The sequence below is a fragment of the Centropristis striata genome, chromosome 18 (assembly GCF_030273125.1).
Source record: "Centropristis striata isolate RG_2023a ecotype Rhode Island chromosome 18, C.striata_1.0, whole genome shotgun sequence".
NCBI lineage: Eukaryota > Metazoa > Chordata > Actinopteri > Perciformes > Serranidae > Centropristis > Centropristis striata.
Genome location: NC_081534.1, coordinates 20603627 through 20747805, shown reverse-complemented (window position 1 = coordinate 20747805; position 144179 = coordinate 20603627). Strand labels below are relative to the sequence as shown.

The 144179-nt window shown below is 38.8% G+C and overlaps 1 protein-coding gene and 1 long non-coding RNA gene across 3 annotated transcripts; both read right to left on the bottom strand.

The window, feature by feature from the left end:
• Window positions 1–29969: 29969 nt before the first annotated feature.
• epha7 (eph receptor A7) lies at window positions 29970–118431 on the bottom strand. 2 transcript variants are annotated; one of them, XM_059355748.1, is made up of 17 exons: window positions 118247–118431; window positions 116646–116710; window positions 115544–116213; window positions 96909–97064; window positions 87766–88101; window positions 54567–54691; window positions 52874–53042; window positions 49041–49185; window positions 47327–47382; window positions 44799–44924; window positions 44163–44348; window positions 43752–43813; window positions 43320–43529; window positions 41604–41753; window positions 37205–37398; window positions 36419–36574; window positions 29970–34595 (listed from the first exon to the last, which is right to left on the bottom strand). In XM_059355748.1, the coding sequence occupies exons 1-17, from the start codon at window positions 118338–118340 to the stop codon at window positions 34481–34483; spliced, it is 3015 nt and encodes a 1004-aa protein (XP_059211731.1). In that variant the 5' UTR covers window positions 118341–118431; the 3' UTR covers window positions 29970–34480. The 2 variants fall into 2 exon arrangements, with proteins under 2 accessions (XP_059211731.1, XP_059211732.1); XM_059355749.1 differs by having other exon boundaries at window positions 49077–49185.
• A 7766-nt stretch (window positions 118432–126197) lies between these two features.
• Window positions 126198–131270, bottom strand: LOC131991191 (uncharacterized). Its single transcript, XR_009396108.1, has 3 exons — window positions 130834–131270; window positions 126794–128913; window positions 126198–126694 (listed from the first exon to the last, which is right to left on the bottom strand). It is a non-coding gene; the product is annotated as an uncharacterized LOC131991191 (long non-coding RNA).
• Between the last annotated feature and the right edge of the window lie 12909 nt (window positions 131271–144179).

Genomic DNA, 144179 nt, shown 5'->3' with positions numbered 1-144179 from the left:
CAATAAATCAAGCGAGAAGTTTTCTCATTTTGCATTGAAATTAACGGAGAGAAATCCTTCTGCAGCCAAACTTAGCACCCCCTACTGGAATTTTTTTTAGAATGCAGCTTAAGGCACTTCCTGGTTTGCCTCCCTGCTCAGACCCGAAGGTTGCCGTCTGGAGGGTACCTACAAGACGATTCTACAAACTTAAAGGTAGGCCTCTGTTAGGTCAGTCTGCATTGCCTGCCATGGAACTAGATTTATATTGACACAGTCTCTGACATACTGCAGGGTCTAATGATAGTATATTCTGTATTCATATTTTAGATTTTTAATTACACAGTCTGAAATAGCCCTTTTATTCTATCCACATCTTAACTGTTGTCAAAAACAGTATAGTGTAGTTTTTTATGTAAATGAGAAAATTGCAGTGGTTATGTTAAACAAATCAGGAGCAGCAAGGAGAAATGACCTGGGTGAATGTGTAGAGGATCAAGAGGATCTTCCACACGGCTGAGTTTTTGTGTGGTGACAGCTCAAGTGAGTGGACTGACCTGCTACAAGACAGCAGCGTCAGCGGAAATGACATGAATACAATTGATCTTGGCTCCGCTATTGGAGCGACCTTGTATATAAAGTCTGACAAAGGGTCAACAGCTTTTTCCAGAAAGGGGCGTTTTGCTCTAAGCTCCTGACATAAAAAAAAAGGAAATGCCACTTTAGATTGGAGATGACACAGCTATCACTGCAGGCATTTCCTCTGAGAAGGAAGCTCTTCATGCAAGTCCCACATTCCCCTGTGCTACCATTAAGCAATTAAGGCAGGTGGAACATATGGGTGCTGCAGACTAACGTAATCACTTATGCAGATGTAAAAATAAATTTGTGAGGATTAATTGCAGCACAAACACGTGCTGTGAGAGATGTTGAGATTATCTCTTGTACAGATTAGATTAAAACAATTTTACATCTAGCATGCTGGCCTCAGAATTTACATGTTCAGTGTCCCTTTAAACTTTCTGGCTATATTTATTTTGGATTATAGTTCAGCAGTGTGGTGAGTAGTGAATGTTGGTATTATGGCTTTTTGTATTATGTTTGATATATATATATCAATATATATATATATCAAACATAATACAAAAAGCCATAATATATATACATTACCATAAACAAATGGTACGTCAAGTTGGAATCATGGCTAATGTTAGCATAGCTTTTAACAGCACAGGTTCTCCCAATTGTAACCATCACTAATGGTTGATAGCCAACAGTATGCTGACCTTTTCCAACAGGGTAAGAATCATCTTGTAATAGCATTGCTGAAAAATACAGTATGCCGTTCTGCAAACAGCACATGAGTTGACAGCGCATCTCCTATATAACCTTAACTTGGTTGTCAATCAACTGCTTCAGTCCTTTATGTGCATCAACACAGGATGCATTCAGGCACAGTACTGAGTGTAGGCCTTGGTTGCTCTTCTGTGTGCCATTACACTGCCAGTGTAGACACCTGTATTGATTAAAATAGAACTGTATCAATTCCATCTCATGTGTGTAAAACGGGCAACTATAAACACCACTCAAAAACCTGTGCAGGCTGCACACATCATTAAATTGTACTGTGACAAAAATAAATTCCATATGGAAATTGACATTATCTCAGTATTTAAGATGTTGCAAAGGTGACATGTATTAAATAGAAGATAAAATCTGACTGAGGAGTGAACCCTGAGGCACTCCCCAGCACAGAATGTAAGTGGCTGATCTAAAAAAAATTGTCGGACACACCCCATTCACAGATTAAAAGAATGCAATCAAACCAAGTTATTTAACACTTAAACCATTCTAAATCCGTGCAGCTCCGACCCAGCCTAAAATTAGGATGGTAACTTCAGATGTTATTGTTAAATGTACGATTAAGGTAGACTTAAATTTCCCAGTCAATACATGAGAAAGATAATTAATTAATTAATTCATTTATAATTCTTAACCACTTAACTTGGGTCACAGGGTGCTGGAGCCAATCCCAGCTGACATTGGGTGAGAGAAAAATATGTTTGAGATATTTTATACTTGAATATTTTGTTGATTGTCTCCCATCAGCCCTCAACCGCAAAGCCACATTGGAAATAATATTTGGATTCTTTGGTTTCCTTCTATCAATCATACAAATTACCCCTCACCTTGCAATATTTATGATAATGCAACCAGTGACAAAACATTAATTGCATCCATCCCTCACCTCTTCTGATGGTCTGACACAAAGATCAGAAGGAAAGCAGTTTACTCTCACTACTGCTCACACTCAGTCCATTATCTTTTATACTTTATATGATTAATGCTACACTTATGGGGCATTATTTCTGTTTCATCCCCTTTATTCATGGCTATTCCAGTAATCCCCTGGTAACTGAGGACCGAAGTCATCTCAATCACTTATATACATTAATCTTGATAAGATTCAGATAAGAAAGAAGACCAACAAGTGACTAGCAATGATTGATTATTCACTGATACCACAGCATGGATCAATGGACTAACAGCAGGAGCATGACAATGTTATATATATATAGTGCATGGGCATGGTGTGCGCCTACTTTAGGAGCTGTACATACTAATATATATTTTATGTAACTTTTGTATTTTTACTATGCATTTATTGACCGCAATGAATTAATTAAATACATCACTAATACATTTAGAAATATAAAGATTATGTCACACAGTTTGTCTCTGACCTGTCATGCGTGTTGTTCTTGTCTCCGCCATGGTTTGCTGTGCTGCATGGGGATGCTCGTATTGCTCGGAGTCTGAATGTACGGTTTTCCCACTGACACGGACAGGAGAAAAAATGATTGGGTCAAGTGAGCAGAAGCAATCTTACCATTATTAAAGATTACAACAACAACAAAATGTGTGAGGTAATCTTATTCTTAAACTGCATTTACTTTTTCACAAAGAACACGCCATTTGTAGGCTTAATGTTTAGTTTATTAAATATAAGGCTCAGGAAAAGGTATGCAAACCCCAAGTTGAGACTTGCAGTGTAAGGGGGCTTTCTCATTTCAGGAAACTTTAAACTACACTGGATCCCTCCGGTTCCTGTGCTTAAAGAGTGATTAAGGGAGAAAAATACAAAAAAAAGCGTGAGACACACTTATATGTACACTTTGGGAAATGAGATGTGATTTTTGTTATCGGAACCTGTGACATCATGGAAAACCCCAACAGCTCCAAAATGTGTGACTTGAACTGACATTCCTTGTGCATTTGTAAAAGGGCGGGTGTTCCTCAGTGCCCACACAGCGACATGGATAAACCTCCTGAACCTCAGCCTGAGGGAGAATCACCGTGGCCATACTTAAATACAAATGCAAATAAATGACACTGACTAGCTCCACTGACAAAGCCCATTTTTGTACTTGTGAGCAATGCAAACTGAGAGTGAATTCACTCTCTACTGCAAAGACGTAGAACACAAATCTGAAAATACCTGTAAAAAACAAAGGTCCAAAAAGCTTTGAGGTATATGTTCACTGTATGAACTTCTTTTTCTAAGTAGCTTTAGTTGACCAAACTAGTTTCTCCCTAGGGTAGCTTTACTGCAGTTCAGCGTCTTCTAGTACCACGTCACGTAAATCGTGAAAACCGTTGACGATTGTGGCTTTGACACAGTAGAGTCATGTAATCTGTGGGAAGTGAGTTTCATTAGGTTTAAATGCGCTCCATACTAATTACAATAACAATAATTTAACACCCTCATAGAGTCTCACAACTGCTCTGGAGTTTGCTCTGTGGTCCGGCAGTCTCACGTCAAGTTCACTTTTATTTTTTGAATAAGCAATATATTTGTGCATTTGTAGCATTGATACATGAGGGTACTGCTTCAAGTTTTGAGGATTACATTTTAAAAAAAGATAACTTAAGAGAAAAAAAGAGTTTCATTTAAGTAGAGAGAGAGAGAGAGAGAGAGAGAGAGAGAGAGAGAATGATTAACTCACTCAGTAACTCTCAAGTGATCATAATTACAGGACATGTAGGATGAGTCAGTCAGACAGAATAATTTATCTACCTATTGGACATGTATATTTTATTCTGAAAAAAAAACTAAATTATTTGTAACTATTAACACTCAAAACAACAAATAGTGACCAATCACATACATGGTGATAGTTATGTTAAGGAGTGACTTTATACTGCATGATGACACATATGTGTAACAAAATCAACAGTGAAGTTAAAATAACATTGACTGGAGCACTAAGTCTCCTGTCAAAGTCCTGCATTGCCCACCATATATGGGCAATCGCTGCCTTTCTGCTCCGTGTCCTCACTTCCTGCTTTCAAACCCATTATAATGACTATGGCCACTAGAGGGCGCAGCCTTAAAACAAACTAAAATATGGGTCATAATAAGCCGCTAGCAAATACCTATAGTCTGATCTGGGAATATCAGCTTAGTCCTTTTCAGACTTATAAAGAAAAAAATATATATAAACATGTATACATATATAACATTTTCTGATCTCAATGAGCATAGTCTGTGGTGTAAAGCGCTCTGAGTGGTCGCAAAGTGACTAGAAAAGCGAAATATAAGTGCAGGTCCATTTACCATTACTTTGCATTTGCCTAAACACTTGGAACAGCAGTGTTGAAGAGAGAGCAGAAGAAACTTGCTGAAAGACAGCCTTTGTCCAGGAATTCCATGCCTTAAAATCGCTCCACATATACTGTATATTCCAAGTATAAAACTTCTATAAATTATTGCCTGTCTTGTAGTAATGTTTACTTTACTCTTAATATACAGTAAAGAGAACAAAACTTCTGCTTCCTAAGTCAACTCACTAAACATTGACATTACAGCGTTTTCATCTTCTGGCTTTTAATTTTATCAAAAATCACAGCTGAGTGATCTGATCGAACTCTGCAGAATCTGAAAAAGTTAGTGTTATTCTTTGTATCCTTTTTGTGTTGGGAAGCATCTCTGTGCTGGCTGCTGCGTGTTCTTTATTCAGTGTCCTTGCAGATGTGCACTGCAGCTGACAGCTGCGTCAGTGGTTGAAATAGAATGAGCAATTGCAGGCAAACATTTCTTGTTAACAATTACAGTTGAATTGTGATCTGAAGGTTAATTTGGTAATCAGTGAATCTGCAGTAATGGTAGCTGCAATAAATTCTGACAACGGCAGACATTTATCATTGAATCAAAATACAAGGATGTTTCCCAGCTGAAAGTTGAAAGGATATAAAAGTGAAACAATGATCATGCTACATAAAAGAAAACTGTAAACCCTATTACAAAAACGTTGGGAAGCTGTTTTAAATGTAAATATAATATTTGTGTGAACATTTGCTAAATATTTTTTTTTCAAATATCACATTGAAAACTGTACAAAGGCAATATAGTTGATGTTGAAAATGATGAATGTTAATGTTTATTACAATATACATCCATTTGGAATTTGAAAATGCATGCATGTTGAGCATTGTTCCTTTGTGTGTTGAGAAACTTTATTGATCTGGTTTATTTGCCTCCAAAGTTTTTCAAAAAGTTGTGAACCTTGTCCAATCCCTGCCAGTTAACAACTGAGGCTTTCAAGGATGATCTGTACATACCCAATGCAGTTTTTTGCAGAAATGCTCAGCCAAATAACTTCACATGAGATAGCGTGCATCCTTGGGCCTTGCTGTCCCTGCTGTGACATAAGGGGTGTTTCCATTACCGCCCAATACCCGGAATGAGGCGGGTCTCACACGCCGAAACGCCCCTAATATGAGCCTTCCTGAGCAGTCTTTTGACGGGACTTTTTTTTGGTCCTGTGGAAGACAGGGCAGTTTTTCAAAAGCCTTGTTGCTGATTGGATAGAAAGCGAAGCAGGATGTGATGTAGTACTCGACATCACAACAACACATGCCATTTGTAAAAGCCGGCGAAGAAGTGTTGCCAACTAAGCGACTTTGCTGCTATATTTAGCATATATTTAACTTTTCAGGCCCCCGCAGCGACTATTTTTCAAAAAAGCGACTAGCGACAAATCTAGCGATTTTTCCATGTGTTATTGGAGACTTTTGGAGACTTGTTCTTACTCTTCTTAAGGAGCTGCGGGGACTGGCGGCTCATTAAGATGAGTAAGAACGAGTCGAAGCGGCAGTCCTCCTGCAGCAGTCTCTCCCAGCTTGTTGTTAACGACGGTTAACTAACGTAATGTTAATGTAAAAGCTTGACAGACTAATGTTACTTACTTAATCCCATCTTCACCCTATGTTAATTATGTAAACTATCCAACATGAATATAATGGATACTGTGGTGATATGTGCCACATGCCAGCACAAATGCTTTACTTAACCTGCACCTTTGCCACTTAATCCAAATCAAAGCAGAGATGCCTGTTTATTTGGCCTTAAAACTCACAATGACCCTTAAGCACCATGTACCACACTATATGTGCACACATACTCTGAAACCTAGTTTACATTCAATATACCACATCAAGGTCATTAGGGGACATGTAGGCTATACATCATAGCTGGTGGCAGTGAGCACTTATTCAAAGGGGGAGCAAAGCAGTCAAGTGCAGTCTGCTTTTCCAGTATGAGCCTCCTTAGCTGCTTTTTTACTATATTAGCTCACCTCAGAACAACTATTCGATTATCAACAACTGACTTTTTCAGACCAGTTCTGGCTATCTGAAGGACGTGACAAAGTGAACACTTCTGCCAAAGTGTGTGATCCGAATTCTGAGAGTTGAGAGCACATTTTTTCTGCAGTCTTTTCCATTAGACCCATGGGGTGAACACCAGGCTAGGATCAATACAGCCCCCATTAGGGACCCCTATTGGGTCTGGCTTTTGAGCATCGACCCACCCACCCTGGTCGGTGAAGAGACCCTACAGGCCCTGCTGGCTTCAGCTGCACTTGTCCATCGAGCTGCAGCGGCTAAAGGTGCATCACGCGCATTACTAACCTCTCACGCATTGTAGCTGAGCACAGTTATTATGGGAGTCATTACTGGATACTGTGCGAGGCGCGTTTATCAGCTGTGTTTATCAAAATCAAGCTTCCTGTGAGAGGACAGCCAAGCAGCTGTTTACTAGTAGGACCAGAATATTACACATTCAGTGTAAGAGTTGCAATGAATTGTGGCTGATTTTAGAGGCTTTTGAATGTTATCTGCAAATGTGTTTGTGCAAAATAAAGCAGGGAAGGGACAGATGTTAACAATTGCTGTTCGTTTTATGAAAATCTGCAGATCTGCACAGTCTAATCATTCCTAAAGGAATGGCATATCACGCACGTTATATATCAGTTTGTAAGTAATCTCCTGGCAGCGCTTCCACTACAGCGACTGCATAAATACTCATCTATTATTTTGTTTAGCCTGTCTCCACTCACCAAAGCCTTTGGGATCCTCCATCTATTCATTCGCCATGAATAATGTGGCACATCTCATGTCAGATGGAAAGATAATAGTGTCACAATACTGGCCCCACATATCCCGCTCAGCACAATTTACAATAGGCCATTCTGTGATTTCCCCACCACTTCATGCCTCACATTGCTGCCCAGTGAGAGAGTGATTTGCAGAGAAGAACGTTCTGACCTTACACAGGAATACACCCACTCAAATCACACTTGTTGACCTCTGACTGGTGGGATGCTAGTGATCAGTCCTGATTGGACTGGTTTGTTCTAACTCCGGCTCTGCTGACAAGATGCTGGATACAGTTGTTTCTCACACATTGTACTGCACATTGCCTGTGAACTTTGCTCTTTATAAACCAGTTATTCAAATTGTTATGCAATGTGTTGTGTTATCTTTGAAATACAGTTTTTATCATGTTTTTTTTCTTTTAAATGTAGATTTCAATTGTAAAGACTTAACCCAATGGGTTATAATGCCAGTTAAATGTAAACTTAAAGGTATACATGAAATTTAAATAATTTTATTTTACTGGATTTTGGATCACAGAATTGACCCTAAATGTCTGAAACAAACCCAAGCTTGATAGGATTAATGTTACTTTACCTCTATGACTTTATGTTAACTCAAGCCTGGCAGAGGGATTCTGTTTCCAGGTTTGTACGAAATAGTCTGGGATTTAGCTTGCAGTCCCGAATCCCAACACACCAAATTGTCCACATTTTTACGTTCACTCATTCGAAATTGCTGATCATATCAGTAAAATGATATGACTGCAGCGTGGTAATTTTACCAACAGACTAACAGGTATGTGCTTCAGTTTTTCCAGTGAGTGAAAATCTAGTCTTAATTTAACTGTATATAAATCCAGGAATCTGTGCATTTGTGTTATTGTATGATATATAAAGTGTATGTTAGTCAAATTTCTCGACAACCATTCATCAGATCGACGCCACACTTGCGGGAAGAGCAATGCTTATGTTGAGCTCATATTGTGGTTAAAAGAGTTGTAATAGTTTTGCTTTTGCTGTACAACAAAATCAAAACGCACCAGAAATAAGTAAAAACAACACAAACCCACAGAAAACAAATACTGCCCGTTTGACCATAGTAACGTTAGTTTATGTTACGTCCCCTTTTAAAAACAGGGATGATAGCACAACAACCAAAGACAAGTCAGTGTAGAAGTGTAAATGGAAGTAATTATTTGCAGTGGATAATTAACAGCTGATTAGCAGTTCCATTAGGCTCAACTTGATGTTGGGATTTTGGCACATGTGGACTTGAGTTCATTTGTGGATTTGAACTGACGTGAATGAAAATGCAGCAGCATTTCTCATTAGCCTCTCAAAATGGCATCTGGGGTCCCCTTTTGTTCTCTGGCAAGGAAACAGCCAGAAACTCTACTCCTCATGATGCAGGTGTTTATGACCATTACCGTTGTTTGACAACATCATTGAACACAGAAAGTTCCGCAAGCCGATTGGAGTTTGGAGTTCCACTTCCTCTCTCTTCTTCACCAGCCTCTCAAGGGGACAACTGCCTCTTTTACTCCCTACTCTTCGCTGTTGGACCTTGAAGGGGACACAAGCATGGATCCTCCAGAGACCAGAACCTCCTCTTTTTTTCTCCTCCTGCATCTCAGGGTTGAGGCCTCTTGCAGAGATCCCCCTTCAGAGATAAGCAACCCTGCAGCCACACGGCCTACTCTCCTCCAGACTGCTCTGTGCCTCAAGATTTGGATTAGCCAACATAAGGTCCACTGACCACTACAGAAGTCCTCTCCACTGCTTCAAACAAACAGGAGCAAGCAAAAATACTTTACTGTAAGACAGCTTGCAATCAAACCAGCAAAGAACTGCTTGATTCCCATCAGAAGCAAACCTGAGCCTTTGTCAGTGCCTTTCGTCATAATCCTTCCCATTTATGTACCGGTATGTACTGAGATAAGGTGGAAGAAGCAAAGACTAAGCACAAGTTTTGACCTGTAACCAGTGATTTGGTTTATGTGTGTTTTTAAGTATTATTGTTGTGGTTATTGAAGCCACACCACTTGACGTTGAATGTTAATCTTGCTTTACATAGACATGAAGTCGTACATGCAGACTAAGTCTACCAACGTACTTGATTTGCTTTGGCACACTTATTCACATGCAATATACTTGCAGGGACATTTTCCCCACACCGTCTTTATGGTTTTACGACTTTCTCTGAAGCCATGCACTGCTCAGCCACCTTCACACACACACACACACACACACACACACACACACACACACACGCACACACACACACACGCTTGTCTTCTCGTTTTCACCTCTGCACTTAAGCCAGTCAGTTTGCCTGTGTTGTTTGCCAGATCTTAGTTTGTGCTCCTGCCTCTTAAGTACCTATCTCTTATTGGATAATTGACCTGTGCCTGTTACCGGTTCTGGATCTTGCCTGATGTCTCTGTACTTTGCCTGGAACATTGTTTGTACTCCTGTCTCTGCGCATGGCTCTTATCTCATTTGTGACACCAGCACCTTGAACAACTGCACTTGAGTGACATGATGACTTGGAGGATAGAGGTAAAATTCCCTTGATTAATGGACTGGGAGCCTCCTGTGTCTCTCAGCATCTTAACTGGCTGCTGATCTTTAGGATGTCCAATAAACATAAACAAAGCCCTCTGTAATGAAGGGTTTGAAACAGGTATCAGGTCCACCATCTTGCAGTGACACTCTTAATCAGACCCATTCCTTTTGACTGCTGTAAACTAGGCAGAGACTGCTGTCCACATTCCAGAGAAAGACAATCACCAATAATGTGACCTTTTTTTGTGACAGTAGAAGCATTTACGATCCCTTCGTGGAGGCAACAGAGTCCCTTAGCCTTCTCAAAAGGAGGGTGGCCAGCATCATGTCTCACAGGGCATGATGCCAAAACTCTGTCTTGGTGGGAGGTAGACACAAACACATTTTATGGGTTAGAGCAAATTTGTCGACCAAGACAGCCACTCTAGACAGTGAAGTCACCTCTTGTTAATTTAAGAACATCAACATCTTCTCTGGTAAAGCACTCTTGAAATATTCCAGTAACATCAACTGACGAAGGGATTCAAAACTTTCCTTGACCTCATCAGCAGCACACCATTTGTCAAAGAGAACCCGTGTTCTCGTGCATGCAAACTCAACGAAGGTTTGACCACCGAACTTTTTGTGGTTCCTGAATTTTTGCCTGTAAGCTTCTGGCACAAGCTCATAGGCATGCAAAATTGATTCTTTAAGCACATCATATTTCAAGCTGTCTTCCAAGCAAAGGAACGACACACCTTTCGAATGCATTGAAATAGGAGTCAATCTCTATTCTCTATCTCTGTGCGACTGAGCAACTTTCATAGTAAATAATGGAGTCCCACCTCCTTACATGGGAGAAAAACAGCCCCGCTCTTCGGCAGGGCCAAAAAAGTCTGGTCAACCACTCAGGACAGCTCATATACAAATTAGGGGCGTTTTGGCGAGTGAGACCCGCCTCATTCCGACTGTAATGGAAACACCCCTAATATGTTTTTACAGACGCTGACACTTCCTTACACTCGGCCAGTAAACATAAACAGTCCAAGCTCTCTGGACATGAAGTTCTCTGAAGCTTTGCCCTCCTGTGGCCTCAGAAATATCAGCAGTGTCTTCTCTTGATGATTTGTCTTGTGTTTCATTCTCACAGTTTATCAGGACCTTTTCTTTTGCTTTTACTTCATAACAAATGTGTCTTAAAATATACAAGTACACACACACATTTGATTTGTTACTATAATGGGAGTAAATGTCAACTGTTAACTGGAGAACATCTCTTATCAGCTCATTCAGTTGAGCAGCCTCTCTGTCATCATGCATCATGTCTGCTACACATTAAAGCTAAGCAGACCCTCTGTCTATCAGCATGCAGCGCCCATCCATATTATTCAATAACTTAGCGATTACTTGACTTCTGAGTTGTTAACATATTTAGATATTAATATTGAGTATATCCGGAAATTGTTTCTGTCTTTTCCAGGCAGCTTAGCTTGTACAATGGAGACCTAACAGTGCTGTTGCAGATGAAGAGGGTTTATTTATTTATTTATTTTTAACAAAATTCATTCAATCCACTTTAAGTCTGAATCAAACCAAACACAGTACTTGTGATTAGAGTGAATATCAACACATAAACTATTCAGTTTTTTCCAAATGTCACTGCATTATTGCCACCCAAGTGAATCTGTTGAACTTTTCCAAAAATCACTCCGTGGTATTACAAAAGTCATTCAGTTTGATTATCCTCTGCAAGCTGCTTGAGGTAGGTGCTGAAGGCGGATATACTGTGTATACATATCACTTAGAATAGTAATGATCATGCTGTATCAAAAATGATCATCACTATTTAAAACAGGAATTACACTAATCAAATGCTCATCATATACTTTTGTGTTTGCTGCTACAGTAGAAGTATAATAACTTTATTTCATAATTCCATGCTGTTTAACTAGTACCTGCATGGCTGGGTTAACCTATTCAGGGCAAAATGACCTGTCAGACCCATCTTTACCATACATTTCTCCCACACTGTGTGCAGTTTCTCTAAAATGGGATTCTACTTGGGCCCAGATTTGCTGTGTGGCAAATTGATTAACTTAGCAACATATTAGCATAAAACTGTAGTAATTAGGTTTTAAAACTAAACTGTGACAGAGCCTCTTGTGGACACAGCATCAAGTGGGTAAATCAAATGTATCCCATTGTATGGCTTGTTTATATTGTGCTTTAGTACTGTATATTCCAAAACATTTTTCAATAGAATTAGAACAAACCAGAGGATACTATAAAGGCCTGCGGCCGCCAATCAGGGGCGCAGTAGACAATCACAAAGGTGGGAAATTCACACAAAGGGAGGAAGTCAGGGTCTGAAAACGAGAAGTAGAAGGTAAATACAAAATAAAACGGGAAGTGCACGTCAAATCTAGACATGAGTGACTTTGACTTAACGTAAAGTGCTCATGACAACAAAGGACTAAACATGAAACCAAACTAAGGCATGACAAAACATGAAACACCGAACATGAACATGAACAAAATTAACATACTTGATGACACACAACACAATTTACATACAACAGTAAATAAAACACAATTTTAAAGTCTAGAACACAACTCAATACAGTATATGACATGTATTTGCAAAGATAATAAAAAAGGAATAAAATACTGAAATAATTAAAACTATAATGCCAATAACACAAACAAGATGTTATGCATGCAATTATAGCATGAATGAAAAAAAAACATTTAACTGACTTACATAGTGGTTCTGGTCATGATTTTTTAATCTATAAACTGTCATAAAATTTCCATGCCATGCATTAGTTTATGTGGTGGATTTTTTTAACGAGCCTCTCCTGAACTGGAAACAGAGCTGAGCTACTCTCAGCAAGCAGCAAGCTAATGGCAGCAGCACCATCACTCATTCTGCTCCACTGTGTCTTTGAAGAAACCATTGTATCTGCCAAATCCATCAACCTTTCCCACAGAGGCATTTGCCAGCCTGTGAAACTGATCATCTACCTTGGGGATTGCAGACCATAGCGGGGAGAGCCATATTTTACTGCCTCCTTAAATACTTACTGCAGGAAGGTGCCACAGGCCCGGCCATAAAAAGGACCCCATGAATCCAAGGCAGCCAGGCCACTCTCAATCAGCCCAAAGCATCCTGAGACACTCTGAATACAGACATTTGATAAATCGGACTGTAGTTGCAACACTTCATCAAGATGAAATTTAGTTTCAGGAAGAACATCAAAGTAGGGGATGCAGTGTTCTCCAAGGTAAAGTAGTCAGATTTGCATTAGAAAAACATTATTTTTTGATTTGCCAGGAACAAAGGATTGTCATCAACTTGTGGCTTACTTATGCTGTTCATTATGAATTACAATATCTACTTAAGCCCTTTGATGCACAACATATGGGTCAGAAATGACCCATATTTATTTCCCATGTTATTTCAGGCTGAGTGATTCTTTGCTCTATCATTTGAAATCAATTTATTTTATGATTGAATATTACAAGTATTCTTTAAATATATATTTTTTAAAATCACAACAGATCATTATTTCCATTTTTCCTTGCATACTTTTTGAAGAAACACATGGGTCAGAATTACATTAGCAGTGAGTGGGTCCAAAATATCGCACATGTAATATTTGCAACATGTTTATGTATCATTATGTCACACATACAGTGCATCCAGAAATGATTCACAGCTCTTCACTTTTTCCACATGTTTTTATATTACAGCCTTAGTCCAAAATTAATTAAATTAATGTATTACATAAAATTGTACACACAATACCCCATAATGACAATGTGAAAAAGTCTGTTTGCAATATTTGCAAATGTATTAAAAAAAAAAAAAAAAAAATCTCTCCAGTGATCCAGTGATGTCAGTCGGGGGGTTCAAGTCTGGGCTCTGACTGGGCCACTTTTAACAGAGCTGTCCCGTAGGCGCTCCTTTGTTATCTTGGCTATGTGCTTTGGGTCGTTGTCCTGTTGGAAGATGAACTTTCGCCCCAGTCTGAGGTCCAGAGCACTTTGGAGCAGGTTTTCATGAAGGATGTATTTGTACATTGCTGCATTCATCTTTCCCTCAATCCCGACTAGTCTCCCAGTTCCTGTTGCTGAAAAAATCCCCAACAGCATGATGCTGCCACCACCATGCTTCACTGTAGGGAAGGTGTTGGCCAGGTGATGAGCAGTGCCTGGTTTCCTCCAGTCATGACGCTTGGCATTCAGGCCAAGGAGTTCAATCTTCATTATAAGTTTGGCTGGGTAGCCAGCTCTACGAAGAGCCCTGGTAGTTCCAAACTTCTTCCATTTACAGATGATGGAGGCCACTGTGGTCATTGGGACCTTCAATGCTGCAGAGATTTTTCTTTACCCTTCCCCAGATCTGTGCCTCGATACAATCCTGTTTCTGAAGTCTACAGACAATTCCTTGGACTTCATGGCTTGGTTTGTGCTCTGACATGCACTGTCATCTGTGGGACCTTATATAGGCAGGTGTGTGCCATTCCAAATCATGTCCAACCAACTGAATTGACCAGAGATGAACTCCAATCAAGTTGTAGAAACATCTCAAGGATGATCAGTGGAAACAGGATGCACCAGGCAAAGGTTGTGAATAGTTTTGTACATGTGATTTTTTATTTATTTTATAAATAAATTTCCCCAAAACTTTTTCACATTGTCAATATGGAGTATTGTGTGTAGAATTTTGAGGAAAAAATGAATAGAATCCATTTTGGAATAAGACTGTAACATAACAAAATGAGGAAAAAGTAATACTCTGTAACTACAATAGTGAATGTAGGTGTAGTTTCTTCCCAAAATACTGAGAGTGTTTCTATGTCTCTGAAGAAAAATGCAGCAAGCCGGTGTGATCAATCAAAGCCTTTAGTTAGTTTGTGCAGCACAGAGAGAAGTCCTTCAGCGTTCTCTCCCGACAAAAAAACCTCTTACACTTAAATACAGAAATTCAATCTCACATGAGCAAAGGGCCGGGGGAAAGTTACAGGTGAAGTCGCAACTTAATGTAATTAACATAGAGGACATTACAGGACAGTGACAGAAAATAAAAGAAACAGAATAAAGTAGATTGGGAACACAGCCAGTCAGATACTATCATGCAAATACACATTATAACCCCCTGCAGTTGGGTTTTCTGCTCATGTGTCTCTAAGACAGGATTTTATTACTGTGCTGTAAATGTTTAATGCTTTAAAATATCAAGAATATAATAATAATTTTCCACATTAACTAACTACACTATAATTAGCTAACTAAAATTGAATATGTCAGCAGCTAGCAGTAACAGGAATAACTTGTACCTCTCTGAGAAGTAATGTGCTCACTCTCAAGGTAATTTAAACCTATGTACAGCTATCTTTCACATTCATCATGAAATATTTTCTTAGGGTAACATTAGAATGATTTTAAAACAAAAACAACATGTATCATATGTGCAAAGGGAGCTGTGCTGACCTGTGAAATGTCTGGCAGGTGAATAGTTGTCAGATGTAAATATGTTCCTACTTGCAAACAAACAAATTTCACAGGTTCCTACCAAATGCTATAATGTGGGTCATTTCTGACCCATGTGTGAAAACTTGATGTAGAAATATTCTATGATTATGAAAAACTAAATTTATTTCAAAGATCATCATATAAATCATAGAAACACTCTGCCATACATGAAATGATGTTGAAAATGGATTACAAGGGAAGTGATACAAAAAGAGGTTAAGATTAAAAAGCAAAGGTATAGAACATAAAAACTCATTTGGGTCACTTTTGACCCATGTTGGGCATCAAAGAGTTAGGCAAGTTGTTTTGATGTAACCATGTCTACATGCCTAAATGCGTTGAGTTGCTGCCATGTGATCAGCTGATTAGATACTTTTCTAAACATGTGAGTGTATATTTGTCCATCCAACCATTATCCTTAACTGCTTATCCGAACTGGGGTCACTGGAGCTGATCCCAGCTGATATTGAGAGAGAGGCAGGGTAGTACCACTACCACAGCAAACCACTACACCACCGTGTAGCCCGTGTATATTTGTGATACGTGAAAAACATTCATAATCTGAGAGAAAATATGTTTCCATAGAAACATAATTGAGAATGCAGGTATGCACTTTTTAGGAGACGGGACTTGATTGAGCACAACTAAGGGCTGCTTCACAGAAACCAGTGGATCTTTATTTATAATCTATGATCCAATGATCCAATATTGATTCAACAATATGAAGGTATGATTTGTATCACAGTGGTGATCTTCAATCTCCTCTCAGAAGATTGTATGTGATGATGTTACACCACTGCTTATTATTGACCAATTTTTTTTAGAGCCAGAGTTGCTGCTCAGATGCCCTTGTAACTTTCACTCAGGGTTCTTAATTACTTCCACCATAATTGTTTATTCTGATTTGTAGATCAAGAGCGGCTTTAGAGGAATGTGAATACTTTGTGCTGAAAATATAATGTTTACCCTGCTAATGATAAAACCAGAGAGAAGATTAAGCCGAGAGACGATGTTTGATTTTCAGACTATTTTGTTGACATCTGACACGTAGCGTCTGAATAGCTTTTTACTCAGGATTACACACAACATTAAAGGCAAAATCAATACAAAGCTTTCTTGAATCAGAAATCACCTAATCAGGCTCCATACTGCACAGTGACATTAAACAGTCCTGATAGTGGGTGTCTGTGGCAGTGGGAGACATTGATATTTTAGATTTAAAGGCCCCTATTTTGTGTTAACTTGCAATAATTGTTCTTTTTTTAACTTGATTAGTCTTCTTTATTATCCCTTTCAACAACAAAAGATTACAATAAGCCACACACGTTCCCACGCATGGCACATCCACAAAATGTCATAACTGTACGCTCTCTAGTAACAGGTAGATGACTGACTACCGTAAATTCTAGAATAAAGGCGCCAACAGATTTAACTTAACTTTGATTCATAGAGTGAAATTGATGGATAAGTTGTATAAGTTGTATCTTAGCACTGTACTTGGACTGAAATCAATCAGTAAGTACAAGATTAGAATTAACCAAGTTTGCAATCCAGTTGCCAAAATAAATGTTGGCATTGGATGTTTCTGCAGACCACAAATACGTTGAATATGTACTTTTTTAAAACATTAAAAAAACAAAAACAGGATGCATTTAACCCTCTGGGGTCTATGATCACACTGGTGTTTGGCTTTTTTCAAAGCGCGTAACAAGATATGACCGTTTTAATTTGATAGTACAAAAATACTTATTCAAGTGTAAAAGTAGGATGGGATGGGGCAGGCGTGGCATTCTGTAAAAATAGGGGGGGAAAGGGGTCTAATCATCTAACACTGTTCCTATAATTAAACATGTTTTATGGTAATTTTTTATGTATTTTATGTTTTTTATTATATTTTAATTTTACCTTTATATTCATATTTGTAACCTATGTTTTACATTTTCCAGGTCTTTAACAGTCCATTGAGCATATTTGTGTTTTTATTGTCATAAATAGTATAATTTTATTTCAGATTTCATGATTTTTTAAATGTATTTTTGGGCTCTATGTGTGAACAAAGTGGGTTGAAGTGAAAAAATAATTTTCAGATCATATTGAAGTTGTGCTTTAATATGATCATGAGTATAGTAAATATTATGTGGTATATAAAGGGCAAATAGGCTCAGACCCCAGAGGGTTAAATATAATGTCTTAAATTGTTTCCCCTATTTTTGTAAATCAAATCCCACCCGCCCACAACTCCCACATACTGCCATAAAATTAAAAAAATAAAAATAAAATAATGGTGATAATAAAATAAATACACAGTCATAATAATAAGATTAATAATATAAAATGGAATAAATAACTCAGTAGAGGAAAAAATGAAATTTATAAATAATACAAAAACTGAATAATAATAATAATAATAATAAGAATTAAATAAAATACAAAATAAAAGGGGGTCATTCCGCACTCTGGTACATGCCTTTAGTTATGCATGGTCAAAACACACAACATACATCAGGGCCCTATTGTCTTATGGGATGGTGTTGTCAATGTCAGCTGGGATCGGCTCCAGCCCCCCGAGACCCGAGTGCGGATATTCGGTTAAGGAATGAATTAATATTTAGGGTCAAATTATTTTGAATGGAGGATGTGTGAAGTTTGTCTGTTTCACTTCTTATGTGTGTCAGCAGCTTTCTTCGCCATTTGTCTAACAACTATTTTTAATTGAGACGTTTTATTTTCCTATTATACATCAACTCTGTGAACTTCAAGTCATGACATTTTGTACAAAATATATCCAATTATTTATTTATTCAATATTTTTAGCTAATTTTTCCTGCATTGAGGCAAACCTGTAACAAATGGGAATTGACTTCAATATCAGTATTGATGAGTTTGATAGCAAAAAGGAAAGGGCAATGCGTCACTGTGCGGAAGTTGGTGTCTTGTGTGGTGCCGTGGAGTAAATGTAGTACTCATCACAGTATTTATGCTGCTGTGTTGTTTAAATGTTTTGTAATTGTAGACATTACATGAGATTCTGTCCTGCAAGTTGGACTTGAACCAGCAATGTGTTATATGCATATTTTATACATACATACATGTCAATGATCAGTGCCTTACAGACACATGTGTAGGTTCAGTGTGCTGCAGGCGGTATGTTTTCTTCATAGTGGAAACAAAAACCTAAAGAACTGTATTTACAACTTGGTCTGATTAGCACCAGCACTTTGGAGTGAGAAATTTTCAACAATATCCACAACATAATGAGAATGGATTGATGCTCTCTTCCTGGAGGGAAGTCAATGACTAAACTTTTGATGAAGCACCGACTCCTTTATAGGATACAGGGCCCCTTTCCCCAGAAATCACATCTATTTTTCTTCAAGACAAGAGCAACAGATTAGGCATGAAAAGTCTACTTTGTTGCATCTGTAAATACCACATTATATTTCCCCAAAGGACACACCTGAACTGCAAAGCCTTTGTTTTCCAAATGGGTCATGATCTGTTTTCCCTTTGGAGTCCAACAGGTAACCCATTAGTCAGGCTGCACGTTCCTCCAAATCAATTTACACAGTTTAAAACCATTCATCTCCATATCCCCGTTTGACTTCTATATTAGATGCAAAATGTCAGATACTGTAATAATGGTGAAGCAGGCTCAGGATTATTGCAGAATCGCCAAATACAAATGATTTCTTTCCCTGTTATCTTCCTCTGGCAGTCTGCCAGATTCCACAGTTTTTCTGCACTACATCAGTGTATTGGAGATATGTAGATGAAGACATTTTGTACTCTGATAAAGATTCAATATGTGATCCATTACAGGGTGGCAAAAGCTACCAATTGTATTATAAACAAGTATATTATTTATCTTCAATAAACTTAATTTTTAGTTCTTAATCGAAGGATTATACCTGCAATGGTCTATCTATGTCATAGCTAATGTGCACCTTTTCAAGTGCAATTCATTGGTCAGCTTGTGATGTATGCTCTGATGTATCTGATGCCGAAAGACAAACCTAATAGTGAATTCAACATGAACCAAGTTTGGTAAAAACATATCTGTGAGTTGTTAAAATGCATATTGGATAATTTTGGAAATCTACTGAAGAATGATACAATTTTTAGGGGCAGCATCAGGGGTGTCAAACTCAAATACACAATGGGCCAAAATGTAAAACTTGAATAAAAAAAAAAAAAGCTCAACGTGGAGACCTTGTACACAAAACAATTACAGCGCATCACTGGTTCAATTTTAAATGACAGTTCCCATCCATTGCACACAGAGTTTCAGCTCCACCCCTCTGGGCGTAGGTTTACAATCCCTAGGTTTAGAACAACAGACACAAGAACAGTTTTGTCCCTGCTGTGCTTTGCACAGGTGTTTATTTATTGTTGCTTTTATGTATGTATTTACTATTTCTCTGTATACATTTTAACCTTTATCTACGTTTTTATAGCCTAAACAAGTTTCATTTTATTTTGCTGTTTTATTTTGTTTATTTTTCTGTCTTCTTTTTTTTTTGCTATTTGTATTTTAGTTCACATCAATATCTAAATCTATCTAGTCTGGACCTGTAAGAACTTTTAATAATTTTTTATTTTAATTTTTTAAAAATTTTATTTAACTTGCCATTTCTTAACTCCCACTGTCTTAAGTTGAATGATGTGTGATATGTGCCTCTTTTGTGTGTGTGTATGAGGACTCTATACTGCAAACAAAATCTACCTCTGGGTACAAATAAAGTAAATAACATAGATAAAAAGATTAAAAAAAAAACATGATAATGATAATGAATTTCATTTTTTTTTATTGTTTTTTATTTATTTTTTTATTGTTTTTTATTTTTTTATTTTTTTTATTTTTTTTTTAATTTTATTTTTTAATATATATATATTTTTAATAATTACTTTTTTTATTTTAATTTTATTTTTTAATTTTTATTTTTTTTCCTGCCCTTCTGCGCATGCGCGGCCCCGATGCGTTACTGCGCATGTGCGGCCTTGGTGCGTTACTGCGCATGTGCGGCCTTGTTGCACTTCTGCGCATGTGCGAAAGCCACGCATGCGCAGTAGCGCAACGGCTCCGCACATGCGCAGTGGCGTACCGGGGCCGCACATGCCCAGTGGCGTACCAAAGCCGCACATGCGCAGTAGCGCACCGGGGCCGCACATGCGCACAAACGCACCAGGGCCGCGCATGCGCAGAAGGGCAGGAAATTTTTTTTTTTTTTAAATTTAAAATAAAAAATAATTATTAAAAAATACATATATATTGAAAGAAAAAAATTAAAATAAAAAAATAATTATTAAAAAATACATATATATTAAAAGAAAAAAATTAAAATAAAAAAATAATTATTAAAAAATACATATATATTGAAAAAAAAAATTTAAAATAAAATAAAAATGTAATTAAAAAAAAAATGTAATATAAAAAGTAAAGAAGTAAAAAGGACAGTGGTGGAAGAAGTATTCAGATCATTTACTTCAGTAAAAAGTACTAATACCACACTGTGAAATGACTCCACTCTGCTCATTTTAACTACCTAATAAACTTTTAAGTGGTTTCATTTATAAAAATGGGTAATAATTTTAAATGTATCATGTTTTTCATTTTAAATCTTGACCTGAAAAGTAATTAAAGCTGTCAGCTAAATGTAGATGAGTAAAAAGTACAATATTTGCTTCAAAATGTAGTGGAGTAGAAGTATAAAGTTACATAAAATGTACATAAAAGTACCTCAAAATTGTACTTTAAGTCCAGTACTTGAGTAAATGTACATAGTTACTTTCCACCATTGCTACCTACCACTTCTAACTTATACATATCAGTTAAGAGTCCTCCTTCAGACACTGTATGAGGATTAAAGGGATAGTTTGTGCATTATTATATAAAACTTGTGTGAGAATAATTTGAATATTCTACGTTGTTTAAAATGAAATGATTACTGTGTCTCTCTTTTTGTATTTGTTGTTTGTCTCCACGATCATCAAAGGTCACTATGCATGCGTAATTCACTAAACCTTGATAATATCTATCTCTATGCATTTATATTAATCAGGCGATATGATTTTGATACAATGATTATGTTTGTGTGTTAATGTTGATTTAGAAACTGTGATTACTTTAATTACATATATTCCATTTGCTTAAACTGATTAAGATTCTATAATCACAAATAATATTATCGTCTGTTTTATATTTTTTAGACTTTAAAATAACAAGTAGACATTGAAGAATCCTTTGGCTCCTGTTATATCTCTGTAGAACAAAACAAGGCAGAATGTTTGTCATAACAAGTTTGTTAGCAGGTCAGGGCACGGCCTTGTTCCAGGCAGCAAGATTGTTGCCCGGTGGCTTGACGTGTCCCTGTATTGATTAAGACTGGCGAATCAGCGGATGAAGAAGGCGGCACTTCCTGGAAGAAATCTACCTTCATTATATAATAAACATTGTTAGTTTTGGAACTGGGTTTTTTTTTCCAGGGGAAGAGACCTGGTTCAGACTTCATGACCTGTAACTAGTCTGTGTGTATCAGGGACAGTTAAAAAGCGAACCCAGAGCTCTGTAACTTCACATTTCTTGACGTATTGTAAGAAACTTTTGTTAAACTGAGAACTTGCACGTCTCCTGCTCATCATTCCCCATCAACGACTGTGCAGAAATAATTGGTGAGGATTTTTTGTTGTTGGAATCAGATTATTCAATTTTCAGGGTTTCCTCATGCAATTTTTCTAACACTTGGTACAATTATTGTCAATGTCCTCCTGAGGATAACCCTTTAAGGTTTTATTGATCGGGCCTAGGTGGCACTGTGGTGGCAGTCTAATTTCATATTTGGTACCGTGACCACACTATAACACTAAAGGCAATGAAATTCATAGGGGTGGTATAGACTGGCCCCTGTAACGCACACACCCCGACGGCAACCTCTCATTGAAAAATAAAAACTCAGTCAACCAAACCTTTTAATATATACCAAACATGTTTTGCTTTAACATTAGATATGGAACCAGCAACGCTTATAAACATACAATATATAACTAAATAATTTAGACATGCAAAATCAAATTTCAAATAAACACATCAATGTAATTAATTTATTAAATAAAAATTAAATAAAAATCGTATGCCTCTTTTCTATTTGCATCCTTCTGATTTAAATATCAAAATAAAGTTTCTCAACAGGTTAATACATTTAGAAATAAAATAACAATAATAAATCTAGTATTAGCGGTAAATGCGCTGTATAATACCGGCGGGTGAGCTTTTATAGTACAATAATATAATAATTTGGTATTGCCTCACGGGCCAAATAAAATTACACTGCGGGCCAAATTTGACACCCCTGATCTACCATACTTTACTCCCAAATATATGAGGATGATCCTAAAAGGATATACTATTGTATATGCTCTAATTTTGAACATCAAAACAATGGATGAAATGATAAGTGGAATAGTCAGTCAGTAATTATAATTATTTGTAATGGCTGGAAAATGTATTAATTGTAAAGTTCTCTCTCTTGGCAGTTTCCCTATTCCGTTTGATAAATTCACATCTGTATAAATGTTGTACTTCTGGGTTTTCCCCTCATTAAATACAAATCCAAATGCTGTGAAACTGACATTGAGGTAGCATGACTCTTAATGTAGAAACCAGGCGGCAACCTTCGGGTCTGAGCAGGGAGGCAAACCAGGAAGTGCAAGGAAGCTGCATTCTACCAAAAATTCCAGCAGGGGGTGCTAAGTGTGGCTGCAAAAAAAATTCTGTCCATTCATTTTAATGCAAAATGTGAAAACTTCTCCCTTGATTTATTACCTCAGAATTTTTTTTAGGACAACACTATGGTCTCAATCGCTAGTAAAAAATCTTCTTCAAGACAATTTGATGTTAATAGTTCAAATAATGGCCCCATTTAGAAGAAAATAGAAGATAAAGAATTGTATGATTTGGGGCGTGGCTACCTTTGATTGACAGATGGCTTACAAGGCGAGCCGTCATCAGGAGAGAAGCAGAACAATGTGTATCCACGGCAACATGTCAATAAAGGTATATATAATGTTATATAGATTTTAAAAAAGACGTTTACTGGTTTGGTATCATAACTTTGACCTTTTCACTGTGTTTTCACTTAATGACAGTTTTTTAACGTTTTGTTCAGTAAAAATGTCTTGTTCAGCGTTTTGTTGGACTAACAGACACTCCAAGGAGTCGGTGTTCATTTTTCTTAGGTAAGTAAAGTACATTTTGTTTTGTTTTTTGCTAGCCAAAATGAACATTCCAGTTAATGCAGTTAAAACATGAATTAGCAGCAGCTTCTCTCAGTCAGGTTGAGGTGTAGAGAGGTGTGTAGTCAGTGTCGTCAGATCCCTTTCGCTCCTCCACAGTCCAAATATGGTCTGCTCCCCGTATCAGAAACAAGATGGCGACGCAAGATGGCAACGAGTCTAACGATGAACTCGATGCTTCCAACGGGCAGTCCACAAACCAATGTCACGGTGACTACGTCCATTATTTATATACAGTCTGTGGTAGATACACTGCATGTAATAACATGCTCAACCTGAAGCAATAAGATAAGTGCCAACACTTTGAAGAAGTACAGTAAAGAGAAGACATGCTGATTTCAGTATCAAATTCTAACACTGTGACAGCAGTGGAGCTGGAGAGAGAAAAATAATACTAAACCCTCTTTGTATCGTACTCACTCAGAATAAAACTGAAATATTTATGATTAACAGAGCTTTGTGTCTCTTTCTCACTACAGAATGCCAAGATGTGCAGGTGTTCATACCTCAGAAATACCATTTAACGCCCATGACCTTGGATGAATAATAGCTGTTTGTCTTGTTTGTTATAATGGGTTTGAACAAGATTTCTTAAAATGCCTTTAACACAATTTAGTCATCCATCTCATTTGGAATAAATTACTATGTGAATGTGGTAAAGAAAATAACCTATCTCCCAGGGGAACATTGAGTGTGTTTCCATCCAGCTATTTTATGTCTTTCTTAAAATTATGCATAAGAAAGAGTGTTTATTGGTTAAAAGTTTTTACACTTGAGGTCAAAAAGCTGGTTTGTCCTTGAAAACAGCACGCAGAAAGGTGCAATGGAAACAGTCCCAGAAAATAATTAATGATTTAAATGAAATATACAACCTAAAAGTCACTGGTGGAATACGAAAACATTATATCTGTGTGGAGTGATGATATGAATGAATCTGCAGAATCTGTAATATTGTCAACATACATGAAGCATACATAAATGCCATATTTCCATCCAGTTTTCACATGCTTTTCCATGCGGTATGTCTTCCATATCATAAATTAGTGCCGCCAACTACAAATATTTGCAAAACTCTGATGGATGAAAGCTATTATCTGATTTGATGCAGATTTTCTGGATATGCAGTTAAATGTTCCTTTAAGTCTCAGGGGTCCAATACTGCTGCTTGTTTATCCCTCTAATTTATCGTCAGCAATTAAAAATGAACAATTAAAACGAAGGCACAGTGGTTCTAAATTGAGTCATTTTTACTTACAGAATAAGGGTACCCTTTAACTATATGGATTTTTAAAGCTAAACATCCATCTTCAGATTTTTAAGGCAAGTCCCCCTGAACCTTCACACTCTCTCTGCAATATTTCTGCAGATGATCTAACCATTTAAAAAGAATTGGACTGTGCAGTTTAAGTTAATGAGAAGTGACGAGTAACCACAGAGAAAAACATGGAAGGAAGCCAAATGTGAAAACCAAACTCACAAAGACAGAATCGAACAGAATTGGAGACAGCATGTCGAGCCACTACTGGACTTACCAAAATAAATAGTAAAACTGCTGAAAGATATGATCAGAAGATATCCATTCAAGCTCCTTCAAAGAACTGGAATTTCTGGAAGATTAAAGTACAAAATAGGAAAGTTTGGAGGACTGTTTGGACAGTTCTGGCTGTCTTATCATGTATGCATGTACAAACAAGCTTGCAAGCATGTCCCCACTGTCTCACAAGCACACACACACACAAAACCTCCATGGGAGCTGTAAGTATACTCCGGGAGAAGATAAATAACAGAAAATACACTGTAAGTGTTCATCTTGTGAAAAATATCTGTAAACAACCTGTTTTCTGTCACGCAGAGAAGATGTTGACAATGTGACTATTTAATCGTTTTTGTTGTCAAATAAATAGGAGATCGGATTCATGCCACAGGCATCTTCCCAGTAGCCAGCCTAGTAGCTGCAGTTACTTTTTCCATATTGGATAATTCTGCACCTCAAAATGTATGTTTATTGCTAATAATCCAGGAGTTATTATATATATATATAGGAGTGAATGGGTGTGTAGTGTGTGTCAGACTTGGGCAGGACACTATAATTCACAGGCCTGCATAACCTTTCCCTTCTTACTAACTGTAACCAGTATCTTCCCCTAACCTTAACATTATCAATTAATTCAGTATGAATTGTGTGAATCTTCAAGGTCTAATAAATGTGTTGAATACATTTCCTTCCTCATAAAACATTTGTAAAGCACATTCTGAACATTTATATTCTGAAATTGCTGCAAACTGTCAATCAGTGGAATGCAGGCTGTGCTCATAAGTGGTTTGAAGGATTTCCTACAAAAAGTATTGCACTGGCATTTGTATGTAGCCAGTGGAATTTTGTCTGATCACCTGTTTGGTCTAGCTTTTAACTGATTATTTTACTATTTATTTATTTATTTATTTATTCTCCTATTTAGCTATCTATTTACCTATTTAGTTGTTCATCACATTGTTTATATTTTCTTTCCCGTTGTATTTTAGTTTTTATCCTGTCCTGTTGTCTTTAGTCTTTTAGTTTTTATCCTGTCCTGGTGTCTTTTAGTCTTTTAGTTTTTATCCTGTCCTGTTGTCTTTTAGTCTTTTAGTTTTTATCCTGTCCTGTTGTCTTTTAGTCTTTTAGTTTTTATCCTGTCCTGTTGTCCTTTAGACTTGGTCTTTATCCTGTCCTGGTGTCTTTTAGTCTTTTAGTTTTTAGCTCCAGTGTTCCCTCATGGGGGTCTCCGCACTGGGGGGTGTGTTCAGTCTGCCCGTGGGGATGTCGTCTTGGAGATTCCCTGGGGCCGGGGGACTAGGCAGCTCTGCACCATGTGTGGAGTCCGCCCCGGTCTACCCGGGTCGTGGTGGTCTCTGTGACGGCGTCCTCTATGGCTGTGGGCTCTGCCACCTCTCAGTGTGGATGCTCCCACAGGTTGTTTTTTCCTCATCTGGATCCTCTGTGCCTTGCCATGTCTCTACACTGTCAATCAATATGTGCTGTGTGTGAGTCTGAGTGTGTGTTTGTGTGCGTGCGTGTTTACGTGTGTGTGTGTGTGTGTGTGTGTGCATGTTTGTGTATGTGTACATACAGATGTGTATGTGGGGGAGGGAGGGGTGGGTTTTGTCATTTTTATTGTCTGTTTTTATTCTTATTTTTTGTAAAGCACTTTGTGTTGCATTTATATATATGAAAAGCGCTATAAATAAAGTTTGATTGATTGATTGAAGTTTGATGTTAAGAACAGCTATTGTGACATACAACAGCAGTCATCACGTGTCAGCAATGTGTTGAGCGCTTGTCACATTTCGTAGAATATCATATCTCTTGTGCTGCAAAGGTTTTCGAAGGAAATCATACTGTTACAGCCATTGACTTTCTCTAGCCTCTTTCTGGAAGACAGGTGTGTTTTCCTCTCTCTGTGTGTTTCAGGTCCTACCACGCCCCTCTCTGCATACCTGGTTCACTCACACCTGAGTGTGATCTGCTCGTCAGCTCGTCAGTTGTCAACTTCCAGATCCAGTGATCTTCCCTCTCTCCTGCCACTGACCTGAGGGGTGATTAAGGAAAAGCCTGGTTTATTTTGATAAGCCTCACTAATTTAAGTGAGAGATGTATTCCATCAAAGTGGTTTATGTGACACCATTCACACACCGATGAAGCAGCATCGGGAGCAATTTGGGGTTCACTATCTTGCTCAAGGATACTTCGACATGTAGGCTGCAGTGGGCGGGGATCGAACCACCAACCTTCCGGTTACTGGACAAAAGCTCTACCCACAGCCACCCAGCTGATAATATAACCACTCTTATTGTATCTAATGATCTAACTGATCATTTAGGTTGAGTTAGACTCAGCTGAGCTGCGTTAGTGGAACGGCTTCAAGTGAAAGTTGGTGTTAATTCTAACAAGGCTTTTTCAATGAAGCCGCAATGCTGTAGCTGCTCTTAACAGCTCTGTTAAATAATTGTGTTTTTGTGTTACAACTACAGATAGAGTCAACTTGTTTGCTTAGAGTGTCTGGAAGCCTGGTAGGGGTTCTCTGCCATTTTTGCTCACCCTTTTTTCTCCTGTTTTTGCTTATTTAGGGAGTTTAGCATTGTCTGTTTTGTTTGGTAGGTTTAGCTGAATCTTATTTTCCAGATAGTGATTGACTTTTTTTTTGTTATTTTGGCCTTGGAGACCATGATGATTTAGCTGCTTCCTTTTCTGTGTTGCTTAGTTGGTTTCTCTCTGTTTATTAATTTGCCTGTAAATTAATATGATAATTGTTAAACATAGAGTCCCAGCAGCCATTTTTCTGCATAGTTATGGGTTTATTAAGTATGCTACTTCCTGTGACCCCTAGACATCAAACTAAGGTGGTAACACATACAAACCCCTTCATGACAATCCAATGAAAAATCTGCAATCATACTTCCTCTTGCTTTTGTGCAATCCATACAAAACAGGAGTCCACTCAGAAAACATTGCCCCAATGTACTACCAGTGATAAAAAACATTTTTCAGCCAGTACCACAATCTTGTCTGAATCATAATTGTGCCGTAGTAAGCATGCATAGATATTACCAACCAAGTAATGCTGTTTCACAACATTAAAAATCATGTGTCATATTTCAAGAGAATTCATTGGGCCAAGTGAGAAGATGACAAAATATGGAATCAAAGCAAAAGGAACATGACGTGCTGTGGAAAGAAAGAATACGTGTGTAGTAGAGTCTGGAAATATTGGTATTATTGCCACTTACCTTCAAGAAAAGTGCTACAGCAGATCTGGACCAAAATCTGTTTGTGAACAACTTTATTATAGTAATAGATGATCAACATAATATGGTAGTATTGCCACATTAAAAGAGTAATGCCAGTGCAAGGGATTTATCACAACCTGTTCTTAAACTCCGGGCTAACATGCTTCTTTCATTGTAAAATGATCCTGTTGTGTTTTATCCAGCTAATTCATTTTTTTCAAACGCACAAGTTAGAGACTTGATTTATGCAGTCAAGTTAAAAAAAAGTTTTGGCCAATTAAGAATAAGCTGCAGTTTTAAGATTAAAAGACTCAGGAACAAAAACAGACCTAGATACATTTTGAGCAGGCTTTGAAAAACGGACAACTCCAGAAATCATCAACAATAAAATCACTCTAAATCAGTTATTCATGCAGGAAGAACAGGACCACGACAACCCAACATGTGTTATCAGTGGATTTGAACAGATCTATAAAGTTATGGATGACATCTCATAAACTTTTTTAAATAAAGGCTGCCTCATTAGATAATGGTAACCTTAAATTCTGTGGCATCAGACGAGACAGCCTCTCTGAATCTCTGAAAAAGAAGCACTGTTCAATCATACAACATGTTATTCCTTAGATCAATCCAATCAGTCTGGTGGAGTTTAACCTGGAAGTCTGACTATAGTGGGGTTTTTTTCTAAAGAAAGGTTAATACATCAAGTAATAACCTCAAGAAAAATGCCCATATGGATCTCAATATTTTAAATCAGAAAAAGGATCTGATACAATGAGCTCCACTCAGTGTATGAACATTAGTTAGGGTGATGTGTGTGAAGGTTCTCAGTCATCCAGGTCATAGTTATCCACAAAAAGGGTTGGATCAAAGGACAACTGGACCTGTTTAACCCTTAATAGGTCACTCATTGAAATACTTGCAAATACCAAATTTCAACCCCAGAGAATATTGGAGGATATTACATACTGCCAGAATGTAAAAAGAAACATACGTAAATAATATTTTGAGAGAAAAGTTTACGAGATTAAAGTGGCAAATCTACGAGAAAAAAATGCGTAGATTTATGAGATTTAAAGTGGTGAATCTGGGAGAAAAAAGTTGCTTTTTTCCCCACTTTTTTCTCATAAATCTGCGATTTTTTTCGCGCAGATTTGCCACTTTAAATCTCTTAAAGCTGCAACTTTTTTTCTTGTAGATTTGCCACTTTAATCTAGTAAATGTGCAACTTTTTTCTCTAAATATTACCTGAAGTTACCAAATATAGTTATTTGCCAGATAAAAGGTTAAAGATTCTTGAACATTAGATCAGGATATCTCATGTTCAAGAATCTTAGTCCAGTTGGCCATTGATTCAACCCATTTTTGTGAAATTAGGATAGTGATTAAAAAAACACTGCAAAGGACACCCAAAACTTCTATAGAGATTGTATTATATTTCCAAAAATATATGTACAGTCTATTACAAAGGTTACAAAGCAAAAAGAATTGTCTATGTAACAAGAATTGTCTAATTAAATGATCTTACAGTTCTGCTGTTGGGGAAAATACTTTTGACCAGTAAATATTCTCAATACTTTCATCACAGAAAAATAAATAATAAATTGACAATTTGTATTACTGTACAACAAACTAAAAGGCAAAATCAAAACAAAGTCAAAGTAAAGATGGAAATCCTATCAGCTGTCTTTGGTCCTAAATGAAAAATTATGTACAACTGAAATCTTGTGGGTGACAATAATTCATCTGCAAGATAGAAAAATATAGTGCATTTTCAATGTATTCAGAGCTCTCTACTGAGTAATATGTGTAAAAAACAATATAAATAAAATGTACAAGTTTTACAATTAGAACATGTACAAAGATTCCCTCAAATCTCGCCTCTCTTTCTGACACAATCAGTGCTGCACTCTTTGGAATTATCCACCACCTTGCCAAAGTGGTGAAACTAATTTCCAACTGTTGAACCACAAGATTTGAAAAATAACTTCATACTCTATCTACTATTCCTGATTCCAACCAACCTTCTACATCAGCAGGTTTTTGTTTTTTGTCTTTTTGAATTTTGTGTTTTTTTTGTGTGTTTTTTTTTTGCTGAAATAGAGCCACAACAAAACTTTTCTTGTCCAGAGTTGAGCAACCTGAAGTTTACAAATGTGGATGAAACAAGCTGAAACAGACAGCAGAGTGGCTGCTGTTGGTGAAGGTTAAAGGTGATTTGGACGTTGAATCGATTGTATCCTGGCCTTAATCTCAATTTGGCTTAAACTGCTGTTTCCCCAGCACAGGAAAAGGGGACAGAGGCATTCTACCCTGGGATGTGAGGGGCCTCTAGGGGCCCGGTTTTAAAATCAGAGCAGGGAGTGGGGGTAAGACAGAGTGCTGCCTGTGAACTGGGGAGTTTGTGCTGACTGAATGACTTTATGCCGGTATTCAATTCAAAGGTCTGGCCAAGGCCCAATTGCTGAGCTCTGCTGTATGGATAAAGGGAGGTGTGTGTGTGACACAGGAGCTCAGAGCTGGTCAGGACTAATTCCTGGTGTCTCCACATAAAGGTGAGTCCCACAGTGAAAATAGATATAAGCATACATCCACACTAAGATAGATCACTCTGAAAACACAATGTATGTGAAAAAAACAATGTGCATCCACAGTAGCTCTTGAGGTAATTTTCATTAAGATCCTTGTCCTCGGCAAGCAGATGGACAATAGTACAAGGGGAAATTGTGTCTTATTTTGGTCAGTGAACAGAACAGTTGTCTAAACAGTGGCACAGACCTCCTAATTTCCGTTTCCATTTATAGTGTTTTCATACAACTCAACACTTAGTAGTCCTCATTTTTTATTTTCTCTCTTTACTTTTAATCGGCACTCCTCTCTCTCTCTTTATGTTGTCAGACAATGGAACAAGAATAAAATTGTGATTTGATTGCATCAAGATTACCTGTTAAAAAAACATCCATTCTTATGCAACTGTGCCAGTGAAATGTAAAACGACAATAATTAGTTGATTAATTAATCAACAGAAAATGTACAACTGACTTAATGTTTAAAACCAAAAATACCAAACATTCATAGGTTCCAACATGAATGTGAATCTTTGCTGGATGTTAGGTAACTGAATATCTCTGAAGACAATTGTCACCTGGGCTTTTAAAAAATATAATGGGCAGTTTTAACTATTTTCTGGAGCAATGGATTAATTGGAAAAATAAAAAGTAATTCATAATGCAAACACTCGTTAGTTGTATCCCAAATATTTTTTTCTTTTTTTAGTGATCACAAAGTTGTCAGGCAAAATAAACTGAATTATTGAGACCACCTGTATTGTGCGATCAGCTCCATTAACTTTTAAAGAGCACAGAGAGGGTTATGCCCAAATTATACTTTCCATATTCCAGAGGTCCCTGAGGTCTGCATGGACCATCTGCATCTAGTCCATAAAGTTAGACTATGCAGACTATGAGTGCAGACAAACGTACATGAATCTTTGCAGCCATGCATGTCAATTGTCCACATACATTTTAAGATTATAGCTATCCCTTTGTAGATGACAGACTTCACTCAATACTGTCTAAGCTTTTAGATTTATCCACCCTGGAGACCCTTTTTTTAAAGGCTTCAAACCTGATTAGTCTGAAACATAGGGCGAAAACGAGGGAGAAAATGATGTTTTCAATTGTAGCTGTAAGCTGTTGCTTAATGTGGATGCAGTTTAAGAAAAAAAAGAGAGAAGGAAGAAAGCTTTTGTCTGTGAGCTCAGTGTTGTTGATTCCTGATGTGGTTATGTTTTTTTTATGCATTCGAGACGAAAACACAAGAAATATCTGTGGCTTTGAAAATATAGTTACAGCAGCAGCAGAAGATATAGTTGTAATATTTTTCCTCTGTGAACACAACTTCTTTTTACATGACATCTGAAAAACTGCATTTTCTTATCAAAGAATACTGCTCTAAAACATACTCAACAAGGAAACTTTCTCCTTTTTTTGTATTTGAAGTGGAGACAGATGGCACCGAATAGGTTGATTGGCTTTTAGCACATCTACTGCAAAGCCCCCTCGCCTCTGTTCTCCATACAAAGCCGTATGGAAGAAAAGAGGAGCAATCTTAGGAGACACTTTAATGCATGTTCCGTCACATCTACGCCTGTGAGGGATGAGTGGCAGAGAAGCATGAATAAACAAGGGAGCTGCATGGCTGCCTACAGAGATGGGACGGTGGGATTTAGCAGCACGATCTGAGTCTGACTCAAGTTCCACGGTTTGTTCCTGCATTTTCGGACCCAAACTCTGAAGGAGCTCTTTGATTTCTGGATGGTGTGTTAATGTCGGAAGATGATGTCAGCATTGCTAGTTGGCACCTGCCTAATGTTTCGAATGGTGACTCTTTCATCTCTACAACCTCCTTTCCATATTTCCATGCCATGTTAGATTTCCATCAAGCATTTAGCATGTCATAGTGGCAAAATATGACATGTTTATTTCATTTGATGACTTGGCACGGCAGTTTTCTGAACACTTCTCAAACCATTTGTAGGTCAAAATGGTACATGCCTTTTCTTTCTGGTGGTGGCTGAATTTTTCCAAAGAGTTTGTCTCATCACAGCACCCACATGCGATAAAACCTAGCACCTTAAAAATCTCAGCTGAGGACTGTTTCTACCTGGTAATTATTGCTCTGTTTAGTCCGTCTCTTCTTTGCTGACTGTGTCACTCGTGGCATTAAACCCTGTCCATGCACTTGATTTCACCAGTTCAAGTTCCAGATAAAAAGACATCACACTACAAGGAAAAAAAAAGGAGCTTATCCAGCCCAAGCATTGCCATTGAAGTGCCTCAAATAGTGGCAATACTTACTCTAACACATTTTAAGGCAGTATTTAGTCTACACCGTTCTTGGTTCCACCTTCAAAATTGTATTTGCAGCAGAACAATGTACCAAAACAAACACTGTGTGCAACATTTTAGCAAAGTGATGGCAAAACAATTTGCGGTAGCAAATCTTCCAACAGTGCTGCAACATTTTACTCAATAACCAACTTATTGTTCTGAGTTTCCTGTAGTTAACACTAAGACAAAGGATATTGCTACTCTGATATAAAGTCTGTTGATTCGAAGAACAATTGACCTCTTGCGTCTCTTCAGTGTTGCACTTTTCAGAAAATTCCTTAATAAAAAAAAAGTTTGAAACCACGTCAAAAATCCACTCCTGTAGGCTGAAAACAAGCATGTGAGGATACCATTTTCACTTCAACAGCACAAGAAGGAAAACACAAGTCACTGCAAACAGTTCAAACAGTCCAGCATGGGTCAGCACAAAATGTACCTTTGAATCTGCACCTAAAAAGTTCCCTCTGTGTTTGGATAAAAGAGAGTTTACCCTGTTGTCAAGTCCAAGTAGAAGAAAATAAGACTGCTGCATGGGCCACACCATGTCACTGTGGCATACAGAAAGAAAGTGAACAAATAAGAAAAAAAAGGAACAAGTGAAACCACCGCAGCTAGACAAGTTGCTTTTCATTGTTGTTGTTTAAAGGAAAGCTACAGCCATTAGCATTGAAATCATTCATTTAGTTAAAGAAACAGAGGCGTCAAACTTCTTTCCGATGCGCCATTTGATATGTGATTGAGTTTATAAGCGCTTCTAAAAAAGTAATACAAAAGAAAAAATCTCGTCCAGGTAGTTTCTTTTTTTGTTGCTGTTCTTTTTTTTGCCCTTTTCCTCTCTTTAGTGCCCTTTGAAGAGACGGACCACAATCCTTCACTGAGGAACAAAGGAATGATTTCACTCCAGACACTGCCGGAAGAGTCAGACATAACAGACGTCCGTTTACTTTGACGATTATCCCGGTTATGTCCCAGGCACTGCTCCAGATAAGTTCTGTTTTTGTTTTTGCCCTGTCCAATGTGGCCTGTCACAGTTCGTCACACCTGGACACCGGTGCCGTGGAGATGCAGCATCTGGGCTCTCATAGTCTGTATGCTGCTCATGATCTTTTTCTGATGGCCCACCAGTGTGATCCCCAAGCTCATCACGTCCCTGGAAGAGAGGACAACACATCAATCAATGCACCGGACCACAGTAAGGGGCAAAACAAGTGCGATTTACAGCCTCAGCTTTTTCATTATTGTGAGTAAAGGGTACAAAAAAGGCAGCGAAACACAGCAGGCTTGTTTATGGATCTCAATAATCCCTTTCAAGGATGATGTAGCAAAAAACATGATCTGAAGTTTCACTTTTTTTCTTGGGGAGAGTGTTTGGAAAGTTTATTTGAACCCTTGAGTATTTTATGGGGACGTGGAGACCAATATTGACATCTGATGTTCATCGGAAGTTCAAAGTTATAACTCAAGGACAAGCCACAGTCTGGGCTCATGCTTGTATTCAGCTGCTCTCAACTCATAAGAGGGCAATAAACAGCAAAGAGTTCAAACAAGACCTAGACGATGATTTGTGTTTTAAATGAAACAGAACATCAAACTTCCTGTGGGATTCTCGATCATTTATAAAGCTTAAGTAATGCAAAACCAGGCGGCAACCTCCGGGTCTGAGCAGGGAGGCAAACCAGGAAGTGCCTTCAGCCTGCTTTCTACCGAAAATTCCAACGGGGGGCGCTTACGGTGGTTGCAGAAGCATTTTGGTCCTATCTATCAAAATACAAAATGAGTCAACTTCTACCTTGATTTATTACCTTACAAAGAAAATTCATTAGAACATTATGGTCTCACTCTTTAGTGAAAAATGTTCTTCAAGACAATATGATGGTAATTGTGTAAATAATGGTCCCATTTAGAAGAAAAATGATTTGGGGCGTGGCTACCTTTGATTGACAGGTCACTAACAAGGCAAGCCGTCATAAGAAGAGAAGAAAAGCAATGCGTATCCATGGCAACGTGTACTTTAAAATAGCTGTGAACTTTTTTGTCATTGACCGTGTTTTTGTCTCATAACTTTGACCCTTTCACACTGTATTTTAACTTAATGACAGTTTATCTGAACATTTTTTTCATTTAAAAATGTCTTGTTCAGCATTTGGTTGTACTAATAGAAACTCCAAGGAGCTGTTTATTTTTTCATTAAGTATTGTTCATTTAGTTTTTGTTTTTTTGCTAGCCAAAATAAACATCCCAGTTAATGTTCCAGTTGTGGGTGTACAAAGTAAATTTGACTTAAGTAGAACAATTGAGGCTATAAATAATTTCCCCAGCTGTTCCTCTGTGTTATGTTAAGCTTAAAATTACTCAATAACTCGATTCTTTTTAGTCGATGTTTACATTAAAATCCCCTAGAAGCCCTAAATATAAAGCATCTGTGAGGGTTTCATTCATCAAAGGCAGCTTATTATTCAATGAAACCAACTGCTAACTAGAAAAGAAAACACATTTTTAGTGTATGAAAAAGTTTTTTCCGATAGTTGACTCTAACGTTAAACTGAAGCAATAAGAGCCGTGGAATGCACATTTAACAGAATGTATCTAGAAAACAGATAGGTATGGACAAAGTGTTGAGTCTGCATCAACAACTAATTAAAACAGGAACAAATCAATGACCAGGGAGGCAACATATGTATACAGTAGGTGAAAATTATAGTTATAAATCAGGGGAAAATAAAGGCCTGCTTATCCCTGTAATTTGGGTAAATAAAGGCCCAGGCTGGTATTTAAAAGTTCATGGTAAATGACAGAAACTTAGAAACCTCGTGGGAGGGCAGGCTACCAAAACTCCTGCCTGATGCAAAAGGGAAAAAAGTGCTCAAGTTGGGAGAGGAGGAAGTAAAGTGCAGGTGAGATCGCAGTCTAAATGTGGCTGGAATTTATGTTCTCTACTGATGCTTAACACTCTAGGGCTTCATATCTACTTACTCGATTGACATCCTGGCCACAGATTCCAGGGAACTGTAGCCAGCTGCTGTGAAGTTGTCTCTGTATCGCTCCATCTTGATGGCTTCCAGCCACTCTCCCACTGAGCGGAAAGCGGTGAAGTCTGGTGTGCTCTGATCTAACAGTGGACTAATTGGTCTGCGGGATGAGCACAGAATGATGTTTATTTCTTATGTGAAAAGGAAACATTCTGCTAAAAACACAATCAAGCAGGAGCAGAGACAAAGCGACGACCAAAGGCATCCAGCGGTGCAGTAAATTGTGAGAAGGGAAAAAAATTGGCTGATCAGAGGCTTCAATCAATACGAAATTCACAAACAAGTGCAGCATGTCAGCTTTCTGCTTCCAAGAAAATGTTTTTTTTTTCTTTTTGATCTGAAAACATTCACCACATACAGTCTCCATATAATAAAGTGGCTTTTAACTAGCTATAACCTCTCTATCTCACCTCAGCATAAGTATGTTCTGACTGCAAATAGAATTCTTCTGACAAACGTCAGAGTGAGTTCTGGAGTTCCCACTGCACTTTAAAGTACAGGGAACTCATTACAGAGATTGATTTAAAAGCCCTGCTATTGACCATAAAGCCATGGAAGCTGCTTTGGGTTATCGATCCTCTGGGATTTATCTTTCATCTGTGAACTACAGAGGCTAAATCATCCACTGGACACTTTGGATCATCCACTAATGCACTAAAATAAAAGTTCAAGTTCTTTATTGTATGAAGCCACACTTTAAAATGATTCATTTGGGGTTTTATTTCATCACCTTGTACATGTTCCCACTGGGGTTTTCAATGTGTTAGGGTTGCGGATCATCTTGTCAAGGATGCCGACTATCTGATCGAATTTGGGACGTTCGGCTCTGTCTTTCTGCCAGCAGTCCAGCATTAGCTGATGCAGGCCAGGTGGACAGTCCATTGGTGCTGGAAGACGGTAGCCCTCCTCTATAGCCTTTATGACCTGGAGAATACAAAACAGATGGAGTCATTATTATCAGCATTTAACACCATCCAAACCCAAAAACCTTTAGTATCACCTTAACTCTATCCCCAGTTCCCTGACCCATAGTCTTTAGCACTAATTTATGTGTGTGTGTGTGTGTGTGTGTGTGTGTGTCTGTGTGTTCTTGTAGACCCACATAGTGAGGACCGGAACACGTTTTTTAACCAACAGAGTGAGGACATTTTTGCTAAGTGAGGACATTTCAGCTGGTCCTTACTATTTTAAAGGCTTGTTTAAGAGTTCAGACTTTGGGGTTAAGGTTACAATTAGGTTTATGTTGGGGTTAGGGTTGGGCATTTATTTGTGATGGTGAAGGGTTAGGTTCAGGGTTAGGGTAAGGGGTTAGGGAATGCACTATTCCAATGATGGACCTCACAAAGATAGAAGTACAAGGATTTGTGTGTGTGTGTGTGTGTGTGTGTGTGTGTGTGTGTGTGTGTATGTGAATTGTGGACTTTAAACTTGGCTGTTTGCTTGGCTTTTTGTTCTTTAAAAAATAACACACCATGCCCCTACATTTTAGGAGTAAAGTTAGTTAACAAAATGTTTCAGTAATTCAAACATATAAGAGCCAAAATTAAGGATGTGAGATGTACTACTGTACATAAATTCCCTTTCATTTGATGGTCATGTTAAAAAGGTTGTGTGGTGTATTGATATCACGCATATCACCAGAATCAGACCTTTCCTGAAAAGGCGTTTGCTTTTATTTTGCTTTGGCTTGATAATTGTTGCTCTCCTCTCACTGGGCTCAGTCGGAACACAACCTCCTGCCTTCAGTTATTGCTGAACACTGCAGCTAGGCTTTTATGTCTGTAAGGGCTGGCCACAAGTTTTAGAATCTATTTCAAAATTTGTCTAATTTGGCTTACTGACAACAGTGTAACCTTGACCTTTAAGGTTAAGTTATATGCACAGTGCAAACTAAATTGTGAGTATAATTTCCCACTTTGTTCACGTGTGTAAACAAAAGGCTCTATTTATACAGATCTGATAAATAATAGAAAAGTCCTTTCCACAGAGCCTTTAATCCTAATCTTTTGTCACTCTGCATCATGCATGCAGTTTAGCACAGAGTTCATTAAAAGTCCGTGCTGTGAGAACAGTTGCAGCGGGCACTTTGATTTGAGCCCCTAGCTCCCCTTCCTTTATTGTGTGGATAAGGAGCTGCGTATGTTTCTGCATATATTCATCAGTTATTTCTGTCAGGATCGCTCAGACAAGCATGAGTCATGGAGGGAAAAGGTGTCAAAACACTGAAACTGTTGGGGAAAAAAATGCAAATTACGTTCTTCCTGCATCCCCGGAGGATGTTTTCTGACATCTTGACAAAGTGCAAAAATTTCTGACATTGATGTCTGTCAAGTAGGAGAGCGTCAAAACACCACATACGCCACTTAAATGCCCGGCCATCTTGTTTAGCATTTCTAACCTCTGATTGTTCAATCAGCATGCCTCTGCTTTGGAGCGCTGGAGAATCTTAATAATGTTTAGGCCTGATGCTGTGGGTGCTAAACACCAGGCACCATATAGAAATCCTAAGGCCTGAACTAACTCGCCATCTACCATCAATCAAAATGTGCCAAGTGTCCGACAATAGGGAACAACATCAAGTGGTCTGGCGCAGTTGGACTCCCTCAGTGGGAGCTGGCAGGGAAGCAGGCAATGGCACTCAGAGAACTGCGGGTGAGTCAATCATTACAGCAATTTGTGACATTTGTAAAAAAGAAGTTTTAAAAAATTAATGTGTTCCTTGAGGGAGAAAAGTCTGGCCGATGTCAGGAACTTTTATAATCTTGATGGTAAGGCACCTTAAAGATACATTCTCTGATGTAGTTACAGAACATAATAGAACCTCAAAAATCTCAAACTTCCCTTTCCAGCTCTTGTGCACCAGCACACTGCAAAAAAGCCAACTTGTATTTTTTGGCCTAGAACAGTGATTTAAGAAATTTAAATTATTGATATTTAGGGCAATTATGTAAGTTAGCACAACAAAGGAAGCCAGTTGTCTGCTCAAAAACAAGATTGTGAGTTGTTGTTACTTATATCTTTAAGTTGGGGTTCACAACAAGGGACAATAGTTCTGCTAACTCTTATTTTTTTGTTGTGAAATGCGGGAAAGCCAACTTTCCAAACTGGCAATGCACTTGAAGTCTCATTGTGGCTGTGCTGCCTCCAGCTAGAGTCCACACATGTAAACAACCCTTATCATGTTTCAACTTACAGTTGAGTTGACAAAAATTCAGATTCAGAATTCAGAGTTGAGCAAACTCAAAAGCAAAACTTAAAATATTTAGTTTAATTGTCCAACTTAAAATGTTATCGAAGTTTGTTGCCTTGAAATTTTGAGTTCACCCAACTTTTCTTTTTTTGCAGTGCAGTCAGATGGGAAAAGATTCTGGGACTTTGGGGCTGTGTGTCTTTTTTTCCATTGTTAAGAGCTGTATTGCTGGAACTAAAATACCTTGTTTTGATTGTTGTGCTTGACTGAGGTTTGACTTCATGTAATTTAGGTCACTCCTATTTAATTAATACTTATTACTGCATTACTTTTGATACAGCTACATCACGATGACTCATGTTAAGGATTTGTAAATAAGTAACACAAATCTTGCTATTTTATGTACAACAGGAGAGATGTAAACTGATTCCCTCTCCTGCAGAAATTTAGTGTACTGGGACATTTATATGTTTCACTGAAGGGTGTCAAAACACCTCTAAAAGGAATAATAACATAGATTTAAAAAGATATTATCAAAATCAAAGCAGTAGAAGCAAATATATCACATTGCAACTCATAACATATTTTCATTAGAGCCTCCAGGAGTGATCTTTTGAACACAGCATGGCATCAATATGTCATCTTCTGGGCTATTTTCTTAGCTGCAGTCACATAATGGACATTATGAGACTCTTCATCGGTTGAGTAGTACTAACCATAAAAAATAAAATTTAAAATCTGAGCATATCTTTGTCTTTAATTCTTGGACTTCTATGTCTAAAACAAAGCAACAAGTGCAAATAGCAAAATATGCATGTGTTGCTTTCTGTGTAATTGGTTCAACACTGCTACTCACACTGATTTGCATTACCATAAGTAATTATAAAACTTTTCAAGGCATTTGAATCAAAAGCATTCTGCATGACAAGCATTTTTACTCCTTTTATTTATGTTAATACCAGCATCAAATCCATGTTCTCAGAGCTTCATTTTTATGCGTGTCCCATTTCAGGAACGTTTCTTCTTCAAATGGATTCAGACTGTATGATTATAGCAAGACTTCTTGAACTAATTAAACCCAAGGTTACAGTCCCTGCCGAGCTGTTCTCATGAGGGTCCTGCAAGAAAGCCTCAAAGAAGAAACACAAATTGGGATTTTTTTCTGTGATTTTGTATGTTTTAGTGGGATAACTTCATTAGTGATAATTAGGAATTAATCCGCAGAAAATCCCTGCCTCCTCTCAGATGTTGGTTGCTCTCCCAGACTGGAGATAAAGCAAAACCTCCACTGTAATAATGCCCTTTAACAATCACTTGTTATTTATGAGCAATACATAATTTATGATAAAAAAAAACAACTTTTAGTTTTACATTTTAGTTATCCAGTTATCCAACTCAAGGCGACACCTTAAACGTACTTATCGTTTATTTATTTTTGTTCGGCATGTACGGCATTAGTGCAGTGCCCCTCTGAGTATGTTTGTGCTTTTTTTTTAAACTAAAAATGATAAAATACATTTATGAGGTAGTCTATCAGCACAGTGACAAACATGTTTTAGTTACTTTGGTAACGCTTTATATAAAGGTCCTTGTAATAACCATTAATAAACAAGTAATAAGCATCTTGTAAGTCCTTACAAGATGCTTATTAACATCATTGTGTGTTTATAAGCTTATATAAGAGTTAATAATGGCATTACAAACACCCATGACCCACCCATTATGTCTTTGCCATGCCTTTATTAATCTTATTTTGTTTGCTTATTGATATTAAAATATACTTTATTGCTCATCTATTATAAGTTAACTATAAGTTAACTATGCTTTTTACAACTACCAGATCTAAAGCGAGAACAATGCCTTATTACTTGTTGATTAATGGTTATTAAGGACCTTATTATAAAGCGTTACCGTTACTTTATATCAGATAGTAACTTACATCTTGATTGGACATATCCCAGTAGGGCCGTTCTCCATAGGACATGACCTCCCACATGACAATGCCATAACTCCACACGTCACTTGCAGAGGTGAATTTACGATACTGTATGGCTTCTGGCGCAGTCCATCGGACAGGTATTTTGCCGCCCTGTGAAGTAAAATGCAGGTCAGTGGCTGCAGTAAAGATCAAAATCATTAAATCCTGCATCTTCCCCTAAAACATCAATTACAGAGAGTTTTACAATTTCAAGCAGGGTCAACACACAAAGAAATAACTTTCCTGCAAACTGCAGCAACAATGCAACAATTGCAAAGAGTAACACTGAGAAAAACTGCTTTAAAGTTTTTTAATGTGGCCAGCAAAATGGGTTATAGGTAGGTTAGTGATATAAGACTTATTTCTACATGTATTGATGATGAAATTTTTATGTTCAACAATCATGACGATTTATTTAACCTTTAACCAAAAAATGTAGTTACTGCACTCTGGTTTTGCATCGCTGTAAAAGGTTCTAATAGTAATGCAAAACCAGAGTGCGGTAACTACAATGTTGTTGTCTTCTTTCAGCTTTTATATTTTGTTTTCAGTGAATAAACATTTTCAAATTGATTTTCTTATAAGTGTATTAAAGTGTTTAACAACTCTCTCTATTCAAATATGTGTGTATTGTAGACTTATTATCAAGTAATGTTATATTTTCGTCTTAATATAATTATATCTTACTTTTTTATTTAATCACTATCTAGGTAATAATTTCTCTATCAAATAAACTCATAATTTCTATTATTCTTGTCTTCGCTATTCAACACAATGAAGAAATAAAAAGCTACACTGTATCAGACCGTCCGCTTTGGTTTTATGTTTAAATTCGTCCAAAGCAAACCGTGGTAAGTGCAATTACTGCAGTCTGCATTGGTTTTGAGTTGGATTTTGTAGTAACTGCAAATTTTGATATCATTATTTCTCTGTAATAAAGCAAAATTGAAACCTAAAACTTTGTCACAAGATAAAACAGACGTCAAGGAGTTCATTTTTAGTTATAACTCAATTTCGACCAAAATTGTAGTTATTGTATTTAGGCTTTGCAGGGCAGAATACTGTCACCACTTTTTTTATAAGGCATTATTTGTGGGATTACAAGATTCTTAGATAAGATAATTATTAATAAATGACTTACTAACATTATTACTTATCTATAAGAACACCCCATTGGTTGGTTTTGCTGAAAGGACGACACGCTATTGCAGAGCATTTGTGTGTGTGTGTAAAAGTTAAATTATGTACTTTTAATTGTAAATAAACAGTTTATTATATTTTTATATTATACATTTGTAATTTTAAGCTTCACCAAGGTCCATGACCCAAATGTCGCATTTATAAAAACAAAACTCTGTACTGCATACATGATAACCACGCAAAATGATTTCCTAGTCTATCAACCCCAAAGTTCATACTATCAATGGCTCATTACTAATCTATAAAGCATTGGTAAATGATTAATGATTCACAAAAAAGGCCTTTGCTACACCTTATGAACCCTCTAAACTGTCAGAAAGTTGTACAGAAACATAGCTTGTTTGGCATATTAAAATGGTGCAGACTAGTTGGGCGTGTACCGGTACTTCTGCTCTATTTTCATGCACCGGCTGTGACTTGATTAGAGGATTCAGACTGGGCTCTGGGTAGAGAGAGCAAGCACTTTAATTGACTCACAGTTGTTGTGTAGACAGCCTCGGGATCGTCGTCTATCACCCTTGACAGGCCGAAGTCAGACACTTTACATACAAGATTGCTGTTGACAAGGATGTTTCGTGCGGCTAGATCTCGATGGACGTATCCCATATCAGAGAGATATCTCATTCCTGCTGCTATGCCCCGCAGCATTCCCACCAACTGGATGACTGTGAACTGACCATCGTGTTTCTGCACGGCACAGAGAAACACAGGCAGGTCAGCCATCTTCACTGACCATGAGGGAAATGTAGGTCACAGCACTGCAGCAGCTCTAGCACAAGATTTATGATATTTATGCGATGTACAGATCCTACTGCAGACTGCCTGCTCTCTGGAACACTTCTTAGCAAATGCAAAGGAAAGTCAAAAAAGATACTGCTTTGCTTCCTGCACTTCGAAGGTGATACTCACCCTGAGGAAACCATCTAATGAGCCGTTCTCCATGTACTCGATGACAATCATCACTGGTTTTCCTAAAGAACAAAGACACGGACAAAAAAAAAAGATGATTAATTTATACCTGGATGTGTTTGCCTACAAAATACTTCACAATAAGGAACTATGTAGAAACTGTTTTCAAGTTATTTTTAGCTGCGTGTTTCATTGGCTTTTAATTAAAAGTTACCATCTGCTCCTTTTATTACAGTGTCTAAATGAGAAAATGTTAAACAAGAACTGTGGCTAATTTAATCAGATATAATGTCACTCTAACTACGTTACTTTTACCTCCCAAAGCTAAATATACTTTGATGAAACCAATCTCGCAGGATTTTTTAATGGCGTCAAACTTTATATTTTAATTTCACCTTCAGGTGTGATTACCTCTCGTCACGACTCCCTCCAGATGGACCACATTAGGATGGTCAAACTGTCCCATAATGCTGGCCTCGCACAGGAAGTCCCGCCTTTGTTTCTCCGTGTAGCCCACTTTTAATGTCTTTATTGCGACCGACACATCCCGTTTTCCAGGCAGCTTTAGCCGGCCGCTGCACACCTCCCCAAACTCTCCTGTGTTGGATGAATCCATTCATGAGTGAGGTGTTGGGGGATTTAAAAAAAAAAAAAATCAAGCACTACACAATGACAAATTTATTAGTGTATTTTGAGAGAAAGCAGCTGTGCAGGGGTGGAATACAAATTGGAGTGCGACATCTTGTTATACTCAGGGGAGTGAAACCAAGACCTATAATAAGACATGCTAGAGATGCATAGATACTGTCATTGACCGCCTCTGTAAAAACCATGTGGCAGCAATTTCTCAGCTGCGGGAATCTCTGTGACTGCCTCCACCAGACACAGCCACACATTAATTGCAATGAACTTTCTCCCCTCTTTTCAATTGCACTATCAATATACAATGCATAAAGCTGTGTCAAGGTGTAAATATTTGGCTGTCAGTGTGATATATGAGCGCACGCCGTCACTAAACAAGAACTGAGAGAATCAGGATGGGCTCACCTGCTCCAATAACCCGCTCAATTTTAATGCAGGACGCGTCCAGCTCCTTGGCAAATTGATGGACAGCCCTGTTTGGGTCCTCGTAGGTTTCAGGGTCAATGTAGGTTTTGGTGCCTGGAAATTTGACTGTAGAAAGGTAAGAGGATTACTGTTATGATTAAATATGCACGCTACGCACCAGCGGGCACTTGACAGGCAAACGATTACTAAGACCAGTGATTCAGAGGGAATTGCTGAACAGTCAGCGTCTGGTGTCAAAGGGGTTTTCACACAAGAAAATTCATCACAAACGGGAAGCAAAGATTTGAGTAACCTGTGTGTGGTGCTTTTATGAGGCTGGCAGTTACCTTTCACCTCCCTGCAGCTGAGACTACCTCACTGAAGAATAATCTGTCTCACTGACAGTGTGCACTTATCACGCCTGGTGGTTTATTGACACATGATATCACTGTAGGGATGAGGGGATTTGTTCCCACAAATTTTGAAAATCCAACAGTGGGTAGACATTTTTTCTTTAGAAGCAAAGAAAGGCTGTAATAATTTCAATTTCACAAACAGCTACAACCTTCATTGTTTAACCACCTCTAAATACTTCGCTTCACTATTTGGATTTATGTGGTTTACATTTTCAGAAGGTAATTTCAAGTTTCGCAAGTACTTGATGTTTTAGTAAGGATTCAGAGATTAAATCATTGAGTCACTCAACTTTCTTAGGTCATATGACTGACAGTGTGATCACTTGTGTGATTTGATTGCTTGGTTTTGCATTAATGTTCAAGTGTAAATTATTTATTTAGAATTTTACGGATATTCTTTATTGACTTTGTGTACATTTTCTGCTTCAAAATTGACTGAATTGAGCAAATTGAATGAGTTTGTATCTAAATTAACCCCCCAAAAAATATATAATAATAAAAATATAAATTCATACCATATACATTGAGACAGATAATGAGTAATATATCCCAACGCGATGAATAACTTTCAACATTAATAATACAGCGATGTGAATACAGTTCAGTATTTGGTCGTAAGAATCAAATTGTAAGTCCAGTTTTGTTTTTTGGCAGACTACTCAGGGCTAAAAAGGTTTTCAAAAAATGTATTTTGATTTAATAAAAATAACAATATGTAATATTAGTTTAAAAGTAAGGTACTATTGAACATAGAAACAAAAGTTAAAGTAGAAAGGGAGACTGCTCCAATATATATATTTTTCCCAGTAACACTGATATGAGAAGACTTCATGAATATCCATGAAGTGAGAGTGGAAGCAGTTTGTAAAACAATAAGGAAAACAAACAAGGTCAGAATAAGGCCAAAGATGGGGTAGGGGGTTAACATTTTGCACAAATTAACAGCAAATTACGGCATTATGCTCTATTACATGAACACACCACTCATGGGTACGATTACACTATGCATTTTAAATTTCACTGATAACAATATCACCTGTCAACTTTAAAATTTAATGAGCTACTAAAGCCATAATACACTGGATAAACGCTGGACCAACAGCTCATCCAGCTGGAGACACACTTATTCTCTGTATGGAGGAAAGGCAATGTGGCCGATCCAACAGCGTAAATACAACAAATGCATTGTGCTCCAGTGAGGGGAAGCCGGCAGCTGAGATTTCCCTCCACTTGCTCCCATAATTGCTTCGTCCATCCGAGATGTCAGCGCATCTGATAGGAGATGTCTTATCACGACTTCCTTGCTGCTACATGGCAGACAAATTGGGTCTACATGTTGAATTTGCGCTATCTAGCTTCTGTCGCCCTGGCAGCCTCTCGTCATTTGATATTGCATGGCGGATCGCTCCATTAAGCCCGACACTAGCCTTGTTTGTGTTTTCTTCCAGTTTTTTTCTTCGGTAGGTGGGACCTGTGAGCTGCTGAGGTGGATCTGTCAGATACTTAGCAGTAGTCAACCGGGTCTCACAGGCACTGCCTCTGCTTTAGCCGTACACTTTGTGACACCCCTGACCCTTTGTTTCCAAATCAGCAGTTTGCCTACAGCGTGGATCATTACAGCTCCACTTGGGAAAGCTGTCTGCAGCTGGATCTCCAGGGGCATCATTAGGGTTGGTGTATCAGTGTTAAAAAAAAACCCTCTCACTGATAGAGGGCGCCTAGCAGCAGCCCCTTCGACAGAGCAAACTGTGTGTGCAAAACTCCGTCGCTTACTAAAATCGTCTGAGTTACGGCTTTAACGCTTTCTTAGAGAGCACTCCTTCCTCACGGGCCAACCTCTACTCCCTCCCTGACAGCTGTCACATTCATGCATTTGTGGTTTCCTAACTTCTTCATCTCCACAGACTAAATCTAGCCAATCAGCAGCAGATGTTACCCTGATTGTTCCCGGCTCAAATCAAATGAACTGGGATCAAACAGTCATGCCTGTGGGTGCTAATGCATTTTAAGGCACTCTTCCTGTTCAGTATTCAGTGATTGAGATGTTTCTTGCCTATGTACATATACATATACTTTTCATGTGTGTAAGGGTTGATGAATGCAGGCACTCACACTGGAAGTAGAGCTCCTCGTCTCCCTCCTGATCAGCTTTGCTATACCCGCAGTGTCTGCACGGGGGGAGAGGAAGAGAGTGGCAGAATCAACTGATTGTGCAGAGGAAATAAATGCCCTAAATTACAAGAATTTTAATGCGACAACTAATGCTGTGCATGACAAATCTCCTAAGGAACTCAATGCTAAAGGAAATGTGAACCCAACAGCCTAGAGGCTGGAAAACTGGCTGGAGTATCTACTCATGTAATATATCAAATAATACATGCACTGTAAAGGACTCTTCAACATGTCTTGTAAAATGAATTTGTAATTTTAACATGATTGAGGTTTCTTCAAGCAGGTGTTTTGCTGCACAAAGTCTGTCTTGGAGCACAAACTGAAAATATTATTACATGGGAGCTGAAATAAGCGTTAAGTGATGGACATGTCTCCACTGTTACTTCTGACCACTAGACGTCTAAGAACATTGCCTTTCTGTGCCGGTCTTGTCACTACATATAAAGTTATTTAGAACCATGTTGGGCTCAGAAAAAAAAATAGCAACTGCGACAAGATTTAAAAAAAATAGTCTGCTCATATTTTCTATCAATAAACATGTGCTGATAGTAATGTAGATGCTCAACCAGTTTTAGTTAAAAAAAAAAAAAACAAGAAAACAACACATAATAAATAATGAATAAATTCTGTCACTCAAATGGTTTTATTGTGTCCATTGTTCCTAAAGTAAAGTCCGGGCAGAGGCTTATTATTGCAATACAAAAGAACAAAAAAAAAAATATTTTTTTTTCAATACCAAATTTTCTATAATTAAAACATATGGCCATAGCATAAACCTAGAGTGGCACTAGGTTTACTAAGAGGGTTTCAATGTTGAGGAACACTGAGGGCATCGCTAAAAGAAAACACGGCAACAGGAACTTGTGTATGTGTTTCAGTTCTGATTGCATCCCCTGGGTTCTTGGGTGATGCAAACAGGAAGTATGTTACTATACTTAGATTGTGTTTGTACTAAAGTAAAGGTTTAATTGTGATGAGTGTAATGTTATAAAGTTAATCTTTTTTTTTTTTTTTTTTTTTACATGTCTTCTTGTCAGATTTATAGATTATCTAGATTATCTTCAGCTGGCATCTGAGATACCGTGTTCAATGGAAAGTGAATGTCACACTGCTACCAGTGGATTGTGTATGACACTGGCTTGACTAACATATGGAGAATAAGGGGTACATTTTTGACTCAAAAATGGTGCCAGAGAAGGCTAATTCTGATGAACCCACCATTAAAAGCCACTTCTGGTGAAATGTCATTCATGCAGATGAAAACACAAATGAAGTATGTGAGGGAAAGATGATGATGACAATGAGCTGGGTGCTTTGTGATGGTGAAATTCTGTGCCACACTTCATCCTGCCCTCAAGATCTCTCTCTTTCTCTCTCACACACACACACACACACACACAGACACACACACAGACACGCACACATGAATGGAATGCAGAGCCAAAGCGTTCTCGCTCTGGAATACTTGTCTCATCATGGCTCTGCAAAAATGACTTAAAAATTTAGTTGGGGCTGGGGAAAAAAAATGATGCATCACAACCCATTAGCACAGCATGCCACGAGATGATGGGTGCACGTGTGTGTGCGTGTGACGACTCCACAGGCGTGGAGGCCTGTGAGTGACAGAAAGGCTAATTGACAAGCGCAGACTCACAGGAGCGGAGAGTCAATGGGGCCCGCGAGAGCGTACCTTCTCCCGATGATGAAGCCGAACACCATGAACACCAGGATGATGGTCCCTGCCACGGCCACCACCGCTATGATGATGACGGGGTTCTGCTCGCTGGAGACAATCGCAGCTGATGAGATGGACATACATATAAACACACAGACAGACATACAGAAAGACAGAAATGCTCAGTATGAACTTCAGCACATCAAAGACTACAATCTGCAGGACATAATTGAGCCCAATGAGAGGCGTGGAGATTGATAACCCCCCTCCTCTACTTCCCTCTGAGAGAGTGGAGGAGGGATGCTTCTATTTTTGAGCCGTCCTTATACACACGGCTCTACTGTTTCAGAAAGTGGGCTTAATAGTCCCAGACGGGGACGGCAATGCCCTTCATCTCAAACAAAGACACATTCAGGTTGGATTGTTTCCCATACAGAGCTCCCATAGTGCTCAGACTGTTTGCGTTGACAAACTGTCGATTGCTCCGAAGAATGGCTTGCCGTAGCATCGGATAAAGTCAATGCGAGTGGTGTATGAGGGGGAAAATTCATGCATTTTAAATCAAGTGGATCTGCGCTGTATAAATACTTGGAAAGAGAGTGATTTTTTTGTGGCCTGCCTGAAGAGAAGGCAGCTGAGATATGTGGCGACATTTGATCAGCTGTTTCTCAATCAAGCTTCAGTATCTCACCAATAGTCTATTTTGGAAAGAATCGGGAGTGCTCAACTGCAATATTTCCCTCTTGAGGCTGTCATAGAGGAGGCTAGTGATCCTCTGTGCTGGTCAAGGACACTTTGACTGGAATGCAAACTTCTAACCTTGTTACAGGACACACTCTGCATGTGGTATGAGTAATTAATGTGTCCTTTTACGCAGAAATGTTGGATGTAAGGTGTGTGCACGCGTGTGTGTGAGGGGGGGTGTTTGGGTGGGCAGGTTGAATGTCGGGGCCCAAAACTAATGAGAAATGACTGAAACAGTGACTAATGGAGGTCTTCACAAATTAGAAGTGGGCTCACCATGTCCTGATCATAACGCAAAGACATGAGATAAGATATAAATCTCTTCATCTCACCCTGGAAAATAAAGCTAATAAGCGTATTTCGCAAAATGTTGATAATCCTTAAATGAAGTACAAGCCAAATTATTACCAATATGTTGGAAAGCAATTTAAATTGGAAAGCTGCAGCAACACAGCATTGGTCATAAGCAGTTTTTTTTGCTTTATTTATGGTAGTCAGATATTTTAATTAAGGGCACTGTTTTGTTTCAACATTGATTAAACAGGGGCTCTGGGGTTCTTCTAGCAGAACATCTTGAGCTTAAAACACCTAACTTCCTCCATTCTGATTTTTAATGAATCAATTTGCACCTTTCCTGCAATAATTTACAGAGGAAATGTCCTAATTTAAAGAAAGGAAAACTTCAACTTAAGGCGCCAGGTGACAATTAAAAATCTAGAAATATACCAGAATACCAGAATGGCATTCAGAGAGCGCAGACCTCCACCAAGGGCAATGGTGTGTTCATGTGCTCCTGGGACAGTCCCATTTCCTGAGATGGGAAGTCGATACGTCTTCAGTGTGTGTTCATGAGCTTTGTGTCGTAATGTGGAAGCAACACGTATACTACATAGAAGATGTGTAGTAAATAACTGCTTATAATGTTTAAACAATGCAGCAAAAAGACCTAATCTGTTGCTCATGTTAATGAACGTAATTTGTGTATTCTCCCCAGGATGCAGATCTGCTTCAGAATTAAACAGGTTCTTCATCAGCCCATTCTACATCCTTCCAACAAGTTTTATTAAAAAAACGGTCTGTACTTTTTTTTTCATACAAACCACACTGATAACATAGCCTCCTTGGCAGAGGTAATATTACAGTTATAGCTCTCAGGCACTCTGTATTTCTCTGTTTCTTTCAAATATTGATTCTCTTGTAGATCAAAGTCTCTCATTTAATGTTATTCTTGGTGAGTCAACACAAATAGGCATGATTTATTCTTCCATCCTTTTTGTGTCTTTTGTTGGGGAAGCTAACCTCTTTAAATATCACACATATTCATGTAAATGAAAAACTATTGAATTTGGGTTCATTTATAACCACACTTCACATGTTTCAGAAAGATTTCAGCATGTGCGTTTTAGAATTGATTTTAAGATTGTATTACTTGTTTTTTTAAAGCCCTGAATGTTCAGGCTCCTGCCTTTATCCAAGACATGCTCTTACCCTACGAGCCTGAACGCTGCCTGAGATCGTCCGGCACAGCTTTGCTTCTGGTCCCGAGGTCCCGTCTCATTACAAAAGGTGAGCGGGCCTTCGCTGTCCGTGCTCCGCAGCTGTGGAACTCCCTGCCCGACGATCTCAGGCAGGCGAGCTAAGTGGCTTCTTTTAAATCTCTTCTAAAGACTCACTTTTATCGATTGGCCTTCTCTTAATTTCCTTTTATTATTGTTGTACGATTACCTTGTTGAGAATAGTGATTTTAAATTAAAAAAAATTTAAGTCCAATGTCATTTCTTTTTGTGGTTTTATTTTTGTTGTAAGTGAATTGTATTTGATATGTTTTATTTCTGTTGTACAGCACCTTCTAACTCATTTTTGAAAGGTTCTATATAAATAAAGATATTATTATTATTATTATGTTCAAAACTTTCACACAATTAAACATATCCCGAATACAGTATGTATTGTCTGAGATTATGAGAACAGGTGATGGGATGGATGGAGGCAGCTAACGTTAACCCAAATAGATCAAAGTAAGTAACTACACTGATGTCTACAATGTTTACAAGTCAATTAACTCTAGCACAATGATCAGCTCTGGCCTCTGTGTCAGGCTGCTACTACTTCAGATAGCCTTCTCCCTTTCAGCCAATTAAATGCTAGCATGCTAGGTCGCCTTGGAGATGTAGCCTCTGGAATGATCTAATATGACTTCACTCCAAAGATAATGTGAACACATTCCTTCAGATATCGATTGGAACAATTCTGTCCTCGGAAAAATATGGAACCTGTCTCGACTTTCCATATGCCAACTTGCGCCCCTTGATTTAAATTAGTGGACATAAGTTGTTGTCCTCCTGTCTACAATATCTTATAATGCTAGACATTATGATCCATAACACAAACACCTCACAGCACCATCTCTTACCAGAACTCACAGTAACACACTGTGACACTAAGGCAAAGCTAATGTAACTGATTAGATTTAAATGAGTTTATCCTCATGACGCTACAGTAGTTTGTCCTTGTGCTTAGTGATTTCTCCCATGACGTCTTGTCAGCATAAAGTCAAAGCAATTTCTGTTTGCTTTGCTTGAAAGCAAATCATTTCCCTGGGCTATTACTACAGTAGCTGGAAACATTAACAGGTTGTGCATACATTTTGGAGCTTATTGGGGACTCTATTTCCAAAAGATAATACAGCAGGTGAAAACTTTGCAGATAAGTGGGAATAAAGACTGAAGAGGAGAAATGTTCAAAAAATAAAGTCTGTATCAATGTATTGCCAAACCAACCAACATTTTTCACTTCTTCTTTCACCGTCTCTTGGTCCTCTATATAACCTTTTGAAACAGTCCCTAACTTCAGCTCATTAATTCCCCATAGAGAGTAAAGTCAGGTGCTTCACCATCATTTCCTTCAGGTTTTATCCAAAAACAAATCTAGTGAAAACTGGTGAAAAGTTATTAAGGATAAACCACAATAAATATTTTTATATCTGCAAATATTACTGACAAATTCAGATGTGTGTACCAGTGAAAAAGTAAGAAATATTGCATTGGTAGCCTGTTTCTTAGTCCTACCTGTGGCTTCTTCCTTGGTGGTTATCTCCAGTCTGGGGCCATAGGTACCGAATCCTGCCTCTGTGAAGGCCCTGATCTGGAACACGTAGGCTGTGCTGGGCTTCAGGTTGTTCACTGTGGCTGATGTGGACTTTGACCGTACCGTGGAATAAACTCGGTCCTTTTGATCCTGTATAAAACATTTTATTCCAGAATGAAATTGTCCCCATTTGGGCGAAATAAAAGAAAATCCAATTGCTGTGTGAAAGTCTGGAGTCCCAGTGTTGTTATCTTTACATCTTTCCTTCCAAAAATACAGCAGATACACTTCAGTGAAGCATGCACACACACACACACACACACACACACACACACACACACACACACACACAGTGAGATTTTTAAGATAAAACCATTCAAATTTTAGTATTCAGTAACATAAGTTATACAACAGCTTGTTAATACTTTCTTTTCCTTTGCTGCAGAGAAGCAGGCATATATAAGAGACAAGCCTTTGGTTACACTTTTCCTGCTTTTATAAGTACAACCCTGTTTCTGATCAGCTCCTGTTTTGGTTTGCTGCTGCACTGACTTCATGTTCACCTGTTGTCTTAATAAATGAAGTACCATGTGGATTACCAGATGACTAATGCCATCAGTACAGCGCGCGTCATACTCACCACTCTGTGAATGAAAACAGTATGTCTTAGAAGAAGCAATTTCATCTCAATTGCTCCTACTTTGCCTTGCAGTGGTTTAAATAAAATCCCACCTTTTCATGGCAGACTTTAAAGGTGACACATCGGTTAGAAGTGATGTGATCAATAAACCGCAAAGTTGAAGCTGATTAGTTTGGTAAATCAATATTTCTATTAAATACAAACAGAATAAAATACAATGTGTCTTATCTTAAAGGTACCATTTAAGATATTAAGCTTTAGCAAAGCATTTGTTCCTATGCTTTATCCTGATTGTACATTATAGAACATCTATCAATTTAACTGAGATTATTAAGCCACCATTTGGCAGTCTGCCGACTACATAAGCACTATCTTTTTCATTGAGGAACCTTTCTGGATGCACAGGCAGCAGTATACTTTGCTGTTGATCTGTAAATGTTTTGCTCTGCAAAAGCCCAAATGGAATGCCAGGGTCTGTTAGGGGTGTAGTTGTTGTTTCCAATTTTCCACTTTTACAGCTGGGCAGACCACAGCCACAGTACGTGACATAGGAGACTGATTCGTCAGTGTTTGCGAGAGGCTGTGGCCAGCAGGACTGGCATCACAGCTCTGCTTGCCTGTCTTTGATTTGCTGGGTTAAATTCGCTCCATTAAACCTTGCTGTAAAAAGCTGATATGTTCAGACTTGAAACACAGGAAAGAAAGTCTATAATCTACGTGGAAAGGGAAAGGAGATAACAGTAACAGATTACTAATTCTGGCGGTGCAGCAGCCTGGGACTGTATGTGTGCTAACATGTGCATGGGGGCGGCTGAGAAGGACTACAGCCTGATTAAAATCTTATGAGCATCTCATTCATTATTGCAATTATGAGACAAAGAAGGTACTTGCAGAATCTTGTGAATTCCACTCACAGCAGCATGCAGACAGAATACAAAATGAAGAGTTGGCAAAAGTGAATGTGAAGTGAGAGATGGAGGGGAAAGTGTTTCAGAAAGAGACAAGGACACAAACAAATCTACTGCCAAACTCACCTTTTCATAGTATTTGATTTCATATTCTGTAATGACGCCGTTGGGTTGCTGGGGCTCCTGCCAGGACAGCTGGATGCTGCGCTGCTGCACTTTCTCCTTGATGACCTCGCTGACCTGGGATGGAGCTGTTTAGACAAGAACATGTCAATAAGCAGAGGGCAAACCATCTCTGCACACTGTCAGCCACAAATCAGCAGCACGACTCCTCCACCAACACGGCCAACTGACTAATATTCACAGGGAGGCTTCTAAATGTTTACACCTCATGATCGAAATTTCAATTGCAGTGCAAACAGCAGAAGATAGCGCTACCCGTGCCAGTGGAAAACTTCTAGATTATGAATGACAATTCAGTTCACTTCATTCCAACATTTCCAGTGGAACAAGCAGGCACTTATTCTCCCTGATGGCAAAATCCTCTTAGAGGAAGAGGGGTGCACCTGTAACCTCCCGACACCAGACCCATGCACACCAATTACCTCTGGCTCTTTGCATGACTCATTTTAAGTGTCTGGCTGCCTGGAAAAAAAGCTTCTACATTTAGATTGGATAAACAGTGCACATACACAGTTGGTAACCAACTTGTGTAGTTAAAACTTAAGCCCACACTGGTGCCATTTAGTGTCTCAGCATACAGCTCTATCATTTACTGTAATGCTACAATGCTACTGCTGCGACAAATAGCACTGTGACTGCAAAACAACTATTACGAGATATTGGAAGGTGGAGTAAAAACACTGCAGACCACTAACTGGTCAATAAGAATTAATAATAGTGCAACACAGGACATCCTGCATGAACCTGTGATTTTTAAATGGCCAAGCTACCATCAACAGCAACCCTTTTTGAATTAATTAAAATTCAGAATAACCTTGATTTTTTTTTTTTTTTTTGATGGCAGCCCATAAAACCTGTCTGAGTGCAATTTCCTTTCGAGCATTATGTAAAATGAAGGTTTGTTCTTCTTGATTTTATTGCAGAGACCGTCTATTCTTAATTTTTTTTTTTTTTTTTTTTTTTGCAGTGTGTCATGACAGCTACCAGTTATGCAGCTGTGCCTTCTGTTTCTGGTGCAACTTCCATTACCTTTACATCATCACCATCTTGATTATAATCACCATCATATTTACAACACTTTTCTTAAAGACCCCAGTGAGAAAAAGAGAGGGAAAGCTTATTGGGTTACTTAACCAGACCCTAAGGAGATGATGTTTTGAAAAAAATATGCTTATCTACACTCTAAACAGCCTAAAAGTCCTTTCTGTAAACATAGTGTGAAATCTTGATGACTCATGCTGCTCTTGGGGCAAAACATATTAATTAACATGTCTTAGCAAGTTTGAAAAGGCGTCCTGGGGACGACATGAACTCCAAAATAAAAACCACTTGTCAGAAGCTGTACTTCTGTTTCCTGGGTCTTTCATGGATCAGAGAAGTGCTTATAAATGAAAGGAAAGCAAGAGAATGACAAAGTTACACCAAAAATGATGTGAATTCTTAAACAGTAGGATGATGAATTTTGTTGATCATTTAACCCTTTATCAGGCTAATAACCATATTTGGTAACTTGAGCGGACATCTATAACAGGTCTCCTCGCTCTAAATTTACATGTGCTTCTCATATATATGGTGCTTCAAAAAAGACATTCAGACATTAAGCATATGTAATAAGTAGTCTAAAAAGATAATAAATAGTTTAAAAGTAAAAGATAAAGTGGTGATGGATGCAAATGATGTGTTATTGTATATTTAGGGCTGCTGTGGGAAAGAGACTATAATAAATATAATGATAATAATGACTTAATTGACCTCGATTTGCAATACAAAAATGAAACATTTTGCAAAAAGTCTTGTAATATCCTCCAATAACACTTCAGGGTTGACATTTTCCTATAAAGGGTTAATTTTAAACAATTTACATATAATGAAACAGACCACACTGAAATGTCTCATACCAATTCTCAAAACATCTCAAACATGACTCAAGTGTCACAAATACCTGCAGACGCTGCTGAAGTGCTGAAGTGTCTGTGCCGTGCTCAGTGACCCAGTGGGGGGAGACCTCTGCAGCCTTTATGCAGCCTGACCCTAGATTGTTTTAAGATGACCTGCCACTAATGACTCCGGCTGGATTAAAACCTCATTAGGCCTCATCGGCATTCCTGACCGTAATGTGTATGACAGCGGACACCCAAGACCTTGTCAAAAACCTGCTGTTGTGACATGTTCCCTCATAATCCACCCAAAACACAGGAACAATGTATTCTTTCTCAGTGCAGTCGGCCGGTCAAAGGGACGATTGAGTTTTCTCTCTCGAGTCACAACAAGCAGTTAGTGCAGCTTAACTTCATCCAATTTGGCTGCTTTCTCTGCCCCCATCCGGGTGACGTCCTTGAAATATGGACCTCTCTCGTCTCCGTCCTAAATCTGGTTTCGGCTTTATGGGCACTAAATGATGCTTCTTGTCTGTGTTTACTGCTTTAATCGGACATTTGCTTTCATCCCCTGCAGATGCCTTTTTCTATCCTGCATGTGTATAGAGAAACACAAGCTCAGGATATACATCTACACTGTAAAGAACTCTTGGACTAAAACACACTAAAACAAATGGGCACATTAAGTTTCATATTTGCCCAGTGGTGTTTCTATGCTTATGATCTGAACTGGGGGAGGGTTTTCATCTTTTATAATTCTTAATTTGTTAATACATTCATTCAGAGTTACTTTTTTTTTGGTGTCAGTGATGTTTTTTGAGAGTCAAATTACTGATTCATTTGTGACTCAAGTGCTTTTGGCTAAATATCATAAATATCAAAGTTGGGACACTGAATAAAACATTGCCTAAATAACAGAATACATATGTAACATATATTTACAAAAACAAGTGTATCAGTTTGAATATTAAATATATTGTCTCAGTGAAGTTTTCCAAAAAATTTCATCCACAAGAATTAACAAATTATCACGTTCTGTTTTATTTACATTTTAGACAATGTGCCAGCTTTTTTTGAGTTGGGGGTTGTATAACATGTAGCATCAAAGACACATTTACTTCAAGACCATAATGTGCATCTTTTCCTGTCTGTGTGACATGCTCTGGTATTTTTTGTTGTTTCTATTTCTCTTTTGAAAAAAAATCAATGAGAAAGAAAAAGACCACTGCTGTTTTTAAGAAGTGCAAAAACAAACACATTGATTCACTCTAAAGCTGCTGCTGACAAAGTCCAAACCTAGCTTTTGGCTAAAATCTGTATTGCTTCCTATCATAGACAAAACATACCGTAGATGTGTTTCTGTTACCAAAGTGAACATTTATCATTTATCTTATCCGTCTCAAACTATGGCCCGTTTAAAAAAGCCTTAAAAGTCATACATGCCCTAATCTAAAAAAGCACATTTTTTGTCATGGACACAAATTGCATTACAATACAGTACTCTAAAGTTAAAGGCACACTCCAAAAATGAAATACTGAACTGGTCAAAATTGATGCAGAGGAGGCAGAGAAATTCTGACTACCTGACTACTCAAGAGTGCAACTCAAGAGTGTATTTTGACCAAGGGGACCAGGTTTCCCCAACTGGGGGACAGATGTGTATTAAAAACATCCTCAGATATCTGACATATTCCCACTTTCCATCCTTGGTGTGTATCAAGCTCCAAAATGCTGGATCCTACACTTCCCATGATGCAGTTTGGTGTATTGTCTGAAATGACCAACCGCGGGACCAGATTTGTCTTTTAGATATCCTGAGATATTGGAGACATCTTGACTTTTAGTCTCTAGTATAGGTTAAGCACTAAACATGCTGGATCCTGCCCTTGATGACTTTTGCGTATCCTTGCACTACTCTGAATAATGATGGCGCTTGCTGACAGAGGAAGTAAATCTTTAAAAAAAATAAATCTTAAAACCACATACATGGTTTTCAAGTGGCTGCAGATATATGCCTGAGCCACAGAGCCAGCAGGATGAGCTACTTTCCCATACAGCTTGTGTGTGAGTGTGACGCAGGCTCGGGCACCAGATCAGCCCCATTTACCCCCCTTTGGCCCACGGCTGTAGGAGCAATGACTCAGCTCGACCTCACCCCATCCTCCACTCCATGGGTCACAGAGAGCCAGGACCCTGTGTTTCCACAGAGATCTTAAGTTCAGTGATCAGTATTAGCAGACATGGTCTTGCAATCTAAAAGGTGATCATTCCAGGAATGGAAAATATTTCATTAGGTGGCGTAGCGGTTACTGAACACTTTTGCCTCAAAGCAAGAGGATTCGACTCCGGCCTGCGGCTCTTCTGTGTGGAGTTTGCATGTTCTCCCCATGTCAGTGGGGGTTCTCTCTGAGTCCTCGGAGGTTAAATAGATTTTTCTAAATGGCCCATAGGAGTGAATGAGAGCGTGAATGGTTGTCTGTGTCTATGTGTCTGCCCTGTGATAGTCTGGAAACCTGTCCAGGCCTTTCGCCCAATGTCAGCTGGGATCAGCTCCTGCCTCCAGTGACCCAAGTTTGGATAAGCAGTTAAGGTTTATGAATAAAGTAATGAAAATTAGTCATTCTCACTGGGCCTGTCACGTTAAGAATTTTTTTAGGACGATATATTTTCCCAGAAACTATCACGATAAACGATAGGATGTTGTACAGCTGCTGAGCTGAACAGTGAAATCTGAAATGTTCCCAAACCCCAGTAGCTTTGGCACCAATTCCATTTATTTCACCAAACTTTCTGGAGTTGTGCAGCCGTCGGGAAACTTGACTTCGAGTTACACAAACAATTATCGAGTCCACAAAAGCTATCGCATCCATTTTTATATATTGAACGATAAGTCGATATATTGACTATCGTGACAGGCCTAATTCTCACTTTGTCTGGGCTGATGAAGAAACACAATTTTTTTGTTTGTTTTTTTAATTCTAAAAAAAAGAAGAAAAGAAAAGAAGCCTGATCCTTTGACTCTCTCTGTCTGCCATGTGGATCACTCAGGCAGTACTGTGTGACAGCCATTAATGACTGACTTGATATCAAGGAGACCAGAACCAGTCAGCCACTCTCAGACTTTTAAAACATACCTGTGAGGCTTAGCACGGCGGAAAATTGCATAATTGTTATGCTGGTTTTAAAGAGACTGTTTGGGAAGGCATTTGTGCATTCATTTTGCAATATTAGAAAATGTGTTAGTGACCCTGAACACCTTCTCCTGTAAAGCTAACTGATCCAGAATCCAGTTGCCGTCGTGCTCTGCATTTGAATATCTTATGAATACATTAGACAGCGCGGTTTAATATCCTCTTCTTTCACTCAGTCGTCTGATCTCAACTCTGAGGCGAAAAGCAGAGCGGAGGTAGTTTATTACATAAGCGTCTTTCTCAGCCTGCGTGCTTGCCTCATGGACCGTACCAATGCTATAAACTCAAATATTAATTACTGCTGTTTTCAAGATACGATCGTGTGTCGTAACGCCAACGGCACCATGATTGTTGAGGTGCAAATGATTGCTGGAGTTTAATAGTGTTTTAAAGGTTTTTAACAGGTTTTTAATTTGAACAGGAGATTACATTGTCTCCTCAAGAAAATAATAATAATAAAAAAAGAATCCTTTGGGCCCAATATGGGCACATAAACAAGCATAAAGCACAGCATCCTTACAATTCAAAGAGTGGAAATAAAATGTCTGACACAAACTGTACTGTATTGTGCAACAAGTGACACTGTTTTGGCTGACTATATGTCATTTCATTATCCTAAGGCTGTAAACTTTTATTTCAAGAATCTACAGCATGTTAACATACTTAAAATCCTGCTTTGTGAGCTGGCTCTGCTCTCCATCGTATCAAGTATTTCACACATTGACAGCAATTGATGCATTTAACATACCGTGGAACTATTCAATGTCATCTTTCATCACTGCAGAACTGAATATTTACAGTTCAGGGGAGTATGATTGTTACATTTTAAAAAAAGCCTTTTTAACATCATCTCCAGCAGTCTGTGAAACAAAAGCCTGCTGACAGTTTGGTGTTGCTGGATTGACAAGAACGAGTTATGACATAATCAAGATTACTTGTACTTGATGTTGTGACTCCCGTTACAGAGCATAAAGAGGCTGCTCTTTAACGTTGGCATCTTGAGGGAAAATAGACATTACAATGGTAGTCTCTGTATGATACTCTAAAAATGGTGATTGTTACAAATCCTTGGGGGGATTACGTGACATGATGTTAAAGGTGCACTCAAGGTATTCAATATTAACCTTCCATAAAGCTGTCAGCCTCACCCAAGACACATTTTAAAAAATGAATGGTCAAAACTGAAGCAGCAGAGGCTGAGATATGATTAAGCCTTTTAAATATCTTGAAGTATCTGAGATATCTTGACTTTTTGTCCCTTGCATGAGGCAAGCTCCAAAACTGCCAGATCCCTCATTTCCCATGATGCAACTAATAGCATTGTTTTGTAAGACTTACCTACCTGGTAAATACACTGTTTGTAACCCAGTCTTTCTTTAAATTGTAGCCTGAGCTGAGATAATCCCGATGACCTCATCAGGGGTTGTTTTCTCAGACTTGCTTTGACTGGAAGCTCCTTCACAGCCACAGAAGACATACTTCTATGTGTAAAACTGATTCCTCTTTAACCCTCTATGGTACGGTGTTGCCCTCAGGCAACATACCCATTTTTGGCCTGTGAAATTTCTACAATGCATCATTTTAAGTAATGCGATACAAAAGAGGGAAGAGTATAGGGAACCAATAGCAATGCTTTAATTTGTCACATGACAAACATGTCACATTCAGTATGGCCTCCAAGAGGCCATACTGAAACCCTACTTTGCATACTTTTGCAGAAAATCACTCAAAATGTAATTTCCTGGCCCTTTTCCATCTAGAAAAAAAATCTACTTATAGGTGAGTAAACCTTCATTTTTGAAAGTTTCAAACACTTAGACTGTTCAAGACATTCATTTCAATGGGTCGTTGGTTCAATGGTACAATGTTGCCCTACAGGCAAAATTTCAGACAAGAAACCGGTTAAAAAAGTTCCTTTTATAATGTTTTTAGATTTAAAATGTTATGTATTGTACCCAGTTGAAGCTACTGAATCTTTTACACATGTTAATTCAATAAATTATAATAAAATTAATTTCAAAAACTTTATTTTTAACTTTTGCACTGTTATGGTACAATGTTGCCTATGGGCAACAAACCCCAAAAACATCCACAAAAAAATGTTTTTTTTCCCTAACTGGCATCATAATGCGTACCGTAGAGGGTCAATGCTAGGCAGTTTGCATAAGTTTTGCTTACGGTTAAATGAAAACCAATTTAGCTGAACATTTAAAAAAACTCTCCTCAGGATGACAAAAATAATTAGCTTGACTTGAGAATTTATCAAAAGCAAATAAAGCAAATGTATTTACCACCCCTGACCTTCACACTCTCACTCTCTATCACTGTTTCTGTTCTGGTTGTCCTCTCTCTGAGCAATGCTCTCCTGTTGTGGATCGTTTGTCTCTCCCTAAATGGAGAATGCAATTTGCATTTTAAGATCATTTTATCAAATTTCATGCAACCCCAGCTGGTTTTTGCAGCTGGAATGCCTGTGTCTGTTTGTGTGTGGGTGTGTGGGTGTTTTCTTGCTTGTGTTAAGCCAGTAGAAAGCGTCTGTGTGGGGGTGGATGTTATCAGCCCCCAGCTTCTCTCCACCTTTCTGTGGAGCTGAAACTAGCTTGCAGCTTAGCTCAGAAGGCCATTAATCCAGTCACTGACTATTCTTGAATTAAAAACAGAATTCTCTTTAGTAACCGTGTTCTCTTGGTGCACTCGGCTCAGTGAGTCACAAAGTAAAGGATGGGGGGCAATAATAGACTCTGGCTCTGATGGATGTGAGGGGAACTGTCAAAATCCGTGTGACAACTTTTTAGCTCTTGGGCTACAGAGCTAGTGTCATTCAGACTTTGCACAGCATTGCGTTTCACAGCCACTGCCACCCCATAATATGGACCCAAGCATGGAGAAAAATAGATGGCTGATGCAGTCTGCAGCAATTTTTTCCAGATGATCATGGCTATATCTCATATGTGGACAACATTGAATAGTAGAGCATTTTGAAGTCTCAAAAGGTGATTTCTGGAATGGAAAAGCAGTCTCTGAATATGTTTTGATAACTGACATGATGCTGAAACTCCTGCTTCAGTCTGCAGATGGCAAGCTGGGCTGCTGCCTCCCACTGCTCTTTCACGGATCAACCTATTGAGATCGGCGGTGGTAGGTTGGGTGCGAGGCCATAGAACTGCAGCTTTCGTCTTGGTTCGAACTTCGGAGCCCCCGTGTTATAACTTCATAAACTTCATAAGTATAGGTTCGTGGCAGACAGAATGGCATAATAAAAGCAAGGCTTAAAGGGAACCTGTCTAAACAGTGATGACGCCATGCCATAACATTTTCTTCATAATAATAAGTTCAAGCAAAAATAACTTTCCTTTTGCCACTTTAAAATTTGTCTGGAAGAAGACATTAAAAAATGTCAAGGCCTTGTCCAAAGACATAATTCTACCTTTGTCAGTTAAATTATGCCTTCTCTAGGTATGTTTTTTGGTTTTATGGCCCACAAACTTTGGGCCATAAAACTTTCTATTAGAAAGAGGTAGCTGTTTTCAGAGAGAAAGGACTAATAATTCATAACTACTACCTTTTTTTAACCACACCTACACCCTTGTAGTTATCTATATTACCAAATCTGATCAAGCTAATTCCTTTACAAGCTCTCCATTAGCACAATCATGTGGATTTTGGCCAGACAGCTCAAGCTGCAGCATGTCCACCCATCAAAGGCTAATGGTATCATCTCTGGAACATTTTGATAGCCTCATGATTCCTATTCACTGCCAACACTTCAGGTGGAGGTGCATGAAATACCCTTGAACCAAGTGTGTTTGAAAATAGAGTTTTAAAGAGCCTGGCAGAGGACGGAGTGCCTGCTGCATAACAATGCCAGTTAAGGCAGGGACACCTTTAGTGACCATGCATGGGGTCAAAGGCGGCTCCGTTTGAAAGCAATTAGCTAGGCCTGATTTGAAGGAGACTAGGCTGGGTCTTTCATGTTCCATAAGGCTGACAGCTCCAGAGGTGATGGGATGATTATTAATACATATCTGATGCTTTCAGCACTGACAGCTCAACACAGCCTTCAAATTTCCCCTCATTATTCCCAGTTCAAGGACCCCACTATCATATACTCACACCAATTCTCTGGATCAACAAGAGGTATCAAATCCAATCCTCTTTGCATCAAAGCTTTTTGATGTAGGGGTAATAGTCAAATACTTATCAAATGATGGTTGGATGTGTTTGGCCATAGAGGAAATGCATTAAATGTCAATGAGAATTTCTTCTTCAGCTAATAGAATCACTCCTTGAATTCTCCCTGTGCTCAAGCAAGTAAATGTTTTTTCTGTGTGATTTGCTGAGTGCATCACCCACACCTAACAGCTTAAGTATAGGCCTGTGCGCTACTGTGAAGCCAGGAATCAGAATCACAGTGGAAGGTCAGTGGGGGAAATTGCATTCATGCTACACTGACATGCACACACAAGACGCACTGTGCATGATTGCTCCTCCAATGCCTCCTGACAGGGAGTTCATTTTAACCCGCAGTGGTGCCCCATGCCACACGCTCTTGTATAATATCAAAATGCCATTGAGTAGTGTAACAGATGCAGAAATCGTTGGTCAGCTTTGTTACATAATTGTTGAGCCAGCAGGGATCCCGCTTATTGAAGAAGCACTCAGCTTTCCTGTGTCAGTGTCCAAATTAGGGAGCAGGACTGGCAGCCTATCATCAGCCACTCTAAGCACACTCCCTGATTTCCACAGCGAGAATGGGCCTGCTATCCCCATATTTATTTCACCTCATGTAGGGAAAGAATCATCTTCTCTCTATCGTACCATAGTCAAGATTTACATAATCACACCAGTAGAGGTAACATGATGGCCTGTTTGCACCAGATACCAAAATGCACATTTTGGTGATCCTTTCAGTTTGTTTTTTTTCAAATTTTCACAGAAAATTAATTTAAAAGACGAGTAATTTGTATCTGATTCAGTGTCTCAACATGAATAAAATCTTCTTTTACTGTGTATGTCATTTTATATCACATTCAAACATAAACAAATGTTTTATTTTATGAAATACATTTTCAATGAATAAAAGTAATTGAGATTGAGATATGTAGTGGGACAGGGATTAGACCTACCCACCACTGTTTGGGCAAAATTTTTCAACATTAATGCCAACATTTGTATGTCAGTTGTCGTGAATAATTTGCAAAGTTGTCCATGAGAGCTTTATATACACAAATCTGGCAAAGTACCAGAAGTGATCAAGTCGCCATTACTCCCTACCACAATAGCCTCCAAAGTTATTATAATCAGTTTTAAATACATAAAGTTTTTCAGTTCTGATCATTATCTTTGCAGAACAAATTCTACTAGCAACTGCAAACATTTTATGCCAAAGTTTATCATCAATTAGCTCTGAAAATCCATCGTCAGTCTCCCTAAATGCCGTCACTGTCAGCAGGCAGCAGCAGAGGTGACTTGCAACCGCAGGAATGGCAACACAACAAATAATCTGACAGTTGTGAAATTTCTGTCAAATGGTTACTACCCTTAAATCGCCAAGGTAAAAGGGCTGATTATCATCCTAGAGAGACTCAATCAGATTTGAAGGCCAGTGTGAAATTTGGAGCTGCACAAGGAAACACGTAGTAATGCCACAGCAAAACTATTTTCTCACTTTATTGCCGATTGCAAATGTTTTCCTTTTTTCCACAGTTTCCCCATATAACATAACAAATGAGTGGTGAAGCAAATATGATCACAAGCCATCAGTAACAGTAATATGACTAAAAGGGCCATGACATGGATCATAAATTAAGCGTTTACCGCAGTTTGACTGTCCCAAAGTCATGTATTTAACACAGGCAGAAAACTGAGCCTCTTGATTTAAAATTCTGAACCATTCACATAAGAAACACAGGGCCCAGTTGTTTGTAATAAACGTCCCAGGTTGCCAAATAAGAACATTTGTTGATTTATTCTGGCAATCACAATTACAGTGACAATACACAGCAGGCCAGCATGTGTGTGCTGTGTGTAATGTGATGTGAGGTGCGTGATGAGATTGAGGTCTGTTTCAGGGAGGTCGCTGGAAATAAATGACAAAGTGAAAAACAGAAGAAAAGCTCTGCAAGCTTGTAAATAAACCTTGGTTTTGTCCACAGACCATTTTGCATCTGAACCCATTTAATCTGAGTAAAAGCCCCCAGAAATGCATGATACACAGCGTGATATGCTCATTCTTAATTGCTGAATTTCCAAAGATTTGCTAAAAACATTGCCCAGGCAGTGTGATGAAGTCATAAAAATATGTCACGCTTGTCCATGTTCCTTTTGATGGTAAGCTGTGTTATAATGATGCTATCTAACTTGAGCTCAGCACATGGACTGTCAGAGAGAATACAGTGTGAAACAAACAGGCACAGGCCAGATGAGAAATGAAAGCACCGGTACTTGTTATAATGTACACGCTTGGCTTTGCTTATCCGCTGCCTCACTGACCTTTCTGCTACAAGCAGCTGCAAGGCATGTCTTTTCAAATACATGACCAGACTAAGCAGAGATATGTGTTTGCACACAGTGGCTTTATCATTTATCTTAATAAAACAAAGACTGTGGAGTGAAAAGGCACAGAGCCGATTACGGCGAGAGCCCAGCGCGGTGACTGCGGATATTTACAGGAGCTGCTAAGCAGCCAAACAGCCTTCCACCTCTTTGCTTCCCTTAAATGTCAAAGCACAGCCTGAGGGCCCCACGCTCCAATCTGGAACCCTGATTGGACATCTGAGCTCCACGGGGATTGATAAGTGAGATAATTCACAAAATGCACTGTGCTGCGCACGCCAGGTCAGATTCCTGAGGCCCTGCTATTATTTTGAGGTTTCAACCCCTATAGTCACACTTATCCGCAGCTTCACACAGAGGCAGCTGCTATCATTCACTTATTATCAAATCAATCTAATGTTTGGCATCCTGCATAAGAAATATTTAAATTTCAAATTAAACTCACCCCCACACTGCAGAATATGGCGACATATGATCGCTGATGGCTGGCATCATAAACATCTATTTATTATTATAGGAATACCTCTGTCATCAGGATGATGATCGCATTAATCAGTGCTCATATGCTCTTTAATCACAGTCTTGGACAGTCTCCATCCCAGGGAAATCATATCCACGGCCCCTCCAGCCTCGTCTGTAATTTTGTACAGAGCAGTCTAGTCCAACACACTGCTGATTGCCAACAGATCTAGGCCAGGCCTGCAGCTCTCTGAGACATCATGCAGTTAAATCACATCAGAGCCCGAGACAAGTAGGAAAACTGACCCTGCTCATACCGCTGTGGACAGTTGTGTAAGGTGCAGAATGTACTCCCCTGGTGCTGTAGTCAGGTTGCTGAGCACCTTGAATCTGTCAACAACTTTAGCTCTCTGCCAGATGAAGTGACAGCCACACATTCTGAGTTTGGTTATTTCTGCACTGGGCTGGTGTTTTGATATTTCATTTTGCAGGAAGACAGAAAACAATACACCATACTGAAAGTGGGACAAATCTGCAAAGTGCAAACACATCTCAGTCTAGGGGGATCACCTTCTTTTCAAAAGTGAAAATAACCCAGTTGTAGACAACAAAAACAGCCAAAGAAAAAAAGAATGTTCGCTGCATTAACCCCTCAGTACAAACTCAAGCTTTGTTCAATGCGACCAACCATTATGTTTTAATTCTAGTTCGTGCCACAGTTACCAAATATGTTGGGCTGAATGCTGAAAGCTTCCTGTTCACTGCGTGTCAGATGGTTAAAGATAATCTGATCAATTACAGATGTGTTTAGAAATATGCTCTACTAAAGCACAGTATCAACTGTCATGGAAATGAAAAACTTGTGGGACAGGTTATACAGTAGTTAGGCAAAATGCCAACTTAATATCAAAATACACACAACAAACAAGGCAAGGGGTAGGCCTAAAATACTTCATAAAAATAAAATGAGGCTGCCATATGTCTATAAACTGACAGCTGAAACAATTAGTCATTTAATCCATAAATTGATTAACATAGAAACAACGGGTAAAATGTTTTACTCATCTCATCTCAATGATACAGTGACTCCTGATGCCCTTGAGATTCTGATGTATTAATGATGAGGTCACATGCATACACACGTGAATGTGACCTAAGCAAAGGCTCAGACTTTTTAGCCAAAATACAGCTTTTTTTTCTTTTTTTGATCCAATAAATGCTTCAAAGCTCACAACATGTAATTTTGCTTGAGAAAACAGAAACTGGAGGGCGATGATGACCAGGAAGTATAGAACCCATTTGACTGCACACTCAAAGTTTGAGTCAACCAAGTGCATCTGCAGGAAACCGAGCGGCGTATAGCCTGAGTAAATGCACCTGGTGATAAGGGATAAGACTGGAACGCCCAGTCGACTCAGCAGCAGCCCTGTAATCAAGGGGACGACCTGATGCTGGCAGCCGCGCTCGTGATGAGTAACCCCCCCAGCCAGACACTTCAGACAGGCCTCCAGCCAGACAGCATGTGGGAGAAGGAAAAAAAAAAAAAAAAAAGATTGCACAAAAGCCTACTTAGTGGCTGACTGTAGTTTGGGGATTGGCTTTTTTCTGTGTCTGTCATCAGCAGTGAGCTTTTCTATCACTCATCTGTCTGCTATGAGCTCACTTGATGTCTTCTTTATGCCCAGACAAAGAGCAAATGACAGGATGTGAAGGGAACCAGACGGCAGCGGACGCACGCTTGCGACTGGGTGTGTCACCTCACACTCGACAAAAACAATCTGTCCTGGGGAAATACTTCACAGTCACGATAGCTCATGTGTATCACTGCGTAGAAAGTGTTGATCCTTTCAGTGATTGACCTCCTGAGCCACATCTTTTCTTCTTTATGTTCTGTTAACTTATGGAAGCAGCTAACTGATTGTGATTAATGACCACTAAGCACAGACAGCAGTGGCTCCATCTATGTGGGACTTATGGATGCGGGATTTAAAAAAGAAAAAAAAATCTTTTGAAGCATTTTCAGAATTCCACAGCTCACTGCTTGTAACAATCCATTCAGATCAGATTCATAACTGTGATTTATTATCAAGTGTCATGTAAAAGCTGTTTGCGCTGCTAAAAAGCAGGAGAGTCTAACAAGAGCTGATTATTCCCAGACTTGGGACAACACAGCCTCCCCTCTAAGCCTCCGAACAGTTTTCAACCGAAACCGCGCTGAGTGATCGGCTGCTTGTAGAGACAAAGCCAGCTCTCAGGTTGCCCGGCTGCACTCAGCACAGATCACCTCCTGGCTCCCTCTGCCCTACAAAGGCACGTCCCCTGTCCTTTGTCCCCCCTCAAGTCAACATTAGCTTCAAGAGGTGACTGGCCATATTACCAGTCAGATTCACTGCATGGAGAGACGCTCATGCCGTAACACCTGCTACGTAAACAAGAGTGCTCCCACAGAAAGCAGGACCCAAATCCTTCCACATTCTTTTCTGGGGGAAGAAGATCAGAATGATGCCAGGCTTTAGGAATGACCGAATATACGAGCCGAACCCTCAGGACGGACAGAGAGACAGAGGAGGGCTCGCTGCTTCACTGCAAATTATTTGGTTCTTAGATTTAGATTTAGATTAAGATTTGACTTTATTAATCCCACAGTGGGGAAATTTCTTTGTTACAGCCGCAAAATTTTCACATGATTTTTAAGATAAAGATAAAAAATAAACAATCTAAGAAAAGACATTTAACAATATACAATATACAGTAATATACTATATACAATTTAGTGCAAATTAAGTGGAGAATGTGCAGAGTGCAGATTATGTGCAAAAATGTTCAGGTTGTGCTGGTGTTGTACAGTCTTATGGCAAAAAACGTAGATTTAGAAGTGTTAGATCATTTATCTTGTTTAAAGAGTTATTTTTCCTTTTTTTTAAAGTGTTCAACTTGCTTATTTCTAGATTCAACAATCGTAATTCAAGAAATCTTGTCAATGAAATTATCTGTCCATGCAGCAAGATGATTTCACACAGATTTAGTGTTTTTATCTTGTTTTTAGACACCCCTTTTTTTGCAGTGTTGCTACTGTGCTTGGGATAATAAGGGATAATCTGCCTGAAAGCATATGCAAATAGACTTTAAAGGTTGTACTTTACATTGTGCAAATAAGGGGTGGCTAATAATATAAAATGTTCTTTCTATAGATATTACATCTACATCAGTCCTTTAACTAATGGATTCGATACTGCTAACTATTTGATACATTCTTTATAGCATAAAATGTAAATGACTAACTACACTGTAAAAAAACATCTGTTTAATTTATGGTAAAATACCGGCAGCTGTGGTTGCCAGAACTTCACCGTAAAAAATACAGTGAGTGGGTTTTCTACTGTAAATTAAAATGTTAAAATCTGCAAAATTTAGACTGACTAGTCCCTTTATGTTTAGGGTAATTGTGTCTTTGTGACATTATGGTATTTCTCCATTAATTTTACATGAGTCAAGTTCACTTATAGAGCACATGTAAAAACAACCTCAGTTGACCGTAGTGCTATACAGTTATAGAAATACAATAAAATCATAGACAAATATAGTAATAAATAAAAAATACTACTAATAATACCAAAATAATAAAACAATAAAATAATAATAAAAATTCAATTTAAAAAAAGAGTAAGAGTTAAAAAGGGAATAAAAAAGTAAAAAGCCAATGATTCTTGCCTATAGCTGGAACTGAACACCAAGGAGGATTAATAGATTTTTAGTGTTTTTTAAAAATGCTCAACAGAATGAAAAACGGAGAAAAAAAACTGTGTTTTTTTACAGTTTAAAATTTTTGTACTATTCCTTGATTTATGGTCATTTCAAGCGTCTAATACGGTGATATTCAATTTTTAATTTTACAGCCTATTTCTGATACAATTTGACAGTGTTTTACTGTAATTTCTACAAACATTTTTTACAGTGTTGTTTTTATGAGCCAAAGGTGATGCCTTCACATTGTTTGGTGGAAACCATGTAACTCCAAAAAATCAAACTGAAAAAATGTTAGTTGCTTTTTTTCTTTGTTACAAAAAGGTTGTGTTCCTAATATGGGATAATAGTGTTTCAGTAATGTAAACTATGCTTTGACAGCTGCCATTTCACACCAATGTTAAACAATCACACAAGGAGATATCCAGTCATACAAGAGACAGAGCTAACAGATTTCCCAGCAGACGAGAATCTCTCACAGCCACAAGACTATTTCAGTCAGGTTCAGACTTTCACTTTTTCTCCCACTGTTACCCTCTCCACCTGTGCATAAAACCCACAGCTCACAGCTACAAGTTGACACCACCTCTCAGTGGGCTGTCAAAAGTCAGGGAAATGTAGGAAATCACTTACTCAAAGTGTGAATATCCAAAAAATGAATTCCAATATTTCATCACATATTCAGTGATGTATTGGACATCACAGCCTGACGATGCACCAGAGATTCTGAGCATGACATTATCCTTTATTGCTTATATTTAAATTCATACACCTTAGCAGAATTGTTTATTTAGAAAACACCTTCTTTGTTCATGCTTTAGTTATTTTCTGTGAAAAACGTGTGAAGTTTGTGTCAGTATGTGTGAGTGTTGTGTGAACAAAGCTTCATTCTCTAACAGCCTGAGCCCTGGCTCACTATCATCATAATGATGTCATTATTGCGAGATAATTAGCCTTGAAAATGTATCTTGGGAAACAATCTCATAGCTTCTACTTTTTCCATCCAGCAAAGTGTCTGTTTTGCTGCCAACTCTATATTGGACTTGATAATGACTCTTTTCTTCTTTCACTGGTTACAGAAATTTACTTCTCAATATCCACAGTGATCACTTTGCCTTAGTGCGGGTAATACGAATAACAGACACTCTAATGACATGTCAGAGATCATCAGTGAAGCTGGGGAGAAAATAACGGTGATATTGAGATTTCAAAGCACTACTGTGAATGGAACAACAGAATACGCCCAGCACACTCAAGGTAGCACCTAGTGGCCTTAAGCAATCCAAAAAGGTCGTTTTTGTAACAGTGCTATTGAAAGTGAAATGTTTTCTCATTTTGGCTATTTCATGGCTTTGTGGTGAGCTTATGGAGAGCTGCTTAAAATGACAGAAGCAGGGAACAGTCACATAAAACTGCAGGCTGAGCAGATGAATCGCCCTCCCTACTGGGTAAGAAAGAAGCCTGTGGAAAGTACTGTACCTCCTTACAGTCAGCCAACTGATTAAAGAAAAAAAAAGTTCAATCTGTACTTAACTGTGTTTTTTTTTTCTTTAACTGTGAATCATTCTGTTTCTTTTAGAGGGGAAAAGAAGCAGGTACGTTGCATAGGGAAGCTGTCAAAGTGGTTCTTCACGGAGAACCAACAAGAAAGGAAAAAAAAAAGCTATTTCTTAAGCTTTCCCTGCTGCACATACCATGCTCTGGTCAAATAAATTCTCAGCCTCCACATGGAAATAATCAGCAGTCAATGCCTTGAACACATTGTGTTGTCTCAGAAAATGCCCGGCCTAACGCAACTGCCATTAGTCACACAAGGACAATTAAAAAAGGCTGCCCCAGCCTGTCCTTTGTAAATCTGTCTGAATTGCCTTAATCCTTCATTATTGAACTCAAGAATAGTTGGTTGGACCATTCATATCTATATAGCTGGCTGCTCTGTGCAGCAGCAGAGCAGAGCTGTGTGGATTCAGGCTCAGAAAGCAGCAGCAGGGGGTGGGGGGGCTGGCTGTTTGTGATGCAGATTCCCTACAAGAAGAGGACCACCAGTAGTGTGGAGCACAAACACACATACAGCATGTTGGTTTGTCAGTACATTAGGCTGAGCCTGGCCTTGTGCTAGAAGTGAGTGTAGTCCCCTGCTGATGTGATGGAAGGAGGTTTAGGATTTTACTCATTTCTCTGTGGAGGTGTCACTCCGCCTCAGCTGGCATTAACAAGCTGATAAAAAGATTATATTCATACTGGTGTTACTCAGGGCTGGGTATCAAAACCTCAGTACTTTAATACTTTATTGGTAAGGATTCAAATAAATCCGTAGCACTGAGCATGCAAGTACTGACATTTGACAGCAAATGCCTGGTCATCACACTTATTCTTTGACTAGGTTGTTCCGAAATTATGTTTTTTAAATTGATATAATAATACTTTCTAATTAAAATTTGAGGCTTTTTAATTCGGACAAAGATTTTGTCTGAATACATTGAACATTTGAGAAGTTCAGCTTTTTTTGGCAAACAAAAATTATTTTAACGATATCAAAATGATGTCAATAATACCAAGCCCTAATGTGAAAGCCTGGTCACACCAGGCAGTGACGCAGCAAAGTTTACCAATGCATCCCACAGAAATATGTTGGGAATACTCGCAGGGCTAGTTGGTGAGCTAACAGCTAACATGTAACGAGCCAGGATGCTAGCACGTGTGAGACTTAAAAGCTCCCCAGGCTGACAAAAACCTTCACTTCCTGCAGAAGTCATCCAATCAAAATTCAATGGAGTTCAATTTAACACAAAGCAATCTTCACAGATGTACCCGCCGCTAGCAGATCTACTGACTCCACTTTAATTTTTTTCACTCAGTTATGTTTATATGTTGTGTGTCTGTATGTTGGCAAACAAGACTATGAAGGAAATGAATAAGACACTACTTGATTTTTTTAAATTTAGCTGGAAAAGGAGAAAGAAAAAAAAGAAAAAGAGATTACAAATAGACAAAAATATAGGTTAAAAAATCATGAGCATTTGTATGAGCCAACCGAACCCTATATTTAATCCAATCATAACACAGCCACACACAGAGCTGTGTAAAAAGTATGCTCATACAGCAAGGAGATGGGTAATTCTTATTATCGTTGTAATAAAAATGAAATCCTGGCTAACTCAACCTCACCTCACCTAAAGTTTTACAGTACTTTGGCAGTTATTGTACTGCCATCAGACAAAAGTTGCCGTTCATGAAAAAAAAAAAGTTTTGTGAAAAGGGAGTTTTGAAAACATAAGATACAAAAAAAGTTTGAACATGATACTTACGAGTTAATGGCTGTAAGAATACGCAGACCGTTTCTCTCCTAACAAAGTCCAGATAGGATGACAGCACTATGTGAAATTGGGCCAAAGCCGCTTAAAGTTGCGTACCAAAGCGAGTGACGGAGGGTTTGCAAATTGAGAGATGAAGGCCAACATCCTGATTAAGGCCAGCAAGGTGTCACATTATTGTCAGCCTTTGTGTATTTGTGGCAGGATTTGCCACTACTGTAATTGGTGATTTCTGTCTGATAGGCGGCGAGGGAGACAAGGCTTAAGATTTAGTGGGAGGACCTGGGCAAGAGTTTGCTTTTCAGGGTGCTGAGCTTTTCCCAAACCCCCTCCCAATTACCCTGGGAACAATGACAGACAGTGGCTTTTGCCTCTTTGTGTCAGACGTCCCGTATGTTTACTCTGTGTATCTCCAGTCCACTTTGTCGCCCGTTAATTGGAGAGCAGGGACTTATTCTAATGCAAATGCCAGACATGTTCACACAATTTAAAACAAGCTACCTTCAGTTATCTTGAGGTGACAAAATAACAAAAAGTGTGATGGCAGTCTGGGGGAGAAGTCCTCCTCTCCTGCAGCACACCATGCATATGCTTTCAGTGTGTGTGTGGGGCATTGACTTTTCAGTATGCACTCGTCTCCAGTGGCTGTCAGTAGCTGCACACTTTGGACTTTTAGACTGAATTCATTCTTGTGTTATCAGCTGTGATTTAATTTCAGCCAGACAGCCGAGGATGTTATCTGTTATATGTCAGATTAACAAGCTCATACAGCTGAAATACATCCAGTCAATGCATTGATTCACTGAATCTCGCAAGCTAGATGTAATTTAATTTTGCATAATAGACAAAATCAAATAACGCCATGACATTAATAAGCGATTATCTCTCTTCCTGAGTACTACAGGAGTGTTTTTACAAAAATCCAAACCTGCTGAAAACACAGGGGTCTCCTGTAGGCCCTTTAATTTCATCTCTCATCTAGACGTCTCCTGCCAAAGTATACTGGTCTTAACACATTGTGACATACTTTTTGGCAGCTTTCGACAGCGAGCCACCAGTGTGATATGGAGATGATTTGGGAGGAATTTACAAATTTAATTAGCTTGGTCTCTAAGGATACAAGCTCTTCCAACTTTCATTTAGATGTAATCTTTCTTCTGAGAATACATTTCAGCACACAGTTCTCACAGAAGAATAGCTCCGCTCAGCCTCAATACCTCACTTCACGCAGTAGACCCTGGCTGCTTATTGCCAGTAAGTCTAAACGCAGAGAATCAGTGAAAATAGCACACGCCCAACATTAAAGAACAGCAACAAAATTCATATTCTGGAGCATTAATAAATTCTGGAGTCACAATTTGGTATGTTTTTGGTACAGCTGAATTAAGCTGATTTTATTCCTCCACCCATTGTTGAAAAGAGCAACTACCAGTGCATCTGCAGTTTATTTATATGATGCACATAAATCCCTTACAGACACATTTGGATGTGTGGTGTGATACTTTTTACTTTGCTCAGTGGCCATAGGAGACTCTGCCAATAACAAATTATTCTTCACACCAGACTTTCTGTCAAACATGAATCACTTTCTATCTCCCTGTTTTGCAACATTCAAGTTTACAAATTTCAAGTTAATCGTAATAACTTTAATCGATCATAATGCAACATAATAGTATTGTGTGAGCTGGTAGAAAAGCATTCTGGGAAAAGTAGGAAGTCATTGAGAAAGGCAAAACTAGACAAATGCAGATAAAAGGAAAAGAGAACCAGGGTTAAACTTTTCTCCTCTAAGTAATACAAAGAAATAGGGCTGGGCGATATGGACCAAAAGTCATATCCCGATATATTTAGGCTGAATATCGATATACGATATATATGTACCGATATTTTTATCACAAAGTGAGAGCAAATGTTCAGTCAAAGTAGCCAAATATGACATGTCACAAGTAGTTTTATTGAAACTTTTTGTTAAAGTGAACATAAATACCGTATAACAACTATTTTTCAAATCAAAGCTCCATAAAGTGCACATTTAAATAAAAAAAATCTTACATAAAAATAGCCTATGAAATAAAATAGGCTAATCTTTTTCCGAAATAAATATATTTATATGAGAAAACATTACAAAATAACTAAATATGACAAACCCTAGTGAGGGCAGCATTTTTATATAAAGAAAGACATTTTTTTTTTAACTATATCGATATATATAATATATGGTGTAATTCCATATCACATTTAAAAAAAAAAATATATATATATATTTTATATCGATATATCGCCCAGCCCTACAAAGAAATATTCTGTTTCGCAAAAAGATATTTTTTTCAACCACCTGCCTGTAAGCTAAGGTAACTAATCCATTCCTGGCTAAAATATGTTGTACTCTTGCATGTTTTGCAGGTTAAATGAGCAATCACTTTCTCTCAGCAAGACTCGTCATGCTTCAGTCCAACCCAAACACTTCCCACTAACTCTTTCTCCAAGGATGGAGCTGAATGAGCAGAGAGGACCTTGTCACAGCATCCCTCATGCCCTCACTAACTTCCTCTAACCCAGATGTGAAGCCCATCTGCTCCACAGCCAATACCAACGTCCTTTTGAATCCTCAGCTGCCATAGTCTTTTTACTGTTGTTTTATACCAAATAATTAAAAGCAGCCTACCAGATGGCTGTCATACGGTCCCTCTGCTTTGATAACAAAAAGGTTTTGGTAAGCGCTGGTTTAAAGCAGTACAAGTACAGCTGAGGAAGCTAGCAGGTGTGCAGGACTAAACTAAGTCTTGGTCAGGCCCTGAAAGAATTTGAGGCAACAGCTTTTGAGGGTCAAAAGGTTGTCCGTAATTGCCAGCGGCCTGTTTGAGTGGAGGCAAATGGACTTTCTGAATTTTTTTCCCTTTCCTTTCTCCAAAGCCAAAGTGGTCTGCCACAAACTCATTATGATTTCCAAGTGTGATGATCTGAATAAAAGGGGAGGGGGGTGAAGCAGGGGGTTGAAGACATAATTAGTTTTCCTCACTGCAGGAGACAGTATGCTGATGAGACAATGAAAGACCGAAAAAAGCCGAGCTGTCAATCTCCCTCGATTCTTTCATCTCACAAAGCACCAGTGAGTAATGCTCACAGACCCAGAAAAACCTCCACACCCTGCAACTGCAATGCACGACTGTGTTACGCAACGCAAACCTCTGCCAATTCTACAACCATAAACCATTTCATCGACCCCAGGAAGGAAGAAAAAAAACCCACTTTGACAGAAGATGCTTTCTAGCAAACAAAATCCAGCTCATGCTTAGATAAAGTCCTAGAAAGTAATAAAAAAACGTTAAAGACAGCACATATGCTTAACACTATCATCATCAAAGTTCTGATAACCTTCAACATAACCATCAAAAATGCTTTTAATGTCAGCTGATGATAACAAAGTACACACAATATAAAGAATGACACATTAATTGACTCTGTCCTACGTACAGCTAGGGCTGGGCAATATGGACCAAAAGTTATGCTGAATATTGATATATGATATATATCCCGAAGTCAAAGCCAAATATGACATGTCACAAGTAGTTTTATTGAAACCGTTTATTTAAGTGAACATAAATACTGTATAACAGGAGTACCTTTTTCAAAAAAGTCAAAGCTCCATAAAGTGCACATTTAAATTAAAAAAATATCTTAAATAAAAGCCGCAGCTTGCCTGGAGCGAGGATCATAGTGCAAATTTGAACTATATCGATATATGCAATATGGTCTAATTCCATATCAAATTTAAAGATATATCGATATATCTTTTATATCAATATATCGCCCAGCCCTACATACAGAACTTAAAGGAGTAACCTTTATAAAAACATTTTAAGTAAACCCATGATTAATCTTAGTGTGCTCAGTTCAGGAGTAAGGATGTAACCTACATCTGCCTTATTGTGTATTCCTATTTTTTTTTTTGCCAACATGCTTAAAATTATAAAATGAATCTTACTTGTGTGATCTTTAATATCTTCAGTAGAAAATAACACATGGTAAGCAGAAACTCTTCTGAAACTTTTATATTACTTCAGATAAGATATTGGTCCTCATGACTTGCACTACAAGTAAGTATTTTCTTTCACACAACAACATATAATGAATATCGAGAGATAAAGTAAAATATCTTCATCCTAGATTTTAAAATGTTACTTTGATAGACTCAGACAGATGACACCGTTCTCTCTCTAGCTAACATGCTAACACTCTCTGGACTATGAACAATCTCTCTGCACCAGCAGACAAATACCAACGCCTACAGGAAACAGCGATCAAAGTTTAACCATTGACTTGGGATTGCTTTTGTGTGTGTGTTTATGTGCCTGTGTGTGTGTTTTGTCCAGTAGGGGGAATTCATTGCTATTGGGCACCTACGGCATGCATCCCCGCTTGGCTTTTATTACCCTTGGAAGTCCTTTTAACTCCTTCGGCAGGAAATGAAACACTCGAATGGCTCTATTGCAAAGTGCCGGAGCCATTTGCAGCCAGGGCCGTGACATTCCCGAGCATGTGTTCCATATAAAGAGAGGCTCTGGAGTCACAGGTGCATGCTGACAGGGTGTGTGTGGTATGTGTTTGTGTGTGTAGGGGGTTTGTGTGTGTATGCGTGTGTGTATTTGACTGAATGTATATGAGACGAGAGAAAGTGCAAGTGAGTTAGGTAGATAAAAAGAGAGAAGGAAAGAGAGTATTTTGGTGTTTACTGAGGCCTTACAGTCACCCGTGGGCAGTAAATGGAGAGCTGCTGCATTCCAGAGCCAAAGCCAGCTGCCTTCACTGACCAGTCAATGCTTAAAACACACAGGGCAACTTTAAATATGGACACTCAAGTTCACTTTTCACCAAGAACTTTTTTTAGGGAGAGACAAGGACACTGACTGCTGTATCTTCAGTTTTGGTTTTGTTTTCTGCTAAGTTATAAGGTTTTGGTCATACGAACAAGGATGAGTTTGATTCTTAATTCTATAATTCTACAATGTCATTGAATTTAGCTTTTCATTTGTCAGAAGAGGAACAGATTATTTTTCTTTCAAAAGGGAATCCATGTTGCTTTAACATCAATAAACAATAATAATAAGCAGTATTATTATTATTATTATATTATTTTATATTACATTATATTATTATAATTTGTGTGCTTTTACATTTGATGCATTTTTCTGTTTTATACTCTCTAACAGCAAAAATATAAATTAATAATAATGATAATAACTTTCACAGCTTTATCAACTGGCTTCTAAGCAATTTTATTATTATTATTATTATTATTATTATTATTGGTTGTATTATCATTATTATTATTATTACTATTATTTTGCAGTATAAAACAGCCAAAAAGAAAGATGATGAATAATGAGGTACCATGAGGACTTTGCTGCTCATCTAAAGAACATGGAGTGCTCTTAATGCTTTATATATATATATATATATATATTCTCACTGCAGCTCTTTTGTTCTCAGGTCACACTGTTATTTGTCCCACGCTTCATCTGCCACACCAGACTGACTACCTTAATTAGTGGTACTCACTGAGAGACATTAATAAGTGTCCAACAAACCTGATGGAATATATTAGAGTTCCATTTTTGTCGACAGTGACATTTCTCATCAACTACCCCTCAGGTCTGTAATTTCACCGAGCGAATACTCGTGATCTGTCACCCTGTGGTGGTGGCACAGAGACGTCTCAGGTGCTCACATCTTAATCTGCTCATGTACTGTTACTAAGGCTATACATGAGGAATTAAATTGAGAAAGACACATGTATATGTGTGTGTGTTGCTCTTTTATCATGGTTAGCTTATGCTTCTTCACAACGCATATAAATACATTGTTCACAAAAAACAGATATTATCAAACTTTTTTTCTTTATGTGTCCACTTTCTGAAATATATTCTCCACCCAGCAACACAGACTGGAATTTAGTTTGTGCTGCAAAAAGTTATAAGAATAACTTCTTAAAATTCCAACAGCAACCAAAAATGTGACATGTGACAGTTCATCAGACTGCTCTGTGAGGTGAACCTCAATGCACTCAGCCAGCCTGCTGCCAACATGTACACATGTATGTTAAGCAAACAATTCAATGAGCTTCCTGGTTTCTGCCTCCACAGGAATTCTTGATTGTTTACAGAAGGGTTCAAGATATCGTAAAATACACACACAAATGCATTATCCACAAAACATTGATAAATGCAACAATGCTTGGGGAAACTTGTTAAGTGGCCAACTTCTGCCAAAACAAACAACAACAAAAATTGTTGTCAAATTTCTTGGCTGATAAATGATGTTTGTAAGAGAAAAAGTAGTGATTCTAGAAAGGTGAGGCTCTCACTGAAAAGTTGCTATGTGGAAGGTAAAGAGCAGATTGACTGCCAAAAAAAAAAAACATTGCCTCAATCTTTCTGCAGCTTCGCAGAGGTCTGAATAATTAAAGCCGTGTCTGTGTCTGCTCCGGGGGAACACAGCCTATAGGATGAAGCTGAATGTGAATCAGCGCTCCCTTTTCAACTTCCACATATTCCCAACTGAGGCCAAAACATCAGAATGTTGCAACTTTTCAGACAGCTTTCAGAATGAAATAATATCGCTCTCTGCAAATGTTCCAAATTAATAACACTGCAGTCAAACCCAAACAAACAGGGTTGGAGACAGTGTTTCTGTGGAAATAAAATATAATCATCCACAGAAAAACTGAAAATTCATAAAGAGTTATTGGGGCACAATTATAATTATAGCAAAAACACTACTATTAAAAAAATATATATCCAGCAAGGAACACAATGAGTAGAAATTAACACAATAATGTATCCAATTCTTTATTGCGAGTGTTAGCTCTTCCTCTCCTTTTAACCTGACATTTGAGTGAATTTTTCGGTTGCCCAGCCAGTAGAACCACCTGTACTTAGGAACAAAGAAATAAGGATATGTGCATGTGTGTGAGTGTCTGAACTGCATGTCTTCAATCTTAGGACACTATTTGCTGATGTCTTGGTTTTCCATTGGTCCAAAACTGGATGCTGACTCCCCTTTTTTTTCTTCTTCTCTTTCATTTTTAGTTGCATGTTGCAGGGCTGCTGCAGACCTTTACATTTCTGTGAGCCCCAAGAATCTCTGGAAGTATTATTCATTATATTGCTGAGTCCTGTCCTCACATGTGCAGACAGAGCGTTCAGGACATGGAGGGACATGGAAAATATTTTGTCACACGGATGGCCCCTCACACCTAGTGATACAGAGCTTTTATTTAAAGTTCCCTTGTATCTTGACCTAAAAAATAGATAACTAAATAAATAAACTCTGATCCTGTCTTGAAGCCTTACTATAGTCATGGCAAGAGATTGACCAATAAACTCAAAACTGAGCTTTTGTTACATTTGCCAACTATTATACAAACAACAGTTCTTGTAAATTATATTCACTGATCAGAATAACATTGAGGAATTATTTCATAGCTTGTGATATAAAAATTTAAGAGCCAACACATTAGGGTTGTCAAAAGTATCGATACTCAAAAAAGTATCGATACTAAAACGTTGTATCCGGATACGATACTCATTTTCAAAAGTATCGATCCAAAAGTCGACCTGCAACCAAACAGCAACGCACACAGCCAAAAATATTGTTCTAATTGTTATTGTTTATTGTATTTATTTATTTAGTTCCAGTTTCTTTTTGCACAACTGTTTTTTATTATAAATATTTAACCTGTGGTTCTGTTCATTTTTACATGTTGCATTTTTCTTGCTAATAAAAATATTTCTGTTAAATTTTTGGGGTCTTTGTTTTTATCCTTGTGGTATCAAAAATGGCATCGAGTTGAAAATTTTAGTATCGTGACAACCCTACAACACATATACTTCATAGTAACGAAGGAACATGTCAGTCCAGCAGTTTGACTCACTGGTGTCTTTTTTTAGTGCTTTGGACAACAAAGCATTGATAGTGGGTCACAGGCATCCTTGGTTTGAGACATAATTTGTTGAGAAAAAGTCATGCTTAATATCAACACAAAATATCTGCAGCTATTATCCGTCTGAACCTGCACTGCTTGTGAGGCCTATTCTTGACTACAGTCCTGCATGGATGTGTCTGCCTGTGTCCTTTCCAAGGCAGTGAAACAGCCCGTTGCTCTGACAGGCTGCCTGCACAGAAAGAAAGGACTGTCCAATGGCTACGATAGGGACCAAGTGAAGGGGAAAGAGGCAACGCCAGCTTCTATGAGGGAGGGCTCATTCAAGCACGGCAGATTCGGGGGGATTTAGGGAGCTCGTCTGCCAGCAATAAAAGGCTGAAACAGGATACTTGGTGAGATTAATTACCTAGATAGGCCACGATAATGCCATTTAAATGGGAAAGTAATTAAAGTGCACCTTCCATGAAAATTATTCATTGCTGACGGATTGGGTGACAGACAAATCAGGAGGCATTTACAGAAAAGCTACAGGTTAAGTGCTCCGAGCTGCTGCTCTGAGACCACCACAGTTTTATTGCAGCTGTTGAATCTTACTGCTTTGCCCAGCTCTCATCAAATTACTGTGAGCATGTGGAGTGAAGGGGGGGGGGGGATGAAAAGAATGGGCTCCCAGGTAACGTAAAACCAGGGACAAATGCTACAAAGGAGGATCCTCTTAACTAGAAAATGACACTGGCTGGCACTGGTCAGTGGGGACTGCTCACAATCAATCAATCCTTCTGTTTAAGGCCACCATGGCAGATTAGAACACAGAAAGGGATAAATCAATGGCCTTATTGTTCCCCAAGTGTTACTTCCACAAATGCACTAAACATTATCCATTTAGTGATGATAAAGTGTCAATAAAGTGGCCATATAGATTACCACTGAGGAGCTGGGGTATCAATTTGAACCCATGAACATTTATTATTTTAATGATCATTGCTCTCTAGTAGAAGTAAATAATTATATCAATCAATTTTTTTAAGAAACCCTGCTGTTTTCCTCTCTGAACTCCAGACACACTGCTGTAGGACAGTGATGCAGACATTGACTGAAGCAGCCAAACAAAACGGGAATATTTGCTTCTCACGCAATGCAAGGGCACGGAGGCTTTTCAGATCAAAGTAAAATGCTTAGCTTACATTCTTGTGTGCCTCAATGCATTTTCTTCCCTTTTGCACTGAGAGATTGTACTGAAGGGAATAGCCTGTTGTTCTCTTTGAATGTTTAATTAGATTTGAACTTGAGGGGGACTATAACATCATCTTACATTCACACAGTGTTGCACAACAAATGAAGCGAAGAATGGCTAGAAATAAACACAAAAGATAACTCTGTTTTCTGATTTTGAAATTCCTCTGATGAAGAAAGTGTGAAACTATCACACACAAAGCCTGTTTAAAAATGTAATATTATGACTATCTTATCCTTATCATGTGTGTGTTATCATCCATGTTTTGGAATGACAGCTATGTCATTCTTGGCATTCAGAGACTAGTGGCTTCTTTTAGACATTCAACTCATGAAAAGGGAAGTTCTACAAGTTGGTTTCATAGGAGTGGCCCAGTAACTATAGAAATGTCATCAAAGCATTTTTTTCTAATTTATGAAGGGGGTTATTAAAACTGGGTGTTAAGTTTCTCTTTTAGGTTTCAATAGAAAATACATTTTTAAATCCAACAGTCTGCGAGACATCATAAAACACCTTTCTATGCCCCTTGTGTGTAAGAAGATTTCCAACCTGAACGACAACATAGACCGTTTGTCAGTACCACTTACGACATATATTTTGTCACGTTTGTCAAAATTACCCCTATGTACGGTGGCCCTGAGAGCTCACAGTGCTGCAAGTTAAGAAAACACATGCAAATACACAAGACACAAGCAAATTGAGAAAACATCTTCATCGATTTAACAACACAACACAGTAAGATAAAGCTCTGCAGAGACCAGTCTATGGCAGAGACCAGACAATACAATAGAAGTGTTTTCGGAGGACACTTAAATGTGATGCACATGTCTGGACACGCATGTGATATTGTCATGTTTTTTCAAGATAATGGTAATTTCACGTTATTTCGTGATAAGACTCTACATGACAAGATCAGATTAATGCTTAATATGCGTTAATATTTATATCCATTCATTCATTCACATAGATACTTTCATGTTATAATGTGATATATAACATTAGCCCGCTAGCCCGTATCAATCACATTGCAGTTAAACAAATCAAATAAATGAATGATACATGTTTTAGTTGGTCTCTCTCAACGGCACCGAGTTGGTCTTCGTCTTGCTAGCCCGCTAACGTTAGCATGCTATCGATTGCCAGCTAACGTTAGCATGCTATCGGATCACCGGCTAACGATCGCCGGCTAACTTTAGCACTCTATGATCGGCCGCTAATGTTATAACGTGAAATTATCATTATATTGAAATAACGTGACAACATCAAATGCATGCAGAAGGAAAAAAATGACGAATTTATCTAAATTACCAAAAAACAATAATAGTTATAGGGAACAATGTTACCTATTCCATGTTTGAAATTTTTTATGATGTTTATCTTACCAAGTGTTATGGAATGACGACCACTGAATTCTAGTCCAACTCACCATGGAGCCTGTGGATACTTTGGAGCACAGCTCAACTATTGTAAAAGTTGCTTTTCTGGCTTTGTGCTGTTGGCTAAAACAAGCAGTCAACATTAAAATCTATTGCCACAGGTTTTTTCCTTTCACTCATTATATTGTTTATACCTCTTGCTGATCACACCTAAATCCCATTGCACTGGTCTCAAGCTGAATGTGTACACACAGCATGTATACGCATGCACTCACGCATTCACACACGCACACGCGCACACACACACACAGAAACACACACAGGTCCCATAACCAATTTCCAATCCTATTTCTTTGCCCTTCTCCACAGTGATTTTTCTGGCTCAGAGATGTGAACATCAGCTTGAATAAATATTAATGGTTATTCTATGAGCAGTGCCCACTCACAAGTGTGCCAGAAGAACAAAAGGCCTTGTTTACAAGTGCGCTTGAGGAAAGCTAAGGCATGGAGGGCCTCCGAGGGCCTCCAAGGGCGGCTCTGTGGCGCTGTCGACTCACAATGGAGTGCTGATTGAAACACACTCTTAACTTCCAGCATACAGCGGTGGCGAAGACGCCGAAAATCCTCAACATGACGAATTTCTATTCAACCACCGTGAGGATGGAGCAGAAGAAATCAAGCTTATGAACTCACAGCCTCTACTTAAACTCATTTAAGACAGAGCTGAGAGGTAATTAGGTTTCTGGGAACAATAACCACTCAGCACCTTATGCAGCTTCACTCCAGACATTTCCTTTGGTGTAATCAGGGGAGGTGTGAATTCCTCATCAGATGGATCACCATCTGCATTCACACACTGCACGTTCCTTCACCCAGTCCCGAGCTATGAGCCTATGTTCATGCTGATTATCATGCAGGAGGTGGAGACTGGGAGGGATGGAGGAAAGGCTTCTCTTTTTTAAGGTTCTTTCAGTGCTATGGGGCTCCAGTGCCTCGCCACGTAAAGGTTAATCAATTCTGAATGATGAGCCATAAAAGCTTTAATAATGCAGTCATTCTCTAATGAGTGGTCCTGCATGCTCGCTCAGGAAGGACCGATTGTTTTAGGAAGCTCCGACGTTCCAATTACAAAGCGCTCAAGCATTCCCTAACAGCCCAGAGAGCGCTGGACACAGTGAGGGTCCAGTGAGCAGGACAATGAGCCCTGCAGTGTGGAGCTAATGCCTGCTCAAGAAGGGAAACAAGAGAGACCCATCACATGGCCATCAATATCAACCTGATGTTAACTATTGACGGGCACTTCAACTAAAACCTGCAGAGTTTTGACTGTATTTCCAACACCTTTCTCAGATCTCAGTCATTTCAGTGCCATCTTCTGTAATTTCAGCCTTCATTTAAAGGTATTATTCAGTCCCAGAGCTGCTGAGCAGATGGAGTGGGACGCCTTGCCTTGAAGAGCTGATAACCAAGAAGGAATATGATTTCCTTGCGTTTCAAGGAAGAGTTTTCAGAGACTTGTCCACCCTGACACCAATAAAATATTCTGAGAAAATAAAGTCATTGTATATATTTTTTTTAATTAAAATGATAACATTTAAAGATATTGATTGGCACTAATTAATAGATATCAAAACTTAATTGAACTGACCAACAAAATGATCCAGGCTGGCCTATTACACTGATTATAGTGTTATAGCAATTTGAATGGCACCACTTACTCAAAATAATAAACATGACACCAACTTGGCCAAGCACACCACTCTCTTTCACAATAGCTAATGGCTAAATATTCCACCGGGTTAACTGAGTAATTGTCTGTTGTCAACATGCCACGTATAATTATGAGTGACTCTAAAAGAGCATGTGTTAATTGTTTTTTTCTGGCTTTTTCCTGCAGGTTGTCCTCTTTCCGTCATCCTTGTGTCCTTGGCCGGGCACCCCCTCGGCTCATTCCAGCGAGTGTCTCTGTCACGAACTGAGCATGGCGAAATACATCATCCCCAACACTACATCCCACACACATCCATTCAACTAATGCTTTTTTCTTTCTGTCACTCTCACAGATACAAACATCTAGTACACTGATATCTACTGTGTTATAAACCACAGCCCATGTGTGTATGCGTATATATATATATATATATATATATATATATATATATATATATATATATATGTATATATTTTTTTCATTTTAGTTTATCTTTATTTATTTTGTATAACAATATTATTTTAACCTTGTATATATTTTCATGCCTGTAACTTTTTTTTTTTTTTTCGTATAACATTTGAGGTGTACTTCTCACTCACAAGTTTATTTTCATTATTTAATTAATTTATTGATTTTTCGTATTGACAGCACGATGGGGATTGGTGGGGGGGAAGAAAATAAGAAAAATTATGTATGTTGAATATCTGTGATCAATATTCATTTCTTCAAATAAAAACATGTTTAAAAAAAACCCACAGCCTCTATGTGTAAGCTTTGAATAGAAACATAACAGTTCACCAGCTTTACTTAATATTAAAATTATAACATGAGTGACTAAACCAATATAATGATGATAAAATCTGCAGGTCATGACAGAGAGGCAGAGGTTATATATCCAGCTGAAGCTTCAGTGCTCTCTTTGCAGCCTACTTTAATCACCATAGTCAGAACACTCGTTTGAGCCAACTGTGTTTCATGGATGCTCAAGCATGAAAGAGGAATCTTGTTGGGTGGATCCATAGAAATAATGAATAAAAAGGGTTTAGAGTTTGTCACTGCAAAATACAGCATTTTAATTATGGTCGATTCCCTTGAGACTGAGCTGCAAATACAGCACTGGCTTTTTAGGTACTACTGGGATTCTGCTAAGCTTAATGTTGGCCACTGTAGTGCTGATACACACATTAAATTAATCTGGGTAATATGCATACTGGCTATATTATGGATAATATTACACTATGGTCATTAATGCTAATGGAGAATCATTACTGTACTTTACATACGAGAGGATTTCAAAATTAAACTGTCAATCGCCTAATGCTCTCTAAGCCGGAGTAAAGGGTAAACATAGATGGTCATGAGCCAAACATTTCCAACTGCAGCTTCAGAAGAAATAGTTGGTGGTTTTTCACTTTCATTCTGCGTGTCAGACAAAAAGATCAATACCAGTCTCATGTCTGTGTAAAAAAGTCAGGGGAACCTTAGCAGCAAACATCTAAAGAGCACTAAATACACATTGTGCCTTGCATCTTTGATTGATTATCATAAAGAAAATTAAATACAAAAATGTGCACTTTAAGGGGGGTTATGTGCTGTAACGAACAACAGTTTAGTGCTTTGGCTGTAGCACTGGCTCTCAGACACTGTCTGCAATGGGTTTTTTTAATATTTCTGTCTCAGTCTGGATGAAACAAACAAGAAACAATGTGCTAAATATTTGATGTGAAAGTCCTTACCTGCTTGACCAGTAGCGATGCTGACTGCGGCAAATAGCCTTTGCGTGCGGCTCAGGTCTGACACCCCATTGACAGCCTCTACTTCAAAAGTGTAGTTGGCATGGGCGAGCAGGTCCACGATGGTCACATAAGTGTCCACTAATCCTGACTGTGCGGGAGAGTATCCCACATTCTGCCCACATGGAACACACTCCTCCGGTTCCCAGCTGCATCGCCGGCATATAACCCTGTAGGTGACGTCGTTACGGCCACCTGTGTCAGCCGGCGGGCTCCACTCCAGGCTGACGGTGGTCTGGTTGATGTTGTAGACCAGGTTCTGTGGCGCGGAGGGAGGTCCTGTCAGAGGTGGACATGGAGGAAGCCAGAATTAAATAACTGAGTGCCAAGGAAAGTGACAGCCAAGAGTGTGCATTGACTGAATCTGTGCTTTCACTGTTCTCGGGGAAAAAAAACACACTACAGGACATGCCAGCTCCAGCCCTAGAGCCAAACACCGACACTCAATTATAATAAGACTCAGATCCAGAAAAAAATTGTACAGGTACAGTGAAAAGAAGTCAGCTCTGGCAGGCACCAAGGTCAGTGTTAGAAGGCTGTCAAATCAAGGAGTGAAGCCCAGAGTTTCAAAGGGGGAATGCTTTCATAGTTAAATTCATGCAGCACAGCACTGTAAAATCTCTTCATTAAATCAATTACAAGATTATACAATGTGAGTTTTTTTTTCGGTTTGACGTCAAGCCATCTTAAATTGTTAAGTTATTACATTTATAAACATTTCAGAACTTGTAATTTTAGTTAGAAAACAAGAAAGTCATAATTCTGAGTTGACTAAAAGCCTGCTTTGTTCTTTTGTTGTTTATTATTTTATTTCATGTGTCATAGCACTTCAACCATGGATTTTAAAATGATACATGTGCACTGATCCTGACTTAGAAAAACAATATAAAATGTGAAACAGAACTTACATTTTCATTGTAACAGGGAGAGTAAAGTACATAAATGAGCTTTACCTTTAGTAGTTATGTTGTGTGCTACCTGATGAATGTTGCTAAAAAAGCTTCACAGAGCTGAGGGGTGCAGCTTGGTTTCTTATATTTTAATTTTATAACAACCAGACCTTTATTTAACTTTTGTAATTTTTTTTAACAGTGTACTAATGCAAGCAAGCATAGCTGCTGGTTTATCCAGATGGACTTAGGGCATTGTTTACATACCGATTGTTAACAGCATAAAATCTGCAGCTGTTATGAAAATGATTGAGACATGGTTACATGGGGAATCTGGGGCCACAGACAGTCCCTCTTCCTGTTCTCCAAATATATACAACCATCCCAGCTGGAGACGGTGGCTTTACTGCATTGCCTTAGAGAGGTATATCATACAGACAGCAGGACACTTAAAGTTAATGTCCTCCAAAAAAAGACTGACTTACCCACAGAATTTATGAACAAGATTTAAACCTGGATTATCACCGCCCTGTAACTGCCATATACAGTTTCACTTGACATACAATAACAACTAGCTCCATGGCATCAAAAGTGCACAGGACCACAAACCATTTGCCTGTAAATGTTCTCGTAACGGCAAAGAGATTAGCTCATCTCGTAAAACAATGAATAACAAATTGCTGCTTTCATCTTTCAAATTCCAGGCTGTTGGCTTTTATGGCCCAGATGTTGATACAAATAAACTCCCCCTAACGCAGTAAAGATTATATGACTTGTATTCTTTATTTATAAATGTTTTAAGAACATCTTCATTTTCTTCTCTTGGATATTTAAAGCATTCTATTTTCTCGGGAAATATTCTTTGAGGGAATCTTGGGGAGGAACCTCTCAACTCATTAAATTTGTCACATTAACTAACAAAATAGGTCATGCATATGCATAGAGCCAAAACTGCTATCATAATATTCAGGCTCATTAATACAGCACTTAGTTGTTTTTCCCTGTTCCACCCATTAGAACCGAGGGCACAACGGAGACATCCATATTCATGATTATCAGGTAAGATCAGAGACAGTCTGTGGACTGGGAAGATGAAAGAGCCACCTGTGGCAGGTGAAGTGGAGAGGAGTGACTGCTGATAGCGCCACTCGACTTCAGCCTTGGCATTGACACTCGACCCGCACTCTCAATCTTTCTCACAAAGGTGTACCTCAACACATGCACACTTCGTCCATCAACAAACACACACACACCTCCTACCTCCCAGTCTGAATCGGAGGGATCTTTTATTCTAGCATTTCCATGGCCAAGGTAAGCAATGATAACATCTCATTTTGCTTGTGTCACTCTCATTTGGGTCCCATGTGCCACAGATCAAAGCACTGATTTCTCAGCAACAAGAGGTGAAAGGAAATTAGATTAAGCTGACCCTGGATCTGTGTGATCTTTGCGTTTTGTGTTGTTTTTCCAGATGAACTAGTCTGCAAGCTTTTCCTTTCTTGTCTGAAAGGGCTCAGCATGTTTCAACCAGAATGCTTGTCGGATCATCAAACATCTGAAACTCCCTTTTGGGTGGAGAAATTGGGGCTTTGTTCCGCAACTTTTGTTTCACTTTTTGAACGGACAATCCAATGTGTTCAGATTTGCGAATGTAGACAGGGTTTGAACTTTTCTCTCAAGCTCTCTTTATCATTTGTTATGTTTTGCATCTGCAACATTATATGTGCAATGTGACATGTGCAACGCTCAGCCTGATCTTGCAAAATTATGTGAAATGACCACAACCTCTTAACACCAAATTCCGTGCTGGTGGCCCGTAATGTGTGAAAATGACGTGCAAGCAGCACAGACAAATGCCAATGTAAAGTCAATGGGGATCCTTTTCCATGCTGGGCGCACGGATACCCTGGTTTAACAACGTCACTCAGTCACATAGTAGTAACAATTGATGGTGATGCAGAGTTTTAAAGGCGGGAGGGGAGATGGATGGGTTGAATAAACAGCAGACTTTCACCCAGGAGACGGGATTCATGTCCCGAGTGAAAACAACAGTAAGCTACTTTTTATGTAACTTACGTGGCTCACAGTTTGTGAATTTATTTTTTTTTTACGTAACTTACGTTGTTCAGGTGCCACCAGCATGGAATTCGGTGTCAAGATGTCCTGGTTATTTTATGTAATTTTGTGAGACCTTGTGAGCGTCGCATGTGTTAGAGGCGGCTGTGGGAGGGTTGGTGGTTCGATCCCTGACCATTGCAGCCTACATATCGAAGTATTCTTGGGCAAGATACTTACTGAACCAAATTGCTCCCTATGCCGCATTCATCGGTGTGTGAATGATTTCCCAATGGTGGCAGGTGGCACTGTTTAGGGTAGCCTCTGCCACCAGTGTGTGTGAATGTGTGAATGAGCGCAGACTGTAGTGTAAAGCACTTTGAGTTGTCTATAGTTGGCTATATAAGTGCAGGTAAGCAATGATAACTTCTCATTTTGCAGGTCCATTTACCATTTACATGTGCAAAGCTACATGTGCAACACTACATGCATTATGCTACAGAGTTCTTGGAGAGAGATAGAGGTAGTGGGATGCCACCCTTCCTGTGTGGCCACTCATAACAGGTCCCCACACTTTCCTGTTCAGAAAGGGTGAGATGACACATCACACTACCCGTTTTTTTAAAGCATACTGAACCCCTCTTCTGTTTCTTCTTCTTCTACCTTGACATCACTTTGTTTCCCTGAATATGCTCTGTCTGGACTCAGGAATATGAAACTCTGCCCCCACTTCACCTACAGCACAGATTTGTGCTGCAGCCTGAGCCCTCCGCTGTCTGTCTGTCTGCTCATGCTTATAGCTCAAGGGCTTGTCTCTCTCCCTCTTCTTTTAACTCCTTTTTTTCTGTCTCTCACTGCCCCACTCTGTCTTATCTTTTCGTGTTCTCTCCTCTCACCCCTCCTCCCAGTCAAGTTTCATTTCACGGATTAGCCTGCCAGAGCCCCCACAGCCTGAAATGTCTCAATCACTTGGTAGCTTCCCTGCAACACTGCCACTGTGACCAAGCAAGGGAAGTATGTGTGTGTGAGGGTTTATTTGTTGTTGTGCATAAATATGGACTATGTGCATATGCAGTTTATGTTTCCAGCTACATCTTTTGCATGCTAACATGGAATAGATTTTAAAGCAGAACCTGTGATTTGGTGGAATAAACAAAAAACAGTCTTCAGCTGCACAGAAGTATCATGTAATAAAGAACACATAGAAAAAATAGCATAGTAGCAGATCGTTTTTAGGTCAAGTTTCAAAGCCCATCTCCACTCTGTGCTGAGTTGTGAGACCTGAGTAAATCCAAGCTTAGGAGAGAAGAATCTGGTGCTTATCGGCCTGGAGAGGTGCTCAAGGCTGCCTTAACCCTCCACAGCCTATTAGCTGGCTCTGCTCTAATTGGGGAGCTGTGAGGAGAGGGGCGGAAGGGGTGAGTGGTATTCAAATCGCCCATGAGGTAATCCTCACTCTACAAATGTGTGTTGTGACCCCGTGACCTAGCCTCTAATGATGTGGCTGCAGAACCTGTACGAGGGAAACCATGCAGAAGAGGAGAAGAGCTTGGAGAAAAGTTTTTTTTAGCCACAGGGCCTCTGGCTGCAGTTGTAATAAACATAATTTCAATACAATTTCAGTACTGCACTGAATTCAATAATGGATTTGCAACTCGGACAAAATGTGTGCTGCAAGTTAAAATTCCATTTCAGCCTCTGGAGCATCATGGCACGTGGATGGGAATAAAAAAATTAAAGGAAAACATCTCTAACACTGTTAAAGTAAGAGCTGAAAGATTTCACTCATACTGAACCACTGAAAAAATATGTTAGAAAAAAGAAAATACATCAATTAACTTCAATGCCAAGACACATTTAGTAAAACGAATTGTGGATTGACCTGGACTTGTTGGCCATTGGTCTGATATAAACCTTCAGATTAGCCAAAATATGGAAAATGAATACATGCATCTGTCTAATCCAATTTAAAAGAAAAACTGCACGCAAGTATAGTATGATGCCCAAAAGAACCAAAACAAAAAATTGTGGATTAAAACTGAATTTAGTCGAATCATGTCTGTGTTTATCACTGGTTTTAGTCTAATCTAATCTGGTAGCCACACTTGCCCCTACACTCTGCAGCCCTTTCAAAGTCCCATAGCAACTCCAGACAGGACGGACCCTCTGATGGACATCAACATGTTGAGGTTGCACATTTTTGAGGGGTGCTGCGGGGGCTGGGAGGAGGAGATGACTGCTCATAACTGCCCTTTTCAGCCCTAGCTTGCACCAGTACTCTCACAGCTGTTGCATGATTGATGCCCACTCCCCAACCTGTCAACAACTCCTGTCTCTGTCTTGCCTTTTGAGAAAATGCATCCCCACTGCAGTCCCCATATATCTACTTTTCTCACAACTTTGCATATGAATGGCATGGACAAACATTCACAAAACAAAAGCATTTCTTCCGTCCACCCCCTCTCAACACATACCACATGGGACACAATGTATCTGGAGCTATGTTTTTGGAACTTCTTTCCTCATCTTTATTCAGTGTGGATTTGGTTTTTCATGTCCCCACATTACATCTTCATCTCATTTCCTCTCAAATCCTCATGGACACATTCTTAATCTCTGTGTGCCAGAGATCCATCTCACTGTTTTGCTAAGGCCTACGATATGGTAGCTTTACAAACCCCTATTAAAAAAAATCTGTCAATCAAGCTATTTGTTCAGGCAGTGCAAATTCATTTTCAATTACTATTCACTCCTGGTCTGGGTAAGGCTTGAAAAAAGGAAATCACAGTGACTATTGGTCACAGTGACTTAATCCAGCGATGAATGGGGAAATACACGTACAGAAAGCTGTGCAAAAATTGTGCTGGGTGAATAAGGAGGAGGGCGAAGCTATTCATACAAGTTAAAAATACATATTTACATATAATGGTATGGGGTCATCAAGTGTAGACCCGAAGTTAATGAAAATGAATAATTGCAAGTGTATGTTAGGCAACTTCAGTAATTACTCTGCTACTTGGCCAAGGTGATTACCCAGAGGGGAACAGCCAGAGGACACTGCAAGAAGTGGCAACTTTCTCCTGTTCTTACCACTACATGTGAGTTCTGCCCTTGATCAGTAGATGTTGGACTGAAGCATTAACATCCGATTAGGATGGTTGGAGAACTGAGTAATGGACCTGTCTTTAGGAACACGATCTGTATGGTTGGCTCTGTGCTACACAGAGAGATGGCAGGTTTGTGGTCATTGGCCGGCTTTAAATTAGCTTAGACTGAGTTATGCCCTTGTTTGTGTCAGACGCTGATGGGAATAGAGCTAAACAGACAAAACTGAGGCCTGTAAAGACATGTTCAGACGGAGCTAACTGATTTAATTTATAAGACACAAGTCGTTTTCAATTTTTACAATTGTTGCCATCAGGCATTCTCACCTGTTTGGAACTTTCAGACAAAACTAGCCTCTTCAGCTCAAGGCTATGTGACTTGTTCTCAACAGCAGCCACTGCAGCCAAAAGTGACAAGTTATAGGATAATGGCACTCAGTTGCTGCATCAGAATAGAAGGAGTCTCACCACAAGGAAGAAACAAATATGTCTCTTGTATAATTTATTTTACATTTGATTTAAACCATTAAATATTAATCTGTAAAATGCTACATATATTGTGAGTTACACAGCAATATTAACAGACTAGGGAGGGCCAGAACAAAAACTAGATGTGGACCACTATTGACCGCCAACCAGCGCAAACAGTGAGTCCAAAGGGTTTTTTCAATGTTAATTGTGGGTGCTGTTGCCAGAGCTGTCCACAGTCCACTCATTTCACTGTACACTGTATTATGGTAGGGGTGTGCCATATCGTATCGTTCACGATAATATCGGTATATTTTTTTTATGGTTAAAAAAAAAGCATATCATGATATTGGCAACGTTCCTACTTCTTGATGTAGTGGTTAGAGTTGTTTTAATCACAAAAAGCTACTTTCTCCCTGTCACTAAACACATGCAGCTTTCAAAATAAGAGCACAGTGTGTTAAGAGAATCCACCACAGAATTTACAAGAAGACTGTCAAAATAAGATGCCTTAAATAAAACATACAATAACCTTTATTCTCCTTTACAAAATGTCATTAAAATATGCCCCCCCGGAACCCCTAAATGGCTATTTTTATTATTGGCTCATACTCAAGAGATTTGCACTTCAAACTACATTTTAGATTTTTAATTATTTATACAGACTACAAAAAAAAACATATTTTCTATCTTTTTAAGTATTTCCTAATATCGTCAAGAATATCGTTATCGCAAAAAGAGCCTGCAATATCGTGATATTCTTTTAGGGCCATATCGCCCACCCCTATATTATGGTACAACTTTGTGCATTAATATTACTAAAATGGGATTTTAGTGTGAATAAGAATGTCTGTCTTCCAGAGTGGACACACTAAATGCTCCAAACATGATCACAGCAAGAATGTAGAATGTGATGGAACTCGGAAAGAGAATTTAGCTACTTTTGTGGAGAGTGTAAATCCAGACCATTGTAGCTTAAGGCAAAAAGGAAATGGCTGAATCTCTGAACCGTCTAGTACCTCATGTACTGACTGAGACGGACCTAAACACTGAACAGATTTCTTCCAAATGTTCCCAGCTTTGAAAAGAAAACAGCCAGCTAAAATACAGGGCTGATATTTTTATGATAGATGATGCTTGTGGGAAATCATAGCTCATTAACAATATGTGAGGAAAAACTTTCTTATTGAAGTATGATCTTTTTTTTCTTGCAACCCTCCATCTCAGCTACTGTTTTAATTAAAATGTATTTTTCTTCATAATATATTTTCACTTACATAATGAACCTACACCCAGCAGAAACACTATTTTTCAACAAGACTGAAATTAAAGAATCTAAGAAACGGTGCAAACTTCTCAGGCTTTGCCAGAAAATTCATGACCAAAGAGCCATGAGCCTGAGTTTTTGGGCAGAGACAGATTGATTGCTCAACAAGCTGCTTTACAGATGCCCATAAGTCACTAAGAATAATTTACACATTTTATTTACGACATAAAATCCAAATTCCAATCCGTGTAATCCTCTCTTTGATTCTCTGATGTAATGCATAGACAAGCCAGTGCATAACATTCTATTATTTGCATAATATCTCACTTGCAGTCTCTCTCTCTCTATCTCACACACACACACACACGCACACGCATACGCACACACACACACACACGCACACGCACACGCGCACACACAGCTTCTGACTTGGCCTACTTTGGGCGTTCAGGGAAAAAGCGGCACCTCTCAGGATGTGAACCAGGCATGCTGATTTTCCTGCAGAGGTGATTTTGTTGTTTTTAATCAACAAAAATGGTACAAAATAAATTACCACAATAATTAATTTTAAGTTATCTGTGCTAACTTTTAATAGATATGTCAAAAAAAAAAAGAATGACGAGGACGCCTATTTAGCAGCAAGAAGCCTGTGGGCCTCCAAGAGTCTTGTGATACATTATCAGGAGAACGAAGGCACCCAGATAAGGTGCAGAGATTATGTTTAGGGGTGCTGTTTACCTCCAGAGATAAAGCAGAGTGCTAACATTGCCCTGCTTGGGTGAGACTCCCCTTGCACAGTAGCTGAAGGCAGAAAGAAAAAAAAACACCCAGCAGCACCTTGAAATAAACATGTTTGAGAATGGATTTGGAGCAAATCAGCCCCACCCTTCAGACTGAATCCCCTGCCTGTGTAAATAAGCCATCAATGGCTGTCACATAACTGTTACACTGGCCAGGACAAATGAAGACGCAGGGTGCTGCCTGGGCTGCCGCGGCTGACTGTAATTGCAATCTTTCAGACGGGAAATGGCAAATTGCTCCTCTCATCATTAGCAACCAGCTAAGACAGAAAACAGACATGCAAGCCTGCAAACATAATTATAATGACATACTGGGAAGCAGAGGAACTGCTATGGAACACATCTGGGGCTTTCATGAAACAACTGCAGACTGACTGAACAGGTCTGCCACAGGCTCTGGAGTGTGTTTTTTTCCCCCTCCCTCGCATGTGTGGCTGTTTAAATTCAGATCCCATCAAGTGATCTGCTCTGTGTTTACCTAGCAACGGCATGGCAGACTTACTTGTGCAGGCCACAGACGGAGGGTCAGAGAGTGCTCGGTAGTAGCCGTCCTCGCAGTCGCAGCGCCAGGAGCCCTCGCGGTCGTTGAAGCTGTGAGCTGGACAACGAGAGCACTGAAGTTCCTGGGAGGAAGACTTGTAGAAACCACGACTACAAGCTGTTGAAGGAAGACAAAAAAGATGAGGATAAGGCACAGAGTTATTAGCATTAACTTGGTCTATGAGTTGTGAGCAGTCTCCTTGAAGATTGACTGCTCAGATTAATTCATTTGAATAATTGTTAGAGGTAAAATTATAAACTTTAAACAGCTCAAAATGTAAACTGAGGCCTTCATCCACGTTCTTTAAAAGCTGAAAACAATAAACCCACCTTTATTCATTGCAACACAAGTGCTTAAAAAAAATGTTTTTTTCAAATGGTTACCGATATATGTACTGAGCAGTAACTAAGCAGTCAGGAATGGGTAAATGCAGCCATGCTGGTATCCAACAAACTCAATTATACCCACCCTTAACCAAAAAGTCAATACATACCTGGAATCTCACCATTTCTATTTAGCAAAGCCAAGCTAAGCCAGGTTCACACACTGTTATTTTCACTGATGATCTCAGCAGAGTCATTAAATGTCTCCAGGTGATATTAGTTCTGTACAAACACAGCCTGAAAGAGTCCTCGATTCACACCTGGATTCCCATCATAAAGAGGGCATGACAGAACAAACCATTGTGTTGTCATCTTAAAGCAGCCAGTATTTGACTCAACCTGCCCCCTCAGCTTCATCAAGCAGATTGAGACATAAAAAAAGCAAATCTCAGCAAAACCACAACCTTTCACTTGTAGGTAAATAACAAGGCTATTTTTATTCAGATGAATCCTCAGGCCAGTCAAGAGGTCTGACTTGTTTGTAACCGTCCTATCTCTGAGAGGAAACATTCTTCAGTAGAGCAGAGAGATAAGAGCACAAATCAAGCACGATGGAGAACATGGATCATTTCAACATTTTACCTTTGACCAAAGACGTAAACATGACAGACTGACATGAGTAATCAAGGAAGACTCATCACCGCCTGTGTGGTGAGATAGTCATTTAACAATTACACTCTTACTCCCAAATTATTCACCTTCCCACTATTTGTCTGAAGTTGCAAATGATTTCCATGACAGCAAGTTATGACAAAGACAGAATGTTAATGGCAACATTATACTGATTCATAGCAACCTCACTGTGAATCACATGCATTTGTCGAGTTAATATTTAAGTACCAGTAAGGAGTAAAATGCCTATTCTTGGTCTGGCTATTTTAGCCTCGGAGTCGACTAATCCACAGTGACCGGCTGTGTGTGCAAAACAGAGCTAAGCCTGGTGAAAAGCTGCAATCCAGGCCACATGATTTCTTAAACAATCTGCAAGAAATCTATACTTCAGTGAATAGCTCTGCATGCAAACTATGAAGTTATACAAAAAAAAAAAATTATGAGCTTCTGGGGGAAATGAGTAATGATTGTCATACTCAGTCTCCCTCTGTTACAGATCTGGTTTGCTACTTCTTTATATCTTTTTTCCAGGGAAATATATTGTCCACCACCTCCTGTGACAGGTCCGGAATAAGAAGGATAGAGGAATCTGAGTTTTCTTGTTTTACCACTTCCAGAGAGGCATGAAGAGGAGGCCGTGGCTCAGGGTATCCCCATTTCAGATACATGAAAGCCCTGTCATTCTCCATTTATCGCACTGCCACAGCCCAGTGAAACAAGACCTTTTTTTTCCAAGACGGAAAAAAAGACATGATTTTATCTCTAATCTTTCTTTACCTTTCCGAGCTGGTAATTGAAAACAGAGCCATGAGGAGGCAGCGAGCGGTGGGTTCTGAATGCTGACTAGGCGAAACATATACACAGAGGCTACACATGCTGCTCATCATATTTATTTGCTTTTTACTCTATGTTCTCTTCTGATGAGTGATAGCATTTTACAAACAGCAAAGGAAAGCATGTCTAGCGGCAGTATCTAATGCGCAGTGTAAACACTCCCCCATGGATGTTGATAATGACACTGAAGGGCTTTCTCCAGCAGGTTAAAGAATGACTAGATCCCATTTAAGACCATGCTTTCTCCCACCAGTCTGGGCTGTTTAAACATTCTGATAAGCCAGCATGTCTGTTTGCCTTTGGGTTTCTGAGAGCTCATCTGCTGGGTGGCCGGTGTGTGGAGGCAGAAAGCCCAGCAGGGACTGAGGCTATCTCCCACCCTGACCACCTCTCCAGCAGACAAGAGCATCCCCAGATTAAGATGAGCACAAGGCCAGGGAGGGGAAGGCTTTCAAAAGTAAGCTCAAATTTATTGGATAACTCCAATTTATTACCACAGGAGCAAGATCAATATGTTAGTCAGCAGCAAATATTGATATATCATAGATATATCTGTCTGTGTCAGTATATATGTTGTCCAATGTGCACCGATATGAAAACATTTTTACAGATATGCATATGCAAAACTATGCTATTTCAGATAGCTGAAAAGTAATGCAAACAATCAGTAAGGTTATTTTCGTAACTTCTGCAGTATTTCTGGTGGTTAGACTGCTTTTTCTCCCTTCCAATACCAAAACTCAGGGTACTGACCAAAACCATGTACTCATCCAATGCCAGTGCACTTTTTACCCAAATGTAAAGGCTGTTAACATGTCTATATAGTAGGGTTGTCACAATACTAAAATTTTCAACTCGATACCGATGCTCAGGAAAATATTCGATACTTGATACCGTTTTTGATACCACAAGGATAAAAACAAAGACCCCAAAATTTAACTGAAATATTTATATCAACAAGAAAAATGCAACATGTAAAAATTAACAGAACGACAGGTTAAATATTTATAATAAAAAACAGTTGTGCAAAAAGAAACTGCAACTATGATAACAAGCTTCAGATACTCGATACTTACAATCTAATATATACAATACTAAAATCAGTATTGTATCCGGATACAACGTTTTAGTATCGATACTTTTTTGAGTATCGATACTTTTGACAACCCTACTATATAGTATGGATAAAGATAATTCATCACCTAACAGTATAGCTCTCCACCGTGCGTGAAACTCCAGCTGGTAAGAGCTTTTGTTATGTGGTTGTAGTTCCTTGTTGACTAAGCTATTCTTCTTTATCAAGTTTTGCTGAACATGTAACAAAAACAGTTTCCTTATTCAACATTTCAAAGCAACCTCCTAAGAAAATGTGCAGAACAACTAGGTCTGTGTGAAAAGTGAATTGTTTTTTAGGTTTATTATTTATTTATTTATTTATCGTTCACCATGTACAAAAACATTACTCTCACACCAAGAGATGCTCTTAAACAGAGTTAACCACAAGATAAGGAGCTATATTTACTGTCCCTAGGTTGGTAGGCACAAACCTTAGCCGAATATAAATGCCATCTCAACAGTTTCACCAATATCCAATATCTAATCTGCTTAAAATGGTGCGTTTCTTGCACTGTTGCCACATTGCTCAATCTAAGAAATAACTGTGGCGAATGTGACCATAACTGACATGAATTATGGCCCAAACTTGAAAAAAAATAACAAGCCCTGTTTTAATAAACTGGGCTTATCCTTTAACTCAAGCTCATGAGCAAAAACACTGTTCATTTTCCACGCTTTTGTCAGAAAAGCCCATATGTTTATCAGTGCTCCGACTGGGTTTGGCACCCGGAAATGTTTACAGAAGCAACAAGGCAGCAAATGAGGCCTCAAAAATCGAATGCCTGTATGACACAGGCAACTAAGTGCTTCTGCAGCTCTCTCCACCACTGGCAGTGCATTGAGTGACAAGTACAAACACAGCCGTCCCGGCCCAGCATTCCTGTCCCAGCGGCGGCAGCACAGTGCGCACTGACTCGCTGCCGGTGACTTTCCGTTCCTGGCACCACACGCTGAAGAGACACCCTTAGTCTGAGACACCGAGATGGGATGATAATGAGTGAGAGGTTCTTTGTCGACCGTCCCCTCAGTAACACTTTCCTCCTGAGTGGAAATATCTACAAAGCAATTACACCAAGTCTGTTCATCCGGTAGCCTTAACTGACAAAATGAGTGACACTTTACCGGAAAACACTGCCACACAAACATGTTAAAACATTGTACAAATCCAAAACTACTTCCAGTGAGTTTGACTGGAGGACTTACAGCCCAACATATAATTACATTTGTAAGGATGACGTGTAGAAGACTGACTCCTTAAAAAAAGGGGCCCATTTATGTAAGCCTGGTCCTCTTTCGGCCCAGATAAAGGCAGACTAATGGTTTGTGCTTGTTGACACGGGCCTGTTAAAGAAGCTCAGCAGCAGACACAACAGTCGGGTTATTTACGACACTGAGAAATTAGTCAGTCCTTAGAGAAGCGGGTTGAGGTTAAGCAGAGAGAAAAAAAAAAATCAAGTCTTGCATTCCAGCCAGCTCCTCGGCAGGCTACAGAGCCAGCATCTGTAATTTCCTTTCCAGTGGTCAAGCACTTTCATTCAGTGATGTGTGGGGGGACAAGCAGCAGTCAGCAATTTTATACAGAGAGAGGAAGAGGAGCGGTCCTCAGAGTAGTGGGATAGAGATAATCAAACACTCCTGTGACCATGGTGTCTCAATCGCAGCACACACTGGCCCACAGAATAAAACAAAGTCTCCTTATCTTATGCAGACACACATGCACAAAAAAAGAAGGAAAAAAAGCAGATTTCCGTATTTTTCTAAGATCTCAGTTTATTTATTTTTCCTCCAAGCTGAGCTTCTTAACATTCTTGAATTACATCCAATTTCTCTCACGATTTGGCAGTGTCATGACACTCTGGGTAAGGGGACAGACAGGGAAGGGGGGAGCGGCGTGACTTCTTATGCGACAGTCAGAAATATCCCTTCCCGTAAATAATATATAAAATAATTATTTCCCTTGTCTAGGGGGTGATAATCTTGTGCATTTGCTGACAGATCGGAATCCAAATGTGCCCTTTTTGTTTTCTGGCTTCATGTTTGGTTTATGTTTTTGTTGCAGCTTGTCAGTAAAGTAAAATGTCAACCGAAATCCATCTATGGCAACAAGAATTAAATATGGTTAAGTACCAGGGTTGTCAAATGTATCGATTCTCAAAAAAGTATCGATACTAAAACGTTGTATCCGGATACGATACTCATTTTAAAAAGTATCGATTGTTCTAATTGTTATTGTTTATTGTATTTATTTATATTTTTTGCACTACCTCAGACCTGAAGCTTGTTAGCATAGTTGCAGTTTCTGTTAACAGTTAACTGTTTTTTATTATAAATATGTAACCTGTGGTTCTGTTCATTTTTACATGTTGCATTTTTCTTGTTAATAAAAATATTTCTGTTAAATTTTGGGGTCTTTATTTCTATCCTTGTGGTATCGAAAATGGTATCGAGTATCGAATATTTTCCTATCGGTATCGAGTTGAAAATTTTAGTATTGTGACAACCCTATTAAGTACTGAATGTGACCGAACCAGACCAAGACGGCTACAGCAGATTTATAGTCAAATGGTTCTGGTCATTACCACACTGGGTGTCTGCATAGGTGGATATTTTCAGGAGTTATGTATCAAAAAGTACTGCATGGGTGTCTGCATCATACCTTGGGAAACTAGAAACTGAGCTTCCTTGCTTGCTTACAACCTACAAATCCAATCAAGGTTACAACCCTCATTACAACTGGGCATGAAGAAATCTAGCTGGTCCAAACAGGGCAGCTGGGATATTGAGTTTCTCCCCATCTGTCTCAATATTGCTGCGGACGGGGCTCAAAGTGAGCTGCAGTGTGGGAATGTGGGAGAGTCCCTCAGTTTTTTTTGCAGGCTAGCAGAGCCAGAGTGAGAATGACTAGTGTGGGCCTTTCTGTCTCCACGGTCCTAGCATGATGAGTCCTGTCAGGTCTGGGCCTCCCCCTTCTCCAGCTGCCCTCCCGTCCGGCCTGATTATGTGTTAAATCCGCCCGTGTGTCGGGATGGATGTGGAAAGAATGCGCGCAGAAGGGAGCCGAGCGGGGCTGCGGAGACTCGGAGAGAGCAGCCTGGAGATAGCACCCCATTAGAGTGATAAAAGAGGCAAAGGGAGGAGAGTAGCCGACAGGACCAACATGCAGGCCCTGCCGCTGATGAATGCCAGGTGGAACGGGTCAAGCGTGATAAAGGAAACAGTTTATTTTCTTATTTCAAAAAAACACCATTGCTTTCCGTAGAGCACTCGCCATGGCCGCTGACGCTGATAGGGAAATGTCTTTATAAATATCAACTGTAAACACAGGCCTGGTACAAAGGGAGCCTGTCGCCTGTGGTTTATAAGAGTATGTTTCCTCCCGGTGTCTGTTTCTTTGTTTGCATGATTCAGACATGCTGAGCTGGCCTCTGTGTGTAGCTCCGAACAGGACAGTGTATCATTTGACATGTTCCTATATCTATTTTTTATTATTATTCTGGTGCAGAGTTTTAGCAATGATACCAAAATGGCACTTTTTTGCAATATCAATACCTTTGTTTTTTGTCTTCTAGCTGAACAATTTCCACTTGCTGATGGGATACAGACAAAAAACTGCAGAGAAAATGTTGGGTTTAATATTTTATCTAGAAATCTGTTTTAATTTAAATTTAAAAAGAAGCCAGACTTGTCAGATGTAAGGCTCGATTGGCCACTGCCCCGGGCCCCCAGAACTCCAGGGGGCCCCAAAAGCTCCAGATTTACTGTGTGTCAATAGTTTGTGCTAATTGGGGAATATGCACCACTAAAGCAGTGATGGGGCCATAAAAGGGGTCTTCCATCTTGAAGCCCTGATTTGAAATGGGACCCATGTCAAAGTCTATCTTCAACACCTTCATTTTGTGTTGTGAGTATGTTTAAATCAATGTGTTTAACAGGGGTGTAAATCACAGGTTTTGTCATGATACAATACTATATTGATTCTTTGGACAATTATACAGTGCTGATATCACAAAGTTTGTCACGATACAAATTTGAATCTATTCAATTTCATTTTATGTGAGACAATATCTTATGCCCATTTAAGACATTAAGTAACATTCACTCATTCATTTTATCAACAATAAAAATATATAAATATGAAAAAATAAAAAGATTTTACAATGTTTCGGAAAAGCGACTATTAATTTTAATAACAAGAATAAATATAAAATGGGAATTTCAAAATTAAGGCGGATTTTAAAGATCATGATATGTATCAGTATTTTAACTTTGAAGCTCAATTTACCTATATAGTGTATTGGATATATTGGATCAATGATCAGTGAATGGATATAGGGCTGGGCGATATATCAATACAAAAAATTTAGCGATATATTTTAAAATATGATATGGAATTAGACCATTTCGATATAGTTCTTTTTTTTTCTTTATATATAAATCCTGCCCTAACTAGGGTTTGTCATATTTAGTTTTCTCATATAAATATATTTATTTCAGAAAAAGGTTGGCAATTGGATATATTTTATTTCATAGACTATTTCTATTTAAGATATTTTTTATTTAAATGTGCACTTTATGGAGCTTTGATTTATATAAAAAAAAGGTTCTCCTGCTGTTATACAGTATTTATGTTCACTTAAATAAACAGTTCCAATAAAACTACTTATGACATGTAATATTTATCTTTGACTTTGACTGAACATTTGCTCTCACTTTGCGAATATAATATCGGGATATATATCGTATATCGATTCAGCCTAAATATATCGGGATATGATTTTGGTCCATATCGTCCAGCCCTAAATGGATATATTGATACAGATTAATGTAACATTTCACCCTCATGTTGTGTTTTGATTTCCAACATAGGAATAGCAGACACAATGTCCAGAGAGTGGGGGGAACAGGGAGCTCTTGTTTTTCTTCCTCGGCAGGTTGATCGGCCCACGCTCAAATATTAAATCAAACAAACAAAAATCAGACATTTATCTATATTAAATCTAAAAGTCTAAAACTGGTAAAACTTTATTTTAATTTAGGAACTAGATGCTCAGAGAATAATCTTATGAGAAATTCAGTGGCAAGTTTTTGGTTTTTGGTGCCACAAGAAAATGTGCTAGTCAGTACTACCTGTGAAAAACAAAAGCATTTTCTCCATAGAACGTGTCAGATCGCTTCTATTAAATTGTTAATAATGTCATAAACGCTCTCCGTCAGCTATTTTAAAATGCCCTGTGTCTGGTTGGATGTTCAGACAACCATGAAATGCTATTTAAAATCCAAACTCCTGCTTCATGTTTTTCGGTTTTACTTCCAGGGCATGCGATTAGAACCATGACCGTGCGTTATGACTATAGAGAAGGATGTCAATAGCTCACACGGAGCTTATTTCTCATGCATTAATGTAGCCTGGGGCCTATGTGTGTTGCTCTGATTAGATGTGACTTATGTTCTTTGCCTCAATAAATAGTCGGCCTTGGTGTGGACATTCATCAGGCTCTGTTTACTGGCATTTTATGCATGCTGAACTATGGCTGCATCTCTTTTATGGACTAAAGCCTGTGGTGTTTTCCCCTACAATGTAAAAGGCAGTACATCTTGTGAGTAATTTCAGAGAAACACAGGCAGGCAGACCTGGGAAAAAATCCTCGCTGAGTGTATTTCTTCTAGTTGAAAAGCCAAAGGACAGCTCAATTGATCTCATCTTGTGGGTGATGTGTGGACTTCTGTAGCTGCAAAGGTTTTGGAGAAATCAAGTGCACCTCGGAGGAAGAAATGAGTTATTGATTAAGCTCACTGCAGCGCTAACATTTTGTTTATAGCTCTGCATGATTGAAACTATATTCAGAGTATTCTAATATTGTGTTTCAGGATTCTTGTTGTTGATATATTTTAATTTGTCCCATTCAAACACTGTTTTTAGTCTGATCAGAGGAGCAACAAAGGAATCAGCAGGTGTTTGTCAATGTTTTCCTTTTCCACTGAGCCTGTTGCACTGCTTAAAGGCTTTTTTCTTTCTTTCAATGAAGATATATATGCTCAGCAGCTGGGTTTTTTTGCCGGGAGACATGTTATTCTCCCACCTATGAGAGGCGAGGCGCCTATCCAGCTCTGGGAAACAGTAGCAGATTACACAAAGAAAGGCAGAAGAACTGAGGCTGGGCGGAAAATCTTTTCACAAGACAGGGATAGAGTTTCAATGTCAATTCCCTTCCTCACAAGTTCATCTAGAACACCAACTTCAGAGGCTCCAGTCTGTTGCCGAGAGGTTAGGAATTGAATCCCAGGTGCTGCCCATTGTTCCTAAGCATGGTGTGTTCACTGGTGTATAAAGGATGGGTTAAAGGCAGAGGACAAATTCACTGCTCGCTGTTTCAGTGCGTATGCAAAACTGAATCGTAATCTTAAGAAAAAGGAAAGCTAGGATATGGCTACAATAGGGCCAAAAAAACAAGTCAGATTAAAGGAGCTGCTGGAGGATAAATTGAAATGGTAAAGAATGTGATGTCATAATGTGCTGGATCCTCCCTTCACCTCACACATACTTGGAATGGTTCTGTCTGGCTGCTGCTACACTCCACACATACAGACAACCAACCCATTCATCCGAGGTACCTGTGCTTAGCAGAAGATAAGTAGCTTTCCATGAGAAACAAAGAGAAGATTAGCATTCCCTTACACTGTGTTGGAGGGCACGCAGCTTTGCCCTCTGAGCAGAGCAAACTGAAGGAAGCGCCTGCATGGTTGTTCACAGCAAAGATCAAAGCCAGACACTGATTAAGTTATACTAAAATCTGAGCAAATACTCCTGCTATGGTGCTAAGTAATGCTACACTGTGAAAGAAGTATATTTAGCCTTACTTCACCCAAAATTACCTTATTGGTATTTGAGGTCTCTGACTGTGATTTATGCCTCCACCTCAATGCACTGGGGGTGAACTAGTCCGTATAAAAGAGCTTTAAAACATTTGGTGTGGAATAACAAGCATTGTGTTTCTGGAGAGAGATGTTACTATTGATTTTCTTTTTACTATCGCTTTTCAATGCATTAAACACTACGAATGGTATTCATTCACCTCCAATTTATTAGTCTAAAGGCAGAAATATCAGAAACAAACACCACTTAAGACTGGTGACAATGGTCAAAATAGTTTGGATCAAATGTTGTTTAAAGAAATAACGGTAACACTTTACAATAACCATCATTTATAAATGGAAAACAGTTTATTAATGTTTAATCATCATTTATAAACTGTATATAGGCCATTTAGAATGGTAGATACATAATTTATTAATGTTTAACTAACTACGTCATTTATAAATGACAAACAGATGGTTTATTAATGTAAGTTTATAGTTACTTTACCATTAACAAACAATTGAATTGTAATTAATAGTTTATTAATAGTTTTAGTTTAAATCATAACATTTTTTGAAATGATTCATATACATTTAAGAAATTGGTTGAAAACGTTAAAATATTAAATATGTATAGCACTTTGTAAATGGTTAATAATTGGTTTATAAACCATCTATAAACATCACTTAGATGTTATTGTAAAGTGTTACCGAAATAACTTAGACCTCCTTAAAATTGAATTATATATTTACATCTGAGTAGGAACAACTTTGATGTAGCAAACTCATATTGAGAGACATGCTAGAGTGGGTTTTGGTCTTTTCATGATAACAGAATTATATCAGTCTTAGGATCAGGATAAATCGAAGATTATCAAACAAAGGCATCTGCACAGGTCTTGGGTTAAATATAAAGAAGGAAATACTATGAACTCACAAAAGAAAACAGCTTCAGTTGCATTCGAGTCACTGCTGACAGCAATTCACATTGCAAACAACAAACTTGAACACCTGTTTTCTCTTTCAGCTCTCCTGCTGATTTACTGGATTTGGGGGTGGAGATGAAGGGCATTTTAAGATTAAACCCATTACATCAGTGAATTTACAGCCTCTCACTCCGCCTAAGCAGGAGCTGTATCTTGAGTGTGCGCACAGTCCTCCGAACAGATCTCTGGCTCTTTAAGCTATCAGGCAGAGTGAGCTTTTTGAAATGGATTCTCAGTGACATGGAAAATGTCCCTTCCTAATCGTCTTTTGTTTAGTTCATTTAACTCACATGAAAACAGGAGAGAGGGCCCTTAAGGCCAGCCAGGCGGCTACCTTTAATGGATGAAGTGGTCAGCTCTAAAAGGGAGCTGTGCTAAAAGACACGGCAGATGAGGGGAGGACTCTGCATTCAGGGGATGAAAGCACAGGGTCCAAAGGTCTGACCGATCCAAAGCCCCCTGCAGCCCAAGCGAAATCGGCACTGAAAATGTCCCCAGTCAGCAACTGAGCATTATCTCTGAATTGTGCCAATGCCTACCAACCCTACTGACCCAGCCCCCGCCCATCCCAACCCACCCCCGCCCCCCTCTGGTCCCAGAGCTGTGACAGAAAGGAATGGAGCAATGTCAAACTGGCTGCTCATCAGTGCTGTGGCCAGGTCCCCGTGGCTCTCCCTGACACTAAGACACCGGCTGGGCCTCGAGTGTGGGTGCAGATCTAAACTGCTCTTAAAGGGTCAGTTCATTGAAAAGTTAAAAGGAGAAAAAAAACTGGTAGTACCGAGCTACACAAATGGTCTACATCAGTAGACAGAGAATGGGGTCATTTTCATTTTCCTCTTGGAACTTGTAATGGGCATATGCTGTTATTTTCTGACATGTTATACACCAAACACTTTCTCAAATAGTCTACAATATCACTTTTAGGTAATTTAATTTCTTCACCTTATTTAAATGACAATTAAGTGAGCCCTGGAGTTGTTTATTATCTCATTGTGTTGGAAACCTGTTGTTTTCCCAAGTTGTCTTCATTTTCACAAATATATACTATATATTTATAAAAGAAACAATAGATTTTCCTGCAACAGAGCCATCCTCTGCACATTTTTAAGTCCTGCTTCCTCTGCTCTGAATGTAGGTGGGAAAAAATCTGAAGTTATGTAATAAGTTATTGATTCTCCTCTTAAAGGAAGATTGAAGTGCAGAGCCAATGGTCTGTAGCCTCCCAGAGGAGCAGCTCCACTGACAACAGAGCCCTCCCCGCTGCCTCTTAAGGTATCCAGACCCAGGACCCAGTCACATATCACTTTCACCCTCATGCCACGGGGACACAGCGCAGAACACCAAAGACATTGTCTTCTGACATGGAGTTCGCCTGTCTGATCACATCCCTCTCAAGCAGTCAGCGGGCAAGCAATTACAAAAAAGACATCTGTGCCACAGTTTGGATAGCTAAAAAGGGCAAAAGCTTAGAATTGCAAAAGGTATGGAAGCAAGTAATCGATGGAGATGTCTGAACCTGTTAGTGCAAGTGGAGATGAGGGCCGCTGCACCATGGGGAGGGCTCTTTTGTCATGCAGGGAGAGGGGGCAGGAGAGGTGACTCTTCTGGCGATCAGGGGTCAACTGCTGCGATCATCCATCTTCTGTCTTGACAGTGTCCTGTCATCCAGGGCGCTCATGTTACTAAACACAACAGGCAGGCCTCCATTGTGGCGCTGGACTGGTCTGCAGCCATGTGTAAATGAAGTTAATATCCACTGACCTCATGCATGGACATATGCAGACCGGTGTCACCTTGGAAATAACACAATCTGACGCATGTGGCAGGGGTCTCCCTGTTTGGGGGCTTAACAAAGTCTCTGGCCAGTACAACTGACCATGTTGCTTTGTTTGTGTGAGAATGAGCCCTGTTTACTTGGATTCTGTCTATTCATGTGATGTAGCAAAGGGCCTCAGATTTGAACTGACAGGTCAGATTCCAAGACCTGGATATTGATTAGTCATCACTCCCTTTTTTTCTCCATGCGGATTCAAAACAGCATTTAAAAGTGTTTGGTGCAGTTTGCGTCTAAAATCACACCATTTCTTTTTTTTAGAGAAATAACTTTGTCAAACCAGAATGTACACCATGCACATAGTAATCAACAAAAATGACTCAAAACAGAAAAATCAATGTCTCTGATTTACATTGACAAAAAATTTGACAAATCTGCTTTGAAATTATAGAAGAAATCTGCTATATCAGGCCTCACAACAAAACTATCAAATGTAAACTTTTTCTTCTGACTCATAAATAAGTCAGTTGATTATTACCTGCACATCCATTTTTGACAGGACCAGGGCATATAAGGTTCTCTTTACATCATCCTATATAACTCTCCTCTTCTCCTGGGCCACCAGACAATTTCAGATTGAGTAAAACTTTCATTTATTTTTTTGACAACATGTATAATAGCTCTGAAATGCCAACTGGTGTGGTTTCTGAGTAGACTAAATGAGTCTGAAAACAACAATATGTGGCATGCCTGGCTACATAGTAGCAATCCAATGAACCTGTAAATAAAGGAAGTAAAAACTGAGTACAAACAGCCTACGGCTCAAGAGTTAAGAGTAATGAACCAAAAGGTTACTCGTATTTGGAAAATATTCCCCCGAGATGTGTTTTTGATGCTCCTAATAGTGTTTTCTCAACAAGGTTTGTGCGCCTACAAAAGTTGAGTGGACTGAGCATTTCCATCAGCTGCTTGATATTCATATATGCATGAGTCAGTAGCAGTAGCGTATCAGCAGAGGTGAAAGACAAACCCATTAGCAGTGACCAGACAGCAGCAGCCTCAGTTCTCAGCGCTAAGATTGTGTGTTTTAGATCCATCTTTACCTCAGTGTGATAAACCTGGAAACCAGTTGGAGCAAATAATTAGCCGTGACAGGGCTTTTGTTTTCTTGCCTTCGTTTCAGCATACGACTCGGTGCAGTTCATATGAATGGAACTTTGAGACAAATATTTACCAAGCCAAAAGACTTTGTGAATGAGCCTCTCGGTGAAAGTTTTTCTTTTTTTCATGTAAAATGAGCCATTTGTATTTAATTTGACATGTTGACAGGGAAGCCAGATCCCACTGAAAGCACTGCTGGCACCAGCTCAAGCAAGTGTATCCCGGGAAACAACTTCTTCTTGCTTTTACTTCTCATTTGGATGCGTATACTTGAAAGGGGGCACTGGATAAGTAAGCAAAATAAATACTTTTTATTACAGCTTGCCAAATCCCGATTTCAAACATACAACCTTCTCTTCATTCTCTGAGGAAGTAACTGCGGTTTACTTTCTGCTAATGAGAAAGAATTAGATCAGAGCGAGAAGTGCACAGGGATACAGTTATATCTATGAAGACAAGTCTACATCTGTTCTCAGTAGAGCAACTTTACACCTTTTGATTGGCCTTTTTATGTAATTTGAAAAAACACTGTTCTCTCCGCTGCAGAAATTTGCTAGGAAATCACTATTTCTTTGTGTTTTCCGCTATATACAGCATATAGAGCACAGATAACCAATTTTTAGTAGGAAATCAGTACTGAGGTAAAAAACAATGTAAGCAACTTTTAGTTTGTTCAGCAAGAAAGTACCTGCTTATGCTTGATCACAAAAACGTATTGAATAGCAACATGTAATCCATGACGAAAATGACGGAACTCTAATAATCCTGGACATTCAACAAAAACTCAGATATAAATGTATTTAGTGCTGAAAACGATCATATAGCTAATCAGTTCATTTCCCAACATGCAATTTAAATTTGATAGTCAAATAATGTGATGCCAGAAATATAGTTCTGCATTGCTTAAGCAAAAATGGCAAAAATCCATCCAAAACAACTTTCCAAATGTGAATATTTTCTGTTTTTCTTGATTGGAATAAAGAATAAAAGAACACGGCCATGGTGATGTGTGAAATGTGTGATGGTCATTTTTAATTATTTTTGCTATCCAAACAATTTATCCGTGAAAATAGTTGGTATATTATTTATGAAAATTAAAATGAGTGAATGAAAGTAACAGTAGTTTCTAATGTCTGAAAATAATAAAAGATAACCAGTACTCACTGACGCTGATGTCTTCAAATGTTAAATTTTACTTAAAACAAACATCAAATAACTAAATAAGCAAATAATGATGGTATAAAAGGAGCTCACATTTCAGAAAATCTGAATGTTGGCATTCTACTTAACATATGGCTTAAATTATCAAAAAAAAAAGCCCTCCTTAAGTGATTGGTGGTAACATCGTGAGCAGAGAATATCATATCTGTGTGTGTGACTGCTACCTGCCAGGCCAGCACAGCGAGGATGAGAAGCCCTGGGCTGTGGAAGAATGCTACTATTCACAGAAAGCAGACACTGGCAGTGACAGGATTAGCTCCCATCCATCACCAATTTATTTCAATCTTGAGTGATTTAGGTCCATTTGGGTCTCTTGTGGATTCGGCGCACACCTGTCATTTGCATAATTAAGCTCTGGAGCAGTTGTAAAAGACAGCCATTTGGTGTATTAAATTCACACCTTATCAATCAAGGGAGCATCAAGATGTATGAGGACCTCCTGACTCTTGGCTTCCTGGCTTCATTTGAAATGCTAAATGCAGCTTTTTCTCCGGGCCCGGAGCGGGGCCTGGCTGCCCGGGGTGCCCGGTGGCCTCCATACACGTTAGCTGTCATGGTCAGACCCCAACTGCTCAGCCGCTTCCCTTGGGGGCTCAATCATCAATCAGTCTCCAACTTACTTCTGTCCAACTCCCTGACAGTCAAGATGGATGGTTCCTGCGTCTACAGGATGCTGTATCCTCTCATTAATTCTCTTGTTAGCATGCACTGATAGCAGCAAGATAGAGGCTGTTTTATCTGTTTTCCACCAGACAGAGGCCTCTCCCCTTTCTGGTCGAGGGTCAACAGTTAATCATTTCTCAGCCACTGGTTACTTAGTACCACAATGATGTGATGTGTCAAAATTGGACAACATACATTCCCGGGATTGAGCTAAACAAAGACACCAATGTCCTCCCACAAGGGCCCTCTCTCTGCCTAAACGACTCTGTGGCTCCATTGCCACCAGAAGCCAGCGCTAAACAAGACCAGCGGATGAATGGGTGCTATTTTCACAACACGCACTTCTTCGCAAAATGAAGGCCGTGCAGGCTGCGGGGACACTTCAACTGGCCTTTTTCAACACCCATTACACTGAGACCAGTGAACGCAGCAGGCGGAGAAGAAGAGTGACATTTACTGCCAAAGATTGCCACACAAAGAGTTAAAGAGAGTCAGAGGGAGGGGGGCATAGGGGTGAAAGACAAGGGGTCCCTCTTCGCTGACGGTGATGAATGAGTGGATCACAACACGTTTGGGAGGAGGCCTTCGCAGCCACACAGGGGGCTCCTCAAATGACATGAGTGACAGCTCAACTCGCTCACTCCACCTGCACCCTACCGGCTGAATATTTTACTCGGCGGCCATGTTGTAATCATAGCACACTGCAGATACTAGAATAAACTAGTTCAGGACTTTCTTTGAGCATCAGCATCCTCCAGAAGAAGTGACAGTCACATCGCTCAGCGGCATCTGAAATCTGATCATCTGAGGCGTGATTCAGTTCAATAAAGCGAGCGTTTTTTGGCGGTGAGTCGAAATAATTTTTGGCTACAGCACTGACTCCTAAAGACCTCAGATTGCTCCAAAGTTCATGCCGGACAGTTTAACAGCATCTAAACACCCCTCCAATAATGGAACCTGGCGGCTTGCATTAACTATTGGAATTTTCTGAAAGACAGTCTGACAATTATACCCACTTTATGGAGCAAAATTGGATATGTTTTTATATTTCTCCCTTTATATTTCTCACATTTATGTGTAAAAAATGAGTGCAGCACCAAGAATGGGGAGACTGTTGTCTGTATGCCTAAGTGCCTGTACTCTATTACGGCAGGCTTTTCACCATGTCTTTCTTGTATAAACTAGTTGGTTTGAAGCATACTGAACCCCTTATAGGAAAGGTGCAGCATCACCCTGAAGCACTATTATGAAGATGTACTTTTACACCACTAAGACAAGCTAGTCCGAGCTCCAAATGCCAGGATTTCACATTTTTAACGGTCACAGCCACTTGGACTTATTGCTCTGCTGTTCAGCTGATAGAAATACTTTGAATAGCTTTTAGATTGTGCTTCAGGAAACTACTGAATGGACAATTTAATGTCAGTGGAGCTGCTGGAAGAAGTGCTGATGGTGCACCGTGATTCTCATTTTATTTAGATTAACTACCCCTTAATACAAAGGCTTCTCATGCCTCAGTGGAGATAAAGCTCATAAAGGTGCAGTGTCAAGACTGGAATTTGATCCGCATACACATTAAGGAGTCTTCTTCCCTAGACTTTAAACAACCTGAGGGTAGTTTCAACGCACTGCTGGCTATATCTCGGTATTTGTTTTAGTTGACATGTGAACAGATTAATTAATAGAGAAATGCAACAGTCCTTTGTTCTGAGGGCTTTGCATCCAGACATAATAGGAAAAGGTAGCGGAGATTACTGACAAGCCAGAGCTATTGGTTGTTATGCTGCATCGCTCTCCCGGTGGAAATAAATTGTGGGCTTTCTTTCCACCAAAGGGCACAACTGGATCTTACATCTATGCATATTACAACAATAAGAACAATAAAAAGGAGCTCCGTGGGGTTGAATCAGCAATAGCCTGCTAACATTAGAGACACAGCACAACTTGAGGCGGGCTGTGTTGCTCTAAATTACATGGCCTAATACATTTCATTAACACACCTCCCTCAGTGGGGTCCCTAATGGATGACAGCGTGGCATAAAAGCTTGTCTGCCAGGGACACTAATTTGTTCTTAGACACATTCCATTCAATTATTACTGGCTGCTGCTCCTCATAAGCTGCTTAGATTGAGGTTGTCCCCCCCCCCCTCCAAAAAAAAGGCTTTGCTGAGAAGGCAGGCCACTTAAGTTGTGTGACCTAAGTCACCCCCTTTTAATCCATAGTGATTTTTATCTTTCAAGTCAGGTGCCCACTGAAAATAATCCTCTAGGCATTCACAGTGGCAGAAAGCATGTTATTGTTAATTGTAACGGCACAATCAGTACAACAAGGTAAAAATTTGCCACAGCACGACTGTATTTGCCCTTCCTGTTAGGCTGCTTCAGAAATATCCTGAGGCCTAAATGCCACGGCACGACGGCTGTTTGTTTTCCCTGTCTGTCAGGGTCATTTGGCCGGGCTCGAAAGATACTGAAAGACTGACTGGACTTCCTCTCGACCTGTGTTTTCTGCAAGTGATTGTTTTGGCTCGTCGCCAGTAAGAAAGATAGAAGTATTGGAGCTGAGGAGCTAAACTCAAGTTATTATTTAATCCCAGTGTCAACAGAATCATGGCTATAAAGATCCTCATAATCAATTAACACGGATTTCAATTATTACACTGGGCATGTTTGGCCTCAATACTTTATCCATCTTTACTGCTGTCAAATCAGCTGCTTTAATCCCATTTGCCAACACCACTTTTCAGCCAGCGATGCCTAAATTGTCATTTACCTTCTTTGCATAATCAAATCACAAACACTTCCCAGTTTATTTGGTTCTATTTCTTTTTTTTCCTCTTTTTTTTTTTTTCTTGGCACACCTTTTGTTGTGTGAAATCCAGGATACCCCTGACTTATTTCTTAAAGTTAAATCAAGAAGAAACAACTCTGGGATGAGTAAATTAAATAATTACTAAAAATATGTTCCATGACAAAAAATGTACTCACGTTCACATGCGTCTCCTTTCTGATGAAATCCAGCTTTGCATATACATTTCCCAATGGGCACGAGCCATTCCCCTTCAGCGCTGCAGTGCATCTTGGGAGAGTTGTCGGCCTCCTCCTCGGCGTCGCTCACGCACATGCCCTCGACCTCCACCAGTGAGGAGAACTCCGATCCAGTAACAGTGTCTGGGAACGTGGCCAGGTTCTCGATTATAGACCAACACTTCTTGTAATAAACTTTGACAGAGACCAGGGCGATACACGCCCCTACATCCTGGAAGGCCAGGTAGAAGCCGCGTCTGGACAGGGGGCCAATTATGCGCACTTCTGTATTCAGCTTCATCTTCCTCTCTCCCAGGTCTCCCTGCGTGAAGCTTTCATCTGCAGCAATCGTGTCAATTTTAACGTACTGGTTCTCCCGCAAGCTCCTGCCCACCTCAGAATCTGTTTCCTGGTAATACAAGTTGAATGTCTCCTTGCATGTGCCCACCACACCAGGTAGGCTGTTACAATCCCTCAAGGTGAACTTCAGTTCCACAAAAATTCTCTGGGCATTGCCCTTCTCTATCCAGTTAGTCCGAAGCCAGTTATTCTGATTGGGCTCCATGACTTGGCAAACCTGGTATGTGCGAATGGGTGTGTAGTTCTCATCCAAGCCGCTGATCTCTTCCCACTGTAACAAGAAGACATACATTTGTAAATTAATATATCACCACGGATGAAGGGGGATTCTCAGTTGCCTTTTTTATCACACAAAAACATCTTTAAAGAATGGTCCTGCTCAGTCTATCTGTTCCTGTTCACATTATTTTAAAAGTTTCTCACAGCAGGCATTTTATTCAGACTAGCAAGTTGGAAGCGGTTTGCTTCAGGCCGTTGTGCTTGGAATGTCAAAAACCAGGAGAGTTTATTAGCAGAAACAGCCTCTTGCATGCTTTACCTTTCATTCTGGAAATACTGTTGTGGGCAGGAAAATATTGGCTACTGATCGTTTTGTAAGTGGCATGCCTCCTTTAAATATTATTATTCCTATCACATATGTATGACATCAGACAAAGCTGGAAAATACTGTATATGGTGTGTTGCAGAAATTCTCTCGACTTACCCCATTGGGAGGATAGGAGATCCACTCCAGTTCTGTCTGTTGTGCCTTGGAGTCCAGCAGAATCACTAGTGACAGGAAACCAAAAGGCAGGTGGTTAAATCTCACCAGGTACCAGAACTGAATATTACTGACAGGCCACACATCGATATCTATAGCGCATATACCCGTGACCTCATTTCTAGCAGCACCAGCTAAAGCTAAAACATTCAATGAGAACATATATACTGCAGTAGACAGGTCGTCGTGTCTGCGTTGAAGAACTTTCTGAGAGACACTGTCAGTGTGCATGAGAAAGAAAAAGAAAGAAATGCATAAAATGATGTGTTGAGAGTAATTACGCATAGGATGTCAGCGCATTTATAATATTAAATGTGTGTTTATTTTACGCATCCGTTTATTAAAACTCATTGTTGGAGTGGAAGTTGTTGCGTTAAGGTCAAAGCAGCGGCTGCTGTTTCCGTCCCGACTCACACACACAACATGCGCGTGAAAGAATATTTCAGCTCAAATCGGCCCTAAAACTACAGTTACCATCTCGCCTGCAGGTTATTTGCAGTTGTGTTATTTGAAAGGAGATTTGTCATATCAGTCTATTTTATGTTCCAGCAGCGTGCGCGAGCGCAAAGGGGCACCACGGCTGGTTTTCATAAAAATGAAGTTGTTTTGTATTTATTATCAGCACTCAGCTCCATCATGTTAGGAGCAGCAGCCAGGACGCATTGCATTAAAAATGCTTTGTTAATATCTTACAGGAGACTGTCTGATATGGGGGTCTGCGAAATCCCGCATGTAAGCGCCGAGGATTTACAATTCATATCAGCTAATATATCCACACCGCGCTCGGTTACGCTTTAGTTTTGGTGCTGAGAAAACCCATACCTGCCCTGCGATTTTCTGTTTTTACGCTAAACATAATTCAATTAATTTCACCAGAATCCGATCAACTGAAAGTGCCGTTTTTCAGTCGTATAATTAGATCTCCTCTTGTTTCACTGGAATATAGCCTTAACACTGATCAATTTGTGAGTGTGTGTCTGAAATAGATTATGGCTCCGCATCAGTCTGCTGTATTTTCCTGTAAAAAAACAAGACTAGACTGTTAAGAGCCGAGGCCACTTTGTAGGAAATCACCCTCCGAAATTGCGTCCACATAGACGGCTCACTCACTTCCAGCGAAGCGAGCCTGCTGGGACGATCGATCCGTTGATATTACCTAGTTTGTCGTGACATATTGTTAATCTATAACGAGCAGGCTAGTTATACCAATAACGCACTGGCTCTCGAGTAAAATAAAAACAACAGCTCCTGTGTCTCATCCGCGTTTTCCTGCGTTTAATTGCCGTGCGTAAAACACCGAGAGGTCGCTCGCAAACAACCCGGGAGCAGACAGCGCTGTCATGCCCGCACACCGGCCCCATCTCACTGCACTGGGTACATAAAACATCCAGCCTGTGGCTAATTCAAACATCGGTATAGATTAAAGAGAAAAGGAAAAAAAAGCAAGGAAGCTATCTGCTGAATGTTGACATCTCTCTATAAATTCTAGAGGCAGTGTTCCAAATGCGGCGGGATGGAAGAGAGTCCAAACTTTAAGAACTTACCTTCCTTCGCATTCTGTGTTTCTCCGCTGTCTACATAACAGCATAAATGAAGGCAAAATGTAATCCACAGACACGGGATAGACCTGGAGAGCATGGTGCAGCCGCGGATTTCAATCTAGACCGTAACTCGCTTTGCCACCGTCTCGTGTGCTTCCCATTGACGACACTAAACCGGCTCTATGTACAACAATCCGCTGGTCCCCACTCAAATAGCGTCTGCTGCCGCTGGGAGGAGACTGTGGCTCCGGGGATGCCAGTCAAGGAGACAGGCGGAGCGGTTGTCCAATCGTGGTACAGAGAAGGAAACGTCATGAAAACTGGGGGCCAATAGGCACGCGGAGGTAGATGGAGTTTGGGGGAAATACGCGGCGAAGGAAATGTTGTCATAACTTTGGTTCAGATATTTGTGGTTTTCTTCAGGAAAAGGGCAAGGATGCTCTGAGTACTGGGTACACACACACACACACACACACACACACACACCACAAAAACTATGCCACGAGGATTCTGGGTGGTTGAAATGGGTCCTTTGAAAAGCATTTTAAAGTTTGATTATTTTTCCTGTTGTGTCATCATTGAGACTTAAATGCTCAACTACTCATTGCGACTTTGGATCTGAGCCCAATACCACATTCACACTCATTTCCCATCTATTTGAAGAGGAGAGCAGCATTTTGACACACAACAAATTATGTCTCAAGGCTCACGGCTGGATTTGCATTTCTTTAAATACAGATTAAATACATATATTCATCAGATAACTATGTAGAGTGGGCTGACTATGTCGGTGGGCAGACAAGGGGGCGGGGTGCCAACCTCTCACAGAGACAAACAGGACATGCTCATTTAGTTTTATTTTCTTTCAATGTTCTTTTTATCGAAATTCACAACTTATAAAATACAATACAAACACCATACAAAACCCAAAAGGAGCATTTCTTTGCCTCTGCTGTCACTTTATGTCACACAATATTCAACTTGCTCCACTTGTGTCATGTAACATCATTTGTGCATACTGGACATTGGAGTGTGCATGTTTGAAGACTGGGGTTAATACCAGGCAAATTAAATATATATGAATAATAATAAAAACAAGGGTACATAAATCAAACAATAACACATTTTAAAAAAGCACACACAAAATCATCAAAAGTACAGCTAAAACAGTATGACCTCATCCAAAATGTTGAGAGCCATAACCAAGTGGATGCCCAGAGCCACACTTTTTTTTAAAACTAGATTATACATATGTATAATATTATATATCATAAGATTATTTTTAAGGTGCAACATGTCAACCCAGTATTAAAAAATGGACCACTCAAAACCAACAAAAACACATTCAAGAAAAAAGTAAACCTTTAAAAAAAACTTTAACCTGTAACTGGACACAAATTGCTACAAAAGCTTGTATTATATATTATTTTTGTTGTTTTTTTTTTTATAATTATTTTGGTCCTTAAACAATTATTTAAATGGAACTATGTGACACGTTTAGAGGGGAAATGTGTCTTTTGTTGAACAGCTAACAGCCTAGAGACATCTGAACACGACAAGCCGCCTCAAGAAGACACTGTTTTTTGTAACAAGCCAAAATCTTGTAAAAAAATCTTTAAAAATGTGCTGTGCTTCACATGCTTACATTTTTTTTACAACGTATTCAGTACAGCAGTTAAACAAAGGGAAAGGAGTAAAAGTACAATATTTCTCTGTGAGGTTTATTGGAATTAATAACAAGTGCCTCAAAACAATTTTACTTAGTTACTTTCAACACTTCATCTAGATAGTTCATTTTTAAACACAGATTATATTAGGATTAAGATTAAGATTTCCTTATAATTCCCTCTGCATTTAACCCATCCTTTTTTACACACCAGTGAACACACCATGCTTAGCAGCAGTGGGCAGCCCATTTCGGCACGCCCAGGTTTAGGTTAGTTTGCATCAACACTGAGCACCTGCACAGAATATATCTATTATAATGTATTCCCTTTCCCACTGAACACTTAATGTGGATATTAACAGATTGAGTGCATGTCTGTTAATACCCAAGTGTGTGTGGGGGGGAAGAGACTCTAAATGCTCAGCTCTGGGACTCGAAAGCCCACAATAAACTAACTCACAGTGGTCAGCCCCCCAGTGGTACCACTGGATGGGTTTAGACTCACTTTACAATCAGCACAAAAGAGTAAAAAGTAAAAATCTTACTTATATAGGCCATAATTTTATTTAGACCCTTAAAAAAAGGGGGACAAATAACAAAAACCCAGGAAGAGCAACAGAGGAGGAATCCCTCTCTCGGAACAGCATAACATGTGAAAGTGGTCGTATGTGCACAGCAGACAAACACAGAGGGGGTTAAATACATGAAGGATAAGCAGTATGACAGTAATAAGAAAGTAAAGCACCAATATTTACAGCCTAATTATAATTAAGCAGCAAAGAGTTACAGACACAGTGGAAAAGCCTCCTGGATTCTAGTTGGTTACAGCGTCTTTAATGTTGAAGCCAAATATAGTATTTGATGGAAAGACACTTAATGGTGTCTTTAATGTGTGGAAGGTCACCTTAAGTACAGGAAAGTCCCACTGAGACGACAGGACCTGATTATTGCTCTGCTGCTTGAAAGACTTTCACCATGAAGATGGAACCGCCGGGGGTCTGAAATAACAAACAAAGATAAGCAAAAAAACACAATTAAAAAGTTAATTTCCCACTTTCGTGGATGACTTGAAATATCACTTAAAAATTAAAGCATAAAGCGGAGCTCATTATCCCTTTATACATACAGCATTTGTTGCAGGTCACTAATTAATCTCCATTACCTCCCAACAAGCAAAACAGCAGTAATTATGGCCACAAATATTGATTAATAAACTGTGTACATAAAAATGGACAGAAGACAAGGACTCACTTCAAGGTTTATTTACCTCTGCTTTTCTGTTTTTGTTTGTTTGTTTGGCCTGTTTATTATGCAAATTGCTGCTAATCCTTTTTGCCCTTGATACACAACCGAGGCCTGCATGAAAGTGTATAACTAACAATTGTTGAATTAATCTGGATTAATGTTACCTTTAGTATAAACTGTCTGTATGGCACCATCACTACACCAGTAATAAGTGTAAAGTCAATAGTGGGGCAAACAAACATTCCCTACTGATTTTTTAGATTTTCAATCAACAGAATTGGAACATTCCCGTATGTTCTCCCTTCTGAACTGGCCTCACCTCCTCCGTGAGCGGAACAGGACAGTTTCCTCCTCTTTGGAATGTGTTTCTTCAAAGTTAAGGACAAGTTGAAGCCCAGCAAACATCTTAGTTGTTGCAGATTATTAAAGGATCATTCAAGTTTATTACAGTTTGAGATTGTGATTATTATACTTATTATTATCATTTGGGATTTGAATGAGTTAAGGATTACAAACTGAATACACATGGAGATTTTTAAGTAGAAATAGTATTGTTATTATTGTTTTTGATTTCTGCAAGAAATATGCTTTAATGTTCAAACGTACATCAATTTTCTCACTGTCTGAATATAACTGTATTTACCCTCTGTCTGAAACACTTCTGTCTCTTTAAGCCCCCTCCCCATAAAGCCCAGCTTGCTCTGATTGGATTGCAAGTAGAATTAGGTGCACCTTGCAGAGGTAGTTCTGAAGCCGTGGGTAGAGATTCTCAGATGGGGGGCGGTGGTTTATAATCAGCCTTCATGTGCCAAAGGGGAGTGGCTTGTTGAATCCCACGTTTTCTGATCTTGGCAGCCCAAGGGTTGTCTTATTTTTACATTTTGCGGGCTGTAAGGCGCTCCACATACCCAGCTGTATGTGCACACGCACTGCAAAAATGGGTTTTCCGTGATATTTCCCCGTTTACAGCATTATTCTGGTATTCTTTAGAGTCAGGGAAAAAAATCCCATGACCGTAATGAGTACCCACTAAAGTCACCTGTGCAACACAGTGTAAACAATTGCTTTGAACCAAACTAAATGTGAGGAGTAAAATATAGAAATGGGTTTTTAATAACTTAAGTGATATGTGCAAGGGGCTTTATATTTCGCCACTAGTATTATTAAAAACACCATTTAGACCATCACATAACGAGACCAAAAAATTATGAAATTGTGAAAAAACTCTTTTGGACTTGAAGTCTGTGAAAATGATGTCAGATGGATACATTATTACACCACCAACACTATGGTCTATATAAACCAAGTGCATAGGTAGCTATGTGCTGCCATCGGTGGTCAGAAGAAATAAAGAAGACAACCATTATTATTCAGCGGTGTTGCTATAATATGTCTTAGAGTCACCAGTGGCGCAGCACTGCAGAGCAGCACTCCACTCAGTGAGTGAGGAAGACAACCTGACACGTTTCCAGATTTCAGTCATTTCTTGTTGTGTACATGTACATGTTCAGAGAGAAGACTCAAGTTTGAAAAACTTGGATTATCTTTAAAGCTGTGCACAGCAGTGGCACACTACCTACGCTCTATGCCTTTTTGGATTGCCATCAATAATACCTGCACATTTATTTCAGCATTTCTTCTTTACGTCCATTGTGAAAATGCCTAATACTCCACTTCCTCCAGTAGACACCTAGGTGCTTGTATATCCTCACAATTAACTGCTCTGTCATTGTATTAACACCCTGACTATCTTTATAATATCTCTAACTGCTTGACTAATGTGAGATATTGCAATAAATTGGAAGCTGTCTGCTTTACATCATAGTACCTAACCTAAACATGCACACTGTTGCCATGGCGTCCTCTAATTAAAGCTTTCTTGTTATACTGATGTGGTGACACTAAGCATTAGAGGTATTATGTTCAGCACTGACAGTAATGAAGCTGCTATTGTCTTGCCACGTTGTTGCCAAATTGATCGGCTAACAGCGAAAAGTGTATGTGTGCGACATGTCAAAGGTCAGTGGGAGGCATTAGAGCTGTGTATGTCAGCTCGCACCAGCTCTTTTCCAGCTAATTTAGGTTCAGTGGGACCTCTTTCATACCAGGCAACAATGATGAGTGAGTTGCTGTAAAAAGACACAGCTGTCGCATGAAGCGTTGAGGGAAAGTGTTACTGTAAACTGTAGACTAACCAGCACCTCATGGACCTGGTGTTGTCCAAACTACTAATGATGGACACAGCCAGTGGTGGTTCTACACAGGGGCCTCCAGGGGCCACTGCCCCTGTGAAGAAGCCCTTGGCCCCTGCTGTGGCCCCTGTGTCAAATTAACAATAAAATGATCAATTTATAACGATGGACGACGGAACAATTCTTACCTATTTTTTGTTCAAACAATATCTCATTGTACACAAAAGGAACCCAGAATGTGTACATTGTATAATAGTTTAATTGTGCAATAAAAGCTTATATTATCTATATAAAAAGATCTTCTCACTGTACTGCACTTTCAAAATAAAAAAAGTAATTGTGCACAAAATTGAGAAATGTCATTGTCGTCCAAAAATAACTGACTTATTGTTTCAACCAGTGTATTTGTATCTTCCAAATATACTTAAATGAGATGTTTAAATAAGCTAAAATAAAGGTTTTGAATGCTTAAATATCATCTTTGCCGTTTTTTAATGTGCCCCTCTGATTAAACACTGGCCCCTCTTGGCCCCCACAGTAACACTGGTCTAGAACCGCCACTGGACACAGCTTCACCTGTGTACAACACAGGACCAGCTCAAATGTATCACCTTTTTGGACTTGGCACTACTTGTCTTGAGATATAAATCCATTGAGATCATTGTTTTGCGATTAGCATTTAATCATGAAACATAATTATGACTACAGTAATTTGCCTGTTAGACAGCAACACTTTGAATGGCAGCTGTTGTCAAATTCACAGTCCACTTTTCACCACAATCATGGTTCTTTGTTCTGTGTTTGACTGACTGACAACCATATTCAGCAGCCTCAAGATAAAGCCTTAAGTCAGACACTGAAAGGGAACTTTATTATAACTGTGTTTTTATAATTGTCAAATTATATAAAACACAGTTTTTTCTGTCAAAGACAGAACTCTCACGGGACACAGAGTGATAAAGACAAAGTGCAGTAACGGTTGCACACCTGTGTTTCAGAGTGTGTCTGTCTGCGTTTGGACCAACAACACAATGATGACCTGGTCACATGATTGACAGCGACACAGTTCAGTGACACATCAGCTGCAGAGCCAGATGTTAAAAGAAAGAAAGTAACTGAGCACAAACCAGAACACCCTCCTGTTGAAAACACCAGTCCAGATGTTAACAGTAACAGTAGCACATGGCCTTATTTGTATCAGTGATGCTGCGATTTCAGCAGACTGTTTGACCTGTGTCAACCCGTGAGTGAACAATCAAAAACTTGGGTACAGCTGTTGTGTTGACATGGAAACCAACATGAAGCAGGAGGAGTTCAGTGAATATCTGCATTTTGTAGCCAATTGAATATTGAGGGGTTTTGCTTCTTTCTTTTTGCTTTTGTAGGTGTTTATTACAAATATTTGTGTGGATAAATTATTCATTTAAAATCAATGGACAATTTCTTTCTTGGTTCTCAGGATCTTTGTTAAACATATCACGAGTGTCTGTGTTAGTGGAGAGTTTATGGTCTAAATGTTTTAAAGTCCTTTAAATTCCCCATTTTCCCATTTCTGATGTTTAAAAAAAAAGTATACCCCTAAATGTCAAATATCTGTGATTTCACATATATGTCACATTGGGTGTTTATGGTATTATTTTTATGATATTTCTTATTTTAATATAAATAAACTCAACACCTTTTCTCTGCATCTCCACAACATACATTAAAATTGTGACATTAATAATGCTGTTTAACAAAAATTCTTTTCGGATTTGTTTTTAAGTAACAAAATAATAATAAATCACTAATAAATAAAAACAAATAACCATTTGGCTTTTTGTTTGCATCTCCATAGCATATATCAAAACAGTGACCTGAACAATTTGTTCAGGAAATATGGTCAGAACAAGTTAAATGCAATACAGGACACCCTATTAACAGAGTAGAATTGTTAAATGGGTTTAAACTTAGCCTCGGAACAAAACTAAGCTTTTTGAAATTAGCTACTTTTTCACATTTTTGTATCCAGTCACACCCACATTTTAGAGAAGTCACTTGACCACCACACCAGGGTGTTGAGTTTATGTCACTTAGGGATTTAATGAGTTAATGTGAAGCATAAAGCTGAATATGGGAGATTATAAAAGATTGAAAGTGTTTGTTACATGGGTCTCACCATGGTTTCTTATGGGTTAAATATACACGTAGACAAACATTTACAATTTGTTTTCCTTTCCAGAGGGATCTGTAGTGTCCTCATCAGCAGGCAGCACTTAACTCCTCTAGCAGTGTTTCCTCCCTTCAGGCTCGAATTACATGTCTCAGACAGAGTCCCAAAGACTGCTGAGATGTGTAAAGAAGTTGGAAATACTTATGTACACAGTTGTATCATGTTCCCATGCAGCTCTCAGGCAGTGTCAGTAAGTAGTGAACAAGCCGTCGTCCTCAGCCACTGCTGCCGTGTGCAGACTGATCCAGGCATCCAGAAGGCAGGGTGGAAGTCTGCCTGTCAGGCCCTGGAGGAAAACACCACCCAGAGCTTTAATAGCGACCAGGAGAAGCAGCCCAGAGGCTCTGTCAAATGGCGGTTTGGTTGTGCAAAGCAGGCAATTTGCTTCTTTTTATAGATCGGTAATATGGAAAGGCGGTCCCAGAGGAAATCTCAAGTGTTGAAAACTCAACTGGTATTGTTGTGGGGCAGCTCAAAGCCATTTGCACCTGACACCGTTTTGTTGATATAATCACATTCCTGCTGGAGTCTGTCTGCGACTCTGGTGAAGTTTTAAAATGCAAAGCACTGGAGAAAGACTAATCATTCCACACAAAATTTCCCCTGTGTTTAAACTCACATGTGCCTTGAGTCACAATTATGAAAATTGGTTCATCAGTAGACAAGGAAGTACATCAGAAAACCACATTTCTTTGTGATCTAATTAGGAGATTCAAAGAGAGAAGTATGCAGTTGTATTCATTAAGCACATTTCTGTCTGGAATGTTGCTCTAGTTTTTAGTTATAGGTATAGCACAAGTTTGGTGTGTTGCATCTTAGTTAAAGTGTGATACTGCAACTTCAGACTGAACAATATACTAAAACTAATTTTTGCCACAGCACCAAAATAAAATATATATTTTTGTTGTAATTAGCAGAAGAACTGCAGCCAGAATGAAAAATGAGAAACAAACAGAACTAATGGAGCTTCAAATGATTCAACATTATTAGACAACCATGTTAAGACAATCCTTTAATTCTAGCTTTGATATTCCATACAAATAAAAGCTTAAATGCTAATTAATTTGACTCCACACATAAGATACTGCTTTTATAGTCTGATTTCACATGGTTCCCAGATCACGGCTCTTCATTCACTGTTAAAAGAAAGAAAATAACTCAGTGAAACCCCTTAAACTGCTTCCAGTTGTTAAATGTCACAATGCTTCAGTGTGCTGGTCTGATGACTGCTTTACTTCCTGTCGCTGCTCCTGTCAGTACGATGGTATGATGTTTGACATCATTGTTGACAGATGAAGATAGCCAGGCATCTACACTTAAGGGAAACATGGTCGGTTTCACGTGTGGCGACTCGACTGGCTCGTCCACCAACACGGGGTTGTTCCTTTAAGAGTGATTCAAATGGCTTCCCTTTAGTTTTGCCCGTAGTCCAGACGTCTGAAAACAAACTCCTAGTGAAACGTAAGGAGCTGAGGAAGTCAGGAACTCCTGTGTTTATGCAAATGCAATATATCAGCTAGGTTTCTATGTTATTCACATCAACAGAAAGCGTATGCAGGCGATGATACAGGATTATTTGTGGTGTGACATAGCATTACTTATTGTAAATCGCTTTGGACAAAAGCGTCAGCTAAATGACATGTAATGTAATGTAATGTAATGTGCCCTACACTGTAAAAAAAAAAGATAAACAATAGCTCCTCAATAAAATTTGGTCAACAGATTGCATGCAATTTTATTAATTAAATCTAACTACATTACAAGTTGAGTTAATAACTTAACAGGAAGTGCCTGTCAATTAAAAACAGACTAATTCTATTGTGTTGGATTCATTCAAAATTCTCTTGATTTAGAATTACATACACATAAAGATTATATTTAATGTGATCAAAATAAGTAGATTCAATCTCAAACATTTTTATATTAAAGTTACTTAAACTGCCTCAAAATCAAGGACGCATTTATATTTAATACATTTTATCAAATATATTAAGTAAAATGAAATGACTACAGAATAATTTATTACAGTGTATGCTGAGGTAACAGTATGCTGTGGAACGCATAAGAAGCCACTGTGAAATAAACATTTATGATTGAGTAGAGCAATATAAATGAATCAATAGAATAATTGTGGAATAATGTAAAACATTATTCAAACTCCAATCATGTTATGTTAAATTCTTTTTCATGATTTTATTATTTTGTCAATTTCATTTTGAGTTAATTCTCACCTATCCTCACCTCAGGAGACAACAGGAAAAGAGAAAACAAAGTGAGATTTCAGAAAACATAAGCAACCAAAGAGAAAACCTACAAGCTTCTTGTAGCTGGTTGTGAAGGAGTTAGTTTGGCAATCATTGTAACACACAAACAAAACAAATGTATAACTCAACATATGATCAAGAATATTTAAACCTTTAGGTGGGTGATAACCATTTACTTTAAGGTGTTTTATTCAGCGTGTTATGAATGATGCTTATATTTCAGATGCCTGTCCTGTCTGTAGAAATAAAGTAGCGACAGCTGCTGATTCTGAGGACAACGTGTTTGTTTTGATTTCTCACCTCCACAAGTCAATGATTGGTTGATCCCCTGTGGTGCATTTGGCCATGGAGTTGGATCCAAAAGAACACATTATTGTCAGAGCCTTGACCCACTGGTTAAATTTTGTGCAGCTAGCATCAGAAAGCTGTAAAATAATGACACTGGAGATGTCAAGACACAACTGGAAACACAGTTAAGTGATAAGATTGTACAGCTGCTCATTCAGCCGTAAATCTCTTTTTATGAAGTGATATAGGATTAACGAGGCTCCACGGGGCTCAGATCACCCTGCTCAGGTACTGAACACACCAGACTGTTAGGTATACTGTATATACCCTGATCCAAATGTAGCAACAGTGTCAACTTACTGTCTCCTATACATGAACTTCCTCGGTGAGAGCTCAGCATTCGGGGTGCAGGGTGAAGGAGCCAGTTAGGGTTTCCATGGCTAGAGAGCCACCTTGAAACTGAATGATGGTCAGTAGAAAGGTATTTTATTTCACTGTTTCTCCAGCTGCCTGTGTTGCAATGCTGACAGCATTCAGTTTAGGAGATGTTTGGCCTGCGTCTCCCCCGGGCAGTCTGTCCAACGGCTGTCCATCGCCCAGACACAGCCTTGAGCCATGCTGCCTGTCTGGCACTTAAGACCCCTGAGAAATAGATGTCCTCTTTTCTTTTAAAACTGTTCTTTAATCAGCTGCCCACACAATAGACTGCCCGTTTAAACATGCATGCTCAAGTTGTTGTAGGTATGGGAGAATTCAATTCTGTGTCCAGCTGAGCTCTTCAGCATCTGATCGTCATTTGGCCACTGGAGAAAAAGTTCATTTTAGTGCTCATTTCTGTTTTGTAATCCAACAGGCAAAGGCCCTTTTAAAATGACTAAATTATAGTGAAGCACACATATTTGCATACCTAACTGCATGCAAGTGTAATAATGTCCCAATTAAACCAGAAACATGCAAGTTCATGTACTGTGTTCTCTTGACTCAGAGACATTAACAAATAACATAACACTGAACGCTGAATATGATCTGGACATTCTGCTGAGACTTTTTGTTTTCTTTCTTAACTTCTATGGCTAAAAAAACTATTGGCAGTGTTACTGGTAAAAAATTACATTTGCAATCTTTTGTATTGTATTGTATTGTATTGTATTGTATTACAGACGGCAGACGGGAGACGAGGTGGATAGCACAAAGGGCTTTGATTCAAGAAGCGGGTGTTCATGCCAGTAAGTAGTTATTTTAAGTCTAACCCTTTTCGCTTACTCTTTTCCTTTAAAGAAGTGGGTTTGTTGCCTCACCTTAATAATGTGTTAAAACAGCAATTGTCACAAAACAGTGACCGACCATCATGTTGAAAAACCTGTTCATGAGAATAACTTGCTGAAGAACGTCTTTGGGCTTTGGTGAAAAGCCCAAGATTAATTAAGTTCAGTAAATACGTAATACTAAGTAATGTCAATTTAAGTCATCTCACCAACAAAGTTGGAACTATATGCAGTATCTTATTTTTGTTATTAGCTATATTATTTCCTGCAGATTCGCTTATTCTGGGGCACAAGAGTGAACTGAATTTGGTAACATAGCTGTAGTAATGTTAACAAATGCTCTGATAGTCTTGTTCCAATCCAGATAGCACACAACCAGAGGCCTATGAATGCAATTTTGTGTCACGGAGCAGAATCCAAAGTTTTGCGTATGTATGTTTGACATCAAAACCGTACTGTAGTTTATTTAGAGATACTGTAGTGAGCATACAGTGAAGTCAAATGAAGGGGAGCAGTGTATGCCTGGTGTCGGGCCGTCTGCTACATGGCATTTAAGGTAACTTGTCTCACCTATTTAATGCTTTGTTTCACCTTTGGCAGAGTGGGGCATGACAGAACTGACTAAAATTAATATGCTGAGCATATACTCATTGTTTTCATTTTGTGAGGATGAAGTAATGGCTATGCCTTCATTTAGCACAATGTATTGTTTAATTCATAAATTTGCCTTTTTGGGACATAATAGTGAAATTAAGACTCATAATAATATTACATGATGTTATATAGATAGCACTCCCCTCAATAGACCTTTTACTAAGGGCAGGCTTTTGGGTTCGTTAATTGTATTTTAACCCTGATTTACAAGTAATTTTTCAATAGTGATTTGGATTTCGTTTTTTAATAAACAATCAACTGATACACCTAGATTAATTCACCTTTTAACCATAGGACTGTAAATAAAATGTTTTTTATCTGAGTGTCTTTTTCCTAAAACATGCAAAGGAAATATCACAAGAACTCTTTTTAGAAAAATAAACAAATCAATGATTTACTTCAATTATTAAAAGCAATCAAACAAAACATCAATACACTTTAGCTGAAAATATGTTTCAAGTAAATTCTTTGTTGTCTTCTTGTTATCACAACACTTAGGCTAGATCAAGAAATGAAAAATACCTTTTTGGTGAAATAGAACACTTTTAAGTTCCCCAAAAAATATATGTAGGCTACTCCTTTTAGTTTCAATAAAACTGCTCTTCAAGTTTCATAAATACCTTTATATTACTCAAATTACATCAAACCCCAAATATTAAAAATTTAGTTACTTTCAGTAATAAACTCAAACACAGCCGGCAAAACAAAATAAACCCCGTTGCAGGCCTGATATGGTGACTTTTGAGTGCGAGGAAATCCAACTTTACTTCCAACCATCAGGGAACAGTACAGGAAAAGTATTACCTCCGATCCAAAGAACGGCCGATCCGGTCCGAGTCCGGAAGGCGACACTACAGGTGGAATGAAGACAGGCCAGTGAGCAGGCGATGGAGCCGGCCTGGCAGCCCGGGACGATCACCACCGATGACGAGTCACACACACTGGCAGCGGCCGATCCGAATCCTCATGCTCGCGCGCTGAGACCACAAGGCACAAGCCGATACAAGAAGCTGGTTTAGCTCCTCGCGGGTAAGTCCGTTCGCTTTGATAGCGAATGCTAACAACACACTACGAGTTAGCTTAGTAGCTGGGCTAAGCTAAAAACAGTGCAGCTTCGACAGAAGTTCGAGCTGAAACTTCTCGAGCTGTACACTAAACAGCAGTAGCTTCAATGTCCATGTTCCGAGTGTCGAGCAGTCTCTTATACACTGAAAGCTACTCACTTAACTTTTATCTGTATACTTTCACACTCGCGGCCATCTGTGTCCCTTGTGCCTCTTCGCGTCGTCGTCTTCTCTCTTTTTCTCTGTCAAGTTTTCCCCCAAAACACACATGCTCACACTTCCTGTCTCAACCTGTCAATTACACCGTAACCAAATAAATTACCTGGATCACAGTTCTGCTCAATCAGTACTTCCTATCTCCCCATGAATTTCTTCAAAATAAAATTCAATATTTAACCATGTCACTTTGTATTGTTTTAATGTTATTTATTGCACCTTACTCTTTTATCAAACTATTTTAACCTTCATGAATTATTCCTTTCACATTTTTAATACACTTTTAATAACAGTTTTAACCAAATATGAACCTTTTAAAACCATAAATTATTCATTATTTATGTTATGAGTAAGAATTCTTAACAGGCTTACACACACACACACACATATATATATATATATATATTATTCATTATTTATTCAAGTTGACAGTTTACTGCAAAGTTTGGTCAGTCCAACTTCAAAACTAATACTAGAGAATTTAAGGATTCAAATATTTAAATGTTCTTGCATAATGCCCTCTACACCTCTACATTATAGTCATGTGCATCATTCCAATGTAAATCTTGATAAAAGGTCTTGCAAATTTTGTGTTAATTATGTAATAATTCATATTCCTTTCCACCCATTTTTATACTTGGTTTTAAAAAAAAAAACACAGTAAGAAAACAGTAAGAAAAGTACACAGAAAGTGTGTAAAAAAAAATAGTAGATAGTTTTGTGTTTGAGACCAGGCTTAACTACTACAGCCATGCAATCTTTTCTCATACATTTAGCCTTAAAAAATCTTCACCCTTCAACGAGTCAGAGAATATGTGCAGAATCCTCGGCAGGTTTCAGTCAGGCCTACAGCTTTCAGCAGCGAGGCAGCAGCCTTGGGAGAGACTCGCTATCATTATAACATCAATCGCCACTCGCCTCTTAAACTCCTTCCTCATCACAACTCGTTTGAGCTGCAGTACATCAGCACTGACTGAGGTGGAATATGGGAGCAGGTAGTCATCCTTTAACACTGGCTCCAGCCTGTGTGTATATATTAATGAGACGCCACTGGCTAGCTCCAAACTTTTCGACTCGTCTCTGTCATTAAAACACCCCATGTGCACTTTTGACTCCAGATTCAGTTCTTTTTGCCCTTTAGGGAAACAAAAGGGATCATTTAAGATTTATAGGAATTGGCCCACATCTAGCCCTAGCCCCTTCACTCCTTTTTATCTTCTGATTCAGATCATTCTTAGTCGGAGAATGGATAAATGCTGAGTGGATCATGGCTTTGAACCAGAAGATAGACAGCACTCATACACAACTTTTATTTTGAGCTTCTATGGGTGCATGTTTACCAGTGGTCTGGCTTACATGCTGTGTCTTTTGCAGTTTTTGCTTATTTTGTTTGGCCTAGTTTACACATGAGAGAAGTTAGCCTTCAGGGAGTAGTAGTAGTAGTAGTAGTCATAGTAGTAGAAGTAGTAGTAGAAGTAGTGTAGTAGTAGTAGTAGTGGAAGTAGTAGTAGTCCTAGTAGTAGTAGTAGGCCTAGAACAAATAGCCCCAAAGAAGGAGCTGGTCATGGTAGATGAATAGGTAAAAACCAGGAATTTCACCCAGGTGACGGGGTTTGTGTGCTGTGAGAAACCTGTTTTTTGAGACAACAAAACTGCGTTGTTAGGTTGAGACAACAAAACTACGATGTTAAGGAAAAGATCATGGTTTGGGTTAAAACACCCTTTTACTGTGTTAACCTTCTTAGAAAGTCTTAGAAACCATACTAAAAGAAATAGTTTGCTATTTGGGGAAATATGCTAACTTGCTTTCTGTCTGAGAGTGGTACGAGATGATTGATATCAATATCATGTGTGTGTTATGCGAGATTAATTCAGCGTGCGGTTAGCCTAGCAAGTGGTTAGCCTAGCTTAACATAAAGACTGGAGTCTGACTGTTTCAATAAAGATTTGAGAGGAAAACTACTGGACAGTCTGGTGTCTGTTTGACCCATCCAACCACCACAACCACTTCCTTGTGTGGACTGTGACACTCCTACGTCACTAGCATAATGCTTAAACTAAAGGCTGTTAAAAATGTTTCATATCAACAAACAATGGCAAAAAATGTTTTCTGATAATTGGGCTGTGATTTGTTTACATACAGAATCATAAAGAGTGGGCGACGGTTAGTGATTTGAGTGAAACAGTGTATTCATCCATCCCAAACTTGTGTGTAGTACCTATCTCCAGTGAATGTGCAGGTAGTCACATATAGTCAAGATTTTGGTTTTGTTCTCAAACCTAACAAGTTCACAACAACATACTAAACATACTGTTTTGAATGAATCAAGTTAAATCTGTATTTTACTTTTTAAATTTCAGTTGGTAATTTAGTCTTTTATCTGACAGCTATAATTGCTGGTTACTTTGTAATGAACTGCCACAAAGCAAGAAAAAAAAAAAAAAACATTTCACTGATTATGATTATTATTTTTACTTTTGGTATATTGTTCTTCCCTATCTTGATTTGTTTTAAACAACAAAAATGTGCATGTCTCCCTTGAAAGTGAAATCTCAATGGAATTTGCCTAATTAAATGTTATATAGTGAGTAAAACTTACTTCAAAGAACTTACTTCAATACTTCATCACATGGTCTGGTTTTACTAATATTAGAGTACTATTTATAAGTATGAGTACTGATCCCTTTATTCTACATAATTCTGTTTGACAGATATGTACGATGTGCCCTTAAGCTTCTTTCACAATTATAGCTTGGATTGACCGCACTGACCTTTGAGACGGTCAACTGAAAACAAATATCAAGTACTAACAGTATACATTTTTCATTAAAACATAGTGGATGCAGTTGTAGCATTGTAATTTAGCCCTTGATTATGTTTACGTTGGCATTAATATGCCAGTGGCATACTTTGACTCAGAGAGAGGTCACTGTTGCGTGCCCACTTCCCAGAGCGACTGAATTAGCATGTGGAAATATGCCACTTGTTAACTTGTGTGACTTTGGTTTTCGTGTGGCTGTCAGAACCACAGAAGCAAGACTTTTGTTTGTTGTTCTGTGATGCAGATAAAGAGAGGGGAGAAGAGGGCTGCAAAGAGGAAGGAGTCTAAAAGATACAATAAAGAATGTGTTTGAGGTAAACTTTGTCTGTTTGGTTACAAAAAAATGTTACATTTCAAAATGTTAAAAGATTATGTTAAAAATGAAAAAAAACAAAAAAAAAAACAATTATGTCCTTGGCTGACATAATAACACCTTAAGATGTTTTTATTTGTACAAAGAAAACAAAGCTTTGAAGGTCATGACTTTTAATCTCAGCTAAATTTTTTGTGGCAAATGGTTTTACTGAACCCAGAAATACTTTCCGCCATTTTTCCTGAGTCTTTTCATCTATTCACATATGCTGATGCCTCATTGGATTTAACAGCTTTACATGTTTACTTTATTTGCATACAAGTGATCGCAACAGATTGCCGAGAGATGAAATGAACACTGAGTGGGTGAGAGACAGAAACCTCAATGGTCTTTTGAAAAACACAATTTAGCTAGAAAGAAGAAAGACCCAAGAAAATAATTAATAAAAGAAGGGGAGCAATCAAACGAATGAAGGATTAAAAAGAGATTAAACAGAGATAGAGGTAATAAGGAAAGCTATATTTGAGCTGAGGAGAGAGGGGGCTTTATACACAATAAATAGAATAATATAGAAGTAAAGATGAACAATTAATTCATGTATACAGTTATTTAAGCATTTATTTTGAAATCCTTTATTAACTGCATGAAGGTAAAAAAAAATGTGAGATCAAAAAGTTTTTGATGAGTATGAAGTTATAAAGTAAAACTGTAAAACCTTTGCAGCCCTACAAATGTGTTTGATAAAAGGTGAAGATTGAATCCGCACATTGGTGATTATGTGAAATCTATCTGCGTACCTGCTAAGCCAAGAAAGACTGTTCATCTTCCAGGGTCTGCAGCTGGGTCGCCCACTCCCCCTGAAAAAGCGAGTCAACATGTTTTATTACTTCCCTATTGTAAATCCATATGGATTCACACCTTTCAATCCATTACAGCTAGCTGTCACCAAACATATCCAGTGTGAAATAGTGTGAAGCCCATAACCTTCCATGTTTCATGCATAAATCCCTCGACTATGCCAATAAGCATTTCCAAGAGGAACCAGTAATGGGTTTATTAAAGGCTGTTATAGGATGTTGAGAAGGAAGTGACAGTTTAGGAAACCAATGCAACAAGTAAAAATATTCTATCAAGGATGTTACTTCAAAATGAGAAATATGCTTTGTTGAATTTGTTTCTTGAATACACATCACATCACTTTTGCTGGCAGCAAAAAAAAAGGTGTTTCAAATTAACCCCTTACTGGAATATGATACTTTTTCATTGGTTCTTACCAATGTAATGGCCTTTTAGACATTTCCACACCAACTAAACTGAAAACTAATATTTTGCCTAAACCTAAACCTTTATTTTGACCTAAACCTTTCAGAGACACAGCTTTGTGCTTCTCTGATGTTTAAGTGTTTTATGATTATCTATTTCTGCTTCATGACATAACAGGAACACTGCATTCAGAGTTTATGTTGACTAATCAGCAACAATAATAATAAACTTTATTTGTATAGCACTTTTCTTAACAAAGTTACAAAGTGCTTTACAGGCAAGAGATAAAAACATAGTGGAAGACAGAAAAAATTACAATAAAACAACAAAGCAAAGTAAAGTGCAATGCAGACAAGTTGGAATCACAAATGTCGAAACATAGAAAGTGGCACGAGCTGGGGGAGAAAACAACAACCAATAGATTAAGTAGTTAAAAAGGCTTTGCGATAAAAGAAAGTTTTCAGTAGGGATTTAAAAGAGGCTAGTGATGAAGCCTGTCTGACCTCAAGGGGTAGAGTCACATTTATTATTAAACTAAAACTTAAACTAAATCTAGATAGTTCCTCTGTAGCCCCTGGTACTCCTGGTTGAATTCCATGTTTTACAAACAGCTGATTGACCACTGCTGCAGGCCCTTCTTTTTAGTTGACCACTGTATGCAGTCAACAATATCATTAGTGTACGGTGGCCCTGAAGTGCAAAACACACCAGCAATTCACACAACACGCCAGCAATTCACACAACACACCAGCAATTCCCGAATTGCTGGCGTGTCTGCTGCCTTTTAATTGATATTGAATTTGCCCTACCGGGTGATGTAGTAGACTTAGTATGTAGAGGTCGCTGCAATGTGGATTAGCGCCCCCCTTGCATCTCTACATCTCCCTAATGCTCTCTCCCAAGTGTTGATTTTGTTTAATTGATATGGCTGTACAGTCCCCATTCCATGTATAATGTTAAAACAGTAAGCTCTCTTAGAACTTTCCATGTAAGGTCCATTATAGTATTGCTATTCTTGTGTTTGTTTTATTTCTACCTGTATCTTTATTTTATTTGTTTTTCATTTGATTTTATTTATTTTAGTTTATTTTTTGCCTCTCTTTCTATATATCATTCAGTCTATGTGTGAAGTATTTAATTGCCTCTGCTGTCATGTATGTTCTCTGTTTTGTGTCTGTTTAATAAATGGATAAAATATTGGTTAAAATAAAATAAAATAAAATAAAATGAAGTATTACTGTTTTGCATGTGGAAAAAAAAAGTAATTGAATTTGAAATGGCAAAACATGTTAACACAAAACAGCAGAGGTTCAGTTCTCAGAACTTGTATTTGTTAATGCCTACAGTAGGTGTGTTTGACTGAGATCAGACATACATAGTTTTGTCTTGTTTCAAAGAAGGACCTGGGGGGAGCAGACAATGTGGAATCGAAAAATCGCAGCAATAAAAAAGTGACAGTATGATTTGTGACCAAGAGGGTAAATACACAGACGTAGATAGCAGACACAGGATGAGATCAAGATACTGATCAGTTTGTGATGCAAAAGATGCTCAGAAAAGGCAGACAAAGCTTGGCCAGAGTCAGGATTGACAAGGCAGGGCACCACACAAGAATTTACAATAATTGTAAAAGCTATACTTCATACAATACTATCAGATAATTAAATCTTGAAACAATTGTGCTTCTCATCTTCTTACATGTTAGATCCAACATGTGAAATCGAAACTGCCACTCTGAGGCACAAGATGCTTTATATCCAGACATATCACAACATCAGAGGATTATAAAGAACAAGAGAAGCACTTATTCTTCATTTCAAGAGCTTTGCTTAATAACAGCCACCATATAATAAAGGAAGTGTGAAAAATGCACTTTATGGGTTGGAGCAGTTGTAAAGTTATATTTCCCGTTAAATTGAAATCCTGTTCCCTTGACATAATAGATAAGGCATCTAGAATCATAATAAGTCATTTTAACAGCTCATCAACTTTACAGTTGCTGCTGGTGTGCGCGCTGCTCGACATTTGCGTGGCTTGAGGGATAATGTTCGACCTGTCAAAGCTGCTGAAACATGAATGACGTCCTGTGACAGCTATTAAAACACATCGGGTCCTCAGCATCTCGCTCAACACAGGTTTATGAAGATGAGAGGGGAGAAAAAACATTGCTTCTTAAAAAGACTCTTTTCCTCTTGGTGGTTTTGCACAATAATTGTTTTTCCACACCCTTGGGCTAGTCATCAGTGTAGCTGCCACATCACCACATGATATTCATGATAATCCCATTAGTCTCTCCACTGCAGTGTGTCAGAGACCAAAACTTTTTTGTAGAATATGATACTGTGGATCCACTGCTTTTAATGTGTTGATTGCCTCTTCAGTTTCTTGTCAGGTCTTGGTGATCTTTCTAGATTTACAGCTTTTTTTTTTCTTTATCTGATGACTTCGGGCAACATTGAAGCAAGTTTAAATCCAAGTCCTGCACAGGCATGCTGATGAGAGTCCTCCTCCTCCTCCTCCTCCTCCTCCTCTCTCTGTGATGAAGACATGTTTTCAAATGATTTGTATGCACATCCATCCATCCAACATGGCTTTCACTGGCCAAACACAGCTGCCTGCTGTGATATATATATATATATATATATATGGCATGCCATTCAGGAATATATATATATATATATATATATATATATATATATAGAATGTTTTAACCGAAGGTTTTAATATTTTTTCTCAGATTTCAATATATATTCTCAGAATTTCAATATATATTTTCAGGTTTCTATATAAATTCTCATACTTTTAATATATATTCTCAGGTTTCAAAATGTATTCTCAGGTTTCAATATATATATATTCTCAGGTTTTTTTAATCCGTATATATAATAATTTCCTGAACTAGTGGAAGCACCGGTGTGGTTCATTAATATAGTCTGCAGTATCAGCAGTGACCACTGCAGGAGGGAACATTTTACACTGTAATAGATTATATTATAATATATACATGGCTTTTTTAACTGGCACAAATACACCAACATGATATGTTTAGTAAAATATATAATGTAGTATTTCATTTTGGGGAAACTTGAGTATTTCCATTGGAGGAAAAGATGCAGCTATAAAAAGACATGATGAATCTTTGGTTTGAATATTTTACTTAGTGTAAACATCATATATCTTCAATGATTTTTCCAATGTTAAAGTTAAAGCTTTAGGTAGAAAGAAATGGGGTAACTGTATGTTAAAAGGTTTACATCTACAGCATTTATTTTTCTTTATTCTTTTTCATACATTTATTTTTTACCGAAATATAAAGTCACCCATCAAGTAGTAATACAATTTTTTTTTTTTTTTTTTACCTTTTACTTAGCTTAGACAAAACACCTGATTGATAAAAATATGTAGTGGCTTGCTGGACAATACAATGACCATTGACATAAAAATGAAGCAATGTCAGGTCTTGCCATCAGCTTCCCTCTAAAGTTCTGGCTTGAAACTCCATACCAGATTTTTTTTTTTGATGATATTCGGCCAAGTAAAACTGGAGATAATGTCAAATATATTTAGTATAAAAAATATAGAATTAGATATTATCCTCATTTTACCTGTTTACCTGTGTTCATACTTGCAACATGTACATTTCTGTGTGTGAAACATAATTTTCAAGATCAGAGTTTATGTTTTCCTTTGTTTCTTTTGGGTTCAAAATTTTTATCAAGTAAGTCAAAGTTAAAAATTAATTATCAGGACATATAGCTGAGGCTGCGCTGAAAAAACTGATACCAACATGGCATGGTGAAGATTCTTTAACAGATTTTTTAACGGACATAATAGCCTCAGAGGGTTAACATCTATTGTGTGGAATGCTTCAATTTTATGTGTTAGATGTTATCAATAGCATTTTCTTCTTCACCATGTAAAAAAAAGAAAAAAAGAAAATTGATCTTGTTACACTCGTCTTCTTTTCTCTCTGTCCTGATTGTTGTTTGGTCTTACAGATCCTGATAAATATCTCTCTCAGCATTCTTTCCTTTCATGACCTGTCACCGACACTCATGCATGAAAGTGCGAGCTTGAGAGAGCCGGTTAGCTCTTTTTGTGTTTCCCAACCACAGAATCTTTACACATAGATGAGTTTTCATCCTCTTTCTTGTCTTTCATTGCAACTCATAATCAATTGTTTAGAATACCACATATCCCACGCTGACATCTGTCACATACAATCATTCATCTTTTTGATGTCTTGCAATACTAAGCAGTTCAGACATCCCATCAGATCCCTGTCAACTTTATTTTTACCTGCAGTTTGTCACTGCATTAGAGCACATGCTCGCATATAGATGCTGTAACTTTCCTACTTTTCCTTTGTATTTCATTTGAGGTCATGTTTTCCTTGCAAATATCAGACATTTGTTCAACTGAGGTAATGTTTAAATGTAAATTTGCAAGCCATTTAGTGGGATTCCCTAAAGCATCAATGTCTGACTTGTTATTGTAACATCTCAAGTACAAATTCAGTGTCAGTGACATTTGTTGTTCTTTTTGCTATATTCCTAGATATCTCTATTCACTAATAAGGCACAAATGTCTTTGGCAGAGATCCGCATTGGGGGTCATGGAAATATGGTGATGTGGTTGTTCAGTAGGTGTGTTCATTGATGACTATGCTCATGAGCAAAAATCTCCACAACTACAGGCCAGATTGCTCTGACATCTGATTATGGGTTTCAGTGGTCCCCAGAGGACAATTCTTGAAGATGTTGGTGGCCTCCCTGACCTCTTCTACAGACCTACTCAGGCTAAAATTTCAGTGTCTAATAGGAAACTCAATATTACATTACTGAGCACATTCATGTTCCCCAGAGAATGAGCCCAGAAACATTTACCTCAGTGGGATAAACACTTTGCATTCAATGGCATTTCCAGCATCAACCTGAGGACACCACGACACCAGCAAACAGCCATGCAGGCAGCTGCTGTTTCTCATCGCTGCTGCTAGCATGGACCTTTAACAGTTAACATAGACAGTTAAGATAAGATAAGATAAGATAAGACAAGATAAGATATTCCTTTATCAGTCCCAAAACCGGGAAATTTCCAGTGTTACAGCAGCAAGTGTATAGCAAAAAGAGAAAGAGGCATCAATACAATAACTATAAATAGAAACAAACAATAGCAAAAGTATTAGCAATTTAAGCAAGAAGAATATAAAAAGTGATTACACTTTAAACAATAAGAAATATAAAATAAGGAACAGTATATACAATAAAGACTCAACAGTTGAAACTGCACTATTACAAAGTTAAATTTATATATTTTGCACAATGGAATGAAATAAACCTGATTAAAGTACTGTACAGTTTGTGTACATTATAGTGCAGTTTCAGTTCGTTTTGGTGTGTGTGGTCTACTGGGGCAGTGCTAGTTGTAAAATCTGAGTGCTGCAGCAAGGAAGGACCTGCGATAGCGCTCCTTCACACACTTTAGGTGAAGCAGGCTGTTGCTGAAGGAACTCTCCAATGTTGTTAGTGTGTCTTGCAGGGGTCTGGAGTCATTCTCCAACATGGATGACAGCTGAGCCACCATCCTCTTCTTTCCCACCACCTCCACTGAGATGCAGGGACATCTCAGGACAGAGCTGGTCTTCTTGATCAGCCTATTTAGTCTCTCCCTGACCAGTCCATAAAAGATTAATGGCACAACAGTGTCATAAAAGCAGATAGTCTACTCTGGCCTTTCTTATAAAGAGCGGTTGTGTTGTGTCCATTCCAGTTTACTGTTCAAGGAAAACATCCAGGTACTTATAAGATGTCACCATCTCAATGTCTACCACAAGTTCTTTAGTATTCCCTGTGTTGATCTGGAGGTGGTTCTGCTGGTACCAGTCGACAAAGTCCCGAGTGAGTTCTCTGTCCTCCCTGTCGTCCCAATCTGTGATCTGGCCAACGATGGCGGAGTCGACAGAGAAGGTCTGCAGGCTAGAGGGTGAAGAGGAATGGATCCATGACCGTTCCCTGCGGGGCCCCTATACTGCGGACGGCCATATCAGACACACAGTACCGGGTCCTCACAAACTGTGGACAGTTGGTGAGGTAGTCCAGGATCTAGTATGTTAAGTGAAGGTCCACCAATGTGTCCTCCAGCTTGTCCCTAAGGAATGCAGGCCGCGCCGTGTTCTCCTGGTGAGAAAAGCTCGGTGCTGGAGGTAGATGACGCTGACGTCCACCCCAGTGCCAGGTTGATAGGCAAACTGGAGTGGGACCATCTATGGGCTCACCAAGGGGCGGAGATGAACAAGGACCAGCTGCTCCAGGATCTTCATCATGTGGGATTTTAGCTCCACCGGCATGTAGCTGATGAGGTCCTTGGGGTGCGGCATCTTGGGCACAAAACAGCTTTATGTCACATTACGTTACCTTTACAATGAAGAAGAATAGTTTTATTCTAAAACTCCCCTAAGATACTTTACAGCCACCAGAACAACCTTGTGCTATTTTTGCTTCTGCTTCAGAGAAAACATTTAAAGAAAAGGCCAGTGCTGTCATTTTTTTTCTTGAATATCCACACAAAGGTCTACTGCAGTTTGGTAGTTGGTCCAGTACTGAGACTGAAAGACTGATCAATCACATGATCATATTCATATTTCCCACTGGATTATCAACAGCCGGCTGTGTTTAATAATTAATATTTCTATTGTCACACAATTCCATCAGATTCAGGATTGAGTATGTAATTCATATATAGTGATGGTTCAGTTTGCACTTTAGAGGGTTTTAGCATTTCTTTCAGAGCAGTTTTTCACATGACAAAAGAGATCAGTGTCCACTGAGATATGTTCGGCTGTTTCAGTCTAAAAAGCCACCCACACTTTACACACATACCAGTGCACACACTTTACACTCCACGTTGGATTCATATGTTGCATAAAATTTTGGAAGGGTCAGCTCTGAATTTGGCAACAAAATGAAGCCAGATTGGTTTACTTGGATCTTTTCCACTTCCTGTTATATCATTTTAAAATAAAGTGTGCTTATTATAGCTCAGAATGAAGGATCTTATGCAAGAAAGAGGATGTCACTATGCTTAATATTTGATGGACTTTTAAATCTATGACTGTGGCCAAGCAAGGAATTATAATTGTGAAAAGAGACCCAATAAAGTGGTAGAGCGGTCCTGAATCACTCTGAAGGGGTTTAGTTTGCAATAATGACTCATTCGCATTCATTCATTATCCTGCTTATCACACAGTTATTGTACCTACTAAAGAAATCAAGAATTCGACACCAAATATTGATTGGAAAATGATTTAATTGCTTCTGCTGAAAGTTTTTATCCAATAGATTTTACAGTTGGAACTGCAACTTAAACTGCGTAATCTTGTAAGGTTTAGCTTGCATAGCTTTATTACATTAAAGTGAACATTTGCATTAATTGAGAAGGGAGACAGAGTGAATTGGACTACTTTGGAAATACTCAGATGACTGAGGACCAAAAACATCAATATATTTTGAACAGATGCAAAAAATGACAGCAGCAACAGATTGATTTCAATTAACTTTTCAATGAACGGGTCTTTAAACCCTGCCACACATCAAGCCGTGTTCCGTTAGGTGTTTACCTCATGTCTGTGATTTCTCTGTCGTTCAGCTCTTTGTCTTATAACATCTCTTGCTTCTGCACAGTTGTCTTTCTTTTCTTTTTTTTCTCCACTGGGGACAGTGACATCATCCATGAATCGATCAGGTTTTATCTCTAAAAAAATTACATTATTTTGGGAAACATCTACCATGGTGATTAAATTAATTGGACTTCTTTCTGACTTCTTTACGACATTCTATGACTATAGAATGTTGTAATTAACCAATCAAAATTGATTATGATAATTTTTTATATATAATATATACAGTAAATATAAGACAATGCAAAGAAAGTTCAAAATCAGTGGCAATAACCACATTTTTAGTTGTTGGGAGAAAATAAATCATCATTTTACTTGCAGTTGGATCCTTTTGTAGATGTGTTCAGAATGAATAAGGGAACCAGAATAGGCTAAAATCACATTATTCACTCAGGAATTCCCTGTTCTTCATTCACTTAAAACTGCATTACTTATTCTTGTCATTACTCCCCACTTTGTTAAAAATGATGGAATCTGGTATTTGGCTGAAGTTATTAAAGCTCTCACACTGTGTTTGTGTTGCTGCGAGGCATTCAGAATGTGTCTGAGAAAAAGCATTCAGCCGCTCCTCCCAAAGCACTTCCTTTGTTTGTTTGGGCTGCTGCAGGTCCACCTATGGAAGCTGGCTGCCTGAAGGACGAGAGCTGTTTATGGAACATTTGCTACAGGCTTGCTGCATAGCAGGTAAGGGAGGATTTCCTTCCCCAGTGCTCCCAGCAGGTAGAAATGGAAACACAAACAGCCACAACTTTGTCCACCTGTGGCTCAAATCCACCCTTACTTATTTGTACTCC

What these genes read in the sequence shown, in the direction of transcription:
- epha7 (XM_059355748.1), bottom strand. Translation starts at nt 118,340, where the DNA reads ATGCTCTCCAGGTCTATCCCGTGTCTGTGGATTACATTTTGCCTTCAT. An exon ending in GAAAGGAGACGCATGTGAAC is followed by an intron (nt 97,065 to 115,543) that starts GTGAGTACATTT and finishes TTCCTTCAACAG; the next exon opens with CTTGTAGTCGTGGTTTCTAC. An exon ending in CCCATTGACTCTCCGCTCCT is followed by an intron (nt 47,383 to 49,040) that starts GTGAGTCTGCGC and finishes CCCCCCGTGCAG; the next exon opens with ACACTGCGGGTATAGCAAAG.